Source organism: Oncorhynchus keta, chromosome 22, assembly GCF_023373465.1.
Source record: "Oncorhynchus keta strain PuntledgeMale-10-30-2019 chromosome 22, Oket_V2, whole genome shotgun sequence".
Lineage (NCBI taxonomy): Eukaryota > Metazoa > Chordata > Actinopteri > Salmoniformes > Salmonidae > Oncorhynchus > Oncorhynchus keta.
The window spans coordinates 22,774,881-22,919,059 of record NC_068442.1 but is presented as its reverse complement, the minus strand read 5'-3'; the positions used below and the strand labels follow the sequence as shown (position 1 = coordinate 22,919,059).

The following is a 144,179-nucleotide window of genomic DNA, read 5'->3' as shown; positions in this document are numbered from 1 at the left end:
ATGTTCAAATGTTAATAAATTACCAGCATGGTCCAATAATAATAAGGCAGAACACGTGAAACTGGAGCAGCAGCACCATGCCTCAGCTCGTCCTGAGGCATGGTCCTAGGGCTCAGGTCCTCCGAGAGAGAGAAAGAAAGAGAGAAAGAGAGAAGATATGCAGGCAGGATGGATATAGGTCTGTAACAGTTTGGGTCCATGGTGTCTCCCCCTTTGAAGAGGTGGATGACTGCGGCATCTTTCCGATCCTTGGGGATCTCAGACGATATGAAAGAGAGGTTGAACAGGCAGGTAATAGGGGTTGCGACAATGGCGGCGGATAGTTTCAGAAATAGAGGGTCCAGATTGTCAAGCCCAGCTGATTTGTACGGGTCCAGGTTTTGCAGCTCTTTCAGAACATCTGCTATCTGGATTTAGGTAAAGGAGAACCTGGAGAGGCTTGGGCGAGTAGCTGCGGGGAGGGGAGGAGGGGGGGGCTGTTGGCTGAGGTTGGAGTAGCCAGGAGGAAGGCATGGCCAGCCATTGAGAAATGCTTGTTGAAGTTTTCGATAATCATGAATTTATCGGTGGTGACCGTGTTACCTAGCCTCAGTGCAGTGGGCAGCTGAGAGGAGGTGTTCTTGTTCTCCATGGACAAAACAGTGTCCCAGAACATTTTGGAGTTAGAGCTACAAGATGCAAATTTCTGCCTGAAGAAGCTGGCCTTTGCTTTCCTGACTGACTGGAGAAAAATGCACATAATTCTTCCCGAATCTCCAATACAGAAACGCCAACAAAAATAATTTGCAGAAACTCGTTACTGAAGACGGAGTCATCTATGATTCTCCTAATTATATTTTAAAAGAGGAAGCTAATTATTTTAGGCAGATGTTTTCCGTCTCATCCTCTCCCACTGAATGAAGATTAAGTTAAGGAATTCTTTCCAAATAATATAAAACATGTAAAATTAACAAATGTACAGAAAGATCAGCGTGAAGGCCAAATTACAGAGGAATAACTTTTTGAGGCTATTAAATCCTTTCAGTCTGGAAAAACCCCAGGGCTTGATGGCATACCGGTAGAGGTATATAAAATATTTTTTGATATACTAAAAGCTCCATTGTTAGATTGTTTTAACTACAGGTACCCAGCAGGAAGGTCTAATTTCTCTATTATTAAAATAAGACCCAGATGGCAAATAAAAAAAACTGGAGGCCTCTTACACTTCAATCCTGTGATGCAAAAATACTAGCATAATGCATAGCACTCAGAATTAAAAGGGTTTTACCAGGTATTGTTCATCCTGATCAGACAGGTTTTTTACATGGACGATACATTGGAGATAATATACGACAACTACTAGAAATAATAGAACATCATGAAACATATAAGAAGCCAGGAATGGTATTCATAGAAGATATTGAAAAGGCATTTGATAAAGTGATATTGGATTTTATTTCTAAATGCCTGGATTTATTCAATTTCAGTAATTCCCTTATAAAATGGGTAAAAATAATGTATAGCAACCCCAGGTGTAAAAGAGTAAATAACGGCTACTTCTCAGAGAGTTTTGAATTGTCAAGAGTAGTTAAACAAGGGTGTCCACGGTCACCATATCTATTCGTTATGGCCATCAAAATGCTAGCTATTAAAATCAGATCCAATAACAACATTAGAGGATTAGAAATCCAAGGCTTAAAAACAAAGGTGTCCATGTATGCCGATGACTTAAGTTTTATGTTAAGTCTGAAAACTAGATCCCTGCAATGTCTCATTAATCTCTCTGGGATATGTGGGATGCTAAAAGCCAGGGAAAATTCAAATAAATGACTATAAAAATCTAACTTTCATTATATCACACATGCAAGATAGCAAATTAAACCTACACTTGTTGTGAATCCAGCCAACATGCCAGATTTCAAAAAGGCTTTTCGGCGAAAGCAAACGATGCTATTATAATAATAATAATATAATAATAATATTATCTGAGGATAGCACCTCTGTAAACAAAGAGAGAGAAACATATTTCAACCCTGCAGGTGCGACACAAAACGCAGAAATTAAAATATAATTCATGCCCTACCTTTGACAAGCTTATTTTGTTGGCACTCCAATATGTCCCATCACAAATGGTCCTTTTGTTCGATTAAGTCCGTCGATATATATCCAAAATGTCAATTTATTTGGCGCGTTTCATCCAGAGAAACACCAGTTCCAACTTGCTCAACGTGACTACAAAATATCTCAAATGTTACCTGTAAACTTTGCCAAAACATTTCAAGATACTTTTGTAATACAACTTGAGGTATTTTTTTACGTAAATAATCGAGAAAATCGAAGACGGGATGATCTGTGTTCAATACAGGACGAAAACAAACTGAAGCATGCTTTCTGGTCATGCGCCTCTATCTAACAGTACACTTCAAGTGACCCTCGTTCAAGATGGTTGTACTTCTTCATTACACAAAGGAATAACCTCAACTAATTTCTAAAGACTGTTGACATCCAGTGGAAGCGATAGCAACTGTAAGAAGGTCCCTTAGAAATGGATTTGGATTGGATTCCCAATGAAAACTCATTGAAAAGAGAGTGACCTCAAAAAATACAAAATCTGAATGGTTTGTCCTCGGAGTTTCACCTGCTAAATAAGTTCTGTTATACTCACAGACATGATTCAAAAAGTTTTAGAAACTTCGGAGTGTTTTCTATCCAAATATACTAATAATATGCATATCTTCTGGGCATGAGTAGCAGGTAGTTGAATTTGGGCATGCATTTCATCCGGACGTGAAAACACTGCCCCCTGTCACCAAGAAGTTAAAGAGCTAGATAACTTTTCTGTACTCTCTGGACTAAAACCTAATTATGATAAGTGTACAATATTACGTATTGGATCCTTAAAAAAATACAACTTTTACATTACCTTGCAGCTTACCTATAAAATGGGCTGATGGTGAAGTAGACATACTCGGTATTCATATCACAAAATATATAAATAAGCTCTCCACAATTAATTTAAATAGAAAACTTGTAAACATAGACAAGATCCTGCTACCATGGAGAGGTAAATACCTATCTATTTATGGTAAAATTGCCCTGAATAACTCCTTTGTCATATCTCAGTTTACTCACTTACTTATGGCGCTGCCTACTCCTGATGATTCGTTTTTCAAATCATATGAGCAAAAATAGTTTGCTTTATCTGGGACGCTAAACCAGACAAAATAAAACGAGCCTATCTATATAATGAATATAAATTGGGTGGGTTGAGATTATTAAATATAAAAGCACTAAACCTCTCTCTAAAAGCTTCACTCATTCAAAAGTTTTATTTGAACCCTAAATGGTTCTCAAGTAGTTTACTAAGAAAAGCTCATCCATTGTTTAAAAATGGCATTTTGCCATTGTGCAGATTGCCATGTCTCATTTTCGATTAATTGAAATGTATACTTTTTTCAAAGTATATGTCTTTTTCAAACAAGCATTGCAGAGCTGGCTACAATTTAAATGTCATCCCCCTGAAAAGATAGAACAAATATTACAACAAATATTATGGCTGAACTCAAATGTGTTGGTTGATAAAATACCTGTATTTGTGGGAAAGATGTTTGAAAAGGGTATTTTGTTCTTAAATGATATTGTAAATTGTAATGGTAGAGTTATGTCCTTCATGGAGTTATCAGAATTGTACGGGAAGGTCTGCTCAGTCCAAGAGTACAACCAATTCATTATATCATTGCCCCAAAAATGGAGGAGGCGGGTGGCAGCGGGAGGAGGTAGGGAACTGGTCTGTCTGCCCAATATAAAGGATCAAAACTGGAGGAGGCAGGTGGCAACGGGAGGAGGTAGGGAACTGGTCTGTCTGCCCAATATAAAGGATCAAAACTGGAGGAGGCAGGTGGCAGCGGGAGGAGGTAGGGAACTGGTCTGTCTGCCCAATATAAAGGATCAAAACTGGAGGAGGCAGGTGGCAGCGGGAGGAGGTAGTGAACTGGTCTGTCTGCCCAATATAAAGGATCAAAACTGGAGGAGGCAGGTGGCAGCGGGAGGAGGTAGGGAACTGGTCTGTCTGCCCAATATAAAGGATCAAAACTGGAGGAGGCAGGTGGCAGCGGGAGGAGGTAGGGAACTGGTCTGTCTGCCCAATATAAAGGATCAAAACTGGAGGAGGCAGGTGGCAGCGGGAGGAGGTAGGGAACTGGTCTGTCTGCCCAATATAAAGGATCAAAACTGGAGGAGGCAGGTGGCAGCGGGAGGAGGTAGGGAACTGGTCTGTCTGCCCAATATAAAGGATCAAAACTGGAGGAGGCAGGTGGCAGCGGGAGGAGGTAGGGAACTGGTCTGTCTGCCCAATATAAAGGATCAAAACTGGAGGAGGCAGGTGGCAGCGGGAGGAGGTAGGGAACTGGTCTGTCTGCCCAATATAAAGGATCAAAACTGGAGGATGCAGGTGGCAGCGGGAGGAGGTAGGGAACTGGTCTGTCTGCCCAATATAAAGGATCAAAACTGGAGGATGCAGGTGGCAGCGGGAGGAGGTAGGGAACTGGTCTGTCTGCCCAATATAAAGGATCAAAACTGGAGGATGCAGGTGGCAGCGGGAGGAGGTAGGGAACTGGTCTGTCTGCCCAATATAAAGGATCAAAACTGGAGGAGGCAGGTGGCAGCGGGAGGAGGTAGGGAACTGGTCTGTCTGCCCAATATAAAGGATCAAAACTGGAGGAGGCAGGTGGCAGCGGGAGGAGGTAGGGAACTGGTCTGTCTGCCCAATATAAAGGATCAAAACTGGAGGAGGCAGGTGGCAGCGGGAGGAGGTAGGGAACTGGTCTGTCTGCCCAATATAAAGGATCAAAACTGGAGGAGGCAGGTGGCAACGGGAGGAGGTGGGGAACTGGTCTGTCTGCCCAATATAAAGGATCAAAACTGGAGGAGGCAGGTGGCAGCGGGAGGAGGTAGGAAACTGGTCTGTCTGCCCAATATAAAGGATCAAAACTGGAGGAGGCAGGTGGCAGCGGGAGGAGGTAGGGAACTGGTCTGTCTGCCCAATATAAAGGATCAAAACTGGAGGAGGCAGGTGGCAGCGGGAGGAGGTAGGGAACTGGTCTGTCTGCCCAATATAAAGGATCAAAACTGGAGGAGGCAGGTGGCAGCGGGAGGAGGTAGGGAACTGGTCTGTCTGCCCAATATAAAGGATCAAAACTGGAGGAGGCAGGTGGCAACGGGAGGAGGTGGGGAACTGGTCTGTCTGCCCAATATAAAGGATCAAAACTGGAGGAGGCAGGTGGCAGCGGGAGGAGGTAGGAAACTGGTCTGTCTGCCCAATATAAAGGATCAAAACTGGAGGAGGCAGGTGGCAGCGGGAGGAGGTAGGGAACTGGTCTGTCTGCCCAATATAAAGGATCAAAACTGGAGGAGGCAGGTGGCAGCGTGAGGAGGTAGGGAACTGGTCTGTCTGCCCAATATAAAGGATCAAAACTGGAGGAGGCAGGTGGCAGCGGGAGGAGGTAAGGAACTGGTCTGTCTGCCCAATATAAAGGATCAAAACTGGAGGAGGCAGGTGGCAGCGTGAGGAGGTAGGGAACTGGTCTGTCTGCCCAATATAAAGGATCAAAACTGGAGGAGGCAGGTGGCAGCGTGAGGAGGTAGGGAACTGGTCTGTCTGCCCAATATAAAGGATCAAAACTGGAGGAGGCAGGTGGCAGCGGGAGGAGGTAGGGAACTGGTCTGTCTGCCCAATATAAAGGATCAAAACTGGAGGAGGCAGGTGGCAGCGGGAGGAGGTAGGGAACTGGTCTGTCTGCCCAATATAAAGGATCAAAACTGGTGGAGGAATAAAAATAGCATAAATAGGAAAGTATACCAGTTTCATTTGAGGATCAGGATGTTGACAACTGTGCCATACAGATTGCAAAATAGTTGGGAAGAGATTTTTGATGTACCGATTCTATGGTACATGGTGTATGAGTTGATATATAAAACAACGCAAGATTCAAGACTTCGTGCTTTTCAGCTAAAATTATTATATAGAATTCTTGCCACCAACAAAATGTTGAATATTTGGGGCATAAAATCATCGAAGTTCTGCAGATTTTGTTGAGGATACAGAATCAATAGACCATTTATTTTGGTATTGCCCTCAGGTAGCCTGTTTCTGGTCTTAGATTCAGGAATGGCTGAAAATGCATAGCATTGATCTAAAATTGACCCTAGAAATAATACTGTTAGGAGATCTAGAGAGACCGGGTCAATCAATTACTAATATAATAATACTCTTATTAAAAGTATTTATCTTCAACACGCAATCTGTAGATTCTATTCGATTAGATAGATTGAAATTGTACGTTAAACATCATAGCATAGTTGAAAGATATGTGTTGTGTAGAAATACGAAGTGGGTGACCAGCAGAGGTAGATGGGATGGGCTGAGGGAAGCTGAGGGTTGGTATGTGGAATCGGAGACAAGTGGGAGTGGAGTTGCTGCGTGAGAGAGAGAATGATGGTCAAAAAAGTCTATATAAAACATAATAAAAGTATATTTGAATGACACTAAGTGGCAGTGTTTTTACAACTAATGCCGGTTTGCCTGAGGCTGATGCCGTGCAGGTGTTTGTACACATGCATATACACACACTCTCATTCAAATGAACACATACATACATGCAACAGTGCCAGACATGCACACAAACATATAAAGTAGGCTTTGCTGTTATGATTTCAGTTGTCTTTGATGTCCTTTGTTTTAAATGTATATATTATTTTGCATTGTTGTTTGCGGTTTCCTTCTGTCTTTTCCTTTTTTCTCTTGTGTTCATTCTCTTGGTTTTTAGTGCATTGGGGGGTTCCTTGGGGGTGGGGAATGGAAATAATTGTATTTTTATTTTGTTTCTTCTGGGGGGCGACTGTGTGAGGGGTCTCGAATGGTTGAGGGACAGCGATTGGGGAACTGTTGGGGGATCTTGGAGGGTTTCACAAGATTGTGATCATGAAAAAGGTTTTTTAAATAAAATAATAAAAAATAATAAAAAACGTTACATTATACTGTACCACATAGACAATAAAAACGTTACATTATACTGTACCACATAGACAATAAAAACGTTACATTATACTGTACCACATAGACAATAAAAACGTTACATTATACTGTACCACAGACAATAAAAACGTTACATTATACTGTACCACAGACAATAAAAACGTTACATTATACTGTACCACATAGACAATAAAAACGTTCAGAAACATTACATCTACAAGTACATTCATAGAGAAATATGGCTGGACTGTTTAAGACTTCTTGAAGCACCTTACCTTTACTCTTCAATCTCTTCTAGATGTCCATGCCAGAGAGTTCAGCAGGTTCTGTTTTCTCATCAAAGACAGAAAACAGAGGCCTTCCCTGGAGGCAGTGGACGAAGAGCAGTTCGAGGGGCTAGGGGACCTGGTGGAGCTCATGAAAAAGTGCTGGGACCATGAGCCCCCTAAGAGACCCCACTTCAAGGGTACAGGAGTATAGTTGGAACATTCATTTTTTTTATCACATAGGGTAGCTATACTCATCCAGTTTGGATTGTGTACATCTTGATTGTCATAACATAAGCATGTATGTCTTTATTTAAGAGTTTTACACATCACTGATACATGTCGTTTGGAACTCTTCCTGTTTATTTTTCAGAATGCGTCCTTGTGACAGGAAGAGTGTTTGAGAAGCACCAGAAGGGGATACAGAATGCCGTCAATCAAGTACTGCTAAAACTGGTACAGAACAAGACACTAAAGCTATGTTCTGATATGTACATTACTGTACCACTCGGAATAAACAAATGTATTTGTCATGCATTTAAGTGGTAATGCTTATGTGGGCATTGGAACATAGCATACTAATAACTGTCTCCTCCTTATTCTACTCTTTCCTCTATCCTACCCTCTCTCTAGAACCTGGGAAGTGAGGAGGGAAGTAAAACATCAGGTGATGGCACCCCCAGTGTATCTCCAAGTTCAAAGCCACCTGGTATAACACTTTATAACAACTAATACTACTATCGAACTTAGTATCCAAGTATTGACTTGATTGAGTTCACCTAAATTATAGACCAAATATAGAATGTTAACCTTTCTTCCACAGCATGTCTAAAAGACAAGGTGAATATCTCTGCTGATGTGAAGACTGGTTCACTCCCTCCAACACAGGTAAGTGAATTTGGCCTTCACTGAGATGCATCTATGGCTTGATGAGAAAACACAGAATAATATTGCCTACAAAGCTCTTGGTCTGCTCATATCCTGTAAACAGTGGCAGATGTAGGTATAGGCGACATGGGCAGCCGCCCAGGGCGGCGTCTTGCAAAAACATTCGGAATGGTGACATTTGCGCGATCGTTTTTCTATCGCTCATTTGCACCTCACGTCAATGATATGTCACCGTGTGGGAATGTGGGTCAATTAACCTTGTTGGAGTGGTGGCCCTGATTCTAGTTTGTGAGCAAGGCAGGCTACTGCCTGGGAAGGTCTCCCACTCAGAAATACAAGATGAAGAAGGGGCGGGGGTAGGTTGACCTCAGATCTCCCTACTGGAAGACAGAGGTTGGGGGAGCAGGGGAATCTATCAAATAGCGCACCTCTAACTTTGTACAGTACTAATGCAATTTAGTTTGTGTGTTTCTTGTTTGAAGTGCAATAGCGTAATAATCAGATTCTCGTCTTTATAAGTGTGTTATTCTATTTGTGCATTTGTGTGATATAGGATTTGTGCAATTTAGTTTTATTTGTGTGATTTTTGTTAGCAATAGGGTAATAGAGTAATAATTTGATTCTCTTTTTTATTTGTTCATATATACTTGTCACACTCTGACCATTATTTGTGTTGTTTGTTTCTATGTTTTGTTTGGTCAGGGTGTGATATGAGTGGGCATTCTATGTTGCATGTCTAGTTAGTCTGTTTCTATGTGTTTTGGCCTGATATGGTTCTCAATCAGTGGCAGGTGTTTGTCGTTGTCTCTGATTGGGAACCATATTTAGGTAGCCTGTTTTGTATTGTGGTTCGTGGGTTATTGTCTATGTGATGTTGCATGTTTGCACACAGTATTGATAGCGGTCACGTTCGTCTTATTACTTTGTTCGTTTGTTTAGTGTTCGTCGTGTTCTTTCATCTACATTAAAATAATGGATTCACACCCCACTGCGCTTTGGTATCCTCACTACGACGATCGTGACAGAATAACCCACCAACAATGGACCAAGCAGCGTGGTAACGGCCAACAGCAATAGCGGCAAAGAACGCAGGACTCGTGGACTTGGGAGGAGATTCTGGACGGCGAAGAACCCAAGGCACAGCCAGGGCAATATGGCCGCCCCAAATCAGAGCTGGAGGCAGTGAACAGGCAGTTAACCCACTGTTCCTAGGCAGTCATTGAAAATAAGAATTTGTTCTTAACTGACTTGCCTAGTTAAATAAAGGTAAAATAAAAATGAGGAGGCAGCACGGCAGCGTGGCTGGAAGCCTGAGAGGCAGCCCCAAAAATGTATTGGGTGGGGGCACACAGGGAGTGTGGCGAAGCCAGGTAGGAGACCTGCGCCAACTTGCTGTGCTTACCGGAGAGAGAGAGAATAACCGGGCAGGCACCGTGTTATGCGGTGGAGCGGAATGTGTCCCTGGTGCGTGTGCATAGCCCGGTTCGGGACATTCCAGCTCCTCGTATCGGCCGGGCTAGAGTGGGCATCGAGCCAGGTGCCATGAAGCCGGCTCTACGCATCTGGTCTCCAGGGCGTCTCCTCGGGCCGGCATACATGGCACCAGCCTTACGCATGGTGTCCCCGGTTCACCAGCACAGCCCAGTGCGGGCTATTTCACCTCGCCGCACTGGCTTGGCTACGGGGAGCATTAAACCAGGTAAGGTTGGGCAGGCTCAGTGCTCAAGATCTCCAGTACGCCTTCACGGTCCGGTCTATCCAGTGCCACCTCCACGCACCAGCCCTCCGGTGGCAGCCCCCCACACCAGGCTGTCTCTCCATTTCATCCCTACAGGTGCTCCCGCCTGTCCAGCGCCGCCAGAGCCTTCCTCCTGCCCAGTGCCGCCAGAGTCTCCCATCTGTCCTGAGCCACCAGAGTCTCCCGTCTGTCCTGAGCCACCAGAGTCTCCCGTCTGTCCTGAGCCGCCAGAGTCTCCCGTCTGTCCTGAGCCGCCAGAGTCTCCCGTCTGTCCTGAGTCTCCCGTCTGCCGCCAGAGTCTCCCGTCTGTCCTGAGCCGCCAGAGTCTCCCGTCTGTCCTGAGCCGCCAGAGTCTCCCGTCTGTCCTGAGCCGCCAGAGTCTCCCGTCTGTCCTGAGCCGCCAGAGTCTCCCGTCTGTCCTGAGCCGCCAGAGTCTCCCGTCTGTCCTGAGCCGCCAGAGTCTCCCGTCTGTCCTGAGCCGCCAGAGTCTCCCGTCTGTCCTGAGCCGCCAGAGTCTCCCGTCTGTCCTGAGCCGCCAGAGTCTCCCGTCTGTCCTGAGCCGCCAGAGTCTCCCGTCTGTCCTGAGCCGCCAGAGTCTCCCGTCTGTCCTGAGCCGCCAGAGTCTCCCGTCTGTCCTGAGCCGCCAGAGTCTCCCGTCTGTCCTGAGCCGCCAGAGTCTCCCGTCTGTCCTGAGCAGAGTCTCCCGTCTGTCCTCCTGAGTCTCCCGTCTGCCAGAGTCTCCCGTCTGTCCTGAGCCGCCAGAGAGTCTCCTCCCGTCTGTCCTGAGCCGCCAGAGTCTCCCGTCTGTCCTGAGCCGCCAGAGTCTCCCCGTCTGTCCTGAGCCGCCAGAGTCTCCCCTGTCTGCCCAGAGCGTCTGTCCAGAGTCTCCCGTCTGCCCTGAGCCGCCAGAGTCTCCCGTCTGCCCTGAGCCGCCAGAGTCTCCCGTCTGCCAGGAGCCGCCAGAGCCGTCAGCCAGCCAGGACCCGCCAGAGCCGTCAGCCAGCCAGGAGCCGCCAGAGCAGTCAGCCAGCCAGGAGCCGCCAGAGCCGTCAGCCAGCCAGGAGCCGCCAGAGCCGTCAGCCAGCCAGGAGCTGCCCATCAGTCCGGAGCTGCCCATCAGTCCGGAGCTGCCCCTCAGTCCAGAGGCGCTCCTCAGTCCAGTGGGGCCTTTAATTAAGGTCGGAGGCGAGGGTCGCCACTCTAAAGAAGCCCTTGAAGAAGGAAATTACTATGGTGGAGTGGGGTCCACGTCCCGCGCCAGAACCGCCACCGCGGACAGATGCCCACCCAGACCCTCCACTATAGGTTTAGATTTTGCGGCCGGAGTCCGCACCTTAGGGGGGTGTACTGTCACACTCTGGCCATTATTGTTGTCTCTGATTGGGAACCATATTTAGGTAGCCTGTTTTGTATTGTGGTTCGTGGGTTATTGTCTATGTGATGTTGCATGTTTCCACACAGTATTGATAGTGGTCACGTTCATCTTATTATTTTGTTCGTTTCTTTAGTGTTCGTCGTGTTCTTTCATCTACATTAAAAGAATGTATTCACACCACGCTGCACTTTGGTCTCCTCACTACGACGATCGTGACAATACTACAATTTATTTCTATTTGTCTTTGTTACTTCTTGATATTTATGAGTCTTATTTTGTATATATTTACATCGTTTTCAATGTTATGATTGTTTATTTGTGTTCTTCCAAATGTCTGATTAAAAATTACAGTTAGTGGGGAGGGGCTAAAGGTATAAAGGTTTGGGGCCAGACACAGATGCAGCTACAGGATGCAGATGGTTTGAGTATTAGATATTTATTACTTCCAAAAGGGTAAGCAAGAGAATGGTCATGGACAGGCAAAAGGTCAAAACGAGTCCAGGAGTCCAGGAGGTACAGAGTGGCAGGCAGGCTCGAGGTCAGTGCAGGCAGACTGGTCAGGCACGCGGGTATGGAGTCCAGAAAACAGGCAAGGAAAAAGGAGAATAGCAGAAGCAGGAGTACGGGAAAAACACACTGGTTGACTTGAAACAGACAGGACGAACTGGAATAGAGAGACAGGAAACACAGGGATAAATATACTGGGGAAAATAAGCGACACCTGGAGGGGGTGGAGACAATCACAAGGACAGGTGAAACAGATAAAGGTGTTACAGTACAGTAGTTTCATATGTTAGAATTATTTATTTGTGTTGTTACAAATGTCTGACAAAAAAAATACAGTTAGTGCAGAATGGTGCTTTTTGGGGCTGTAAGGCTGCTCATATTATGGTTTTCAAACATATCAATTGTGATTTTGTAAATTGCTTTAATTTCTGCTTACTGTAGGATGTGGCTGATGGCTTGTCCTCAAAACCAATCGACAAAGGTAAAATAATAATTTAATTATCTCTCTTCTCTGCTCTTCCCTTACTCTCTATATCTCTCACTTCTCTTAACTTCCAATCATATGAGTGTGAGAACAGCTTGTCAAATAGATCAGATATGAAAAACAGAGTTATTTGCACTCCTTGTATTTCTCCAGGTACATTAGAAAAATGTCAATACTTGTAAGTGAAAGTCCAGTGAATTTGCAGTCATGCATACTCCAAAAATGTGTTTAACTTTTCTTAAATCAACGTTTTGGTCAATAGACTGAAAAAAGTCTGGACACCTTTACTTTTTATAACCTCAGACAGGATGTGATCCATATAGAGAAAATCTAATTGCTCCTACATGCATATGGTCCCTTGCAACTTTTGCCCATTTGTTGTCCTATCTGTCTGTCTGTCCTGTCTGAATGTCCTATCTGTCTGTCTGTCCTGTCTGAATGTCCTATCTGTCTGTCTGTCCTGTCTGAATGTCCTATCTGTCTGAATGTCCTATCTGTCTGTCCTGTCTGAATGTCCTATCTGTCTGTCCTGTCTGAATGTCCTATCTGTCTGTCCTGTCTGAATGTCCTATCTGTCTGTCCTGTCTGAATGTCCTATCTGTCTGTCTGTCTGAATGTCCTATCTGTCTGTCCTGTCTGAATGTCCTATCTGTCTGTCCTGTCTGAATGTCCTATCTGTCTGTCCTGTCTGAATGTCCTATCTGTCTGTCTGTCCTGTCTGAATGTCCTATCTGTCTGTCTGTCTGTCTGAATGTCCTATCTGTCTGTCTGTCTGTCTGAATGTCCTATCTGTCTGTCTGTCTGTCTGAATGTCCTATCTGTCTGTCTGTCTGTCTGAATGTCCTATCTGTCTGTCTGTCTGTCTGAATGTCCTGTCTGTCCTGTCTGAATGTCCTGTCTGAATGTCCTATCTGAATGTCCTATCTGTCTGTCCTGTCTGAATGTCCTATCTGTCTGTCCGTCTGAATGTCCTATCTGTCTGTCTGTCTGAATGTCCTATCTGTCTGAATGTCCTGTCTGTCTGTCCTGTCTGAATGTCTGTCTGTCTGTCTGAATGTCCTATCTGTCTGTCTATCTGTCTGAATGTCCTATCTGTCTGTCTGTCCTGTCTGAATGTCCTATCTGAATGTCCTGTCTGTCCTGTCTGAATGTCCTATCTGTCTGTCTGTCTGAATGTCCTATCTGTCTGTCCTGTCTGAATGTCCTATCTGTCTGTCTGTCTGTCCTATCTGTCTGTCTGTCTGTCCTGTCTGAATGTCCTATCTGAATGTCCTATCTGTCTGTCTGTCTGAATGTCCTATCTGTCTGTCTGTCTGAATGTCCTATCTGTCTGTCTGTCTGAATGTCCTATCTGTCTGTCTGTCTGAATGTCCTATCTGTCTGTCTGTCTGAATGTCCTATCTGTCTGTCTGTCTGAATGTCCTATAAGAAGATACTACAAAATAATGGAACTAAATAATTACTGTAATTGACCAGATTCACACTGAGAGGCGTGATGAATAAATAGATGACCTAAAGTCAGGAGTCTATCAATCTGCAATGTCGGCCTACTTGTGCAATGAAGTAAAAGCAGTTCTGCAAGCCATAAGTCAATATGTGCTCTATTTAACTCAGGCTACAAATACAGAACATGTATTGGATGTTGATTCTTTACAAACAATGTCATGGAGAGTCTCTCTCTCTTGCCAGATCAAGATGCTACTCCCCAGTCTAGCCAGGATCAATCTGCAGTCATGGAGACAAAGCAGTATGGTAATGTAACCTGCCTTGTTTGCATGGGATAAATGCTGAAATATTACTGAATTAGTGTTGTAAGAAGATATTTCAAAAAATGGAACTAAAACATGACTGTAATTGACCAGATTCACACTGAGAGGCGTGATGAATAAATAGATGACCTAAAGTCAGGAGTCTATCAATCTGCAAGACAACAGTATGCATATTACTGAGGAAATATTCATATTGGAAAATATGGCATGCTCAACTCTTTAAAAAAAAGCTTTGTTTGGTGCTGATATGAAATGCATTTTAGTAACTCAGATTGTGACTACTGAATGTCATTTTCATTCAGGAAACAATTCTGATGCAAGGTCTTTCTTAAGTCATGTTTGTCAAATGATGCCAAAAGAAAATCTTCTGTATTACGGTCTCACCTGTATAGTCCTGTACATTCACGGTTAGATTCACTGAAAATCAATAATTCTTTAAGGTTGTTTGAATAACAAATGTTCTCTAACCCAGGTGCCCAATTTGTGGATGATAACATGGAACAACTTGTTCAAAGGATTTCCCTGGTGATGCCAATAGCAGATGGCCTGTACCAGAAGAAAATTATCCATTATGAGGATTACTTTGAAATCACTGCGGCCCAAACCAGTATGGCAAAGATGAGAAAGCTATATGTGGCCCTGCAACCAGGAGGATCGGTGGCTAAATCAGCCTTTTACCAAATTCTACTGAAACAACAATATCTTCTAGTCAAAGAACTGGGTAAACTCCTCTCTCTCCTCTTATGGTATCATACGTATCTATCAGTTAAATATATGTGTATTCCAGTCCCTGCTCCCCTGGAATCAGCTGTAATGTTGATTATCTATCATGAGTTTGAATGGAGAAGAATGGAGAAGGTGATGGTTTGTTATGGGGCTGAAATGTTCCCCCTAGCCACCATGTAATTCTAAACCCTACACACAACTGATTATTTCCCTTTGTTTTCCTATATGACTACAGGTGGGGTTGGCCAGAAATGAAGTCATAACTTGAGCGGCTTCTACAGTCTTGGTCTGGACTCACTTTTTTTCAAATCTCACACATTACCTCAGAAATATTGGTCCTTTCACACCAATTGTCAAACAACAATTTGTAACAAAATAAATACAGGAAAAATATTAAATCACGTCATGTCTTTTCCTGGTTGCTTAAGTGTTCAGACTGCCTACCGAAGACAGCGAACTAGGACCCAGACTGGAATTTGCCACCAGACAGGAGAAGTCATACAAAAACCTTGACATCTGAATCTTTAATGGTTTTACTATATAAGATTTTGAAAACCAGTGTGTGTGAATCACAGGAGGCTGGTGAGGAGGTGACGGCGCATAGTAAGGGCTGGAATGGAGGAAATGGAATGCCGTTACATTCATTCCGTTCCAACCATTACTATGAGGTCGTCCTCCCCAAATACGGTGCCACCAGCCACCTGTGGCGGAAATGCTGTAAATGTCTCACCATTATGCCTTAAACATACCTGGAAACATATTAATTTGGAAAAAAAATGTTGATCCAATAATACATCTGTGAAATATAAGAGTTTGTCAATGTGGTGAGTGTTCAGGTCCAGGTTGGTGTATAGGATACATTTTTACTCACAGTGTAAAGTTGCTCTTTATTCTACAGAAAATCACTGTGTAAACACACATCATCCCTACGTTATATCTGTCTTCTATCACCGTAGAGACCAGTATTCACAAGCAGCACATGGAGAAAATCCTTTGCTATTTTAATGTTCTTGTTTTTTTTAAATATGTGGTATATCTGCATGTTTTGTGAGTCCTGCATAAGTAATTGCCTTTGAGGACAAAGTTATCTAAATCTGACCTGTATTAACTCTGATTACCACTAGATGGTAGTCACTGACCAGATTATGTAGAATTACATTTCTATCCAGAAAAGTAAATGTGCATTTGGTATAGAATAGTAGATATGTTGTATTTGGTGAAGCCTGCAGACCTGAGACTAGTGGGGTAGATGGCAAAGCACGATCAATTATTTCTGAGATAGACCAACGTACTCTGAATAAAACATGTGATTACATGTCTGTATATAACGTCTTAACTCTGCACTTGGAAGTCCAACCCCTCTGATTCAGATAAAAAGGGGTGGAGAATGTAAAGAGAAAAGTGAAAGTAAAAATCTGAAGAAAAAGTTTGAGACAGAGTTACTGGGAGTTATCTGTCCAACACAGACACATTGTAAGTACCTGGGTGTAATGGGTAAAATAAAGATTGACAATGTGTCAATATGGTTGACTCCATATTTTTGCTCGTAGTAAAGTTGTATTCATTTCATATTTTTATATTTGACCCATTCTAGTGATCTACAATGGCCACACCCGTTCCACAGCGGCTGCTGGCTACCCTAGAAAAACTAGACAAGGCTACATTTGAGACCTTCCAGTGGAACCTGATGGAGGAAACACTCGAAGGCTTCAATCCCATGTCAATCGCCAGTCTAGAGGATGCTAGCAGGCACAAGACAGTGAGTAAAATGGTACAGGCCTACAAGAAAGAAGGTGCTATGAAAATCACACAGAAGATCCTGGAGAACATAGGAATGATTGATCTAGCAGATAAGTTAAAGACCGAGGGCAAAAAAGGTAATTCAGAATTAACTGATTACAAATTCTGTATGCAACAAATGTACTTTCATTTGTGCATTTTAATCATTCTTCCACATACTGTAAAGTTGATTATAGTAAATATGTAAATGTCTATTGTTGAACATTGAAAGGCAGTTTCCTGGACACAGATAATTAAAGCTACACCTGAACTAAAAATAATTTTCAATTGAGATTCTCCATTGTTATTGCTTTTTATTCCAGAAGAAGGCTTCCAATCTGTGCTCAGGAAGCTGCCCTGAATGTCGGCCTACTTGTGCAATGAAGTAAAAGCAGTTCTGCATTCCATACGTCAATATGTGCTCTATTTAACTCCGGCTACAAATACAGAACATGTATTGGATATTGATTCTTTACCAACAATGTCATGGAGAGTCTCTCTCTCTTGCCAGATCAAGATGCTACTCCCCAGTCTAGCCAGGATCAATCTGCAGTCATGGAGACAAAGCAGTATGGTAATGTAACCTGCCTTGTTTGCATGGGATAAATGCTGAAATATTACTGAACTAGTGTTGTAAGAAGATATTTCACAAAATGGAACTAAAACATGAATGTAATTGACCAGATTCACACAGAGGGGTGATGAATAAATAGATGACCTAAAGTCAGGAGTCTATCAATCTGCAAGACAACAGTATGCATATTACTGAGGAAATATTCATATTGGAAAATATGGCATGCTCAACTCTTAAAAAAGCTTTGTTGGGTGCTGATATGAAATGCATTTTAGTAACTCAGATTGTGACTACTGAATGTCATTTTCATTCAGGAAACAATTCTGATGCAAGGTCTTTCTTAAGTCATGTTTGTCAAATGATGCCAAAAGAAAATCTTCTGTATTACGGTCTCACCTGTATAGTCCCGTACATTCACGGTTAGATTCACTGAAAATCAATAATTCTTTAAGGTTGTTTGAATAACAAATGTTCTCTAACCCAGGTGCCCAATTTGTGGATGATAACATGGAACAACTTGTTCAAAGGATTTCCCTGGTGATGCCAATAGCAGATGGCCTGTACCAGAAGAAAATGATCCATTATGAGGATTACTCTGAAATCACTGCGGCCCAAACCAGTATGGCAAAGATGAGAAAGCTATATGTGGCCCTGCAACCAGGAGGATCGGTGGCTAAATCAGCCTTTTACCAAATTCTACTGAAACAACAATATCTTCTAGTCAAAGAACTGGGTAAACTCCTCTCTCTCCTCTTATGGTATCATACGTATCTATCAGTTAAATATATGTGTATTCCAGTCCCTGCTCCCCTGGAATCAGCTGTAATGTTGATTATCTATCATGAGTTTGAATGGAGAAGAATGGAGAAGGTGATGGTTTGTTATGGGGCTGAAATGTTCCCCCTAGCCACCCTGTAATTCTAAACCCTGTACACAACTGATTATTTCCCTTTGTTTTCCTATATGACTACAGGTGGGGTTGGCCAGAAATGAAGTCATAACTTGAGCGGCTTCTACAGTCTTGGTCTGGACGCACTTTTTTTCAAATCTCACACATTACTTCAAAAATATTGGTCCTTTCACACCACTGTTGTCAAAATAAATGTTTTTTTTTTAAATGAATCAGACCATGTCTTTTCCTGGTTGCTTCATTGTTCAGATTGCATACCGATGACAGCGAACTAGGACCCAGACTGGGATTTGCCACCAGACAAGAGAAGTCATACAAAAACCATCTTTAATAGTTTTACTCTATAGGATTTTGAAATACAGTGTGTGGGAATCACATGAAACTGGTAATGAGAGGACGGCTCATACTAAGGGCTTGAATGGAGGAAATGGAATGGTATCAAACAGATTGATCTGTCCATTCATTCTGTTCCAGCCATTACTATGAGCTTGTCCTCCCAAATTAAGGTGCCACCAGCCACCTGTGGTGGGAATACTGCAAATATCACTGTGTAAACACAAATCACTACATGTGCACTTTATAACTGTGTCAGCTTGGAGAGCAGCGCATAGAGACCTCTATTTACAAGCAGCCCATTAACTATATTCTCTGCTTTTTTAATGTGGAACTGAAAGAATTTTAGCAACAAATCTTTTTTATACACCCCCATTTTCTGGAAAGTGAGCACTTAGTTAGATACATGGTCATTTTCACGAAGTCTTTGAATGTTTGGGAATTATGTATACTAAAGAATTTGTGAAAATTCAAAAGCAATATTGAGTGGGAAAGTGGCCACGGGTTTGGACAATTAATAGACACTGCAGCAAATAAAACCTAATAAAAACATCTGTCTCGTCCAGGACTAGAGTCCACACAGACCGTTGCTCCATAGCCAATCTGAATATCCACATTACAGTCTTATTCTAAAATTGATTAAATATTTTCTCTCTTCATTCTACACACAATTCCCCAAATTAACAAAGCAAAACAGTTTTTTAGAAATGTTTGCAAATGTATTACAAGTAAAAACAGAAATACCTAACTTACATAAGTATTCAGACCCTTTGCTATAAGACTCCAAATTGAGCTCAGGTGCATCCTGTTTCCATTGATCATCCTTGAGATGTTTCTACAGCTAGATTGGAGTCCACCTGTGGTAAATTGAATTGATTGGACATGATTTGGAAAGGCACCCACCAGTCTATAAAGTCCCACAGTTGACAGTGCATGTCAAAACAAAAACAAAGCCCTGAGGTGGAAGGAATTGTCTGTAGAGCGTCGAGGCAGGATTTTGTCGAGACACAGACCTGGGGAAGGGGACTAAAAAAATGTCTGAAGCATTGAAGGTCCCCAAGAACTCCATCCTTTTTAAATGGAAGAAGTTTAGAACCACCAAGACTCTTCCTCAATCAAGCTTTCCGCCCAGCCAAACTGATCAATCAGTGGGATGATCTTGGTCAGGGAGGTGACCAAGAACCCGATGGCCAATCTGACTGAGCTCCAGAGTTATTCTGGGGAAATGGGAGTACCTTCCAGAAGCACACACATCTCCACAGCACTCCACCAATCAGTCCTTTTTGATAGTGTGGCCAAACAGAAGCCACTCCTCAGTAAAAGTCACATTACAGCCCACTTGTAGTTTGCCAAAAGGCACCTTAAGGACTCTCAGAACATGAGAAACAAGATTATCTGGTCTCATGAAACCAAGATAGAACTCTTTGGCCTGAATGACAAGCGTCACATCTGAAGGAAACCTGGTGCCATACCTATGGTGAAGCTTGGTGGTGGCAGCATCATCCTGCTGGGATTTTTTTCAGCGGCAGGGACCGGGAGACTAGTCAGGATCAAGGGAAAGATAATCCGAGCAAAGTACAGAGAGATCCTTGATGAAAACCTGCTCCAGAGCACTTAGGACATAAGCCTGGGGCCAAGGTTACAACAGGACAATGACCCTAAGCACACAGCCAAGACAACGCAGGAATGGCTTGGGGACAAGTCTCTGAATGTCCTTGAGTGGCCCAGCCAGAGCCCGGACTTGAACCCATTCGAGAATCTATGGAGAGACCTGAAAATAGATGTGCAGCGACGCTCCCCATCCAACCTGACAAAGCTTGAGAGGATCTGTAGAGAAGAATGGGAAAAACTCCCCAAATACAGGTTTGCCAAGCTTGTGACGTCATACCCAAGAAGACTAAAGGCTGTAATCACTGTAATCAACAAAGTACTGAGTAAATGGTCTGTAAACTTATGTACTGTAAATGTGATGTTTTTTTGTGGCAAAAAAATATGAAATCCTGTTTTTTCTTGGTCATTATTTTGTGTAGATTGATGAGGAAAATAAACAATGTATTCCATTTTAGAATAAGGCTGTAATGTAACAAAATGTGGAAAAAGTCAAGGGGTATGAATACTTTCCGAATGCACTGTATATGCCAACAAGAAATTTGCCACAATGGCCTGTCATCATTCACTTCAAACTGTACTGTGTGTTCATAGGCAATTGCAACAGCTCGACTAGTTCCTTACTTCGCATTAGGCAAAAGCCACAAAATACACTTGAATGGATTTCTGCAAATATGTAGCTAAATACCACTCTTACATTTGGGATATTGATCAAACAACCGTAAAAAGGTAGGCTATCTTTCCCTATGTGAACATCAACAACAGCAAGATAAAACAACTAAAGCTAGCCAGAGCAAGATGAGCTCAAATATAATTAAGGAACAATAGAGTTACCCTCTCAAACCTTTTCAGTTTTTGTTGGCCTTCAAAATTGCACTGACAACCGATGGGGATTATCCTGCTCGTCCTTCTGCAGTTCGCCTGCGAATTTATGCGTTGTCCCAACAAAGCACACATGCTAACTGGCTAAAGTTGGCTAGCTTGCTAGCTACTTCCAGACACAAATGACAGAACACCTCACTGACCATTTTTATATAGACCATTCGTGACTAACAATTGCTTTTTTTTGCCTACATTTACGTACACCGGCCATATTCAGCAAGTCTTGCGCGTTCGTAAATTATTCTGTGCTCTGGCCCACTCAGACAATAGTAGATAGCTAGCCAAAGTGAATTTGCAAATGCAAGAGATATGCTAACTAACTAGCAAATATTTTGATATGCTAACTAGCTAGTTAGCAAATATTTTCACATGTCTTGCTAATGACATGTGCATCACTAGTTTTTTTAGCCCCCGAAAAGCGATAAGGGAAAAAGTCACTCACTAACCCACTCCTCCAATGACATGAAGTCCACCTAGCGGGTAGCTAGCTAATGTTAGGCTCTGTGTTTTTAGCTTGCTACTACATAAAAAGATATGCTACATGTAGCATATTAGCCACGTTATGACTGACTTGTGATCATTGCCCTTCCTAGTTTGACACATCGTCCGTTTTTGTCCAAAACATTTGAGTCATTGAAACTGAAACAGTGCCTTCCAAACAGAGGCAGCAAACAATGTACCAGGCCAGCTGTGTTTTACAACCTGATAGGAATATTTTTTGGACTACCAAGAAATGTATTGGTGAATTACTGTATATTAATCATGAATTGAACTTCATCCATCTATTCTTCCAACAATGCCTTAGTGTATGTCACAATCAAAAAAACTGGAGGGCCAGCTGCTGAGTTCCTGGAGGTGGGATTTCCACCTGTCTTTCCCCAACTGCCAAATAAATGGTCACTAACAACGACTGCAGACAGGCACTCCAGGTGAGGGAGAAGCTGACCACACATCTCATGGCCAGCCCGTGAAGTCCCATGGCAGCATGCTGTGGAGTGAAGATTATTTTAAAGAAACATCCACCGTTGTCCATAAAATACAATTCCTCAGATTATTTAATGGCTCATTGTCTCTCTTCATTTGTAAGTCATTAAGTGAATTTGAGAGTAAAGACCACACTAACCTCTTCCCTCTAACATCAGTATTATATGTACCTGGCATGGTACATCAGGTGAGCAGGAGCTCTAAATAAGGTTATACGACATACAGTTAGGTTGATAACAATGGGAAAGGGTAATCTAGGGTAAATACAATTAGTACAGTTTTCCACCATCTTCACTGGTCTGACAACAAAATGCAGGTGGACAAAAAAATGAATTAGGAAGAGATTGGGTTTTTACTTTCATCTAGTCTTAAGACTCTTTCCTCCGTACACCTTTGCAGATCTAATTGATATACTAAAAAACAAATTAAATGAAAAACATTACAGGAGAAAGTACAGGAAAGAACATGACTGGTATGTGCATTATTGAATGGGGTGTGTGTGTGTGCACGCATGTATGTATATGTAAAAAAAAAAAATTGAAGACAAATCACCTGTAATCTATAAAATAAAAACAAGAGCATGTATTTTTGGCACAACTAAAAGGGAATGCATAGCCACAATACAGGTAATCACACATTTCACCTTTAGTCTTGTAAAAGAACAAGAGCAGCTGAATTCTCCAGTGTGAGTTTCAATTCAGTCAATTTTCAAACTAATAATGAATGCTATCTTAAGTATTGAGTAACTATTTACTTACTAACAAGGACATGGTAAGCGGAATAAGGACAGTTGGAAAATCTCAGTTGCATTTCCTTTGATTCCGTCCTCTGTCCTCACCTTCCACTGAAAACCCATTGGAGGTCAGCATGAAGGAACCTGACAGAGACCCTCTCTGACCTTCTCCTCCAATGGAGCTTTGAGAAGGTGGTGAGGAGAGGACGTGAGGAGTCAAGGAATTATGGTTGAGATTCTCCCATGGAGAGAGAGTAATACAGAGTCAACCCACCCCCTCACCAGTCTGCCTGCCTTCTTCCCTCTATCTGCCTTGGCTCCATTCTTATGGTTAGCCACCACCATTCATCTCGACAGCCTCCTCAGGCAGAGGGAGATAAAAGGGCGGGGCATTGAACAGGTGAGGTGCCTCGAGGAGAAGAGCAGTGTTTGTCTCTGTCTCTGAAAATAATGTGTAGCCATAACACAAACAGTTCCAATACCCTGGATTTCAGGTGGTCTTAAATTAAAGAAATCTATTCACCTTTAGACCAACAAGAGCATCTGTGAATTCTCTGGTGTGTGAGTTTCACTTCAGTCAATTCAGAAATCTATGTAACACTAACAATGAATGCTCTCCTAAGAATTTAGTAACAATTAACTTTATAAATTGACAGAATTTAAACAGAATTGACACGTGTGTGTGAAAGGAAAGGTACAATGAGGGAGGTAAAAACAACAACTCTCTCCTTCCTGTCGTTCCTGTGAGCTGGTCGGCTATCTTGACTCCATCTCTGCTACGGAAGAGAAAAACAACACATACAAGCAATACATAATACCATAGAAGGTGAGATTTATGTTTACTAAATACCGGTGGAGGACATACTGAAGATGACGTAGAGGGTCACTCTGCACCGGTGGTGGACATACTGAAGATGACGTAGAGGGTCACGCTGTACCGGTGGTGGACATACTGAAGATGACGTAGAGGGTCACTCTGCACCGGTGGTGGACATACTGAAGATGACGTAGAGGGTCACTCTGCACCGGTGGTGGACATACTGAAGATGACGTAGAGGGTCACTCTGTAGCTGCACCGGTGAAGGAAGTGGTCGCACTTACAGATAACGTTGGAGAGTCTGGCTGTAAAATTTCCACTTGTTTCTCTAGGCACAATAAATGGATCCAGAAAATAGAAAATGTAGCAGAAGCGCCTGAAGCTGCTGACCCGGACATCTTCTTCTCTGCCCCTCGCTCTGATACCTGTCCGTGAGTCCTCTCCATTCCCTCCTACAGTCTTCTTCTACATAGCCATGAGTACATAAGCCAAACCATCACCTAGCATAACTATAGTTATTAGATAGCGAACATGGACATGTCACCTACTGTACACACAGACACACTTATCTGACCAACTGATCAGGGAAAGTGTTAACCATAATTTCTATTACTATTTCTCTCACACACGGTTATTTGGCCAAATTACCAGGGGTAGTAACTAGCATAATTTATGACTTTCTCTCTCCCTCACAAAACACACATTTCATTGGCTAGGTTAGCAAGCTAGTTAGCTAGTTAGCCATATCTAGAAGTTTACTGCTAAACTGACCTGGAAATCCTAGTCGTGGCCAAAGGTTTTGAGAATGACAAATATGAACTTCCACGAAATTTGCTGCTTCAGTGTCTTTAGATATTTTTGTCAGATGTTACTATGGAATACTGAAGTATAATAACAAGCATTTCATAAGTGTCAAAGGCTTTTATTGACAACTACATGAAGTTGATGCAAAGAGTCAATATTTGCAGTGTTGACCCTTCTTTTTCAAGCCCTCTGCAATCTGCCCTGGCATGCTGTCAATTAACTTCTGGGCCACATCCTCAATGGGATTAAGGTCTGGGGAGTTTCCTGGCCATGGACCCAAAATATCGATGTTTTGGAGGATGTGTTGGTACCATTCTTTATTCATGGCTGTGTTCTTAGGCAAAATTGTGAGTTAGCCCACTCCCTTGTCTGAGAAGCAACCCCACACATGGTCTCAGGATGCTTTACTGTTGGCATGACACAGGACTGATGGTAGCGCTCACCTTGTCTTCTCCGGACAAGCTTTTTTCCCCAAACAAAGGGGGTTCATCAAAGACAATTACTTTACCCCAGTCCTCAGCAGTCCAATCCCTGTACCTTTTGCAGAATATCAGTCTGTCCCTGATGTTTTTCCTGGAGAGAAGTGGCTTCTTTGCTGCCCTTCTTGACCCCAGGCCATCCTCCAAAAGTCTTTGCCTCACTGTGCGTGCAGATGCACTCACACCTGCCTGCTGACAATCCTGAGCAAGCTCTGTACTGGTGGTGCCCCGAGCTGAATCAACTTTAGGAAACAGTCCTTGCGCTTGCTGGACTTTCTTGGGCTCCCTGAAGCCTTCACAACAATTGAACCGCTCTCCTTGAAGTTCTTGATGATCCAATAAATGGTTGATTTAGGTGCAATCTTACTGGCAGCAGTATCCTTGCCAGTGAAGCGTTTTTTTTTGCAAAGCAATGATGACGCCACGTGTTTCCTTGCAGGTAACCATGGTTGACAGAGGAAGAACAATTATTCCAACCACCACCACTGATTTAATGTCACTTTTATTCATACAAAAAAAAAATATAGAACGCATTATAATTATAGAAAGAAAAGTCTCACACTTGAAAGGGTTTCTAGTATTGCTTCAAATAGCATTAGCTGAGGAAGTGGTATGTTGGTGATAAAAAATAAAAAAGTAACCTGGGTGTTTTCACACAAACACTCGTCCTGTCCTGCTCAGGTTCCACACATTGAGCTGTAAAACTAAACAGATGTCTCACACACTCCCTACATGGGGCTAAAATACTTCAAACAAACATAAATAACAGCACATTAATTTGGCATTTTTACAAAACACAGTTTTAAGAGTCCATCCAGTGTCCGCTTTTCTATTCTGGGTTCTGAAAATGAAAACAACGACAACAATAACAGAAGGAGAACTTTCTGTGGCCGGAGAGAAAGGAGCAGACAGGAGAGAGGGAATGGAAACTGTGTGGGTTCTGTTTGTCCCTGCATCAGGCTTCCCAAGAAGACTGGTTGACTGTCCATGTGTAGCATGTTCTGTGTTTTGTGTCCATGTTAAGTCTCCTCTCTGTCTGTGTGTTGAGTGGAGATGCTGATGTGAGTACTACAGCAGGCAGACAAAGCAGTCTGTAGTCTATAGAGGATTCTCTTCTCTGCAAAGTCTGTCTGTTGGTGAGAGAAGCTGACGTGGTTAAGTTTCCTTGGTCACTGCCTGTGGTGAGTGCTGTAGCAGACAGACAAAGAGGTCTGTAGTACTGTTGGTATTTAGTAGGCAGACAAAATTGTCTATGGTCTTTCTCAACAGGGTCGGAAAAAAATCAGAATCAGGAAGTGAATTCCACCTCAGATGACATGTGCCATAGACTCTGCACAAACATACCTCTATGTACACAGTTGCCCTCTCCTTCTCTCTCAAACATTCCCCCCCATGGGCCCCTAAGTGGTACGTTCCTCCCCATTAGCCTCCTGCTTGGTCCTCCTAAGATTGCTCTTCATCTTCACAAATTCAGGGGTGTTCTCCTGCTCCTCCTCATCCTTCTGCTGGTCCAACTCCAGCTAAAACACAGACAGAGAAGTATATTAGGTTAAATATTAGTACAAGTACATTTTAGCTTGTAAACTCAAAAAAATAAACTTCCCTTGTTCAGGACCCTATCTTTCAAAACTCTTCAGAGTAAAGGCATTAAACAGTTTCCCATGTGTAGTGGCTTCCTTTCGTCTTTACCATAGCCACTGCCCAAGCCTGAAGCGGGGTTGTTTGGTACGCATAGTCCACACTCAAGGTTTCCAAACGGCCAAACATTCCATGACATCCAGGGATATGGTGCAACAAAAATGTTTATTCTTCTTATATCTAACAAATAAATTATTCTCCCCATCAACTTAAAGCATAGAATACTTGATATGGAAAATACATATTATGACCTGTCTGTATGTCTGTATGGTCAAAAAACTATACCGCTCCCGCATCTAGCAAGGACTCCCTCTCCCGAAGGCCCAACTTCCTGCCTTTATCCTAACACACTTAACACAATACAATGAACAGGCAAGAGGGGGGGCCAAATGGCTGAGTTACACTAACAACAAATTAATATATCTCAATCAGGTAAATATAAATCATAAAGGTACGTACCTAATATTTCATCATTTACATTAATATTTAATATATTTACACAAATATACATGGAGCTCCATATGTTCGGTCTTTTATACAAATATGTCCAAATCGGCTCTAACATACCGGCCCCTAATTGTTGACTGCACTGAATGCACAACAATTACTTTCAAACGTAGAGCCAATACACAAAACATTCTATACCAGAGCACTATTACAGTTCATAGCTATATACAAATATACAAGGTACCATATAGGAAAATAGTCCATAGATCTCAGTCTGAGTTGAAGTGTAAAGGTGTTCAACTTCGAAAAATGTCAAGAGTTTGACGTCCAAAAATGTATGACATCAAATAATGTAAGAGTACGACATCAAGGATTCTTTAAACTGGAAAACATTTATCCGGAGGCTGCATTCATTGTAGCTGGGGATTTTAACAAAGCCAATCTGAAAACAAGACTCCCTAAATTTTATCAGCATATCGATTGCGCAACCAGGAGTGGTAAAACCTTGGATCATTGTTACTCTAACTTCCGCGACGCATATAAGGCCCTGCCCCGCCCCCCTTTCGGAAAAGCTGACCACGACTCCATTTTGCTGATCCCTGCCTACAGGCAGAAATTAAAACAAGAGGCTCCCACGCTGAGGTCTGTCCAACGCTGGTCAGACCAAGCTGACTCTACACTCCAAGACTGCTTCCATCACGTGGACTGGGACATGTTTCGTATTGCGTCAGATGGGAATATTGACGAATACGCTGATTCGGTGTGCGAGTTCATTAGAACGTGCGTCGAAGATGTCGTTCCCATAGCAACGATAAAAACATTCCCTAACCAGAAACCGTGGATTGATGGCAGCATTCGCGTGAAACTGAAAGCGCGAACCACTGCTTTTAATCAGGGCAAGGTGTCTGGCAACATGACTGAATACAAACAGTGCAGCTATTCCCTCCGCAAGGCTATTAAACAAGCTAAGCGTCAGTACAGAGACAAAGTGGAATCTCAATTCAATGGCTCAGACACAAGAGGCATGTGGCAGGGTCTACAGTCAATCACGGACTACAAGATGAAATCCAGCCCAGTCACGGACCAGGATGTCTTGCTCCCAGGCAGACTAAATAACTTTTTGCCCGCTTTGAGGACAATACAGTGCCACTGACACGGCCTGCAACGGAAACATGCGGTCTCTCCTTCACTGCAGCCGAGGTGAGTAAGACATTTAAACGTGTTAACCCTCGCAAGGCTGCAGGCCCAGACGGCATCCCCAGCCGCGCCCTCAGAGCATGCGCAGACCAGCTGGCCGGTGTGTTTACGGACATATTCAATCAATCCCTATACCAGTCTGCTGTTCCCACATGCTTCAAGAGGGCCACCATTGTTCCTGTTCCCAAGAAAGCTAAGGTAACTGAGCTAAACGACTACCGCCCCGTAGCACTCACTTCCGTCATCATGAAGTGCTTTGAGAGACTAGTCAAGGACCATATCACCTCCACCCTACCTGACACCCTAGACCCACTCCAATTTGCTTACCGCCCAAATAGGTCCACAGACGATGCAATCTCAACCACACTGCACACTGCCCTAACCCACCTGGACAAGAGGAATACCTATGTGAGAATGCTGTTCATCGACTACAGCTCGGCATTCAACACCATAGTACCCTCCAAGCACCATAGTACCATCAAGCTCGAGACCCTGACCCTGGGTCTCGACCCCGCCCTGTGCAACTGGGTACTGGACTTCCTGACGGGCCGCCCCCAGGTGGTGAGGGTAGGCAACAACATCTCCTCCCCGCTGATCCTCAACACGGGGCCCCACAAGGGTGCGTTCTGAGCCCTCTCCTGTACTCCCTGTTCACCCACGACTGCGTGGCCACGCACGCCTCCAACTCAATCATCAAGTTTGCGGACGACACAACAGTGGTAGGCTTGATTACCAACAACGACGAGACGGCCTACAGGGAGGAGGTGAGGGCCCTCGGAGTGTGGTGTCAGGAAAATAACCTCACACTCAACGTCAACAAAACTAAGGAGATGATTGTGGACTTCAGGAAACAGCAGAGGGAACACCCACCTATCCACATCGATGGAACAGTAGTGGAGAGGGTAGCTAGTTTTAAGTTCCTCGGCATACACATCACAGACAAACTGAATTGGTCCACTCACACTGACAGCGTCGTGAAGAAGGCACAGCAGCGCCTATTCAACCTCAGGAGGCTGAAGAAATTCGGCTTGTCACCAAAAGCACTCACAAACTTCTACAGATGCACAATCGAGAGCATCCTGGCGGGCTGTATCACCGCCTGGTACGGCAACTGCTCCGCCCTCAACCGTAAGGCTCTCCAGAGGGTAGTGAGGACTGCACAACGCATCACCGGGGGCAAACTACCTGCCCTCCAGGACACCTACACCACCCGTTGTTACAGGAAGGCCATAAAGATCATCAAGGACATCAACCACCCGAACCACTGCCTGTTCACCCCGCTATCATCCAGAAGGCGAGGTCAGTACAGGTGCATCAAAGCTGGGACCGAGAGACTGAAAAACAGCTTCTATCTCAAGGCCATCAGACTGTTAAACAGCCACCACTAACAGTGAGTGGCTGCTGCCAACACACTGTCATTGACACTGACCCAACTCCAGCCATTTTAATAATGGGAATTGATGGGAATTATGTAAATATATCACTAGCCACTTTAAACAATGCTACCTTATATAATGTTACTTACCCTACATTATTCATCTCATATGCATATGTATATACTGTACTCTACATCATCGACTGCATCCTTATGTAACACATGTATCACTAGCCACTTTAACTATGCCACTTTGTTTACTTTGTCTACACACTCATCTCATATGTATATACTGTACTCGATACCATCTACTGTATGCTGCTCTGTACCATCACTCATTCATATATCCTTATGTACATGTTCCTTATCCCCTTACACTGTGTATAAGACAGTAGTTTTGGAATTGTTAGTTAGATTACTTGTTGGTTATCACTGCATTGTCGGAACTAGAAGCACAAGCATTTCGCTACACTCGCATTTAACATCTGCTAACCATGTGTATGTGACAAATAAAATTTGATTTTGATTTGATCAACGAATCAGGGGTGCACGTGATTCTAAGATGGAGCACTGTGTGTGTGTGTGTGTGTGTGTGTGTGTGTGTGTGTGTGTGTGTGTGTGTGTGTGTGTGTCACTCCGTCGCCTCAAGGAGCAGACAGAGTTTATTGATAGGTCTCTGTAAGATATTGGTCTTAGTCTTAACCATGACGCTCCGGACAAGACCTTTGGCCCCTGGCAAAGCCTCCACCACACACCCCATTAGCCAAGAGTTCCTTGGGGCGGTGTCATCGACGATGACCACGAGGTCACCAGGACTGAAGTTTGTCATAGTTTTGTTCCACTTGTTCCGCTCCTGCATAAGTGGAAGATACTCCCTGATCCATCTCTTCCAGAAGAGGTCAGTGATATATTGTACTTGCTTCCATCTCCTTCATGAGTATAGGTCGCTTCTCTGGAATAGTCCTGGTGGCAGGACTGGCTTAGCTTTCAGATGAAGCAGATGGTTCGGAGTCAGGGGTTCTAGATCATTAGGGTCATTTGTTACAGTAGTGATTGGTCTGTCGTTCACAATCGCCTCAACTTCACACAAGGCTGTCTACAAAGCCTCATCATTCAGTACTTGCTCTTTAAGGACTGAATAGAGGATCTTTTTCACCAGTCGGATCAACCTCTCCCATACCCCCCCATGGTGGGCTCCAGAGGGAGGGTTGAATGACCATGTCACTCCTTCCTTCAGTAATTCATTTTGAATCTTGTTGTGATCCAGCTCTTTCATAGCTTCTCCTAGCTCTCTGTGTGTTCCAACAAAGTTGGTGCCATTGTCTGTTCTGATACTTGTTACTGGGCCCCTTCGACAGATGAACCTGCGCAGGGCATTGATGCAGGAATCAGTATCCAGATAACTAGCAACTTCTAGATGGACAGCTCGACTCACGAGGCAAGTAAAGATCACACCATACCGCTTCACATGAACGCGGCCTCGCTTCACCTCTATGGGGCCGAAGTAATCTATGCCCACATGGGTGAAAGGCGGCAAATCAGGCGACACCCGATCTTGTGGAAGGTCGGCCATTCTGTTCTCCAGCTCTAGCTTGCATCCGCCTGCAAAAGACACAGCTCTTAAGGATCTTCCTTGCTAAAGAGTTGGCACAGGGTATCCAATATCGCTGGCGAAGTCTAGAAAGCATGTGACCTCTCCCAGAGTGGCCAACCTGCTCATGGATGTGGAGTAAGATCGGTCTAGAGATGTAGGAGTCTTTGGGCAGGATCATAGGATTCTTTAGTTCCGTAGGCATAGCAGTTTTGCTTAACCTTCCTCCTACTCTCAGAATGCCATTGTCAATAATTGGATCAAGCTTACAGATTGAGCCACTTCTCTTGACACATTGTGTTCCTTTCACAACTAGTGCAATTTCTTGTTTAAAGTGCTGCCGTTGTTCAAATCGGATGATGACCTTTTCTGCTTCATCTAGGTCATCCACAGACAGACTTTCTTTTCCAAACGTCAGTTTGAACTTGTCAATTTGTTCCTTCAGTGAGTTTGTCAGACTCTGATCTGGACCAGTTTGAGAGAGAATTTTCCTTTTCTGGCTTAACTGTAAAAGACGTTTCTTCAGTTTCAGCATCCAGGCAACTGCTTTCTTCAAGCTGTTCCATGTTGAATAGTACTCAATCAGTTTGCTGGTTGGACTCTTTTCTTCCACACTTGTATGGTTTACGATTACGTCTTTTCTCACCTCTGGATCATCCGGAGGGATGGAGCCAAGCTCCTCGGGGACTTTCGGCCATTGAGTTTCTGTTTTCTCCAGGAATTCTGGTCCATTACACCATCTCTTTGAGTTCAGGAACATTTCAACGTTTAATCCTCTTGAGGCATCATCGGCTGGGTTGTGTTGAGTTCAAATACCTCCACTGTTTTGCTTTCGATAGGTCACGGATCATAGCAACCCTATTAGCCACAAAGGTATGGAATCTCTTGGTATCATTGCGTATGTATTTTAGCACAGACTGGCTGTCTGTCCAAAAAGTTGACTCCTCAAGTTCAATCTGGAGCTCCAACTTTAACATCCTGTCCACTCGCACTGCCAATGTTGCTGCAGCAAGTTCCAGTCTGGGGATTGTCATCTGCTTGAGTGGAGTCACCCTTGATTTCCCCAGTATGAATGCAATGTGAACCTTTTCCATACCGTTTGTGAACATAAGGTAACTTGCTGTGCCATAACCTTGTTCACTTGCATCACCGAAGTGATGCAGCTGTGCCGTCTTGACTTGACCAAAGTTCTCAGGCATCATACGCCTGTCTATCTGGAATCTGGAGAGCTGGTCCAGCTCTGAGAGCCATCTCTGCCATGAAATAGAGTGTTCTTCAGGGATGACTTCGTCCCATCCACACTTTAGCTTGCAGAGCACTTGAAGGATTTGCTTTGCCTTTAATACAAATGGGGCGAGGAAACCTAAAGGATCATAAATAGAGCTGACAGTTGAGAGAATACCTCTTTGTGTAAGGGGTCTGTTCTTGACAGTGACTCGGAAGGTAAAGGCATCACTTTCAATGTTCCATCGGATTCCAAGTGCTCTTTCAACAGGCAGCTTTTCTCTGTCCAGGTCCAGTTCTTTTATCTGCTTGGCTTTGTGTTCATCAGGGATAGAAGCCAGCACAGTGCGGCTATTGCTGACCCACTTGGTCAATTTGAACCCACCCTGAGAGCACACATCCCTGAGGTTTTTCGTGAGAGCTATGGCTTGTTCTTCTGTGGCCACTGACTTGAGGCAGTCATCAACATAGAAGTTGGACTTGACTGTTTGAATTACCTCTTCATCGTACCTCTCACAGTTGTCTTCTGCAGTCTTTCGCAGTGCAAAGTTTGCACAACTTGGAGAGGATATAGCACCAAAAAGATGTACCGTCATTCTGTACTCCTCCAATATTTTGTTAGTATCACCATCCGGCCACCATAGGAATCGCAGGAAGTCTAAGTAATCTTCATGGACACGTACTTGATGGAACATTCCTTCGATATCTGCCATCATGGCAATGTGCTCTTGCCGAAATCTTAGCAAGACTCCTATAAGAGTGTTTGCCAGGTCAGGGCCTTGAAGGAGTTCACTTTTAAGAGATATACCTTTATAGGATGATGAACAGTCAAACACTACTCGTATCGTTCCTTTGCGCTTATGGTGAACGCCATGGTGTGGTATGTACCATACCTTGCCTTTCTCTCTGAGGAGCTGTTCTTGTGGTACCTTCTTGGCGTAACCTTTTGTTATCATCTCTTCCATGGAGCCTTTGTACTCTGCAGCGTAACCTTTGTCCTTCTTGAATTTCCTGATAATATTTAGAGCCCGCTGCTTTGCCATGTCACGATTGTTTGGCAGGACTACATCTGTTTTGCGAAAGGGCAACGGTAAGTAGTAGTGATGGTCTTTGAGGGTTATGGAGCTTGATACGATCTCCATAAACCTACGATCCTCAATTTCCTTCAACTGAACTTCTTTCAGGTATGGCCACCTTTTGAGATCTTTCTGAGTGGGAATGTTCTCTCTTGTCACTGGGATCTTATTTTGGGTGTAGACCTTTGGTAATGCAAGAAATGTGTCACCTTCCACATTGCCAATCTCTAATCCAGATATCTCAAAGCTCTTGGTAGGACCCTCCAGCCCCATTGTGCGTAGCAGAATTTCAGTCTCACTGCCTTTAGCTTGCAACTGCCTCATGAGTCTCTCCGTACAAAATGTTGCTGAGCTACCAGAATCGAGAAATGCATAGGTTAACGTAGACTTGCTTCCATTTGCCATCTTTACTTGAACAGGCACAATCGCAAATGCACAATCTGTACACCGGCCCCGGTATCTTCACCAGCTTCCAGTGAAACAAGAGCACTGCTGACAGTCTCCTCCCGCTTTACCGCTACACCCCTCGTATCTGCCTTCAGAGATCTAAATCTCTCTTCCTTCAATGTACAGGATAGTGGGGTGCTTTCTTTGACATTTCTGACAGGTCATCCTTCTTTTACATTCTTTGATTAAGTGTCCTCTCAAACAGCCAAAACAAAGGCCTTTTGATCTCAGAAACTCAACCTTGGCTTCATGTGGCTGTGCCTTCACCTGTTGGCAGTCGACCAGGAAATGCTCACCAGCGCAAAATACACATGAGATACTGGGAGCATCAGAAGGGTAGGCACCTGGTTTCTTGACTTTGAATGTTTGTTCTTTTAGAGGTTTTTCCGAGTCACAATCTGCCACTACATCTACTGCAGTGGCAAAGCTGCTTCCCCTACACTTGGACTTGAACTGCTGTTTAAAGTCAGCTTCTGTTTTGGTTTTAAAAAACTTTGTTGGAAAGGGGATCTTGGATATCTCCGTACAACGGATCCTGCAGTATTTTGGCCTGTTTTTCCATGAACGTCACAAGGTCACTGAACTGGGCCCTCGGGTGTCTTCTCTCTAACATATCACATGCTGTAGACCTCCATTTTTCCCTTAGTTTGTAGAGAAGTTTTGACATGATCAACTTTATGTTGGAGGGAAGATTAAGCTCTTCCATGTTCTGTAGGTCTTGCATAGCGTTACAGCATCCTCTAAGATAGAGTGCATAGCCACCCAGTCCCTTTCCATCATCCGGTTTGATGTGTATCCAGTTCCAAGCTTTTTCCATGTAAGCAGTGGTGACTTTAATTTCATTGCCAAAGTGTTCCTTTAACAACCTCTTAGCCTCTGCATAGCCTCTTCTGGCTTCCATATGCAGACAACTACGGACCAGATCCTTGGGCTGACCAGAGGTGTACTGTTCCAGGTAATAGAGCCTATCCTGGTGACTGCTTCTCTTATCTTCTATTCCATGCTCAAATGCACGCATACATGGCCTAAAGTTTAGAGGATCACCGTCAAACATAGGTATCTCCCTAACAGGGAGTGTGGCCTGTTTGTGCTGTAGTACAAGGTGGTCAGCAATTTCATTCTGCCTTTGCATGACAGTAGAGAGGTTATCATGGCTGGTATTATGGCTGATACCCGCAGTGTTGATTCTGTGCTGATTGCTAGACCTTGATGTTGGCTGCTGATGGGTGTGGTTTATGACTGTTTTCTGAATAGGTTTTGATGGCTTTGTGGTCGGTTGTTGTAAAACTCTTTGTAGTGGGGTCTTTGGAACTGCACCTAATGCAGAAAATGCAACAGGTGATGGTTCAGGTTCCTTATAGACCTCGGGTTCCTGGTTCTCATAATAAGAGTTCATTCCATCTTCTTGGCTTAGAAAATGGGCTGCCACAGAATGGGATTGAGAAGGTGACTCAACACTCTCCAGAACCTTCAGTTTGGCATTATATGCTGCTATGTCCGTTTCCAGTGCCATTTTTTCCATTCTAACATTCAGTTGAGCTTTCTCCAGTTCCAATGCATGCTTGTCCTGTAATGATGCTTGGCAAGCTAGTAGAGCTGCTCGTTCTGCCTCAGCTTTTAGGCGTGCAGAGGACACTGAGGAAGCAGTTTTAGAAGACTTTGTTTTACTTGATGTTTTTGACACATCGGAAATGTGGCTCGATTTCAGCTTTTTTCCATATTTCCACCTCTTTCAGGAAATGTTCATAAGTTCTCATTCTTGGTTGATAATAGTTAATGCTCTCCTGTTCGTGTTCCTCCTCTGTGACCAGCTCTAGCACAGAATTATGAGCATTCTTAAAGTCATTGAGAACAGCATGGAATGCTTCAAGACTCTCATCCACAGTTTCAATGTTTCCTCCATCAACAAGAAGGGCTTTTATTTCATTCATTTTGTGTGTACACACTCCAAGTTTGCCTCTCCGGGCTGCATAGAGTGAATTTAGATGCTCCTCTGCCCTCTCCAGTGGAGTCTTATTTGGGATTTCATCCTCCATCATTCACTTTTAGTTCATTCAATTTACAATGACACAGTTGTTGGTTTTTGATTGTTAAACGTAATGCCCCTTTAGACCTCCTTTAATGCTTTAAAACACAGTCCTCCATTTCAGCATATTGACCCATTTTGAATTGAACATGTGCAAGTTCGGCATTTTAGATGCGTTTTAAACATTTCAACCCATTATAAGTTGTCCCTTTAATGAAGTTTAAACACGCAGTATCTTTAGATCCTTAGATTGCAATTTGTTGCGTTGATGCATTGCATTTCCACGTTAGGCCAAATATTAGACATAAGATTAGGCTACATTGTGCGTAGGATCTCAGTGTTTCCCAAACTTAAACTTCTTAATTGTTTTCACAGCGCGGTCTTTTGAATTCCATTCCCAAGTTTATCAAACATTCAACTTAAAAGCACATTTGCGCTTCCATAATATGCATGATCAAACGATCGCATTGAACAGGGCAGCTCATTCATTCGCAGTGGTTACTCACGGCTGGCGAATTCTAGGAGTTCAAATCCTTCCAAGCGAGCTGTCCTTACGATCCGAATGCAATTACAAATAGAACAATATCCAGCGTGTGTCCGATCCGGAGATTTCCTTCCGATAGTAATCATTCGCAGAGTTTTTTGACTTGATTGTAGTGGATTCCTTTCGTCTTTACCATAGCCACTGCCCAAGCCTGAAGCGGGGTTGCTTGGTACGCATACAGTCCACACTCAAGGTTTCCAAACGGCCAAACATTCCATGACATCCAGGGATATGGTGCAACAAAAATGTTTATTCTTCTTATATCTAACAAATAAATGATTCTCCCATCAACTTAAAGCATAGAATACTTGATATGGAACATACATATTATGACCTGTCTGTATGGTCAAAAAACTATACCGCTCCCGCATCTAGCAAGGACTCCCTCTCCCGAAGGCCCAACTTCCTGCCTTTATCCTAACACACTTACCATAATACAATGAACAGGCAAGAGGGGGGGCCAAATGGCTGAGTTACACTAACAACAAATGAATATATCTCAATCAGGTAAATATAAATAATAAAGGTACGTACCTAATATTTCATCATTTACATTAATATATTTACACAAATATACATGGAGCTCCATATGTTCAGTCTTTTATACAAATATGTCCAAATCGGCTCTAACACCATGCTTGTTCAATGAACCATAAACAATTAATGAACATGCACCTGTGGAACGGTCGTTAAGACACTAACAGCTTACAGACAGTAGACAAATAAGGTCATAGTTATGAAAACTTAGGACACTAAAGAGGCCTTTCTACTGACTCTGAAAAACTCAAAAAAAGATGCCCAGGGTCCCTGCTCATCTGTGTGAACGTGCCTTAGGCATGCTGCAAGAAGGCATAAGGGCTGCAGATGTGGCCAGGTCAATAAATTGCTATGTCCATACTGTGAGACGCCAAAGACAGCGCTACAGGGAGACAGGACGGACATGATTGTCTTCGCAGTGGCAGACCACGTGTAACACCTACACAGGATCGACAGGTACAAGATGGCAACAACAACTGTCTAAGTTACACCAGGAATGTACAATCGCTCCATCAGTGCTCAAACTGTCCGCAATAGGCTGAGAGAGGCTGGACTGAGGGCTTGTAGGCCTGTTGTAAGGCAGGTCTTCACCAGACAGACATCACCAGCAACAACGTCGCCTATAGGCACAAACCCACCGTCGTTGGACCAGACAGGACTGGAAAAAGTGCTCTTCACTGACGAGTCACGGTTTTGTCTCACCAGGGGTAATGGTCGGATTCAAGTTTATCGTCGAAGGAATGAGAGTTACAGAGGCCTGTACTCTGGAGCGGGATCGATTTGGAGGTGGAGGGTCCGTCATGGTCTGGGGCGGCGTGTCACAGCATCATCGGACTGATCCTGTTGTCATTGCAGGCAATCTCAACGCTATGCGTTACAGGGAAGACATCCTCCTCCCTCATGTGGTAACCTTGTTGGATCGGAGGGTGAGGGCTTGGGCCATTCCCTCCAGAAATGTCCGGGAACTTGCAGTTGCCTTGGTGGAAGATTGGGATAACATCTCACAGCAAGAACTGGCAAATCTGATGCAGTGCTTGCAGTTGGTGGCCACACCAGATACTAACTGTTACTTTTGACTTTTGAACTTGTTCAGTTTATGTCTCAGTTGTTGAATCTTATGTTCATACAAAGTTTGCTGAAACTTGTGTGTGTGTTGAGCTACCAGTATTGAATCAGGGTGATCTGTGTGTGAGACTTGGGCTATGGTGGTCATACCATTTTGTCAGACGGTGTTTGTCAAGCAAATGACTGCCAATCTCACGGTAATGAACAAATACATTTAGCATCGCCTGGCTTCCATGCATAGCCTACAAGCCACTGATGCAGACCTTTGGAACATTTTGGTAGATTTTTTAAAAAGTCAAATAAATCCATTATTTATTTTAGATAGGTCTAAAGAAACATGATATGAAGAAAATGTAGTCTATTTCAGAAGAACAGAATAGCATACTCTGAGTTGTCCTTATGTTAGGCCCTGATCTGGCTATTGCATATGGCTATGGGCTACACTAGTTCATTTGGCAGACAAGATTTGCTTAGATTTCTGTGGCATTATTTTATGTCATTTTATAGTATTGATGGGTTCTGACTCCTAAACTTGAAACATTTTTAAATATCAGGTATCCTATGGAAATGAGGAGTGCTATAGTCTGGTTTCTACACCAGAAGTTAATGGTTATCTGTAGGAGGAATGTATATGGTGGAGGCAATTAAGCTTGGAATGTATTGAGTAATGGAAAGGCAATCACATGGTTGCAGTCACTGATAAAGGTGGAGATATGTGGATTAGTGAGGAATGGGGGCCAGGGTCAGGTCACATTAAGGGAGAAGGAACAGTTTATTGTCTGCATCACTTCAATTCCTACCTAGCAATAAAGATGTAATGTTTAGAGGGAAGGAGGATACTTCACCCAAATTCGTAGTCTTTCAGCTGTTTGACCCATTGAGTAAATAACTTGGTTTGAGCTTTACTAATTATTGGTGAGTTTTTACTCTATTTAGAAACAAACAGTATCAAGAATACATTTGAACATAGCTGAAAAAATAAAGGATATTGTCTCCAAACGATTTGAGGGAGTGCATACAATCGGCTACTCTGTGTTGAGCAGTTAACAAAGAAACAAGTCCTGCTATATAATTAATTTAGAGTTATTAATGTAACTTCAGATGCAATACAAATGTTGGGCTATATGTTTTGATTTGTACAAGGCTACATGATGCAACTAATGAAGGCATGAGCTCTGCTTAGTTTTTTTGCGCAGGTTGCACACACTTCATCAGTCTCTCATTCACAATTTGACAAGTACTTGGTAATGCCTCAAATTTCCCGGCGGCATCCCCTTTGCGTGGCCGTAATGCCCCCTAAAAAAAGTCCATGCCTTCTGTGGCCAGTGGCTGTTGTGCTCTTGGGCTGAATATAATACTTATAAATCCCTTGTCCTGTCTGTGTGCTCCCAAGCACCTCTCACTCACATGGATCACCCAGCAAAAACAGGTATTTAGACATTTATGCAATAAATATAATTTCATTTTTTTATTATAAGTATTCCGACCCTTCACTCAGTACTTTGTTAAAGCACCTTTGGCAGCGATTACAGCCGCGAGTCTTCTTGGGAATGACTCTACAAGCTCGGCACACCTATAATTTAAGGAGTTTCTCCCATTCCTCTGTGCAGATCCTCTTGAGCTCTGTCAGGTTGGATGGGGAGCGTCGCTGCACATCTATTTTCAGGTCTCTCTAGAGATGTTCTATCAGGTTCAAGTCCGGGCTCTGGCTGGGCCACTGGTTCCGAAGCCAGTCCTTTATTGACTTGGCTGTGTGTTTAGGGTCGTTGTCTTGATGGAAGGTGAACCGTCGCCCCAGTCTGAGGTCCTGAGCGCTTTGGAGCAGGTTATCAAGAATATCTCTGTACTTTTCTCCGTTCATCTTTCCCTCGATCCTGACTAGTCTCCCAGTCCCTGCTGCTGAAAATCATCCCTACAGCATGATGCTGCCACCACCATGCTTCAATATAGGGATGGTGCCAGCTTTCCTGAAGCCTTGACACTTGGCATTCAGGCCAAAGAGTTCAATCTTGGTTTCTTAAGACCAGAGAATCTTGTTTCTCATGGTCAGAGTCCTTTAGGTGCCTTTTGGTAAACTCTAAGTGGGCTGTCATGTGCCTTTTACTGAAGAGTGGCTCCCATCAGGCCACTCTACCATAAAGGCTTGATTGGTGGAGTGCTGCTGAGATGGTTGTCCTTCTGGAAGATTCCACAGAGGAAGTCTGGAGCTCTCTCAGCGTGACCATCGGGTTCTTGGTTACCTCCCTGACCAAGGCCCTTCTCCCCTAATTGCTCAGTTTGGCTGGGCAGCCAGCTCTAGGAAGAGTCTTGGGGGTTCCAAACATCTTCCATTTAAGAATGATTGAGGCCACTGTGTTCTTGGGGACCTTTAATGCTGCATACATTTTTTGGTACCCTCCCCCAGAGCTGTGCCTCAACACAATCCTGTATCAGAGCTCTATGGATAATTCCTTCAACCCCATGGCTTGGTTTTGTTATGCCATGCACTGTCAACTGTGGGATCATATATAGACAGGATACCTGCAGCCCTGAGCTCATTTCATTTCATTACAGCACAACGGTTTGATTTGCTTGATCGTAGCTAGCTACATAGCTAGCTACATAGCCGTCTTTGTATCAAAGATAATTGTGTAGTCTAGAGCGATTTTCTAGGTTAGCTAGCCAGCTATTGTCGTTCTTTTAACGCAACGTAACGTAATCAACACTGCTAGCTAGCCAGCTAGCCCCCGAATAGCTGCACTGTAGAAACTATTACACTCAACGGAACGACTTGATTAGTGTAGTGTCAACAACGCAGCCACTGCCAGCTAGCCTACTTCATCAGTACTGTATCATTTGAATCATTTTAGTCAATAAGATTCTTGCTACGTAAGCTTAACTTTCTGAACATTCGAGACGTGTAGTCCACTTGTCATTCCAATCTCCTTGCATTAGCGTAGCCTCTTCTGTAGCCTGTCAACTATGTGTCTGTCTATCCCTGTTCTCTCCTCTCTGCACAGACCATACAGACGCTCCACACCGCGTGGCCGCGGCCACCCTAATCTGGTGGTCCCAGCGCGCACGTCCCACGTGGAGTTCCAGGCCTCCGGTAGCCTCTGGAACTGCCGATCTGCGGCCAACAAGGCAGAGTTCATCTCAGCCTATGCCTCCCTACAGTCCCTCGACTTCTTGGCACTGACGGAAACATGGATCACCACAGATAACACTGCTACTCCTACTGCTCTCTCCTCGTCCGCCCACGTGTTCTCGCACACCCCGAGAGCTTCTGGTCAGCGGGGTGGTGGCACCGGGATCCTCATCTCTCCCAAGTGGTCATTCTCTCTTTCTCCCCTTACCCATCTGTCTATCCTTTGAATTCCATGCTGTCACAGTTACCAGCCCTTTCAAGCTTAACATCCTTATCATTTATCGCCCTCCAGGTTCCCTCGGAGAGTTCATCAATGAGCTTGATGCCTTGATAAGCTCCTTTCCTGAGGATGGCTCACCTCTCACAGTTCTGGGCGACTTTAACCTCCCCACGTCTACCTTTGACTCATTCCTCTCTGCCTCCTTTCCACTCCTCTCCTCTTTTGACCTCACCCTCTCACCTTCCCCCCCTACTCACAAGGCAGGCAATACGCTCAACCTCATCTTTACTAGATGCTGTTCTTCCACTAACCTCATTGCAACTCCCCTCCAAGTCTCCGACCACTACCTTGTATCCTTTTCCCTCTCATCCAACACTTCCCACACTGCCCCTACTCGGATGGTATCGCGCCGTCCCAACCTTCGCTCTCTCTCCCCCGCTACTCTCTCCTCTTCTATCCTATCATCTCTTCCCTCTGCTCAAACCTTCTCCAACCTATCTCCTGATTCTGCCTCCTCAACCCTCCTTTCCTCCCTTTCTGCATCCTTTGACTCTCTATGTCCCCTATCCTCCAGGCCGGCTCGGTCCTCCCCTCCCGCTCCGTGGCTCGACGACTCATTGCGAGCTCACAGAACAGGGCTCCGGGCAGCCGAGCGGAAATGGAGGAAAACTCGCCTCCCTGCGGACCTGGCATCCTTTCACTCCCTCCTCTCTACATTTTCCTCCTCTGTCTCTGCTGCTAAAGCCACTTTCTACCACTCTAAATTCCAAGCATCTGCCTCTAACCCTAGGAAGCTCTTTGCCACCTTCTCCTTCCTCCTGAATCCTCCTCCCCCCCCTCCTCCCTCTCTGCAGATGACTTCGTCAACCATTTTGAAAAGAAGGTCGACGACATCCGATCCTCGTTTGCTAAGTCAAACGACACCGCTGGTTCTGCTGACACTGCCCTACCCTGTGCTCTGACCTCTTTCTCCCCTCTCTCTCCAGATGAAATCTCGCGTCTTGTGACGGCCGGCCGCCCAACAACCTGCCCGCTTGACCCTATCCCCTCCTCTCTTCTCCAGACCATTTCCGGAGACCTTCTCCCTTACCTCACCTCGCTCATCAACTCATCCCTGACCGCTGGCTACATCCCTTCCGTCTTCAAGAGAGCGAGAGTTACACCCCTTCTGAAAAAACCTACACTCGATCCCTCCGATGTCAACAACTACAGACCAGTATCCCTTCTTTCTTTTCTCTCCAAAACTCTTGAACGTGCCGTCCTTGGCCAGCTCTCCCTCTATCTCTCTCAGAATGACCTTCTTGATCCAAATCAGTCAGGTTTCAAGACTAGTCATTCAACTGAGACTGCTCTTCTCTGTATCACGGAGGCGCTCCGCACAGCTAAAGCTAACTCTCTCTCCTCTGCTCTCATCCTTCTAGACCTATCGGCTGCCTTCGATACTGTGAACCATCAGATCCTCCTCTCCACCCTCTCCGAGTTGGGCATCTCCGGCGCGGCCCACGCTTGGATTGCGTCCTACCTGACAGGTCGCTCCTACCAGGTGGCGTGGCGAGAATCTGTCTCCTCACCACGCGCTCTCACCACTGGTGTCCCCCAGGGCTCTGTTCTAGGCCCTCTCCTATTCTCGCTATACACCAAGTCACTTGGCTCTGTCATAACCTCACATGGTCTCTCCTATCATTGCTATGCAGACGACACACAATTAATCTTCTCCTTTCCCCCTTCTGATGACCAGGTGGCGAATCGCATCTCTGCATGTCTGGCAGACATATCAGTGTGGATGACGGATCACCACCTCAAGCTGAACCTCGGCAAGACGGAGCTGCTCTTCCTCCCGGGAAGGACTGCCCGTTCCATGATCTCGCCATCACGGTTGACAACTCCATTGTGTCCTCCTCCCAGAGCGCTAAGAACCTTGGCGTGATCCTGGACAACACCCTGTCGTTCTCAACTAACATCAAGGCGGTGGCCCGTTCCTGTAGGTTCATGCTCTACAACATCCGCAGAGTACGACCCTGCCTCACACAGGAAGCGGCGCAGGTCCTAATCCAGGCACTTGTCATCTCCCGTCTGGATTACTGCAACTCGCTGTTGGCTGGGCTCCCTGCCTGTGCCATTAAACCCCTACAACTCATCCAGAACGCCGCAGCCCGTCTGGCGTTCAACCTTCCCAAGTTCTCTCACGTCACCCCGCTCCTCCGCTCTCTCCACTGGCTTCCAGTTGAAGCTCGCATCCGCTACAAGACCATGGTGCTTGCCTACGGAGCTGTGAGGGGAACGGCACCTCAGTACCTTCAGGCTCTGATCAGGCCCTACACCCAAACAAGGGCACTGCGTTCATCCACCTCTGGCCTGCTCGCCTCCCTACCACTGAGGAAGTACAGTTCCCGCTCAGCCCAGTCAAAACTGTTCGCTGCTCTGGCCCCCCAATGGTGGAACAAACTCCCTCACGACGCCAGGACAGCGGAGTCAATCACCACCTTCCGGAGACACCTGAAACCCCACCTCTTTAAGGAATACATAGGATAGGATAAAGTAATCCTTCTCACCCCCCTTAAAAGATGTAGATGCACTATTGTAAAGTGGCTGTTCCACTGGATGTCATAAGGTGAATGCACCAATTTGTAAGTCGCTCTGGATAAGAGCGTCTGCTAAATGACTTTAAATGTTAAATGTTAAATGTAAATGTAAATGTATATATATAAAATCACAGTATATTTGTTACCCAGATAAAAACGGCTGCATTGGTCCTTTATTTAACTCAGGAATCACCTGTGTGGAATAACCTGCTTTCAGTATACGTTGTATCCCTCATTTGCTAACTGTTGGCAGTTACCTGTAGGTTTACAGTGTTGGGTGTGTGTATCACAGTGTGTGTGTGCGGAGGCATGTGTGTGTGAATGTGTTTACCTGTTCTAGTTTCTGTTGTCTCTTCATTAATTCTATCTCCAGGTCGCTCCTTTTGGTGTGGGCCTCCTGCTCCTCCCTCTGGGCCTTGAGAACCTGCTCTCTCTTCCTCAGCTCCAGAACCTTCTGGAGCTCTGGCTTGTTCTGGGGAGCTAGGCCCCTAGGAGAATCGCAGGAGCTGTTAGTACAAACATCCTCTTTCATAATATAACTCTCCCTTTATTTTACTCTAAATTCTGAGAAGTGACTTGAGCAGTCCCTTTACTGATAGACATGACATTGATGAAACAGGCGTTTCCATTTTGTTGTTACGCACCTGTGTTGAGTTGGGGGTTTTATGATTTCAAAATGTCTCTGCCTACCGCCATGACATAAACACAGGCCCCAGCCACCCCTGTCGTCAGCTAGTTATCGAATAAGTAACTGCAGCATAATAGTGTGTTTGTGCTACAGTTAGAACATAGGTAGTTAGGGAAGAGTAAGAGACTCTGAGGGGGATGGTGTAGCATACTGGTTAAGAGCGTTGGGCCAGTAACCCGAACAGTCGCTGGTTCAAATCCCTGAGCCAGCAAATAGTAATAATCGTCTGTTCTATCCTTGAGCAAGGCAGTTAACCCCCCAATAAGAACTGCTCCCTGGGCTTTGATGACGTGGAAGTTGATTAAGGCAGCTCCACGCACCGCTCTGATTCAAAGAAGTAGAATGCATTCGGTTGTGGAACTGACTAGGTATCCACCTTTCCCTAATCCTCCTTACAGAATGTTCCTTACACACTCAAGTGCAGAACTATTCACTGGAAACGTAAGTTTTAGATTGTAAAAAAGATGGTTGTGATTGTACTGCTATAATAATATTGGGGCAGTAGGAACCTTTACATGCAGTAAGAACAGGTTGATATGTAATAATTCTGAGACAGTAGAAGGAACTAAAGGTTTTATATAATAACTCATTAAAAGTTTCATGCATTAAGGTTTACATGGCAGTACTGTTATGCATCTCCCACAGGGGTATCCCCAATGCACTGTCATAGCATAGCAACACGCTGCATTAGCACGCAGTCACACACTTCTAACAGATTCAGGATCAGCTGACTCAACCCTCAACCCTAACCTTAACCAATAGATGGAAATCAACACAATAAAACGGTAGGCAAGGAACCCCTTTGAACCTCTGTGCAGAGTTGAACGCCAGGGTTATATACTGTTCATGTCAACCTCATGAATGGCTTGGATCTCATCCATCCACGGTCTGAGCCAGGATGTATTTCTACCACAACACAGTGATCTAACCTGGGTGAGTCCGTCAAAAGGCAGATAAACTGGTGTTGTAGGAATAGAAACGTTACCGTTGCCCTCTCGATTAAGATGAGGATCAGGGTATAGACAGCTGAGAAATCAAATGTAGTAGAAACAGGAGAAGGAAGAGAAGTGTGTATTGCCCCAGTGTTGTTCCCAGTCCTTACATCTTCTGGTTCATCATGAGTTCTCGATGGAGGTCTTGGTGGTTTCTGGAGCCCTTGACTGGGTTCAACAGCTTCTTGGGTTTGATCATCTCCTCACAGTCCCCCTCCAGATAGTCCGGCTCAGCCATCACACTCCTGCCCCGAGACAGAGACAGACCTGGGTCCACACACCGATCTGACGAGGAGAGAAGACGGGATTCAATATGTTATTAGTCATTTATTATACATCTCAATTCATGGATTCATTTACACATTGTAATGGTCAACGATACCAGCTCTCTTTCACACAAACATGTCAAAATCAGGCTTCAGCTCTGGATGCTATCGAGACATCGATCTGTTTAATGCACCGAGACATTACGAACCTCACTACTGAGAGGTTGGAGTTACATAATCATTCCATTCCACTAGAGGAATGTTCTATTCTCCAGAATGAGGCAAACATCTGCATAGAGACTCTCACAGGCAGGGCTGGTTCCAAGCATAAGTGACATAAGCTGTCACCTTATTGCAGAATACCTACCGGGCACATAGGGTACATGCCAAGGGACCCCCATTGATTTTGATATGTTATGCTAATAATATACCTGCATGAGAATGACTAAGTGATTAGAAAATGTGTAGAATTACAGAAAATATGCTTTAAAACAAATTCTTCACTCCTGTCAAAAGGGGGGCCACTAAAATGTTGTGCCACAAGGAGAGGGGCCCCCCAACCAAATCTCACTTCGGTCCCCCAAAAGGCTAGAGCTGGCGCTGCTCACAGGTCTCAGATACTGCTGGCAACAACAAGCCTATATCCATCAAAATATCACTTTTATATGGATATGCTACATTTAAAATGTCATCCAGATGCAATTACTTGATTACAGACATACAATACAGTCCCTAAGATGATCAGCTATCAACACAAATAGGGAGTAGTCCCATTACCTATTCTAAATTTCTCACAAACTGATTTGAATATCCAAATAGAAGGTTACACATTTCCATTAGTCCTACATAGATTTGATCATCTATATAGATCAGAGTACAATTTCCTGCAGCCACCAAATTAATGTAAAATGTATGGATAATATATATAGCATGTTTATTTAAGACCATTTCTCCCTGGAAACAATTCCATATTATCATCCCAAATCTTCTTATTGTACTTTGCATGAAAACCATATTCAGAGTTATCGCGACACAGACAGTCTGCATAACAATAACAAAGTTCACACTGCATATGCAAAAATCCCACCCATTGTCCTTTCATTATAAAAAGTTACACTTTAACCGGTAACACATTTAAGCATAATAAAGACTGGTTAAAATGCGTCAAATTATCTAGACATTGGGAAATCTAACAAATGTTCTCCAATTTACTCTGCAGTAGGTGAGGGAAGACTGGTATTCTTCACATAGTAGCCATCTCAACTGTTGATTTCAAGTCAGAATAAGCAAGCAGACTTCCCACTTAAATAGCTCAATTTGAACACTAGACAGGGGAGGAGAGATTCACTACTGCTGTGTTCCCTGTGCGTGCAGCGGTCCTGAGGTTAGAGCAAAGCGGCTGGCTGGAATGAACTATGATGAAATGTGATATTACCTGTACACGGCGTCCCCTCACACACACACAGCTCATATTTTATCTATTGACCTGGAAATAACTTTAATGACAAAGCTCGTCTCTTTCTCAGAGATTAAAGGTCAGCCAGGAGTATAATTAGCACATTCCAAGAATAGGTGCATTTATGAATGGCTTTTGTAAGTAGGCCATTTTATAACTGTGTGTAGATTACTTAGGTAGTGGTAAGATTTCATAGCCCGACATAAGAAGTATTCTCATGATTTGTTCATCATCATCATGCAGCGCAGGCTACAGGGCCCAAAACCTGTCACCTGAGACACAGGCATGCCAGGCTACATGGCCCAAAACATGTCATCTGAGACATAGGCATGTTAGGCTACAGGGCCCAAAACATGTCACCTGAGACATAGGCATGCTAGGCTACAGGGCCCAAAACATGTCACCTGAGACATAGGCATGCTAGGCTACATGGCCCAAAACATGTCACCTGAGACATAGGCATGCTAGGCTACAGGGCCCAAAACATGTCACCTGAGACATAGGCATGCTAGGCTACAGGGCCCAAAACATGTCACCTGAGACATAGGCATGCTAGGCTACAGGGCCCAAAACATGTCACCTGAGACATAGGCATGTTAGGCTACAGGGCCCAAAACATGTCACCTGAGACATAGGCATGCTAGGCTACAGGGCCCAAAACATGTCACCTGAGACATAGGCATGCTAGGCTACAGGGCCCAAAACATGTCACCTGAGACATAGGCATGCTAGGCTACAGGGCCCAAAACATGTCACCTGAGACATAGGCATGCTAGGCTACAGGGCCCAAAACATGTCACCTGAGACATAGGCATGCTAGGCTACAGGGCAAAACATGTCAAACATAGGTCAGGCTACAGGGCCCAAAACATGTCACCTGAGACATAGGCATGTTAGGCTACAGGGCACAAAACATGTCATCTGAGACATAGGCATGCTAGGCTACAGGGCCCAAAACATGTCACCTGAGACATAGGCATGCTAGGCTACAGGGCCCAAAACATGTCACCTGAGACATAGGCATGCTAGGCTACAGGGCACAAAACATGTCACCTGAGACACAGGCATGCTAGGCTACATACCATTTTTTTAAAACTTAATTGGAAACTTTATTAAGTGCATTTCTAGTCTGCGTGTAGACCTATGTGTTGAAGAAACAACTACGCTGGGAAACGGCGAGCATGGAGCTGTAATACAGTACGGACAGGTTCTCAATTTACTGTTGACAGAATAGTAGAATACACAAGGTGTGATTTAGAACTGTGGTTGTGCATCAGTAGTTTCTTGTTATGTCAGTCACTGACACAGTCACTCAATTAGCAATGCCAGCTAACAATTTTTAGATTGGTAAGTTAGTCTAACGGCCAGCTATCTAAACTTATTGATTATGATCGTCATTCTCACTCACTAGGGGGCGGTTGGTGAAGAGGGCCACTGAGGAGAGCTGTAATGTTTACATCTCAACATTAGAGGTCATCGCTGCCTCACATCCCAGAGACGAACAAAGAGCCAGTTGTATAACAAAGAGGTGGATAATAAGAAAAACATCTCTCTCACATTTTGACTGATCTTTTTCTCTGGCGAGGGCCAGATGTAGATCTCATTATGGGAGACAGAAAACCGCCATTGTGTTTTAAACCTTGTGGGGGTAAAAATGTTTGGTAGTCATAAATCAAACATTACCCCTATGTATTTCACATGAAGACAATACGCAGTGTGTGTCTGTGTTCAAGTTTTAGGTCGCATGCACAAGTACAGTGAAATGCTTAACTTGCAAGCCCCAACCAAAGGAGTAGTATTCAATATCAAAGTACAACAAATAAAAAGTAAAAACAAAAGAAATAAGAGAGGAAGCTATATACACACACACATGGTCAGTGCCAGTACCAAATGTACAATGTGCAGGAATACAGGAGTATTGGGGTAGATATGTACATGTAGGCAGGGATTAGGATAAAGTGACTGATAGCATGATGAATAATAATAATAGTAAACAGTATGGCAGCAGCATAATTGGTGGGTGGGTAAGTGCGAGAGTGTGTCTATGTTAGTGTGAGTGCGCAAGAGTGTCAGTGTAGGCGTGATAGGTGGATATACAATACATGTAAACAGGGCACACTGTGTGTTTGTCTGTATATGCATGTTGCTGCTGAGTATATCAAAAGCAATACCCTTTAGTGTGAGCAGCAGGGGGTAGTGGAGCAACCAGGCTGGGGGTATTGAGAAAGCATCCGTTCGCTTAACACATCTGGTGCCACTTCCTCTCTGCCCCAGGGGAAGAGTAAGTGACATTGGGAGTTGAAAGGGCCCAGGCTAGTCCCAGACGGGCTGTATCTCATATTCTAAAATGACTTCCCCACCTCATCTCCTTTTCTTCATGATCAATTATCTGGCATGACCTGACTGATGAAAACATAGTGCTGGAAATCTACCTGTGTTTTTAGAGAGGACACAAGGGAAGGAAGCCATTTTAGAGTGTGGAGACATGTCCTCTCCCTCTCCCTTGCCTGGGACAGACCGCTCAGCACAAACTTTCAAGTTGTGAAAATTCAGTGCAACTTCCAGTGCGCTTTTTATTGTGACCACTGAGGCTGTACTCACTTTAAGTTACTGTTTTAACAGTGGCCAAGGAGGCTACTGTTGCTATTTGATCATAATATAGGCCTACCAGAGTGGCCTACCATGAAAAACAATGGAGAAAATGCATCCCATAATGCATGGAAATAGCAGTTCTATCATTCAGCCTACAGTAGCAGCCAATGTGTAGGCCTGCTTTCCATGAGAGTTTAGAAGAAAAAAATGCAGGGCTTGACATTAACCTGTTTATCCACTTGTCCTTCCGACAAGGAGGTGACTGAACATGTTTGATGCAAGAAACCACAAAATAAATTACATTATTACTACCATACTATTATTACAGCGAATCAGGCAAATGATGCTACCCTCTATTGGCTACTTAGCTTATTCTAGACTGTCTCAAAATACAACACTGCCCCTTTTAAGACAAAAAAAATACAAATCTTTACCCGACTCGCTTTTCAAATATGTCTGGAAATGTACACGTGTTGGGCTCTTGTAGGAAGCAATTGCTAACTTCTATAACTGGGCTAATAATGCACTAACTAGCAAAGGATATGAACAAAATGTGCCTACGTGGCTACATGCAGCTCTCACTTTGATCTTAAAACAAGTGCATCTACTCACAACTGCTCATGCTGTAAACACAGTTCAGTTCAAAGTAAATTGCACAGACTCATATATGGCAATGGTCTATTTGCATATAGTTCTAATGCAGCTCTGATTGGATATGCTGCACCGGACTGTGTAGAGTATGGGTATGGCCTGAGTCGTCCCCGTCAATGAAATAGAATCCTACAGATGAGTTCTGCCTACAACAAAATCTCTAACATAGTTTGTTTTGTTTCGGTATGTTGCATTGAAAGTGGCTAATATTGCGTTGATTCGATCACAATTGCCACAGTAAAAGGTAAATGTTGATTGTGTTAACATGGAAAACTTCAGAAAGTTGAGTGAAGTTCAATATCATGCTTCTTTGCGTGGCAGTCCTGGGGAGCTGCACGGCAGTCTTGGGCGTGCAGGGCACAGGTGTGACATGCTGCCACAAGACTTTCTCACTACAATACTATCACAGAGAGCAAAAGACAGAAAGAGAGAGAGAGAAAAAAAACACACATGCCCTCCCATATTATCCTGTGGGACATACAGCATCTGTCAACACCATGACCGAAATATGATTTTAGGCTGAAAGAAATAAACAGCTTTCAGCAGTGTGAGCGTGTGTGTGGAGGACTTTTTAGAAGTGCACTTCCTGCTATTCCAGGCATCCCCATTAAAGCAGCTCTTTCATGTTTATAGGTGTAGGAACCAGATGGCAAATGTGTGATTCTCCAGTCAGACCTGACAACCTCATTACAGAGGAACTAATACTCTACAAAAACACTGCTACGTGGTCAGATGACAGACATACACAGAGAGAAGAGGAATTAAACCTTGGTATGAATCTTCTTGTTTACTCTTTCCCACAACCTCTACGTTATGCTGTGTGTAAGGGACATTGGGAAACCAGGGGGCGGGAGAGAGGGGTGAAAGGTCAAAATTAACAGAGATAGAGACATTGAGAGAAAGAGAGCGGAACTAGCCCATTCATTACAATCAGAGGCTGTCAACATCTCAAAGCAATACTAGTGAGTGAACTAATGGGTGAGTACTTTCTCAAGGGTGTTCACTTGTGTTTGCATTTATAAGGAGTAAGAGAGAGAGGAAGGGATGGAGTGACTGAGCATGTATAAAGTACGTGTGTGTGTGAGAGTGTCACTGAGTCTACACTAGCAGGCTGCATTAGAGTTAATTGAATGACAGTCTTGGCACTGCACAGGGCTACTGCATCAGAACAGATTGTCCTTCACTGGGACTGCATGAACTAACAGCTAAACTCACATGCACACATCCACTTCCTGTTGTTGGCCTTGTGTCTATGATGGTGAGAGTGATGACTGGTCTCCATGGTGATGGAGGAAAAAAATGACAATTGAGGAGAAGTTGAGATGATTCGGACCAAAAGACTCAAAGAATGAGGGGTGGGGACACTTGCTTCGTGCGAGGTCATAGGTTGAAAGAAAGTAAGAGATTATAAAACCCTTCCTCTTCGTCCATGTGGTGCCGATGTCCTCATTAGAGAGACCAGCTGGTAGCCTGCTTTACCATATGACCCCCTGCCCCCCCCCACAACACACACACTTAGTCATGAAGAAATCCCTGATTAAAAAAGAGATATACAGCCTTCTAACTGACAGAGGCAGATGGAGGGATGAGGAGGTGTTGGAGAAAGAGTTATATGTGGACCAGTGATGTTTAGCAGTGCAGATGTTGTTTCTAACTCAGCACATCCACCGAGAATGAGTTTCGGGGGGCTGCGGTCTGGTTTGCATTTCCTGTCCTAGAGCGAGAATAGCAGAGAATTCTAGGGTCTCAGCCCTGAATGATTGCTGGGAAACACCCCTCCCCAGTTTCAAAGTAGGGTGGGGGCCTATACACAATCAAATGTTTCTCAGGATACACACCCACATAGAGCAGCGTGAGTCATGATCTGTGTCAGAGTCAGAGCCCTCTAACATTAGAAATATTGAAACAGTAAAACACCCAAAATGGAACGTTTGTGAACTCTATTCAGCCCGGATGTCATTCCACAGGGAATAGTGAAAAAGTACAACACACATCCTATCAGTGTCAGCCTAATGCTGAGAGATTATTACAGCTACCAGCCAGAAGACACACAACAACAATCATGTCTACGGCACAGAGAATGTCTGTTCTCAAACACACAGTTCTTGTCACCTGCAGCATGTGCAAACTGGTGTTTCCTGGGAAGAAAACTGCAGCAACAGGATTTCCCAACCATGACCTAAGCACTTAACTCACTACATGGTACACACACACAGTGTAAAGAACATGATAGTATACTTTCTCATAAAATGTATTCAATATAAGCCTACTCATAAGAGGGCTGAATCAGTTACGAGCGTATTGAGTTAGGATAGATAGCTTTGTACAGAAACCAATCTGCAGCGAGATGTTCTCTCCCTCTCTGTGCCACACCCAGACCTCTTCCTGTGCGGCAATCTGCACAGAGAGATGGCTCCACTTTCTGTGTACTCTTTCACAATTTCCTGTTGATAGGAGAGTTGTCTCATACTACGTAACTAACTAACCAACCTAACTAACGAACTAACTAACTAACTCACCAGTCCCAGTTCTACATTAAAACCAAATGTCTCTCTGAAGCCTCGGAAGACAAACCGTCTGTTCTTAGTTCAACTCAGATTTTCTGAGGCACAGAGTGTGGTATTTCGCCACGAGCAGTAGCCTGTCTAAGTTGGACACAAAATAGACAGTGAGGGACAAAAGTATTTGATCCCCTGCTGATTTTGTACATTTTACCAATTTTAATGGTAGGTTTATTTGAACAGTGAGACAGAATAACAAAACAACAAAAATCCAGAAAAACACACGTCAAAAATGTTATAAATTGATTTGCATTTTAATGAGGGAAATAAGTATTTGACCCCCTCTCAATCAGAAAGATTTCTGGCTCCCAGGTGTATTTTATACAGGTAACGAGCTGAGATTAGGAGCACACTCAGGGAGTGCTCCTAATCTCAGCTTGATACCTGTATAAAAGACCTGTACACAGAAGCAATCAATCAGATTCCAAACTCTCCAACATGGCCAAGCTCTCCAAGGATGTCAGGGTCAAGATTGTAGACCTACGCAAGGCTGGAATGGGCTACAAGACCATCGCCAAGCAGCTTGGTGAGAAGGTGACAACAGTTGGTGCGATTATTCACAAATGGAAGAAACACAAAAGAACCGTCAATCTCCCTCGGCCTGGGGCTCCATGCAAGATCTCACCTTGTGGAGTTGCAATGATAATGAGAACAGTGAGGAATCAGCCCAGAACTACACAGGAGGATCTTGTCAATGATCTCAAGGCAGCTGGGACCATAGTCACCAAGAAAACAATTGGTAACACACTACGCCATGAAGGACTGAAATCCTGCAGTGCCCGCAAGGTCCCCCTGCTCAAGAAAGCACATATACAGTGGGGCAAAAAAGTATTTAGTCAGCCACCAAATTGTGCAAGTTCTCCCACTTAAAAAGATGAGGCCTGTAATTTATCGTAAGAAAAAAATCCAGAAGAATCACATTGTAGAATTTTTTATTAATTTATTTGCAAATTATGGTGGAAAATAAGTATTTGGTCACCTACAAACAAGCAATATTTCTGGCTCTCACAGACCTGTAACTTTTACTTTAAGAGGCTCCTCTGTCCTCCACTCGTTACCTGTATTAATGGCACCTGTTTGAACTTGTTATCAGTATAAAATACACCTGTCCACAACCTCAAACAGTCACACTCCAAACTCCACTATGGCCAAGACCAAAGAGCTGACAAAGGACACCAGAAACAAAATTGTAGACCTGCCCCAGGCTGGGAAGACTGAATCTGCAATAGGTAAGCAGCTTGGTTTGAAGAAATCAACTGTGGGAGCAATTATTAGGAAATGGAAGACATACAATACCACTGATAATCTCCCTCAATCTGGGGCTCCACGCAAGATCTCACCCCGTGGGATCAAAATGATCACAAGAACGGTGAGCAAAAATCCCAAAACCACACGGGGAGACCTAGTGAATGACCTGCAGAGAGCTGGGACCAAAGTAACAAAGCCTACCATCAGTAACATACTACGCCGCCAGGGACTCAAATCCTGCAGTGCCAGACGTGTCCCCCTGCTTACGCCAGTACATGTCCAGGCCCGTCTGAAGTTTGCTAGAGAGCATTTGGATGATCCAGAAGAAGATTCTCCCAATGTCATATGGTCAGATGAAACCAAAATATACAACTTTTTGGTAAAAACTCAACTCGTCGTGTTTGGAGGACAAAGAATGCTGAGTTGCATCCAAAGAACACCATACCTACTGTGAAACATGGGGGTGGAAACATCATGCTTTCGGGCTGTTTTTCTGCAAAGGGACCAGGACGACTTGTCTTATTATACTTATTTTCCACCATAATTTGCAAATAAATTCATTAAAAAATCCTACAATGTGATTTTCTGGATTTTTCCCCCTCATTGTCTGTCATGGTTGAAGTGTACCTATGATGAAAATTACAGGCCTCTCTCATCTTTAAGTGGGAGAACCTGCACAATTGGTGGCTGACAATACTTTTTTGCCCCACTGTACATGCCCATCTGAAGTTTGCCAATGAACATCTGAATGATTCAGAGGATAACTGGGTGAAAGTGTTGTGGTTAGATGAGACCAAAATGGAGCTCTTTGGCATCAACTCAACTCACCGTGTTTGGAGGCGGAGGAATGCTGCCAATGACCCCAAGAACACCATCCCCACCGTCAAACATGGAGGTGGAAACATTATGTTTTGGGGGTGTTTTTCTGCTAAGGGGACAGGACAACTTCACCGCATCAAAGGGACGATGGACGGGGCCATGTACCGTCAAATCTTGGGTGAGAACCTCCTTCCCTCAGCCAGGGCATTGAAAATGGGTCGTGGATGGTATTCCAGCATGACAATGACCCAAAACACACGGCCAAGGCTACAAAGGAATGGCTCAAGAAGAAGCACATTAAGGTCCTGGAGTGGCCTAGCCAGTCTCCAGACCTTAATCCCATAGAAAATCTGTGCAAACGTCAGCCTCGAAACCTTAATTACTTGGAGAAGATCTGCAAAGAGGAGTGGGACAAAATCCCTCCTGAGATGTGTGCAAACCTGGTGGCCAACTACAAGAAACATCTGACCTCTGATTTCCAACAAGGGTTTTGCCACCAAGTACTAAGTCATGTTTTGCAGGGGGGTCAAATACTTATTTCCCTCATTAAAATGCAAATCAATTTATAACATTTGACACGTTTTTCTGGATTTTGTTGTTGTTATTCTGTCTCTCACTGGTCAAATAAACCTACCATTAAAATTATAGACGGATCATTTTTGTCAGTGGGCAAACGTACAAAATCAGCAGGGGATCAAATACTTTTTTCCCCTCACTGCAAACTGGGATGTCATGTTCCTGCCTCTTTGTTAAGAGTTGTCTTTAAAGCAGAGGCTTGTGTTATCACTCACTCACCCACACACGTTGTGACAGGCAGGGTGATAGACAGATTATGGAGTGAATGGAGCTCATTGAAAAGGCAGAGACATCAGTTTGAGTCACACCATAGGAATGTGATGAACCTACAGAACTATTCTAATACTGGAGCATGACCGTAGCCACACACCTCCGAACAGAGGACGGTAGAGGAATGAGATACAGATGGCTGGGTGACCAAACACCTGTCCTCCAGACAAGTGAACATCTAAGCAGATATATACACACACACCTGGACACCTGCCTCACAAAATAAAGTGATGGGGTTGGGGTAGAGAGGCAGTTTGGGGAGACAACTGTCCTGCGCTCCTGTCCCCCTGACACAATGGCTGCTCTATGAGCCAGATATACACACTCACAGTTGGCACCAACACATGCTAACATAGGAATGCTCAAGATATATCTGACCAACCATATCTCTTCACTGTATTTCAGACACCACTGCCAGGAGGAAGGACTTTACTACAACAGTCACACAAACGCAGTTAGACCAGACAGTCAGACACTCGCATCGCTCTTATTGGCTGAGGCCAGTGGTGAGCTAAGACGGTAGGGTGTATTAGGTGTCTTTTATTTACATACTGCTGGAATTTTTAATTTTGTACTGTTACCGTTAGACTACCGTTACAGATAAAGACAGACGGACAGACAGACGTACCACACTGGCAATAAACACACACAGAACACGGTAATGACACACACACATTAATTGAACACATGGGTCACCAAACAACCAGGTGACTCAAAAACACTAATAGTTATCATACATAGTCTTTGTTCTCTTTTGTGTTATGTTGTCTAAATTGCAGCACAAATTAGGAGCTGTAACATAGCAACACACAACACACAGACAAAAAATGTTTTCCCTATCCTTTGGTCAACAAGCTATTTATCAATTATGGCACTGGAACTCTTCCCCATTATAATAAGTATGGACAGTTAGTTGGCCTACTCTGACTGACCTCAAAGACTACAGTAATGTACCTCCATTCTGAACAGAGACTGTCTGCGTGTCTGTGTTACTAATAAGACAGGATCATGTCGGGATTCAGCCAGGAGGTTTTAATCCAATTCATGTAGCTCAGACTCCATCTCCTGTATACTTTAACCCAACAAGCACTCTTAATGTAGGGAGGGGTGCTTTTAGTCTTGTGTGTGTGTAAAATCAATTTGTGAAATACAGAGTGGCCTGTTCAGTAATGGTACTTTATTCTGATTGAGGCTCTTTGCACAATGAAGGGAAATCAATGCCGAGCCATAGAGAAGCTGTGTGTTTGTTCCTTGCAAAAAAAACATTTTCAGAGAGGAAGTGTATTAATATGTAACATTAAAAACCTGTTTGTGATTAAAGGGATACTTCGGGATTTTGGCAGAGGCCCTTTATCTACTTCCCCAGAGTCAGATAAACTCATGGATACCATTTTTATGTCTCTGTGTGCAGTTTGAAGGAAGTTGTTGACTAGCGCAATTGCTAACTAACATTAGCACAATGACTGGAAGTCAATGGGTATCAATGGTATAGGTGATTAGGGAAGGGGAGAGACCATGCCCCCTCAAACCTCAATACCGGAGCTGTGCAGCAATAATGTGTATCGGTGCCAGCTTCAAATTAGTGGATTCAGCCATTTCGACTGACGGGTGTATAAAATTGAGCACAGCCGTGCAATCTCCATAGACAAACATTGGCAGTAGAATGGCATTACTGAAGAGCTCAGTGATTTTCAACGTGGCACCGTCATAGGAGGCCACTTTTCAACAAGTCAGTTCATCAAATTTCTGCCCTGCTAGAGCTGCCTCAGTCAACTCTAAGTGCTGTTATTGTGAAGTGGAAACGTCTAGGAGAAACAACGGCTCAGCCGCGAAGTGGTAGGCCACACAAGCTCACAGAACCGGACCGCCGAGTGCTGAAGCGCGTAAAAAAATCATCTGCCGTTGGTTGCAGCACTCACTACAGAGTTCCAAACTGCCTCCGGAAGCAATGTCAGCACAAGAACTGTTCGGCGGGAGCTTCATGAAATGGGTTTCCATGGACGAGCAGCCACACACAAGCCTAAGATCAACATGCGTAATGCCAAGCACCGGCTGGAGTGGTGTAAAGCTCGCCGGCATTGGACTCCTGAGCAGTGGAAACGCGTTCTCTGGAGAGAAGAATCACGCTTCATCCTCTGGCAGTCCGACAGACAAATCTGGGTTGGCAGATGCCAGGAGAAGACTACCTTCCCAAATGCATAGTGCCAACTGTAAAGTTTGGTGGAGGAGGAATAATGGTCTGGGACTGTTTTTCATGGTTCGGGCTAGGCCCCCGTTCCAGTGAAGGGAAATCTTAACGCTACTGCAAACAAATTACATTTTAGACGATCCTGTGCTTCCAACTTTGTGGAAACAGTTTGGGGAAGGCCCTTTCCTGTTTCAGCATGACAATGACCGCGTGCACAAAGCGAGGGCCATACAGAAATGGTTTGTCGAGATCGATGTAGAACAACTTGACTGGCCTGCACAGAGCCCTGACATCAACCCCATCAACACCTTTGGGATGAATTGGAACGCGGACTGCGAGCCAGGCCTAATCGCCCAACATCAGTGCCCGACCTCTTGTGGCTGAATGGAAGCAAGCCTCCGCAGCAATGTTCTACCATCTAGTGGAAAGCTTTCCCAGAAAAGTGGAGGCTGTTATAGCAGCAAAGGGGGACCAACTCCATTAATGCCCATGATTTTTGAATGAGATGTTCGTCAAGCACATGTCCACATACTGTACTTTTGTTCATGTAGTCTATTTCTACCTCATTGCACAGACACCTTGCACATGCAGAGTTTATAGGTTTCATAGGTTTACAGTGTAGCCTGTGGTTTTTACAGTGTACGTTATTCATGTCAATTCATTGGTTTAAACTTCCTGTCTGTATATTCTGTGTAGCGTCTGTCAGTATATTACCCATATCCACAAAGCGTCTCAGAGTAGGAGTGCTGATCTAGGGTCAGGTTCCTACCTGTACATATAATTGTATTCATTATGATCTAAAAGGAGAAAGTAATCCTAGATCATCAGCACTCCTACTCAGAGAGTCTACACAAACACAGAGGAAGACATAGAGAAACAACACAGTATACATTCCTCCTCATAAATACAAATCATATGGATTGTCCCTCTAACCACATTGACATCAATGCAATCGAAAATCACATCAAACAGAAGGACACGGGAAATTAAATAAGAGCGAGCGAGAGAGAGACATGGAGGTAAGTGTGCAGCATGGGCTGTATGTCTGGGGCTCAGGTCAGTCTGCTGACTAATGAACATGGATGTCCTATTCCTACTGCACAGAGACATTACACAATGACTGATGTATATAGAGGACCCTAAACACACACATGTGCATTTTAGGAATGTATCAGCTTACATCCAAAAGGAAAAAGGCACCTGTAACTGCCCTACTGCCATAGTCCATTCACAATACCTGAGACAAGGACACACTCCATTTCAGCATACCTGAGAGCAACATTTCTTTGTGGGTTATTCCTGCATGCTGCAGTTGGTAATGTAGAGTATATCCTTGATAATCACTGGGGATGATGATATGGAGAACCCCGTACCAGTGTGTGTGTGTGTGTGTTGGGGGGGGCATGATGAACAGAGAAAGAGCAGGGCCAGGAGGTGGAGAGAGAGAGATAGAGAAAAGAGAGAAAGGGAAGGGCAGTTCAAAGATCAGAAAACAGATGTAAAGCATTCAGTAAATTCATTTCTAAATGACTACCACGTTTTGGGCCTTTCCCCTCATCCTCACTCACTCTCAACTCTGTGCAATTTACACATTCATATTCTGTATTTCTTATTTACATGTACTGTAGCTCTCTTTCACTCAGCTCTCATCTCCTCTCTTCCACCACTCTCCGGTAGTTGATTACTGAAAGTGAAGTTCTGAGAAATTTCTCAAGACAATGATTTCCTCTCTGACCCAATAACTTATAAACTTTTGGCATTGCAAGCAAGATTTAGTTCTGAGTTCCGAATGCATGTATACTCCCAACTACTATCTGTGGAATATAATACTGTACGGCCTTCAAGATGGAATCTCTCTCCTGTACCCACTGGGCTATGCTACAGATCTGTCTAGTACATATGAGATATCTGGGTTGAGTGTGGTTAAAGTTTGACAAAGGTAGCTAGCTATCAGTCATTAGAACCCTTGGCTATAACTGACCACAGGGACAAGTCTGATTGCATAAAAGATCAAATGTCACAGACACAAGACATAGGGTATACACACACACACACACACACACACACACACACACACACCAGAAGTGTTATGTCTCTCTGGTTGACAGTGAAAGGTCAGTGTGTCAGAGAAGACTAGGGCCATGTGCTCCAGACCTGCAGAGCAGAGTGATTCATCACTGCCTGTCTATGCTGTACACACGGATACAATCTCATACCCAATTGTTTACTCAGACCTCAGCTATCCAACTCAAAACTAACAAAAGGCAACTAAAATGATGTAGGTAGCCCACTTCAGTGACAATGTGTATAGCCTATAAACCAATCTGTATATTATGTCAAATAGTTAAATAAATCAATCACACACATTGATTCATACGATTTCAAAAAGTATAGGGCATCTTACTTTCTCCAACAGGTTCCATAAACTCATTGGTTAAAGTCCTGAAGTTGATAATGACTGGATTGATTGGACATAGACAGATGGGCGAAACAACGGTCTTATTCTGAATCTCTTCTGCTTCTTTCTTCACTGTCCCGTTAGCGAAACAATATGCGCTTTTAAAGCAACAATGACTCCCGAGTTTCTGTTTCGCAATATCTCCGTTTCTATAGCCTCAAATTGAACACTTCTTATCAGGGCGGCGTTGTTTCAAGAAAATCAAACAAATCTAGACGATTAAATCGGGCACTACACGCGGCCCGATGGATAGGCTATAGCCAAAGCACACACGCTGCTTTGTGTGTGCGCTCATGAAACAGACACAACTGAAACAGACAGACAAAACGAAAACATACACATACCTACCTAAAATCGATCCCGACGCTACTTCTCCAAGTCGACTAGTTAAATAATTAAAAATGCAAAGTGGTTTTGAGCCTCATCAGTGCTTCTCCAGATCACTTCTCCGTTTAGGTGTGTCTGCGAATCTGATTTTGTGCTTCTATGAAACTGTTCAACTGCCCTACATACACATTCGGCCCATAGAACATTTAAATGAATGCCGGATGGGCGGGCCAATATGATGTCATGCTCCTCCTCTCTTTCTCTTTCTGCCCCGAGCTCTTAACGGGGTGTGGCAGGGTAGCGAGCGGCTGTGGCTGGGTCTAGGAGACGCACAGAGAGACACACACACATAGAGATCCAATACATACATGTACCAACCGATACCCATCCACATCAACTAGCTGCAGAGGAGAGGTTCAAAAGCTACAAGTTCCTCGATGTGTACATCACTGAGGAACTGGAATGGTTGCTTCACACTGACAGAGTGGTGAAGAAGGTGCAACTGGGCCTCTTCAACCTCAGAAGGCTGAAGAAATGTGTCTTGGTCCCTAAGACCCTCACAAACGTCTACAGATGCACAATCGAGAGCATTCTATCAGGCTGTATCACCCGGTGTCACAGGAAGGCCAAGAAGATCATCAAGGCCCTCAGCCGCCCGAGCCATGGCCTGTTCACCCCGCTACCATCTAGAAGGCGGAGAGAGAACAGGTGCATCAACACTGGGACAGAGAGACTGATAAAGAGCTTCTATCTCCAGGTCATGATCAGACTGTTATATAGTCATCACTAGCCGACCTCTGCCCAGTACCGTGTCCTGAACCTTAGACACTGTCACTTGCCGGCTAACCTAATATAGCCAGGCATAAAAGAAAGGCCTGAAACTAGATTCTGTTCTTGATAAGAATTGTTTTAAAGTGTTGCCTTTTTAACGTCCAAAAGCAGAAGTTGAGTCCCAGGCTCTCTCTCCATTTCCCCTGAAAACAGGAACTTCCGGCAACTCTGCTAAGACTACTAGCCGGCGACCACCCTGTATTCTACCCTGCACCTTAGAGACTACTGCCCTATGTACATACTCAGTGAACACTGGTCACTTTAATAATGTTTACATACTGTTTTACCCACTTTATACAGTGCCTTGCAAAATTCATCCCTGTGGCGTTTTTCCTATTTTGTTGCTTTACAACCTGTAATTTAAATGGATGTTTATTTGGATTTCATCTAATCGACATACACAAAATAGTAGACATTTGTGAAGTAGAATGAAAAATATAACTTGTTTTAAAAAATGTAAATGATAAAAAACTGAAAAGGGGTGCATGCATATGTATTCACCCCCTTTGCTATTATGCCCCTAAATAAGATCTGGTGCAACCATGTACCTTCAGAAGTCACGTTAGTCAGTTAAATACAGTCCACCTGTGTGCAATCTAAGTGTGACATGATCTGTCACATGATCTCAGTATATATACACAGGTTCTGAAACACCCCAGAGTCTGCAACACCACTAAGCAAGGGACACCACCAAGAAAGCAGCACCATGAAGACCAAGGATCTCTCCAAACAGGTCAGGGACAAAGTTGTGGAGAAGTACAGATCAGGGTTGGGTTACTAAAAAATATCCAAAACTTTGGACATCCCACGGAGCACCATTAAATCCATTATTAAAAATTGAAAGAATATGGCACCACAGCAAACCTGCCTGGAGAGGTCCGCCCACCAAAACCCGCGGACCAGGCAAGGAGGGCATTAATCAGGGAGGTAACAAAGAGACCAAAGATAACCACGGAGCTGCAAAGCTACACAGCAGAGATTGGAGGATCTGTCCATGGGACCACTTTAAGCCGTGCACTCCACAGAGCTGGGCTTTATGGAAGAGTGGGCAGAAAAAAGCCATTGCTTAAGAAAAAAAATCAAACACATTTGGTCTTCGCCAAACGGCATGTGGGAGACTCCCCAAACATTTGGAAGAAGGTACTCTGGTCAGATGAGACTAAAATTGAGCTTTGTGGCCATCAAGGAAAACGCTATGTCTGGCACAAACCCAACACCTCTCATCACCCCGAGAGCACCATCCCACAGTGAAGCACGGTGGTGGCAGCATCATGCTGTGGGGATGTTTTTCATAGGCAGGGACTGGGAAACTGGTCAGATTTGAAGGAATGATGGATGGCGCTAAATACAGGTAAATTCTTGAGGGAAACCTGTTTCAGTCTTTCAGAGATTTGAGACTGGGACGGAGGTTCACCTTCCAGCAGGACAATGACCCTAAGCATACTGCAAAAGCAACACTTGAGTGGTTTAAGGGGAAACATTCAAATGTCTTGGAATAGCCTAGTCAAAGCCCAGACCTCAATCCAATTGAGAATCTGTGGTATGACTGAAAGATTGCTGTACACCATCGGAACCCATCCAACTTGAAGGAGCCGGAGCAGCTTTGCCTTGAAGAATGGGCAAAAATCATAGTGGCTGGATGTGCCAAGCTTATAGAGACATCCCCCAAGAGACTTGCAGCTGTAGTTGCTGCAAAAGGTGGCTCTACATTGACTATTTATTTGGGGATTGAATAGTTATGCACGCTCAAGTTTTCTGTTATTTTTTGTCTTATTTCTTGTTTATTTCACAATAAAAAATATTTTGCATCTTCAAAGTGGTAGGCATGTTGTGTAAATTAAATGATACAAACCCCCAAAAACTCTATTTCAATTCCAGGTTGGAAGGCAACAAAATAGGGAAAATGCCAACGGGGATGAGTACTTTCGCAAGCCACTGTATGTATATACATGTACATACTCAGTGAACACTGGTCACTTTAATAATGTTTACATACTGTTTTACCCACTTCATACAGTGCCTTGCAAAATTCATCCCTGTGGCGTTTGTCCTATTTTCTTGCTTTACAACCTGTAATTTAAATGGATTTTGTTGATCCCTGCCTACAGACAGAAACTAAAACAAGAGGCTCCCACGCTGAGGTCTGTCCAACGCTGGTCCGACCAAGCTGACTCCACACTCCAAGACTGCTTCCATCACGTGGACTGAGATATGTTTAGTATTGCGTCAGATAACAATATTGACGAATACGCTGATTCGGTGTGCGAGTCCATTAGAACGTGCGTTGAAGATGTCGTTCCCATAGCAACGATTAAAACATTCCCTAACCAGAAACCGTGGATTGATGGCAGCATTCGCGTGAAACTGAAAGTGCGAACCACTGCTTTTAATCAGGGCAAGGTGACTGGTAACATGACCGAATACAAACAGTGCAGCTATTCCCTCCGCAAGGCTATCAAACAAGCTAAGCGTCAGTACAGAGACAAAGTAGAATCTCAATTCAACGGCTCAGGCACAAGAGGCATGTGGCAGGGTCGACAGTCAATCACGGACTACAAGCAGAAATCCAGCCCAGTCACGGACCAGGATGTCTTGCTCCCAGGCAGACTAAATAACATTTTTGCCCGCTTTGAGGACAATACAGTGCCACTGACACGGCCTGCAACGAAAACATGCGGACTCTCCTTCACTGCAGCCGAGGTGAGTAAGACATTTAAACATGTTAACCCTCACAAGGCTGCAGGCCAAGACAGCATCCCCAGCCGCGCCCTCAGAGCATGTGCAGACCAGCTGGCCGGTGTGTTTACGGACATATTCAATCAATCCCTATACCAGTCTGCTGTTCCCACATGCTTCAAGAGGGCCACCATTGTTCCTGTTCCCAAGAAAGCTAAGGTAACTGAGCTAAACGACTACCGCCCCGTAGCACTCACTTCCGTCATCATGAAGTGCTTTGAGAGACTAGTCAAGGACCATATCACCTCCACCCTACCTGACACCCTAGACCCACTCCAATTTGCTTACCGCCCAAATAGGTCCACAGACGATGCAATCTCAACCACACTGCACACTGCCTTAATCCATCTGGACAAGAGGAATACCTATGTGAGAATGCTGTTCATCGACTACAGCTCAGCATTCAACACCATAGTACCCTCCAAGCTCGTCATCAAGCTCGAGACCCTGGGTCTCGACCCCGCCCTGTGCAACTGGGTACTGGACTTCCTGACGGGCCGCCACCAGGTGGTGAGGGTAGGCAACAACATCTCCACCCCGCTGATCCTCAACACTGGGGCCCCACAAGGGTGCATTCTGAGCCCTCTCCTGTACTCCCTGTTCACCCACGACTGCGTGGCCACGCACGCCTCCAACTCAATCATCAAGTTTGCGGACGACACAACAGTGGTAGGCTTGATTACCAACAACGACGAGACGGCCTATAGGGAGGAGGTGAGGGCCCTCGGAGTGTGGTGGCAGGAAAATAACCTCACACTCAACGTCAACAAAACTAAGGAGATGATTGTGGACTTCAGGAAACAGCAGAGGGAACATCCCCCTATCCACATCGATGGAACAGTAGTGGAGAGGGTAGCAAGTTTTAAGTTCCTCTGCATAAACATCACAGACAAACTGAATTGGTCCACTCACACAGACAGCATCGTGAAGAAGGTGCAGCAGCGCCTCTTCAACCTCAGGAGGCTGAAGAAATTTGGCTTGTCACCAAAAGCACTCACAAACTTCTACAGATGCACAATCGAGAGCATCCTGGCGGGCTGTATCACCGCCTGGTACGGCAACTGCTCCGCCCACAACCGTAAGGCTCTCCAGAGGGTAGTGAGGTCTGCACAACACATCACCGGGGGCAAACTTCCTGCCCTCCAGGACACCTACACCACCCGATGTTACAGGAAGGCCATAAAGATCATCAAGGACATCAACCACCCGAGCCACTGCCTGTTCACCCCGCTATCATCCAGAAGGCGAGGTCAGTACAGGTGCATCAAAGCTGGGACCGAGAGACTGAAAAACAGCTTCTATCTCAAGGCCATCAGACTGTTAAACAGCCACCACTAACATTGAGTGGCTGCTGCCAACACACTGACACTGACACAACTCCAGCCACTTTAATAATGGGAATTGATGGGAAATTATGTAAATATATCACTAGCCACTTTAAACAATGCTACCTTATATAATTTGACTTACCCTACATTATTCATCTCATATGCATACGTATATACTGTACTCTATATCATCGACTGCATCCTTATGTAATACATGTATCACTAGCCACTTTAACTATGCCACTTTGTTTACATACTCATCTCATATGTATATACTGTACTCGATACCATCTACTGTATCTTGCCTATGCTGCTCTGTACCATCACTCATTCACATATCCTTATGTATCTATTCTTTTTCCCCTTACACTGTGTATAAGACAGTAGTTTTGGAATTGTTAGTTAGATTACTTGTTGGTTATTACTGCATTGTCGGAACTAGAAGCACAAGCATTTCGCTACACTCGCATTAACATCTGCTAACCATGTGTATGTGACAAATTTGATTTGATATATTGTATTCTAGTCATGGCTCATCCTATATAACTACTGCTGTACACACCTTTTCTAATAATATACTGTCCATACTGTCTATACGCATCATTCACATACATACAATATGTGAACCCACGAGTGTGTGTGCGTGCGGGCGTGTGTGTGTGTGTGTGTATGTACAGTACAATTGGTCAAGACAGAGGTCACCACTCACAGAGGCGACACTCCCACCAGAGACCACTGTTACTGCAGCCTCCCATCATTCAGGAAACAGATGGAGACAGAGAGAGGCTGAGTAACATCATAGGAATTAAACACTGCTTTTACAGTGTAAGTTCATAGTTATGAATATGATGAATCATGAGAGCAAGTAGAACTATGACTAATCATTGAGAGCATTGAGAGTATTCATTGATATTGTATTGCAAACAAGCATAGCTTCTGGCTAAAGTGTTTGCATTCTTTGCACTGTAACAGATTTGTTTGCGTGATGAGTAAGCTTACCTGAAACCTGAAGTCATGCATTAGCTCCCAATACTAATGCCTAGACTTTAGCTCAGTAGGCTAAATCTATATTGTGTTGCACAGACGGCCCAGAATACAATTCAGTCAGTTCGGCCTACATACAGTAGTCTTGCCATGTAGTCATTGTTAATTCCTCACAAACCTGGTTAAAGAAAGGTTAAATAAAAAGACTTGCGTAACTTTATTTTCAGTTGTGGATTGTCATGGAAACGGGTATGTGTAGGAAAGTAAGCATGCCACTGATCAAAGGCCTTATCACACACATCTGTTAACTGCTTCCGTTCAGGGGTAAGGCTCGGTGGTTAAAGGGAAGTTTGGGGAACTTTTTTTATGTGGTTTCAATGGTAGTTGGTTGAAATGCAATGGGTTGCACTATACAAGATGATTCTGAAGTTAACTGGTATTTACCTATTATTTATTACTAGATATACAGTATATCAATGGGTACTTCGTCATACTTGTTAAAATCATTTATCAACATTTAAGAGTTTGTTTCCAAAATGCTATATCCACACATTTGTCACATTTGAGTTTTTTCATCAGAAACGATTGCCTATGGGTACCTTCATGAGATGTTTTATTCATAGATTTTAAATGTGTATGACAATGCTATATGTCCATTGTTTAGCTGGAATGGTATGTTTGTATCTCGTATATTTTACTCCGGTATGTGGTTGTCTCACCAAGTTATCTTACAGTTTTGTTTAATCGCTTTGGTACTATTTTCACAAGTATGTGGTAGAATTTCACAACTCTTTGTACAAATCTCAAAATAGATCATCAAAAGGCTGTACATCACACAGTAACTTTTTCAAATCAAATCATGTTGTATTTGTCAAATGCGCCGAATACAACAGCCACCTTACAGTGAAATGCTTACTTACACGCCCTTAACCAACAATACAGTTTTAAGAAAATCCCTAAAAAAGTAAGAGATAAGAATTACAAATAACTAAAGCGCAGCAGTAAATAATAATAGTGGAGCTATATGCAGGGGGTACCTGCTTGGGGGGGGTCAATGCAAATAGCCTGGGTAGCCATTTGATTAGCTGTTCAGGAGTCAGGAGTCTTATGGCTTGGGGTAGAAGCTGTTTAGAAGCATTTTGGACCTAGACTTGGCGCTCCCGTACCACGTGCCAAGCGGTAGCAGAGAGAACATTCTATGACTAGGGTGGCTGGAGGCTTTGACAATTTTTAGGGCCTGGTATAGAGGAAGGAAGCTTGGTACTGGTGATGTACTGGGCTGTATGTACTATCCTCTGTGCCTTGCGGTCAGAGGTCGAGCAGTTGCCATACCAGGCAGTGATGCAACCCGTCAGGACGCTCTCGATGGTGTAGCTGTAAAACCTTTTGAGGATCTGAGGACCCATGTCAAATCTTTTCAGTCTCCTGAGGGGGAATAGGTTTTGTCATGCCCTCTTCACTACTGTCTTGGTGTGCTTGGACCATGCTAGTTTGTTGGTGATGTGGACGCTAAGGAACTTGAAGCTCTCAACCTGCTCCACTACAGCCCAGTCGATGAGAATGGGGGCGTGCTCGGGCCTACTTTTCCTGTAGTCCACAATCATCTTCTTTGTCTTGATCATGTTGAGGGAGAGGTTGTTGTCCTTGCACCACACGGTCAGGTCTCTGACCTCCTCCTTACAGGCTGTCTCATCGTTGTCGGTGATAAGGCCCACTGTACCACTGTTGTGTCATCAGCAAACTTAATGATGGTGTTGGAGTCATTTGGCGGTGTTGTAGTTGTTCACCAAACCTAATCAGTGTTACATCTACAAATACCTTTCATAAAGTAATTGCCTTTACAGTGCAATACTCACAATACTTCTTATTTGTTTAAATATACTTGACGATCACTTAATCCAACTGTGCTTAATGTTAATCACTTAACTACTTAGTAAACCAATAGATTTTAAACTGGTTGGTCTACTATATATGGATTTTGAGAACTACAGAAATAGAATGTGTGTTTGTAATGTATAAACATCTAAATGATATGTATGATACATGATAACCATACATAATGACTACTGTAAATGATAAACATCTAAATGATATGTATGATACATGATAACCATACATAATGACTACTGTAAATGATAAACATCTAAATGATATGTATGATACATGATAACCATACATAATGACTACTGTAAATTATAAACATCTAAATGATATGTATGATACATGATAACCATACATAATGACTACTGTAAAGTATAAACATCTAAATGACATGTATGATACATGATAACCATACATAATGACTACTGTAAATTATAAACATCTAAATGATATGTATGATACATGATAACTATACATAATGACTACTGTAAATTATAAACATCTAAATGATATGTATGCTACATGATAACCATACATAATGACTACTGTAAAGTATAAACATCTAATGACATGTATGATACATGATAACCATACATAATGACTACTGTAAATTATAAACATCTAAATGACATGTATGATACATGATAACCATACATAATGACTACTGTAAAGTATAAACATCTAATGACATGTATGATACATGATAACCATACATAATGACTACTGTAAATTATAAACATCTAAATGATATGTATGATACATGATAACCATACATAATGACTACTGTAAAGTATAAACATCTAAATGACATGTATGATACATGATAACCATACATAATGACTACTGTAAATTATAAACATCTAAATGATATGTATGATACATGATAACCATACATAATGACTACTGTAAATTATAAACATCTAAATGACATGTATGATACATGATAACCATACATAATGACTACTGTAAATTATAAACATCTAAATGACATGTATGATACATAATGATAACCATCTAAATACATAATGACTACTGTAAATTATAAACATCTAAATGACATGTATGATACATGATAACCATACATAATGACTACTGTAAAGTATAAACATCTAAATGACATGTATGATACATGATAACCATACATAATGACTACTGTAAATTATAAACATCTAAATGACATGTATGATACATGATAACCATACATAATGACTACTGTAAATTATAAACATCTAAATGACATGTATGATACATGATAACCATACATAATGACTGAACACTGCAATTTCTTTCAAATGGTATAACACAAGGGATAGCAACAAATCAAAATGATATCAGAGAGGTGGGCATGGGCCCCATCAAAGAGGTCAAAGAGGCGGGCACAGAGGTGATAACAAAGAGGTGGACATCAGAGAAAGGGAGGCAGATGGCAGGGAACTGTTGTGTCTAAGGAAGTCCTGCCCACGTTGACCATGTGGTAAAAAGGCCTTACCATGGCAGAGGCTGCCTGAAGTTTACCCCAGTCTGAAAATATCAACTGTCTTCGATCATGAGAACATTTAATCAAGAAAACCGTTAAGTCTGTGGGACTTGACTAACCATTACAGTAAATATGTTATAGACTTACAGTATGATCCATTGACAATATACCCTATTGTCAGAAGACATCGTGTTTTTAAGGGTGATGATTGTTGGAACAACCTGGGTGGAACCACTTTGGCCAACGGGTGACCGTCCATGTGCCTAGACAATGTGGGGGAAAAATCTCCATGTGACCAGCTATCTCTAAAGACGGTGTGGTAAGAGCCATTCCTTGGAGTGATTGTGGTTCTCAGTAAAATTGAGCAGGCCTGTCAAGGTGAAGGGGTCATAGACACTATATGACCAAAAGTATGGACACCAGCTCATTGAACATCTCATTCCAAAATCATGGGTATTAACATGGAGTTGGTCCCCCTTGGCTGCCAGCCTCCACTCTTCTGGGAATCCCTAGATGTTGGAACACTGCTGCGGGGACTTGCTTCCATACAGCCACAAGAGCATTAGTGAGGTTGGGCAATTAGGACTGGCTCACAGTCGTTGTTCCAATTCATCCCAAATGTGTTTGATGGGGTTGAGGTAGCGTTCTCCTGGCATCCGCCAAACCCAGATTCGTCCATCGGACTGCCAGATGGTGAAGAGTGATTCATCACTCCAGAGTACGCATTCCCACTCGTCCAGAGTCCAATGGCGGTGAGCTTTACACCATTCCAGCCAGTGTTCTTAGGCTTTTGTGCGGTTGCTCAGCCATGGAAACACACTTCATGAAGCTCCAGACGAACAGTATTTGTGCTGACATTACTTGCAGAGGCAGTTTGGAACTGAGGACAGACTATTTTTACGTGCTACGCGCTTCAGCACTCGGTGGTCCCGTTCTGTGAGCTTGTGTAGCCTACCACTTCGAGGCTGAGCCGTTGTTGCTCCTAGACATTTCCACTTTACAATAACAGCACTTACAGTCGACCAGGCAGCTCTAGCAGTGGCATCCTATGACAGTGCCATGTTGAAAGTCACTGAACTCTTCATTAAGGCCATTCTACTGCCAATTTTTATGGAGATTGCATGACCGTGTGCTCAATTTTATACACCTGTCAGCAACGGGTTTGGCTGACCGAGCCTAATCCACAAATTTGAAGGGGTGTCCACATACTTTGTATATCTAGTGTATGTCATTGTGTGACAATGTCAGGTTCCACATGCAGAGGTGTTTCAGACATGGTTTCGGGGGCCATCCCCGATTTGCGACCCTATACCTGCCCCCATTCTCTCCTTTCCTCAACCCTATTGAGGATTTTTTTTCAGCATGGAGGTGGAAGGTGTACGATCACCATCTCCATAAGCATGCCACCCACCCTCCTTCTGGCCATGGATGAGGCATAATATGACATCAATGCAGACCAATGTCAAGCTTGGATTTGTCATTCCCAAAGGTTTTTCCTGCGGTGCATGATCAATGAGGGCATTCACTGTGATGTGGATGAAGAAACACAAACAATGGACATTAGACATGTGGAAATCTGTCCTTTGGTCTAATTAGTCCAAATTTTAGATTTTTGGTTCCAACAACCATGTCTTTGTGAGACACAGAGTAGGTGACCGGATGATCTCTACATGTGTGTTTCCCACAGTGAAGCATGGAGGAGGAGGCGTGATGATGTGGGGGTGCTTTGCTGGTGACACTGTCAGTGATTTATTTAGGATTTAAGGCATACTTAACCATAATGGCTACCACAGCATTCTGCAGCGATACGCCATCCCATCTTATTTGCACTTAATGGGACTATCATTTGTTTTTCAACAGGACAATGACTCAACACACCTCCAGGCTGTGTAAGGGCTATTTGACCAAGAAGGTGAGTGATGGAGTGCTACATCAGATGACCTGGCCTCCACAATCACCCGACCTCAACCCAATTGAGATCGTTTGTGATGAGTTGGACCGCAGAGTGAAGGAAAAGCAGCCAACAAGTGCTCAGCCTATGTAGGAACTCCTTCAGGACTGTTGGAAAAGCTTTCCAGGCGAATCTGGATGAGAAAATGCCAAGCGTGTGCAAAGCTGTCATCAAGGCAAAGGGTGGATACTTTGGAGAATCTAAAATATTAAAAGTATTTTGATTTGTTTAACACTTTTTAAATGTTTTATTTAACTAGGCAAATCAGTTAAGAACAAATTATTATTTTCAATAACAATTTTCAATGACAGCCTAGGAGCAATGGGTTAACTGCCTTGTTCAGGGGCAGAATGACTCGAACCACCTTCAGGGGATTCGATCATGCCATCTTTCAGCTATTATTCCAATGCTCTAACCACTACCTGCCGTTACTACCAGGGTGTAAGATATTATTAAAAATCCGATAACTGTAATCCGTTATGTTACAAGCAAAAATATTGTAATCAGATTCCAGATACTTTATAAAAACTAGATGATTGCTTTGAGGATTACTTTTAAATTCTTGGACACTTGTTTACTCAATGACATTCAAATCAGCATTGAAAAAAGGTGCACGTTTAAGTGTGTTCCACCTGAGCGAGTCTGACCCCAAGTCAGAGACCACTACGATGGCACACCAAATGTGTTTGATGGTTCGAGGGAAAAGAGCAGGAATAGGTTTTTGTGGGCTACAGTCCAAGCTGTCTTCCAATGGTGCAACTGCTGTTGGCATCCAAAGATTATTCTATTTGAATAAACGCTTGGATGTAAGGATGACAGCAGTGGTGTAGTCTACATATTATTGATATCTACATAGAGCATTGATGTGAATCACATTGCTGCTCTCTCATTTTGCTATTTGTGCCTTACGGATTGTGGTTGTTGTGGATGTTATGGATGGTCAGTCCTTGCATCTATAGCTCTGTCTATAAATCTGAGAGTGGTTACATGTCTCCAGGCCCATCCCTCAGCTTTTTAACAAAACAGAGGCGGGGCGGCCGTTTTGTTATAGTTTCATCTGTGGATTTGCCCTTTTAACAGCTGCATATGATCAAGATATCAGCATTTATTTTTCAATGCGAATCAATGAGCCCAATCAGTCCTTCATGACAACAAATCATAAACCACAGAGTAGAGTTGGCTAATAAGTCCTTAGTTTTAGGGTCCTCCTCAGGTAAAACAATTTGGCTAATCTATACTTCCATATTTATAAGTTCTATTCTTGAAGATCAAGGGGATTAACATTTATTGGAATGACTGGAATTTTGACAGACTTTTGGGGTTTTTAATGTACTTTTTAATATAATTTAATCATATTATTATACAGTGCCTTGCGAAACTATTCGGCCCCCTTGAACTTTGCGACCTTTTGCCACATTTCAGGCTTCAAACATAAAGATATAAAACTGTATTTTTTTGTGAAGAATCAACAACAAGTGGGACACAATCATGAAGTGGAACGACATTTATTGGATATTTCAAACTTTTTTAACAAATCAAAAACTGAAAAATTGGGCGTGCAAAATTATTCAGCCCCCTTAAGTTAATACTTTGTAGCGCCACCTTTTGCTGCGATTACAGCTGTAAGTCGCTTGGGGTATGTCTCTATCAGTTTTGCACATCGAGAGACTGACATTTTTTCCCATTCCGCCTTGCAAAACAGCTCGAGCTCAGTGATGTTGGATGGAGAGCATTTGTGAACAGCAGTTTTCAGTTCTTTCCACAGATTCTCGATTGGATTCAGGTCAACGTTTTTTAATATTGATGTCACAAATGTATAATTTGTACATTTCTTTATCAACATTTTAGTTTGTTTTTTTACATTTGACTGTGTAAAATCTAGCAGTACTACTTATTTCTCTGAGCGTGAGGTGAAATTATAGCATTTTGCAACAAATAGCATTTGTCTTTGAAATGACATCATTCAGTAATAGGCTAGATTTTAAACAGATACATGTCTGTCATTGAACAATCCCATGCCATGATTAGATAAATAATAATATAATAATAATATAATAATAATAGATAAATAATAAACACAATAATCTCTTTCATAATTCATTTAAGAATATGTATATAGCGTTTTGGAATTAAACTCTTCAATTGCTAACTCTGCAAAACATTGTTGATATACCATTGCCCATACAATCAAGCCATTTAAGTGTCCATGGTGACAGTTATTTAAGTAGTAGCCTCTCCTGACCTTTACAGTAATGTCTACTGTAAGGATGCAGAATAGTGAACCAGTCTGATGTATTTGTTCCTGGCTGTAAATACTGTTCCATTCTCACTGGGGTAATCTACTGTTGCCTGGCAGGCTGTGTTTCCACTGTGTGTCTTGGCCCCTTCTCTATGTCAGTGGGGGCTGCTGAGGGGAGGACGGCTCACAATAATGGCTGGAATGGAGTAAATGGAATGGTATCACAAAGACATGTTTTCCATGTGGTGTATATCCCTCCACTGACTCCATTCCAGCCACGATTTCAGCTCGACCTGTTGCTCCTCAGTCAAGAGACTTTTCTTTAAACAGCAAATGGTGCTTATCTTAAACCCCCCCAAAAAAAGGTTACTCTCTCTGCTCCTCTCAGAATATAGTACTGGTCAGTTGATAGGTCAAAACCATATGGTTGTCATGACATATTGCGTTTGTTCCTTAATATGAAGTTATTAGCAAGTGAAGTGAAAACGTTGCCTAAAAACGTACAGTGACTTCAGAAAGTATTCACACCCCTTGCATTTTTCCTAATTTTGTTGGGTTACAGCCTGAATTTAAATGATTTTTTATTTATTTAGATTAAATGTAGATTTCTTTTCACTGGCCTGCACACAATACCCCATAATGTCAAAGTGAAACTATGTTTTTCAAAATATTTAAACATTTATTAAAAATAAAAGGCAAAAATGTATTGTGTCAATAAGTATTCAACCCCTTTATTATAAGAAGCCTAAATAAGTTCAGGAGTAAAAATGTGCTGAACAAGTCACATAATACGCTGTATGGACTCACTCTGTGTGTCATAATAGTGTTTAACACAATGTTTAAATGACTACTTCATCTATGTACCACACACATACAATTATCTGTAAGGTCCCTCATTTGAGCAGTGAATTTCAAACAGATTCAACCACAAAGTCCAGGGAGGTTTTATAATGTCTCGCAAAGAAGGGCACCTATTGGTAGATGGTTAAAAATACATCAGACATTGAATATCCCTTTGAGAGGGGTGAAGTTATTAATGACACTTTGGATGGTGTATCAATACACCCAGTCGCTACAAAGATACAGGCGTCCTTCCTAACTCAGTTGCCAGAGAGGAAGGAAACCGAGGCCAATGGTGACTTTAAAACAGTTACAGAGTTTAATGGCTGTTATGAGAGAAAAATGAGGATGGATCAACAACAATGTAGTTACTCCACAATACTAACCTAATTGACAGAGTGAAAAGTAGGAAGCCTGTACAGAATAACAATATTCCAACACATCCATCCTGTTTGCAACAAGGCACTAAAGTAATACAGACAAAAAAATATGCTAAAGCAATTCACTTTTTGTCCTGAATACAAAGTTGTATGTTCGGGGCAAATAGCCTAAAACACAATGCAAAATCTACACTGGAGTTGCTTACCAAGAAGACAGTGAATGTTCCTGTGCGGCCGAGTTATAGTTTTCACTTAAATCTACTTAAAAAATGATGTCAAGACCTGAAAATGGTTGTCTAGCAATGTTCAACAAGCAATTTGACAGAGGTTGAAGACATTTGAAAAGAATAATGGGCAAATGTTGCACAATCCAGGTGTGGAAAGCTCTTAGAGACTTACCCAGAAAGACTCACAGCTGTAATCACTGCCAAATGTGTTTCTACAAAGTATTGACTCAGGGGTAAGAATACTTATGTAAATGAGACATTTCTGTATTTAATTTCCAGTACATTTTCAAAAAATGTCTAAATCTTGTTTTCACTTTGTCATTGAGGTACTGTGTGTAGATGGGTGAGAAAGAAAATCAATTTAATCAGTTGTATTTGTCACATTCGCCAAATACAACAGGTGTAGACTTTACCGTGAAATTATTACTTACCAGCCTTTTCCCAACAATGCAGAGTTAAAATGGCGGAGATATTTGCAAAAGATAAACAAGGAAATAGTAACACAATAAATGAACAATAACGAGTCTATACAAGGAGTACCGGTCCCGATTCAATGGTCAGGGTACGAGGTAGATGAGGTAATATGTACTTGAAGGAAGGGTAAAAATGACTAGGCAATCAGGATAGATAACAGTTTTTTTACAATCACTTTGGCACTAACCCTCTAGACACAAAAGTCACAACCAACGAGCAAAATGCTCATTTTCAAAACTCTAACACTTTTTCCAATTGCTTGGATACAATACACATAAAGCTAAGATCATTTGTTCATTGAACTAAAATCAACTGTTCAAAATGACACAACAACATCAAAGTATTGTATTACAAAAATATAAACGTAACGTGTTTCATGAGCTGAAATAAATGATCCCAGAAATGTTCCATAGGGATGGTGGCAGGTTAACACCAGACGTAACGCCAGACGTACTGTGGAACATGAACCAATTGGACTACATTATCTATGGATGTAATATTTCATCATCATTCTTTATCAGACACTGTTTCTATGGTCCCATGTACCACTTTTCCAGACCATGTTTTCAGATTTGACATTACTGTACACTCACCGGCCACTTTATTAAGTAAACCTATCTAGTACTGGGTAGGACCCCCTTTTGCCTCCACAACAGACTGAATTATTCCTGGTGTTGTACGTTAAGAGATGCCCTTCTGCACACCACTGTTTTACTCTCTACTCTATATACTCTCTTCTCTATATACTCTATATATTGAGTTGCAGGCAGCCACATGATTCGCTGTTCGAATGTAACAGTCCTTGATGAGCTAAATCAGGTCTGTAGAGCTGATGGCATGACCTATGTCATTGTGTGGGATAATGTCAGGTTCCACCATGCTCAAATGGTGCAAGCATGGTTTCAGGCCCATCCACAATTGACCACCCTGTGCTTATCCCCATACTCTCCTTTCCTTAACCCGATTGAGGAATTCTTCTCCACATGGAGGTGGGAGGTATATGATAGGCTCCCTCACGAACAAGCCACCCTTCTCCAGGCCATGGATGACGCATGCAATGACATCACGGCAGACCAGTGTCAGGCCTGGATTCGCCCGAAGATTCTTCCCAAGATGTTTGGCTATTGAAAACATCCATTGTGATGTGGATGAGAACCTTTGGCCAAATCCACAAGACAGGGTTGATGGAAATATAGAAGTGCAGTGCAGTGATGTTTTACAGTAAGCCAGGTGAGGAACACTGCAGTGATGTTTTACAGTAAGCCAGGTGAGGAACACTGCAGTGATGTTTTACAGTAAGCTAGGTGAGGAACAGTGATGTTTTACTGCAGGTGAGGTGATGTTTTACAGTAAGCCAGGTGAGGAACACTGCAGGTGAGGAACACTGCAGTGATGTTTTACAGTAAGCCAGGTGAGGAACACTGCAGTTGATGTTTTACAGTAAGCCAGGTGAGGAACATGGCAGTGATGATTTTACAGTAAGCCAGGTCAGGTGAGGAACACTGCAGTGATGTTTTATAGTAAGCCAGGTGAGGAACACTGCAGTGATGTTTTACAGTAAGCCAGGTGAGGAACACTGCAGTGATGTTTTACAGTAAGTCAGGTGAGGAACACTGCAGTGATGTTTTACAGTAAGCCAGGTGAGGAACACTGCAGTGATGTTTTACAGTAAGCCAGGTGAGGAACACTGCAGTGATGTTTTACAGTAAGCCAGGTGAGGAACACTGCAGTGATGTTTTACAGTAAGCCAGGTGAGGAACACTGCAGTGATGTTTTACAGTGCAGTGATGTTTTACAGTAAGCCAGGTGAGGAACACTGCAGGTGCAGTGATTTTACAGTAAGCCAGGTGAGGAACATGGCAGTGATGTTTTACAGTAAGCCAGGTGAGGAACACTGCAGTGATGTTTTATAGTAAGCCAGGTGAGGAACACTGCAGTGATGTTTTACAGTAAGCCAGGTGAGGAACATGGCAGTGATGTTTTACAGTAAGCCAGGTGAGGAACACTGCAGTGATGTTTTACAGTAAGCCAGGTGAGGAACACTGCAGTGATGTTTTACAGTAAGCCAGGTGAGGAACATGGCAGTGATGTTTTACAGTAAGCCAGGTGAGGAACACTGCAGTGATGTTTTATAGTAAGCCAGGTGAGGAACACTGCAGTGATGTTTTACAGTAAGCCAGGTGAGGAACACTGCAGTTGACCTTTAACTGTTTTTTATTTTTTTGTTGTTAATTATTTTTGCTTTGATTCAAAGAAACATATGTTGTGATTTTATTTTATTTCATCAATAAATTTCATATTTTGTTCAATTATTCCACTGTGTCTGTAGTATTCTCTCTACTAGTCCTTTTACAGTGTATTATTTACATGTAGTAGCATAAGGAAACATGTATCACATATTTTGTACTACAATATTTAATGATTGTACGAACAACTACACAGTGAAACTATCTGTATCTTGTGTGTGGGTGATCTAAATGAATGGTCCTATGGTATTTCATGATAAATTAGTTATTTGAACCAATGATTCTGCAAGTGCAAGGTTTCTTTAAAGATATGAATGCACAATGTAATGTTTTGAACATTGGACAGAACGTGTTACAAGTGATGACCGTTTTGAGTTTTGTGTCTAGAGTTTTGAAAAAGGACCACAAGGTTCTGAAATTAGTGCCAAAGTGATTGTTAAAAACTGTAATAAACAGAGTAGCAGCAGTGTATGTGAAGAGCGTGAAAGAGTTTGAATGTGTGTGTGTGTGTGTGTGTGTGTGTGTGTGTGTGTGTGTGTGTGTGTGTGTGTGTGTGTGTGTGTGTGTGTGTGTGTGTGTGTGTGCGTGTGTTATGTGTGGTATGTGTGAGTGTGTTGGTAGAGTCCAGTGAGTGTGCATAGAGCCTGTGCAAGATAGTCCAAATCAAATCCACATGCACCGAATACAACAGGTGTAGTAGACCTTACCATGAAATGCTTACATATGAGCCCCTAACCAACAATGCAGAGTTTTAAAATAGTAAGACACAATTTCTAAATAAATGAAAGGAAAACAGTAACACAATAAAAATATAATAACAAGGTTATACACTCAACATCTATTCTACATTGGTTCAATGTCATTTCAGTGAAATGACGTGGAAACAGTGCTGATTCAAACATTGTGTGTCCAGTGGGTTGTATGAAGTTCAGCCAATGTCGATAGATAAATAGTAAATAATGGTACATGCAGGGTACACAAATAAAGTCCTTCTGTGTGTGACCTAGTTGTGAAGGACTTTAGGCCTGTTCTACAGACAGATGTTATCTGGATCTGTGGGAGGATTGGACCCAATGACTGTAACTCAGAGTCCGAGGTTTACTCATTACCAAGATATACAATAATGCACAATGTGCTATACTATTAAAAATAACTATTTTAGAGTTTCACCACAATCTCTCTCTCTCTGTCTGTGTGTTTGTGTGTGTGTGTGCGTGTGAATGTGTCCATGCGTGTGTATGTGTCCATGCGTGTGTATGTGTCTGTGACTGAGGTCATACAGATTTAGACCCTGCCAAAGTAATCAATAGGAATAAATCCTGTTTTAACCTTGTAAATGCCACAGAGACCTACTGCATACACAGTTTGGGAAAGCAGTACATAGCTCTTCCTGCTGTCTGAGCACAGTCATTGCCATTGGATTAGTATTACTAGAAGTGATGTTTCCAGATCTGTTATGGTTGGAATGGCCACCATATTAGGGAACGTTCAGAATTGAATATAGCTTTATTAACAAACAACTCAACTGACATTGGAATATCCAATCCGTTTCGCATGTTCCTTCCATAACCTGTTTTACTGTTGTTGTGGGGTAAGCTCTGTCTTCCTGTGTTGGAGTAAGGAACACACGGTTTACATTAGCTGATACTCCATGGAACACTCTTTCTGTGTCACTTCTGGTCAGACGTACTGTACCTCCCGTCTCAATGAAAGCATTCGTAATCTCTATTTAGCTAGCACATGGGGTAAAAACAAGTCTTCAGCCACTGACATTGTTCATGCAGTATAAGGAAACACACACAGACTTACAGAGATGGACACAATGAATCGCAACAATATAAAGAACAGTCAAATGTGGATGGTGAATAATTGAGCCCAGAGGAGAGAACAATAGATAATTTCTATCTGACTGTCCATCCGTCCATCCACCCGTCTGTCTGTCTGTGTGTGTGTGTGTGATTAAGCTGAATAAGCAGGATTTCCAACACAGGAAAGAGTTCACAGAGGCCTTCCCAAAACACACACCACAACCACCGGAAAAGACATGAGGGAAATCAAGGTCAGTGTGTGTGTGTGGGGTGTGACAGTGTGTGTCTGTGTGTCTGTGTGTGGTGTGTGTACGTCACACTCTCTTTTCAACAACAGACTTTAGGAAATGGGGAACACTGTTATCAGGAAATAAAGAAACCCCATTGTGTCTGAAATGAACTCTCACGCCCTATCTGAGACACACAGGCCAAATAACCAACATACCCCATGACAGGGACAGGGAACTTTATGTTGGATCCAGGAATAGATTTCACCTACTGTGTGCCAACAACATCTATGAGAAGTTAACAGATGTTCTGTCTGCCTGGGTACAGTTTGTGTGTGTGTGTGTGTGTGTGTGTGTGTGTGTGTGTGTGTGTGTGTGTGTGTGTGTGTGTGTGTGTGTATGTATGTGTGCGTGTGTGTGTGTATGTGTATGTGTGTGTGTGTATGTGTATGTGTGTGTGTGTTTATTTATTTATTTCACCTTTATTTAACCAGGTAGGCAAGTTGAGAACAAGTTCTCATTTACAATTGCGACCTGGCCAAGACAAAGCAAAGCAGTTCGACAGATACAACGACACAGAGTTACACATGGAGTAAAACAAACATACAGTCAATAATACAGTATAAACAAGTCTATATACGATGTGAGCAAATGAGGTGAGAAGGGAGGTAAAGGCAAAAAAGGCCATGGTGGCAAAGTAAATACAATATAGCAAGTAAAACACTGGAATGGTAGTTTTGCAATGGAAGAATGTGCAAAGTAGAAATAAAAATAATGAGGTGCAAAGGAGCAAAATAAATAAATACATTAAATACAGTTGGGAAAGAGGTAGTTGTTTGGGCTAAATTATAGGTGGGCTATGTACAGGTGCAGTAATCTGTGAGCTGCTCTGACAGTTGGTGCTTAAAGCTAGTGAGGGAGATAAGTGTTTCCAGTTTCAGAGATTTTTGTAGTTCGTTCCAGTCATTGGCAGCAGAGAACTGGAAGGAGAGTGTGTGTGTGTTTGTGTCATATACAGAAAGAGTTAAAGATGTTAATCCTTTAAAAGCGTCTGGAACATGTACCTCTTCTATACTATCAATGAGAGTAAGGGATGCTAAACACACATGCATGCACGTGTAGACACTGGCTGATATTTGACAAATGACAATCAATGTACCCCCCTTTGGAAAGCTAATCGGGGCAGCCATGTTACCCATCTGTCCCCTGAGTACTCCTGGCACACACACACACACACACACACACACACACACACACACACACACACACACACACACACACACACACACACACACACACACACACACACACACACACACACACACACACACACACACACACACACACACACACACACACACACACACACACACACACACACACACACACACACACACACACACACACAACACACTAATAATCACACACACACACACACACACACACACACACACACACACACACACACACACACACACACACACACACACACACACACACACACACACACACACACACACACACACACACACACACACACACACACACACACACACACACACACACACACACACACACACACACACACACACACACACACACACACACACACACACACACACACACACACACACACACACACACACACACACACACACACACACACACACACACACACACACACACACACACACACACACACACACACACACACACACACACACACACACACACACACACACACACACACACACACACACACACACACACACACACACACACACACACACACACACACACACACACACACACACACACACACACACACACACACACACACACACACACACACACACACACACACACACACACACACACACACACACACACACACACACACACACTAATAATCATCTTGCCATTGGCCCCACCCAGACATTGTCCCGAGACCTATCGCCTAGGTAACCGTCTGTAATGAGCCACCCTCAGAAATCCTGGCAAGGTGCTTGAACACACACACACCAGTGGCGTACCACAGTTTCCACTGAGTGTACAAAACTGAGTGTACACTGAGTGTACAACAACATTGAGTTGCGCCCCCTTTTGCCTGCAGAACAGACTCAATTCGTCATGGCATGGACTCTACAATATGTTGAAAGTGTTCCACAGGGATGCTGGCCCATGTTGACTCCGATGCTTCCCACAGTTGTGTCAAGCTGGCTGGATGTCCTTTGGGTGATGGACAATTCTAGCAGCATTGAAATTCTTAACACACTAGCACCTACTACCATATCCCGTTCAAAGGCACTTAAATCTTTTGTCTTGTCCATTCACCATCAATCTGTCTCCTCCCTTTCACCTACACTAAGTGGATTTAACAAGTGACATTCATAAGCGATCATAGCTTTCACCTGGTGACCATATGTCATGGTTGTGGGCTCCCAGAGCCTGTGGTTGTGGGGTGTCTGGTACGCCAGTGACACACGCACGCACGCACGCACGCACGCACGCACGCACGCACGCACACACACACACACACACACACACACACACACACACACACACACACACACACACACACACACACACACACAAACTCAAGCAGGCTATCCTTTTTTCCACATCCCTACATCACCACAGATACAGACGTTTTAATGAGTACTCCTCTTGCAGTTTACTTCAGTCTGAACATAACAAGACATGGAGGGGAAAAGGTAATGATCCCTCAGAAGTTTTTCCTTTGTACTTAAGAGTTCCAAGAAAACATTAACAAGAAAAACCTAAATACATTATACTTTTGAATGCTGTAGAATATGAACAAAGTCAACTTGGGAAGCAAAACAATAATTTGGTGGTTTATTGCAGTGAGAAAATGTTTTATGATGATATTTTCCACAGACCCATCTCTCCACACACAAATGCTAAGTTTTGTTTTTCCATTATGAGATCACAGTACGTGCCAGGGGTTTTCCTTCCCAAATGTATATCCAGAAATGTGGAGGGAAAGGAGGAGAGGAAGAGAATGAAGGAGTAACGAGAGCAGGAGTAGAGAGGATGATGAAAGGAAGAGAGAGAGAACAGGACGTTTGTGTTCATTTCTGTACCTGATAATGTCCCGTCCTCCATATATTCCGACCAGTCAGACGAAGCTTCCTGGAATTCTGATTGCTGATGTGAACCCCCGAGATGAAACAGAAAAGAGCACTGTCAATCACCTCTCAGGTCAAACACACACACGCACAAATGCGCATACACACACGCACAAATGCGCATACACACACGCACAAATGCGCATACACACACACACACACACACACACACACACACACACACACACACACACACACACACACACACACACACACACACACACACACACACACACACACACACACACACACAAAAACATTATGGGCATTAATATGGAGTTGGTCCTCCCTTTGCTACTACAACAGCCTCTACTCTTCTGGGAAGGCTTTCCACTAGATGTTGGAACATTGCTGCGGGTACTTGCTTCCATTCAGCCACAAGAGCATTACTGTTGGGCAATTAGGCCTGGCTCTCAGTCGGCATTCCAATTCATCCCAAAGGTGTTTGTTGGAGTTGAGGTCAGGGATATGTGAATTCCAGTCAAGTTCTTCCACACAGATCTCGACAAACCATTTCTGTTTGGACCTCGGGGGCATTGTCATGCTGAAACAGGAAAGGGCTTTCGCCAAACTGTTTCCCAGATTCGTCCGTCAGACTGCCAGATGGTGAAGGTGTTTCCTCTGCTCCAGAGTCCAATAGCGGCGAGCTTTACACCACTCCAGCGGATGCTTGGCATTGCGCACAGTGATCTTAGGCTGTGTGTGGGAGCTCGGCCATGGAAACCCATTTCATGAAGCTCCCGACGAACAGTTATTGTGCTGATGTTGCTTACAGAGTCTGTTTGGAACTTGGTAATGAGTGTTGCAACCGAGGACAGACAATTACTACAACTACACGCATCAGCACTCAGCGGTCCAGTTCTGTGAGCTTGTGTGGCCTACCACTTCGCAGCTGAGCCATTGTTGCTCCTAGACATTTCCACTTCACAATAACAGCACTTGCAGTTGACCGGGGCAGCACAAGCAGTGCAGAAATTTGATGAACGGACATTGTTGGAAGGTGACCATCTATTACGGTGCCACAATGAAGTAAGGTAATTCTACTACCAATGTTTGTCTATGGAGATTGCATGGCTGTATGCTCGATTTTATACACTTGTCAGCAGCGGGTGTGGCTGAAATAGCCGAATGCACTAATTTGAAGGGGTGTCCACATACTATTGTAAATATAGTGTAAGTCATGCAGGAAATAGCTATATAACGAAATTGTACAGGAGTGCTGTGACTGATACTTCAAATCATTCTGAAACGGGCATAGAAGTGTTTTGAGGTTGTATATTCTATGGATTAAAATGTAATTAGGCAGAGCAAGAAGTTTGAATCTATCTAAACATATTTTGTTCACTACTTGTTCTATCTCTATCTGTCTCTATTCTGACCATCCAGTTTGTTTGGTTAATGGCAACAGTTTCCCACTTCCTCTGTCACAGACAAAGCAGGTGGCCTACAAACACATCCGGCTCTCTGAGAGTAGGCCACAGATAAACCCTGACACACACACGCACACACACACACACACACACGCACACACACACACACACACACACACACACACACACACACACACACACACACACACACACACACACACACACACACACACACACACACACACACACACACACACACACACACACACACACACACACACACACATGCAAACACACAGACCCACACGACACATGCACAGACACACAGACACATAGATGTAAAGGGTATGGATCAAGAGATCAGAGTTACATCTGTTCCAGTTGATGGCTTAATAACGATACAAACGATTAGCGGAGAAGAATTACACACATCTGAACACATCACAGGACCTGGACTAAGATAGCCTATGCCAGAGATTAAATGCAAAACAGAAAATATCAGTAGTAGCGTTGTTCCACCAAATCGGTTTCTTTTGATTTCACCTAATTTTAACATTTTGTCATAAAGGTCACATGTTCATCTTAATAAAAAACACATTTTCAATAAATAAAATAATATAGTAATTGCCTAATAAGTGCAAGATAAAGTAAGAGGGTTGACAGTAACAGGGTTGACGATTTCATCTTAAATCACCCATAAATCCCCCTGTGACAGGGAGAATAGAAGCTTATTGTATGCAACATAATTTGTATGCAACAGATTGAAATAAGAACGTATTCTTAACTGACTTGCCTACGTAGTTAAATAAAGCTAAAAAAATATATACAAAAACAGTGATTGGCAATCTAGGTGGTGATGCTGGCAGACCAGCCTTCGTTGTGTTTTCACTGGCACACCAGCCTTTGCTGTGTTTGTCTGTGTAAAATAAGATTCATTCATTCATTCATTCAAAAACACAGATCTTGAAACAACCAATTCAAAAAGAAATACTGGTTTTGCTGACCAGCAAAGTTCTTAGAACTTCAAATCCTGATTACTTCAATTCCCTCAATTGGGATTTGAATTCACAACCTTACTGTTGCCAGCAACCAGAACTTCCTGCTACGCCGACTGATCTGTAGGTGTGAAAAATATTGTTAAGAAATTATAACCAGTTGACATTATGTCATTTGTCCCTATTGGGGAACCTTTTTGGGTGCCACGTACGACCCTGTGATTTGTCCATGTAGGTAGGAGAACCCTCGAGTTCCATTTAGAACACTCTCATGAAGAACCCTCTGGTTCCAGGTAGAACTAATGACAGGTTTTACAATTATACTTTTAGTATACTTCAGATGTGCTTATGGCACACAGTATAAAAAATACCTGTAATTCGACTGTAAGTTACCAGCTACTGAGTTGAAGTAAAAACACAGTATTTTTACTGTTAAATGAAGGTTTTATTAACCAGGTTTCCATTCAACCTTTGTAAGCGAGTAAAGTACATGACTAGAGGGAATGTGCCAATACCAGAGTTTTCACACTCGCTATATAACACATTTTTTCGTGAGAAAACCATCAGTATAGTTGAAAATGCGACGCAAACACATTTAACTTTTATTTTTTATTCAGCACATGTGAATTTACTCATATTGTTTTTATATTGAGAATATTTGTAACAAAATCTGTCGCCAATTGGATGGAAACCTAGCTATTGTTGTAAAATGACTTGTTGTTTGTTCACCGTACCTTGTAGGTGGGGCAAAGTGCTGGCAAGGGCATATTAGCATATTTGGGGACATGGTCCAAAGATGGTGCATTTGTGCCAACAGTTAGTAGAAGCGTTGTACCAGTTTAAGTGGTTTTAGCATTAAATTAAGGAATAATTAAGTTGATGCCTTATTTGTTCCTTATCAGGTCTGCACTGTTATGGTGTTACTATCCATTTCCCAGTAAGCTCGTGTCAGCTTGCTACAAGTCGTTTCTGTAAAATTCACAGCAACTTACTGTGGTTGATCTATGTCATACTCACTGACCTGATGGTGTGGCATGACAGTCAGTAATCTTCCAACCTAGAGGCTGGGTCCCAAGTGTGGGACTCCTAATGTTTTAAGCTTCCTTGTAATCAAAAAGGTTCATTGAAGGTACAGCGAGCTGCTAGTTGAAAGTATGTTACTGTAACTTACTGACATTAACTTTGCCAATGAGTTACTACCAGTTACAGACTACTACATTTCATGGAATTTCCCTATTATTTACTGACAGCAGGTTGCCAATTTAATAATGCCTTATTGACATCAACTTCCACACAATTAACTTCCATTAAATTAGTGAGAATTGCACAGTAACCATTTAATAGCTCAAACCTGACATCGTTAAAAATGGTGCTCAATCACTTAAACCGGTACAACACTTCCACTGACGGTTGGCACAAATACATGAACATTAGACCATACCCCCAAATATGGTAAAATAGGGTACATCTCTGTACCCTAACCGTACCCTAATTTTGAGAGTGTGCTGATATATGTTCTTTCTAATAAAGCTGTCCCTGGTGGTAAAGCTGAAATATTCATGCACTTTTTTCAAAAGCTTGCAAGGTCAAAGTGTTTAAGCACACATTACATTGTCTCCCTGAGGACTGCAATTTTATTATGTTGGTGTTGTCAGATAATTAGGCAGTTAGTGACTTGATTCTGGCCAACTTTTATCAAAATGCAGAACAATATTCTTGCCATTAAATCTGTGGTCAATCTATGCTTTGCCCACTGACCTGGTAGTTTAGCAGGAAATTCAGGTCATTAGCAACCAAGAGGTTGTGCGATCAATTCACAAGGGAGGTATAGTCTTAAGTAATCAGCAGACTACTGTCTTTTTACATCAATAACACATTCATTCAGCTTTAAAAAATAGTATTGTTGCTGTTTGCCTGTGGTGTACCGTACAATTAAAGAAAGGTTTTATCAGTTCAGCATTTCATGACATAAAAGGCAAACATGGTGGAGAGGGAAAGAACAGGAAGGCTCTATATACAACCATCCCTGCAGTAAGGAACACTTCATAACATGCTATGTAAAATATGGTTACACTGTATCACCCTCGCCCCTGACGAAGAACCCCTCAATAACCTTATTTTTTGAGTGTATGCTGGTCCAGCATGGTCTAGCTGGTCTGCATAACCACACCCATCATTATAATATTTACCAGAGTGCTCTATTACAGTTTCATAATTGTTTGTATTCTTTATTTCAATATCTGTGTTTTTGCATGTACTTTGATTGATTTATTAATACATAAATGTATCTTATGCTACACAAAAAAATAAAAAATAAACATTTTTCTAAACTAATCTAATCTGTTTGTTGGATTTATTGCACCCGTTACTGAAATGGTTGTTCCAGTTTAGATGGTTTAGGTAGTCAAAAAAAAAAATGTAATCCTGGCAGGCAGGATTGTGCCGTGGCGGAGATCTTTGTGGATTATACTCGGCCTTGTCTCAGGATGGTAAATTGGTGGTTGAAGATATCCCTCTAGTGGTGTGGGGGCTGTGCTTTGTCGAAGTTGGTGGGGTTATATCCTGCCTGTTTGGCCCTGTCTGGGGGTATCATCGGATGGGGCCACAGTGTCTCCTGACCCCTCCTGTCTCAGCCTCCAGTATTTATGCTGCAGTAGTTTGTGTCGGGGGGCTTGTCTGTTATATCTGGAGTATTTCTCCTGTCTTATCCGGTAGTGTGTGAATTTAAGTATGCTCTCTCTAATTCTCTCTCTTTCTTTCTTTCTCTCTCTCGGAGGACCTGAGCCCGAGGACCATGCCTCAGGACTACCTGGCATGATGACTTCACCTGGCTGTGCTGATGCTCCAGTATCAACGTTTCTGCCTGCGGCTATGGAACCCTGACTTGTTCACCAGACGTGCTACCTGTCCCAGACCTGCTGCTTTTAACTCTCTAGAGACAGCAGGAGCGGTAGAGATACTCTCAATGATTGGCTATGAAAAGCCAACTGACATTTACTCCTGAGGTGCTGACTTGTTGCACCCTCGACAACTACTGTGATTATTATTATTTGCCCATGCTGGTCATTTATGATCATTTGAACATCTTTGCCATGTTCTGTTATAATCTCCACACGGCACAGCCAGAAGAGGACTGGCCACCCCTCATAGATTGGTTCCTCTATAGGTTTCTTCCTAGGTTTTGGCCTTTCTAGGGAGTTTTTCCTAGCCACCGTGCTTCTACACCTGTATTGCTTGCCGTTTGTGGTTTTAGGCTGGGTTTCTGTACAGCACTTTGATATATCAGCTGATGTAAGAAGGGCTATATAAATACATTTGATTTGATTCTGAATGCAGATTGTGGGTGAAAAAATGTTAAAATTGGTGGATATTCCCACTCAGGTTGTATTCCGATAGGAATAAAACACAACTTTGCATACCACTATAATATTACTTGGTACTGGTTTTGTGGGTGACCAGCATTTGCTAGTGACCAGAGTCCAAAACACAGCGAAGGCTGGTCTATGCTGTTTTTTTCAGCAGGGTACTTATTGAGGACATGGTGTAGTAGTCTAGTTTCCCATTACTGCTGACCTGCCAGTCTTTTGTGTTTATGTACGATCATGATTGTGTTTGTAAAATGTATTTTATTTTACACCAACTAATGGTTTAAGGCCTCATCCTCTGCACTGATCTTATTGTACATACATGCAGTGTTGTGCCTTATCTGTACCTCTCTTCATTACTATCACACAGGGAGCGCCCTCCCCCTCCTGTAGCTTCCATTGACCAGTACTTTCACTGGTCACTATCAGTGTGACTACAGGATGAGGGGATATTTCTGCCCTCCTGATCCATGTGAAATAGAGGACCCCTACAGCCAAGGAAGGTGCAGAGATGTGCACTATTTCTGTTACATGTATTTGAAATATGTATTTTGTCATTTGCATTACACTGGGCAATTACTACACTCCAATGTATTTTGTAACAAGATACTTTTGAGAGCTGTAGTTTGTATTTTCAAAATACAAAACCCTTTTCTATACTATTTTTAATAGCAGTTCACAATTTTGTTGCCCCCTTTCACACTGGTATTGGTATCAGAAGTCTGGTGGCACTATGGTGTGTTAAGAGTGTCTGCTAAATTAACTAAATACACATGTACTGTACATGTAAAAATGGACAATTGCAAGGGATGCTGAGTATTATTCTAATGAGCTCAGTCTCAAAAAAAGGCCAATAATAATACCCAGTGTGATTTGCAGTTGGTTTGATCATTTTCACTTATACAGTGGGGCAAAAAAGTATTTAGTCAGCCACCAATTGTGCAAGTTCTCCCACTTAAAATGATGAGAGAGGCCTGTAATTTTCATCATAGGTACACTTCAGTTATGACAGACGAAATGAGAAAAAAAATCCAGAAAATCACATTGTAGGATTTTTAAGGAATTTATTTGCAAATTATGGTGGAAAATAAGTATTTGGTCACCTACAAACAAGCAAGATTTCTGGCTCTCATAGACCTGTAACTTCTTCTTTAAGAGGCTCCTCTGTCCTCCACTCTTTACCTGTATTAATGGTATCTGTTTGAACTTGTTATCAGTATAAAAGACACCTGTCCACAACCTCAAACAGTCACACTCCAAACTCCACTATGGCCAAGACCAAAGAGCTGTCAAAGGACACCAGAAACAAAATTGTAGACCTGCACCAGGCTGGGAAGACTGAATCTGCAATAGGTAAGCAGCTTGGTTTGAATAAATCAACTGTGGGAGCAATATTAGGAAATGGAAGACATACAAGACCACTGATCTGGGGCTCCACACAAGATCTCACCCCATGGGGTCAAAATGATCACAAGAACGGTGAGCAAAAATCCCAGAACCACACGGGGGACCTAGTGAATGACCTGCAGAGAGCTGGGACCAAAGTAACAAAGCCTACCATCAGCAAGGGCATTGAAGATGAAACGTGGCTGGGTCTTTCAGCATGACAATGATCCCAAACACACCCTCCAGGCAACGAAGGAGTGGCTTCGTAAGAAGCATTTCAAGGTCCTGGAGAGGCCCAGTCAGTCTCCAGATCTCAACCCCATAGAAAATCTTTGGAGGGAGTTGAAAGTCTGTGTTGCCCAGCAACAGCCCCCCCCCCCCCACAAAAAAAATCACTGCTCTAGAGGAGATCTGCATGGAGGAATGGGCCAAAATACCAGCAACAGTGTGTGAAAACCTTGTGAAGACTTACAGAAAATGTTTTACCTGTGTCATTGCCAACAAAGAGTATTTAACAAAGTATTGAGATAAACTTTTGTTATTGATCAAATACTTATTTTCCGCCATAATTTGCAAATAAATTCCTTTAAAAATCCTACAATGTGATTTTCTGGATTTTTCTTCTCATTTTGTCTGTCATAGTTGAAGTGTACCTATGATGAAAATTACAGGCCTCTCTCATCATTTTAAGTGGGAGAACTTGCACAATTGGTGGCTGACAATACTTTTTTGCCCCACTGTACATTTACATTTTGGTAATTTAGCAGACACTCATATCTGGAGTGACTTACAGTCAGTGCATTCAACTAAGGTAGAAAAATACAACACATATCACAGTCATGGCAAGTAAAACATTTCTGTAACTGTTACTAACAGTATTGTTGCAATTCGGACCATGTTCCTGCAAATGAATTTCTACATTTTAAAATACAACATGTGTATTTTAATTAAACATGTTTCAAAATACTTATTTTGATGCATCGCTCTTTATGGTATTTTGTAATCTGTGCCATCCCCGGGGAGGTGATAGTAAGGCAGACTTGTATCAGAGTCTTCAATTGCAAAGTGAGTAATTTACAGGTTCAGGAGTCCATATGAACAGTGACATTTTAGTTCTAAACATTAGCCAAACACTTGTAACTTGCTAGTTTATTTCCCAATAAATGTATGTACAGTGCATTTGGAAATTATTCAGACACCTTGTCTTTTGTCATTTTGTTACTTTACAGCCTTATTCTAAAATTGATTAAATTGTTGTTTTTTTACCCATAATGACAAAGCAAAATCAGGTTTTAGAAATGTTTTATTTTTACTAGGCAAGTCAGTTTAGAACCAATTTATACTTACAATGACAGCCTACCAAAAGGGCAAAAGGCCTCCTGCAGGGACGGGGGCCTGGGATTAAAAAACATTAATAAATACAATATAAATATAGGACAAAACACACATCCCAACAAGAGAGACAGCACAACATTACAGAAAGAGAGACCTAAGACAACAACATAGCAAGGCAGCAACAGATGACAACAGCATGCTAGCAACACAACATAACAACAACATGGTAGCAACACAACATGGTAGCAGCACAAAACAAAGGACAAAGGTCAAGAAGGCACAAAGGTCAAGAAGGTAGAGACAACAATACATCACGCAAAGCAGCCACAACTGTCAGTAAGAGTGTCCATGATTGAGACTTTGAATGAAGAGACTGAGATAAAACTGTCCAGTTTAAGGGATTGTTGCAGCTCGTTCCAGTCGCTAGCTGCAGTGAACTGAAAAGAGGAGCGACCCAGGGATGTGTGTGCTTTGGGGACCTTTAACAGAATGTGACTGGCAGAACGGGTGTTGTATGTGGACGATGAGGGCCGCAGTAGATATCTCAGATAGGGGGGAGTGAGGCCCAAGAGGGTTTTATAAATAAGCATCAAACAGTGGGTCTTGTGACGGGTATACAGAGATGACCAGATTACAAAGGAGTATAGAGTGCAGTGATGTGTCCTATAAGGAGCATTGGTGGCAAATCTTATGGCCGAATGGTAACGAACATCTAGCCGCTCGAGAGCACCCTTACCTGCCGATCTATAAATGATGTCTCCGTAATCTAGCATGGGTAGGATGGTCATCTGAATCAGGGTTACTTAGGCAGCTGGGGTGAAAGAGGAACGATTCCGATAGAGGAAACCAAGTCTAGATTTAACTTTAGCCTGCAGCTTTGATATGTGCTGAGAGAAGGAGAGTGCACCGTCTAGCCATACTCCCAAGTACTTGTATGAGGTGACTACCTCAGGCTCTGAACCCTCAGAGGTTGTCATAACACCTGTGGGAAGAGGGGCTTTCTTCTTACCAAACCACATGACCTTTGTTTTGGAGGTGTTTCGAACAAGGTTAAGGGTAGAGAAAGCTTTTTGGAGACTAAGAAAGCCTTGTTCTAGAGCATTTAACACAAAATTTGGGCAGGGGTCAGCTTAGTATAAGACTGTATCATCTGCATATACATGGATGAGAGAGCTTCCTACTGCCTGAGCTATGTTGTTGATGTAAATTGAGAAGAGCGTGGGGCCAGGGATGGAGCCTTGGGGTACTCCCTTGGTGACAGGCAGTGGCTGAGACAGCAGATTTTCTGACTTTATACACTACACTCTTTGAGAGTAGTTAGCAAACCAGCCCAAAGACCCCTCAGAGACACCAATACTCCTTAGCCGGCCCACAAGAATGGAATGGTCTACCGTATCAAAAGCTTTGGTCAAGTGAGTAAGAAAATCAGCACAATATTGCTTAGAATAAATGGCAATGTTGACATCATTGAGGACCTTTAAGGTTGCAGTGACACATCCATAACCTGAGCGGAAACCAGATTGCACACCCGAGAGAATACTATAGACATCAAGAAAGCCAGTCAGTTGATTATTGCCAAGTTTTTCCAACACTTTTGATAAACAGGGCAAAATAGAAATAGGTCTATTACAGCTAGGATCAGCTTGATCTCCCCCTTTAAATAAAGGATGAACTGTGGCTGCCTTCCAAGAAATGGGAACCTCCTCAGAAAGGAGAGACAGAATAAAAAGGTTGGAGATAGGCTTGGGGGTGAAAGGGGCTGCAACCTTAAAGAAGAAAGGGTCTAAACTATCTGACCCAGATGGGTTTTTGGGGTTTAAGTTTAAGGAGCTCCTTTAGCACCTCGGACTCAGTGACTGCCTGCAGTGAGAAACTTTGTAGAGGGGCAGGGGAAAAATAGGGAGATGCATTGGGGATAGTCGCATTAGAAGGGTGGAAGATGAGGAAATGTTGGATGGGCAAGGAGGCATGGCTGAGTCAAATAGGAATCTTGACTTAATCAAGTGGTGATTACAGAACTCAGCCATGTGCTTCTTGTCAGTAACAACCACATCATCAACATTAAGGGACATGGGCAGCTGTGAGGAGGAGGGTTTATTCTCCAGGTCTCTAACCGTTTCCAGAACCTCTTTGGGTAAGACCTACAGAGAGAGAACTGCTCCTTAAAGTAACTAACTTTGGCCTTCTGGATAGCCTGAGTGCACGTATTTCTCATTTGCCTGAACGAGAGCCAGTCAGCTTGAATATGCGTGTGCTAAGCCTTTTGCCAAATGCGATTGTTGAGGTGGAGTAACTCTGCAAGATCACGGTCGAACCAGGGGCTGAACCTGTTTTTAATTCTCATTTTCTTTATGGGGGCGTATTTGTTAACAATACCACTTTAAATATCAAAAAATAAAGTCCAAGCGTCTTCAACAGAGGGGATCAAGCTGATTCTATACCATTTTACAGAGGCCAGTTGATGAAGGAGTCTATGACAAATCAGGGCAGGTTGTTTCACTGAGCAGCCATTACAAACACAGGCTGTAAAACAGTGATCACTAACGTCATTACTGAAAACACCAGACTGATACCTATCAGTATTATTTGTGAGGATAACATTGAGGAGAGTAGCCTTTTCTGGGTGTTTGGAGTCATATCTTGTGGGATTGGTGATAATCTGAGAATGATTTAGAGAGTCCCATTGCTTTAGGACTTGGTCAGGGGGTTTAAGCACGTCCCAGATTAGGTCACCTAGCAAGACAAATTCAGACTTAGTGTAAAGGGCCATGAGAGAGCTTAGAGCAGGTAGGGTACAGGCCGGTGCTGATGGAGGACGATAGCACCCAGCAACAGTCAACAAAGAGCTATTTGAACGTTTATTGCTTAAAACCAGAAAATCATAATGTTTGGGGACAACCGAGCACTGAAGTTGATCCTTGGTAAAGATTGCCACTCCCCCACCTTTTGAAGATCTGTCTTGACGTAAAAGATTATAACCAGAAAGGTTATCATCAGTATTCAAAACTCTCATTCTTAACCACGTCTCAGTAATGACACATCTGGATTGGAGCTGTGAACCCAAACTTTCAATTGATCTATTTTAGGTAATAATCTTCTAGTGTTAATGTTCAGAAAACCCAGGCTTTTACGAGAGCAGAAATCAGTGAAGGAGATATCAGAGCGCAAGTCAAAATTGGGGCTAGCAACTGTAGATGGGCCAGGGTGTACGTGCACATTTTCAGATATCATCAACAATAATACAATCAAGGCACGGCAGAGGAGAGCTCTGCAGTGCTGATTTATGACATCTGTATGTGCATCAGATGGCGACAGTATCATATGGTACAGCAATTTCATCAGGTAAAAGTCTGTGTAACCAATAGAGAGTCAGAGTCCCGAGTGTGGGAACAAACAGTCTGTTTCATGGTTGGGTAAAGAACGTTTGTAGTCAACAAAGTATGGAGGAGTCATGAGGCAAATAGCAAAATGCACAAGAACATTTTAAAATATATAACGATTTGGGGCTAGCCATTGTAAGTTCAGAGTCACTCGCCCCAACAGTGCCTGTGTGCTGGAGGCGAGTGAAAGCTCGGGAGAGACAGGGGGGAGTGTGGTGGGGGTAAATGTACCAGGCAGGGGTAGACAACCAGGGCAGACGGTGAACAGATCGCCAGGTGGAATCCAAGCAGCAGTGCAGCAGGAGTAGGTGTCACACCCTCTTGGGAGAAGCTTTTATTCATGGAAGCAGATTTCTTGTAGAAAATGCCAGTGGATGGTCTTTGAATAGCAGGACGACACTTCAAAGACTCCTGACACTTGTTGGGCTCAAAGGCCTTTTACTTCACACCTTAGTGCTAATTGAATTTGTGTCTCGCTCAGTTCCAGGTTGGAATGGTGTCCTCAGGTCTCTGCTGTTTGTTGGCTAGAGCACCCTCCGTATAGCTTAGAAAAAATAAAACACTGGAAGCAGTAATCTCTCCAGTTCATTTTTGTCAAAATTTGTTTGTAGGTTTGGAGTTTTGATCTGGAGCGAAGGCCATGCTGTGGAGGGTAGCATCCTGCATATGTACCTGCCGAAAAATCCAAGTTTATCTAACTTCAAATCTATCCTTTTGTAAAAAACATGTTGAAAAATATGAGAACTCACATTAAGCGGTGTCTCGCTCTCTGAGAGGGGTGTGTCTTCTTGTTTGAAAATGTTTAAAAAATGAAATGTTACATTTACATAAGTATTCAGAACTTTTACTCAGTACTTTGTTGAAGCACCGTTGGCAGCGATTACAGCCAAAAGTCTTCTTGGGTATGATGATACAAGCTTGGCACACCTGTATTTGGAGAGTTTCTCCCATTCTTCTGTGCAGATCCTCTCAAGCTCTGTCAAGTTGCATAGGGAGCTTCGCGGCACAGTTATTTTAAGGTCTCTCCAGAGATGTTCGAACAGGTTCAAGTCCGGGCTCTGGCTGGGCCACTCAAGGACATTCAGAGTCTTGTCCCAAGGCCACTCCTGTATTGTCTTGGCTGTGTGCTTAGTATTGCTGTCCTGTTGGAAGATGAACCTACGCCTCAGTCTGAGGTCCTGAGCGCTCTGGAGCAGGTTTTCATCAAGGATCTCTGTGTACTTGTCTCCGTTCATCTTTCCTTCGATCCTGACTAGTCTCCCAGTTCCTGCCGCTGAGAAACATCCCCACAGCATGATGCTACTACCATGTTTCACTGTAGGGATGGTGCCATGTTTCCTGCAGATGTGACTCTTGGCATTCAGGCATATTTCATTGTATTTCATGATCTGAGAATATTTACTTGCCTTTTGGCAAACTCCAAGCTGGCTCTCATGCCTTTTACTGAGAAGTGGCTTACATCTGGCCACTCTACCATCAAGGCCTGATAGGTGGAGTGCTGCAGAGATGGTTGTCCTTATGGAAAGGTTATCCTATCTCCACAGAGGAACTCTGGAGCTCTGTCACCTCCCTGATCAAGGCCGTTCTCCCCCGATTGCTCAGTTTGGCCGGGTAACCAGCTCTAGGAAGAGTCTTGGTGGTTCCAAACTTCTTTCATTTAAGAATGATGGAGGCCACTGTGTTCATGGGGACCTTTAATGCTGCAGAAATGTTTTGAAATGAGTGGCACCAGATCTGTTCCTCAACACAATCCTGCCTCAGACCTCTACGGACACTTCCTTCAACCTCATGGCTTGGTTTTTGCTCTGACATGTACTGTCAACTGTGGAAACTTATATAGACAGGTGTGCCTTTCCAAATCATGTCCAATCAATTTAATTTACCACAGGTTGATTCCAATGAAGTTGTAGAAACATCTCAAGGATAATCATGGAAACAGGATGCACCTGAGCTCAATTTCAAGTATCATAGCAAAGGGTCTTAATACTTATAAGGTATTTCCGTATTTTATTTGTAATAAATATGCAAAAAAAACAACTAATAACCTGTTAATGCTTTGTCATGAGTTATTGTGTGTATATTGATAAGGAATAGAATAAGGCTGTAACGTAACAAAATGTTGAAAAAGTCAAGGGGTCTGAAAACTTTCCGAATGCACTGTAAGTAACTGTGATGTGCCTGTGTTTCTTATTAGGGTAGTGGAATAAACTGTATAGCCAAACAAACGCGGATAAATGCTCAAACATAAACCGATTGTCTATGTAGGCCTATAGGAGATGTAGCCTGACAGTAGGCCTATCAGGACCATAGACAAATAAACAATAAATAGTCAGGTCATATTTATGCACGAAAGGTTTGGTCCATGAATCTGGGGATGAATGAAGGAGAATTATCACATTGGTAGCCTATAAGGTGTACATATGATTTGTGCTGGCAACAGTTAACATCATCACACAATCCACCACAGCCTACTTAATGGGAAACTCTACTGACAAAACACACATGCTACTATACTGAGACACTAATGTGTATGTGCCACCCCAGACGTGTCAGGGCGCGTAGGTCATGTTGAACAGGATCTGAGACAGTCCAACTGACACACAATCCACACAGCCAAGGGGGTATCCGTGCATGTTTGTGTGTGTGTGTGTGTGTATATGTGTGTGTGTGCACACATTTTAAAAAATTTGATGTAGAGAAGATGGTCTCAACTGGTATTAAAAGGTGGGCTACTGAAAATCATGTTTGGGCTCTAGATTCCCCCTTGTGGTAGCTTGGTGAAGAATGGCCTAAATCTGATGACATCAACTGCTGCACAGTATAACATTATTTTATCAGACCAGCATAGTGGTAGAGTAATATCTTGCACACCTGTACAACATACCTTGGGTTGTCTGATAATGATGGAGGGTCTGGGGATGATAGGGTACTTCACCCCAAGCTCTAAACCAATCACCAGCTCACGAGGCCCCTCAACGCTGTCTGACAGGCAATGGCAGGCCAGAGGTGTCTTAAAGCTGTGGCTCTCCCTCCCTGGCGGTTGACCATTGGAGTTGGAGTAGGTGCCATTCAGAGTTCTTGTTCTGGTGTGTGTAGATATAAAGCTGACAATTCTGTGGTGGGGCTGGTGTTCTAGAGGGGGGTCTGGTTTGGGAACCGGTTGGCAGAGAACAGGGCCCACCACCACGGGGGGTTCTAGATCAGTTCTGCCGGATAGGGAGGGGTCCGGGTCCAGGGACTGTGTAGGGTTAGCTGTAACGTCTGCGGGACTGCCGAAACAGTGGAGCAGTGCAGAACAGGGGAGACTGTGCATGCTGATAGAATGTAGAATCACACGGAAAACAACCATACAAAGCCCCCAATGGCAACAACACTTTCCGGGTGTTTCCCCACAACAGGTCTGTCAGGAGTCAGTCAAGCCACAGCGTTGTCACCCTCAAGAGCCTGCAAGAGACACCTGTTCTCTCCTTTCCCCCAGGTTAATATCCTCAGCGCCAGAAGAAGAGGAATTCTAAGGCCATTCTTCAGTGTTGATGAGTGCACTGAGTATCCACCGGTCAGTCACACTATCTTACCCTGTGTGGTTTTGAGTCCTCCAGCTACAACACAACTTTTTCCTCCACTCATGGTTCAGTATATGATCTAAATACTTAGTAAGCCAATGCTTTATCTCTGTCTGGGTCTGTCTGGGTCTGTCTGGGGTTCCTGGTCTCGACTCCTTCGCCTGGTTGTGACTAGCTCTTCTCTCCTCCTTCTCTCGCTCTCCCTCTGGCAGTACAAAAGATGGAACAACTCTCTCTTCAACACAGTGAACCCCTCGTCCTGCCTACCTGCTGTGTGTGTGTGTGTGTGTGTGTGTGTGTGTGTGTGTGTGTGTGTGTGTGTGTGTGTGTGTGTGTGTGTGTGTGTGTGTGTTTCAGAGGCATCATGTGTGTGCTGGGTGTCTGATTACCTATGCAGGTACCACCCAGTCCACCAGTCAGTTAGTGGGATGCTGGGGCTGGGCCACGCTGCTCAGGTGCTGCTTGCCACTGGTTACCCACTGATTCAGAGTCAGTTAGCTTTAAACATTATTTAAATCCTCACCAGTCTGTGCTAATGAACACATCTGATCCTAGACCAGGCACTAGGGTATACAGGGTCACTTGTGTGTTGTGGTTGGGTTGGGTATTGAGGTCCGTGATAGCTCAGGTTACAGCACTGAAACTGATAAGCCTCAGGTGAGAGAGAGCGAGGGAGAGAGCTTGGCATATCTCCCTACAGAACAAGAGAGAAAGGAGAATACAGGGTCAACTGCTCTAGGGTGACTGACTGCTACTTTAATATTTATACAGGCGAATAAAGCATCCGTTTATCAGTCGCTCATTCAGCCCACGCTATCGTCACACGTACATATTTTATGACTCTTTATAATGATGAGGGGTGAGGCAGCAAGCTTCATAAATTGCAAAAACATTTAAATTCTTATACAGCAAGATGTAGACTGGATGCACAAGATATTTCACAGAGAAGTCAACAGTCAACCCAGAATAGACAGGACATCGTACATTAAATAACATGAGTATTAGGGTTAAAGGGATACTTCGGGATTTTGGCAATGAAGCCCTTTATATACTTCCCCAGAGTCAGATGAACTCATGGATACCATTTTTACGTCTCTGCGTGCAGTTTGTAGGAAGTTGCAAACTAGCGTCAGCGCAATTGCTAACTAGCGTAATGACTTGAAGTCTATGGTGACTGCTAACAAACTGTACTTTGACTGAAATAGGCAGAACCATAAATATGCCTTTGCACTCTGTTTCTCACCTTCTCTCTTCTCTCTCTCTCTCCCTCCCTGGGTTAAGCAGCTTCGTGGCAGGGCAGTGTTACTTCATGGACAAATTGAACAATGCGCTGGTGATAAAACATGCATGAGCTGCTTTGTCTGAGGATGTAAACAGAGATTTAGTTTACACTCACTACCTAGCAGGCTTAGACACACACACACGTGCCGTCTTGTACAGCTAACCTTGTGAGGACACACAATTCAGTCCCAGTCAAAATCCTATTTTCCCCTTAACCTACACCTAACCCATACTCTTACCCTAACCCTAAACCTACACCTAACCTTAGCTCCTAATCCTAACCTTAACCCTACACCTAAAACTGACTCTTAACCCTAGCTCCTAACACTAATTCTAACCTTAACCCTATAAACCCCCTAGAAAAATAATTTGACCTTGTGGGGACTAAAATATCCCCAGTTGGTCAACTTTTTGTTTGTTTAAAATGATCGTGGTTCACGGAATGAGGAGCAATATGGGATTCATTTTTTGTTCTCATGTCATTAGTTTAAAATGTGCTGCCTTGCAGTTGGGATGAAGTCAGTCCTGTTGGTATGATGTCACGTCCAGAGCTCTGTCTATACTAGAGCATGACTGACATCTAGTGGTCAATATTAGAAAATGCACTTGCCCTGTCTGATTATAAAATACATTGTTTTCATATACTGTACAGTGCAACAAGCTCTCACAGTCTTACGTCATAATTAGACGCTCATCCATGTTTCTCAAACGTCAAATTTGAAGTGTTTGGTTACTTCTCTGTATCGTTCCAAGGCTAAGTTGAGACATCTCAGAATTCTTAAGGTTAGGCATTAACTCTGAATGGTTATGGTAAGGGTTAAGGTTTGGGATAGGCTTAAAACAATTTAAAAAATAACTAGTGATTGCTCGATTTGAACATGCAAACTTTGTAACCAGAGCCAAACGCTTACGCCCATCTGACATCCTCAGACATGGATGGACATCAAATACAGACTTGTATCATGGGTGGCCTGCCTGATACAGTCAGGTGCATAATTATTGGCACCCTTGATAAAGATGAACAAAAACAAACTGTATAAAATACAAATACTGAGCTTTATATAATGAAATAAAAAGGGTGAAATACTTGTACTAATACAATTGAGAGATTTTGTAAAAACAAAAATGTTTGTTTAAAAGACTGGGGACAAAATGATTGCCAACCATGTTTTCAGTACTCCAGCACCGTACCCTACCCTGCGAGGATAATGACACTGTTTTATTAGACTGGGGAACACATTGGGCGGGATCTTAGACCATTTACGTGGCCAAAAAGCTCTATTTTCATGTCATCTGACCATAGCATTGCCTGGAGTTTGATAAATGGCATTGGCAGTAGGATTGAAACTGGTGCTATGGTCAGATGACATGAAAATAGAGCACTGTGGCCATGTAAACCAGTGGTGGGTTTGGTGTTGAAAAACAGAAGCATATGCAGAAAAGTAACTCGTATGGCTCATTGTGAAAGACAAATTACTTATTCACGACAGGTACACGAAAAAGTCCACTTGTGTGCATTACAGCGTCATCACAATGCATGGTGTGTATTACATGCTTTATTCTTCATAACAGTTGTGTACATTACACAAATTCCAATTTGTTGTGGTTAACGTTAGCTAGGCGGCTAACATTGCTCGGGGGTTAAGGTCAGATAACATGTAGTAGTTAAAGCGTTAGGTTAAAGGGATAAAGTTAAGGGAAGATTTAGCTGACATGCTCCTGTAGCAAAAATGCTAATATTATCTATGATGAGTCTAACACAATTTCTGGGTTTCTAGACATTCAGGGTGTACGCCTGACCAACCTCCCTCCTATTGTTTCTGTTTTAAGTCACCTCATGTGTCCATTTCACAATAATCTGTGGTACTGGGTTGGGTAAAATATGGTGGTGTATCTTTGATGTTCTGGGTCTATTTTGCTACCACTTGTAACGTCGACACAGAGTTAGGTGCAGTTAGTGAGTTTAATAATACCATACAAAAGAGAAACGTCTGACAAGGAAACAACGCATCACTGGGGGCAAACTGCCTGCCCTCCAGGACACCTACACCACCCGATGTCACAGGAAGGCCATAAAGATCATCAAGGACAACAACCACCCGAGCCACTGCCTGTTCACCCCGCTATCATCCAGAAGGCGAGGTCAGTACAGGTGCATCAAAGCTGGGACCGAGAGACAGAAGCTGTTTTTCAATCTCAAGGCCATCAGACTGTTAAACAGCCATCACTAACATTGAGTGGCTGCTGCCAACACACTGACTCAACTCCAGCCACTTTAATAATGGGAATTGATGTAAAATATATCACTAGCCACTTTAAACAATGCTACTTAATATAATGTTTACATACCTAACATTATTCATCTCATATGTATATACGATACCATCAACTGCATCTTGCCTATGCCGCTCTGTACCATCACTCATTCATATATCTTTATGTACATATTCTTTATCCCTTTACACTTGTGTGTATAAGGTAGACATTTTGGAATTGTTAGTTAGATTACTCGTTGGTTATTACTGCATTGTCGGAACTAGAAGCAAAAGCATTTCGCTACACTCGCATTAACATCTGCTAACCATGTGTATGTGACAAATACATTTGATTTGATAACCTCCCCCCTTGTCCTCAGGACGGCTCCCGAGGACAAGTAGCAGACCGATCGGCGAAGGTGGATCTCTCAGATAACGTCGGGATCTAAAACGTCGTCCACCGGAACCCAGCATCGCTCTTCTAGACTGTACCCCTTTCAGTCCGCTAGGTACTGGAGCAGACCCCCAAGACGTCAGGAGTAATCTGGTAGCATAGGCGGGGCTCACCTCAATGTCCAAGGGAGAGGGAGGGATGTCGTGGGGGGACGGCATCAGCCAGGGGACCAGGAACCACCGGCCTGAGGGGAGAAACATGAAAAGATCTGGTAGTTAGCTCGTTGACCCTCCGGAGGACCTTGAACACCCTACAAACCCGAGGACTCCGCTTCTTACAGGGAAGTTAGAGTGGGAGGTTCCTGGCGGAGAGCGATGTGGTCACCAGGATGGAACACAGGAGCCCCACTTCGATAACGATCCGTCTGCTCTTTCAGACAGTGCGCTGGAGTCTCAAGTGAGCATCATTCCATACCTCTGCACACCTGAACCACTCATCCACTGCAGGAGCGTCGGTCTGGTGCGGATTCAGGGTCGCCTGATACCCCAGAACACACTGGAAGGGAGTCAAACCGGTGGAGGAGTGTCGGTCTGGTGAGGATCCAGGGTCGGCTGATAACCCAGAACACACCGGAAGGGAGTCAGCCCGGTGGAGGAGTGTCGCAATGAATTCTGGACGTATTCAGCCCAAGGAAGGAATCGGCCCTGGCGGACCTGGCAGTGACTCCTCAGGAACCTCCCCAGCTCCAGGGTCATCCTCTCCACCTGCCAATTAGATTGAGGCCAGTACCCGGAAAGTGAGACTAACCTTGACCCTGACGATATCCTCTGGAAGGCCCTATTGACGGAAGACCTGCTGGAACAGTGCCTCCGCGACTTGGAGTGGTAGGGAGACCAGAGAGGGGAATGAAACTGCATGATTTTGAGAATCTGTCCACAGCCACCAAATGGTGGTGAAACCATCAGAGGGGAGATCAGTGAGAAAATCAATGGACAGATGAGACCAGGGATGCTGAGGCACAGGAAGGAGTTTACCTGCTGGAGCCTACCGGGAAAATGTTGATTCAGTATGTACTGAAAATGAGTTTACAGTGTGCAACGTTCTTTGCCAAAGTGGGCCCCTAGTATTTCTCAGAAAGGGATTGAGTGGTGCGGGTGTCCAGTGGCGAGGGATGTGTGCGCCCAGGTCAGCAACCGATCTCTGACCCCATGTAGATGTAAATTCGCTCTAGAGGGCAGGAGCGGGTTCCCTCTCCGGAGCCTGGCGGATGTCCACAACCCAAAACACAGGGCCAACGATACAAGAGGACCGATTGATGGGCTGGCAGACACTCACTGGGCCCCTCCACCGACATGGAGCAATAGGGTGTGGGAAAACAGGTCCGCCGACATCGTGATCCCCATGCTGTAATCTATCTCTGACCAGAAGATGGTGGGATTATGGAGTTGGAGCCACAAAAGGCCAAGGATGACTTTGTGCACCGGTGCGGAGGTGATGATGAAGGGAAGGCTATCTTGGTGCTTGGGTCCCATGGTGAGGGTGAGTGGAGCTGTGATGTGCGTCATGGTGCCTGAGCCAAATGGTCGCAAATCCAACACTTGGACCGGAAACTGAGAGGAGAGCGGGAATAAGGTGATGTACAGGGAGGAGGCAAGGGCCTGGTCAATAAAATTCCCTGTGGCACCGGAGTCCGCTAGAGCTGTAGAAACAATAGAGGGACAGCCAGCTGGTGAAATCAATACTAAAAAAGGTTTAGGGGGAAGTGATGGATTACTCACGCCTAACACAGGAGATGGATGATCATGGGGCAAACCCTCTGCTCTCGTGGATCCTGGGTTGGGACATACCGGACACCATTGAAGCTGGGGCCCCTCCTGGCCACAATAGGGACAGAGCCCCAACTGTCCGGCGTTGCTCAGCCGCTTGGAGCACCTACCTCCATGGGTTCAGGCTCTCACTCAGAACAGACAATGAAGGAGAGGCAATGGGGGTGACGATGTTCCCGAAGAAGGTTATCCAGATGGCCATCGCGACAAGTGTGTCCAAGGCTAGATTGTCATCTTGGCACACCAACTCCATCTGAATCTCTTCGCGCAATCCTCTTCTGAATATGGTGCAGAGTGAAAGATGAGTCCATACTCCGTCGTGGTCTGGCCATCCTGCCATAGTTGGATTCCTCTCTGCCCTCCGGTGGATGGTGGAAGACCCCCTTAACAGAACCATGAACCCCTTATAGGAATCCAGCTCCTCCTCTCCCCCAGACAGCTGTTGCCCCCACCAACGCCCGTCCTGTCAGCAGGGAAATAACCGTGGCAACCTTGGACCTCCCCATGGTGGGGGATCCCATCTGATGAGTGAAATAGAGGGAGCACTGGAGTAGGAAGCCACAGCATTTTGAGGGAGAGCTGTCATATTTGTCCGGGAGGCATCGCTGACCTGGGTGGAATGTTGGATGGGCTGGTGTGCGAGCTCGCTGAGTCAAACTGTGGTAGAGAATCCTCCGCTTGTTGGAGGTGACACCCCTCTGTGACTGTCGAGCTGTTGAAGAACATGGAGGGCCTCATCCATAGCCTTCCCCAGTTGTGTCAGCTGGTTGTGGTGTTGGCGAAGTAGGTGTCCCTGTTCAATGACCATCTTGGAGATGTCCTGATTAACTGCTGCTTCCATTTGTTGAGGCAGTATTCTGTAACATCAAACCAGGGGATTCAGGAAACAGGTGAAATTAGTGAGTTTAATAATGACTGTAGACCCATACAAAACAAGAGATCCGTCTGAAAAGACAACATAACCAATACTGCCTTAAGGGATTGTTAGATAAAGGGGGAGTAATCAGGGTAGTGATGGAGTCCAGGTGTGCCTCATGATGGGGCGCAGGTTGTTTTACACGTCATTTCATTTAAAAAAATCTTCGATGTCTTGAATCAATGTGGAAAAGTGATTGGATTTGCAAAAAGTCAATTTAAGTTAATTTTGTATTTTTTTTTCAACCAACATTGAACTAAAATCTTTGCCCATTGGGCCGTGTCATTATCCTCACAAGGATAGGGTGCTTGAGTATAGAGTGAAATAGTAATGGTATCTTTTAGTAGGCACTAACTCCTCCATGGTTCGTTGGAAAAGAATATGGGGAAATGAATGGCGTTTCTGTAGGGTTTTTGTATAAATGCTGAAAATAAAGCCTGTGGTAAACACAGGTTTGAGATCTTATAGGTTTAGTTCTATGAGATAACCTTCATGAGTTACATCACTTTTTGTGAATTTTAAAGCATTTATGTACTATTTGATAAAAGCACATAAAGGCTTCATAATTCACAACGGTAATGCGAACTGACTGCTATTATCTCAAAGAACAAAGCCTATAAGATCTCCTAAACCTGTGTTAATCTCAGACCTTATTTTAGGCGTTAATCCCAAAAACCTGTTCTTTCCCCATTCATGTTCCAATAGGGATGGCTGAACGAACCAGAGGTAAATCATTTCCGGGTGTAAGGACTACAAGCCGGCGAGCTCTAGCAAAAACAGGGGTGCCAATAATTCTGACCCCTATCCTTTTAAGATGTCTTTATTATTCTTTCTCTGGGCAATTTTATTAGTATAACATTATATAATTGATATAATTTCATTTTTTCCCATACAATATAGCTCAGTATTTGTATTATTTATTTTATAGCCTACAGTCTTTTTTCCCTTATTTTTAAAGGGTGACAATAATTATAGAACTAACTATACATTTCCATATCAAGTAATTGGAAACTGTAAACCACTTAAAGTCTTTGTGCTCACTTGAGTGAAAAGGCCAATCGTTAAAATATACAGTTAACCAAAATTCTGAACCCTGGCAGTGATTTTAGAAAGTGCAGCGTATGTGAAAGCTAGCTTTCATAGATTCTACAAATACAGGTAGGCTAACTATGGTTGTATTTGAAATAATGAATTGTTAGGTAAATATTCAAATGAATCTCAATACAAATCTGCTGCACTGATTTTGCTCTGTATGTACAGTAGGAATCACTAAGGTGTAAATAATGATATGACCACTAATGCTGCATTCATGACACATCGGAAACTCGGAGAAACGAGTTGTGGGCATTCCAAGTGCCATGATCAAGCTGCGTCAACCATGAACGAGAAAACTAGCCTACAGTTAAACAAATGATAGTATCGCAACACGAGGAAACCAGAGTTTCCTCATTTTTTTATTAGGAGTTGGAGGGCCATTGAAATACAATTTTTTTATATTCGGAAGCTCGTATTTCCGACATAGCATGAACGCTGTTTCATCGTAATAATTACTCTTCTACCGCTTGCATTTATCAGACCACCGACGTCACCGTCGCGTCAAACACCGGTAGATGCGAATTGCAAACGTACAACCAGAATCTCAAACCCATCGGTCGCAGGTAGAGAAAAAGGAAACCCACTTCAACCTAGACGTGATTCGGACAGCATTTTATACATTTGCGACATCAAACACCCGCAACGTTTAACAGGCCATTGCTTTATGACTGAAATCTAGCCTACTTAGCTTTTTGACATCGCTCTATTCCCAGGTTCCTATTATGCCCTCCCGGTCTTGGTTTATCGCTGGTAGCGCTCTCCTCCTCTCTTTTCGGCTGGCATTCGGGACGAAGGGACCACATCCATGTACAGAGGTGAGATCCACTGTCAGGATGCCGATGTATGTGTTGTCTGAGTTATTTTTAGTAGCTGTATTTTCCGTGGGCTATGGTCCATGCATGTTAGTGGAAAACACAATAGTGTTTTATTTACCAGCTTATCCATTCAACTAGAGAGTCAGAAGAGGAGTGTGAGTGAGGGGCACACAAGCTACTGTGTAGAACAACATGAGCGCTAAACAGTAATCATTCCACCGACCATTACTAATACGATTATGAATTGATGACGCGGCACTTCCGGTAAGATTCATACGTTTATATACATATCACACACATACACTGCTTAGCGAGAGGGCGATGCCCTCCTTGATAACTAATTACTCATCCTGTTTCTCCAAACACCTGTCAGTCATGCAATCAGGTAGTCCTGCAGGATTTCTGGGGAATTGTTGCTTAGGACACTTGCATTGCTTAGGGCAGTGTGTTTGTGTGCGCACACAGTGTTCTGGTTTGTGTTGTCTCAACACTCAGGGCAGACTTTGAGTCTTATCAGTTTCCTGCATGGAGCTGCCTTTCCTTCCCACCGTCTCTCTCCACTCATCACCTCTGAGCCATAGCACATGGCTGGCAACAACATAGCCTGGCTTATATTACATTCAGATGGACACAAACTCCAATCTACTGTCCAGTCACAGTGACTCACCAGGGCATTGTGGAATCTGCGCTCTGCACTTCCACAAGACTACTATTTCTACCACCAGAAAAGTATTTTGGACCCACATTTATCCTGGGACAACATTGCCTAAACATCAGACTGTTGCCATGGTTACTCCATGGATTATCAGTCTGACCAAAATCTTCCTAAAAAAAACCACAATAGTCTCTACAAGCCAGGATGTAAAATTATATTTAAACTTACTTTACCAGTTGTACATGCTGTTTGTACTTTTGGTGGTAGGAGGTGGAGATATCCACAGGAAAGTGTTGTTTACCTGACTTTTTTGCAGAGCTGGCAGGTTCTGTGACTTGTATTTTCAATCTCTTCACACATCACATGTGATGCACAATATGTCAACAACAGCCGAACGTAGTCGACTGAAGCATGTTTCCTCACAATCGGCTGTGGTTTAGGTTCGGCCATATTCCTCGGCCATAGTGTTGGTCACGTGCATCAGTATTGAATTGCATCAGTATTGAAAATAAAAACAGACCAGCATACTCAAAGTAGGGCTAATAACACTTCCCTGTGGATATTTTGTCTCCAATTACCTCCTACATCAGGACAAAACCGGCAGACAACAGGTAAAGTACATTCAAATGAAGTTTATTCAAGAGTCTGACTTGTAATGAGACTTTTTACAAAAAGTGAGCCTACATGTTAGAGACGAGAGAGCAGTCTTCCACTCTCAGATTCATAGAGTCTAGGGGCAACCATCCTCCTGGAGCCACTAAATATTCATGCATTTGCCCTCACCTTGCCCTTTAGAACACATCTGATTCTGCTAATCAATGTCCTGATGAGCAAATGCTTAGATGTAAGGAGTGTTGGCGCAGGGCTGGAACAAAAGCCTGCACACCCAGTAGCTCTGCAGAGGAAGGGTTGGCAGTCCCTGGTCTAGTGGAATGTCTTTAGAATGACACCATGTGACAGAACCTGATATATCAGTGCTTGAGGTATAGATCGATATCAGTTCAGATTTGTCCTGGAACAGACATCTATCAGGTAACACATGACAGGCATGCAGAATATAGACTTCTGTTGGGGTCATGGTATAGAGGAATAGATCATTCAACTTTGCTCTGATTATTGATTGGCATGAATCTCAGTGATACATAGCTATCAGTCATTTCTGAGAGAAGGGGAGAGTTTAAGACAGATGGTAGTAAATAAGGTAATACATTATTTGAAATAAATATAATGTGAAACCAGGTCTGCATGTGGCATTCATTAATTTGCATCAAAACAGTACTGCTGTTGGATACAAATAGCTTCAGTTTTGAGGACGAAACAATGGTGTTACTGTAAAGCCTCGGCGTGATACTACAACTTCATATATCTGTCATGTCCATGATGCCCACAACATGACCCCTTCAGCACAGTGTCCAGACATGTGTCTGTGTTCTTCTAAAAGGTCAACATTCCTTAAACATGGCAAAAAGCATGTTGTATTTCACTCAATGGTTTGGCAATCATTGGTTTGGCAAATTCAAGGGACATTATGGTCAGAATAGTGATTAAACAAGTCTTGCTCCTCAACGATTTCCCGAACCATGATGGTAAACCACATACTCCACAGCATGTTTGTGTGTGTGATATAACACTTCAACAATGTTCTCACAGTGAAAATTGCAAACCTTGAACTCAAAAACCTTTAATCTCAGAACCTTTAGCAAGACTGAACCATCAAATTCCTACGCCTGGACATACAGTTGTCAGTGGTTAGGGAAAACTTCTACCTTCATTATACTGAGATAGGATCAGTTTTTATGGACAACTTCTATGTCATCCACTTACCCACTGTGTGCTGTGCCTTGGTTTCCTGTATCCATAGTGATGGAATGGGGGTGAAGAGAGAACTCGGGGCCCTTGGTGGTCTTCGTGTTTACTGACCTCTCTCTGTCCCCATGTCTGTCTTTTATCTGTCTCTCACTGTTTCTCACATACTGTTCAAAGACACACAGACACACTCAACCCCTCTGTTTCTCTCCATCACTGTGTGTCCATGCTATCTCTTGTGTTGCAGACAGACTACTACTATGAATATACAGAGTGTGACAGTACAGGGTCGCGATGGCGAGTAGCAATCCCTCAGAGCCATGGATCCTGCATCGGACTGCCCGAGCCTGTCCGAGGGACAGAGTGCAGTAAGTACTGTGTGTGTGTGTGTCAGAGATGTTTCTCACACCCTCTTATCAGCTGGTTGGAATTTCCTCCAGTATTCCACAATGACCTGATTGGCTCTTTGTCTCTGCTCCAGTCATAGCACAGGGCAGAGCTGGCTTCATGTTGGAACAATAGGCCAATAACCTCAGAGATTTACATATACACACACAGGTCTCAATATGTTCACTTCTTGCGCCTGACTTTGCTTCCCTAAATATCTCTAACTGATGCATGTCTGTGGAAAAGGCTTTTATTGACAGACACTCCCCTACATATTTATTTGGAGGGTGAAGCTAAACCTTTTAATTTGGCTCTATACTCCAGCATTTTGGATTTGAGGTCAAATGTTTTGAGGCGGCAGTACAAAATGTCACCTTTTTTATTTGTTCTTACATGTGTTTTCACATTTAGAAATGTAAGCACTTTATGCATCTAGTCCCCCCATTCGAAGGTGTCGTAAGTATTTGGACAAATTCACTTATGGTGTATTATATATAGTCAAAAGTTCAGTATTCCTAGCACGCAATGACTACATCAAGCTTGTGACTCTACAAACTTGTTGAATGCATTTTCAGTTTGTTTTGGTTATGTTTCCGATTATGTTGTACCCAATAGAAAATCTTGTTAAATATTGTATTGTGTTATTTTTGGAGTCAATTTTATTGTAAATAATAATAGAATATTGTATGTTTCTGAACACTTTTTTAAACAATTAATGAGGATTCTACCATGATTACAGATAATCATGATTGAATCGTGAATCGTGAATAATGATGAGTGCGAAAGTTACACATTCATAAATATCATACCCTCAAGAGAATCCTCCCCTGTTAATGGTAAGTAATGGTGCGAGGTTAGCATGTGGGGGCATGATCTTTGTGCATCTTTGTTTTGTTCTCTGGAAAAAGCTCACCTCTGTCTGCTTTTCTCTTTTTCTATTTAATTCCTGATTGGCCATTTTTCTACCCAGTCCGTCTGGTTGAGCCAGTGAGACAGACACCTGGGGAAAAGCTTCCAAACAATTCTAGAGTAGAGCATTGTTTCATTGTTGGATGTGACAGAATTCACCTTACTAAAATCACAATTCAGACCTGGTTCTGCGCATGACTGCTAAGGGACAATGCAGTTCAATTTGCCGCAGTCCTCCCTACCTAACAAACAGTCGTCACTAATTACCACAGCCACACACTCATAAAATCTGCCTATTTCTACAATGTATCTTCTTAAAATGTGATTTTAAACCCCACTGCTAACATTATGACTAACCTTAAGTTAAGACAAAAAGCTAGTTTTTCTTTTCATTAATATTTACAATATACCCTACCAGACCTTACTTCTGCCCCCCACCCACTCAGAAAGGTTCTCTGCTCTCCTCCTCCATGTTCTCACTTCTCCTCAATGTGATGGCTCATTGCAGTGATGTATGACGGCGTGTTCATAGACGTCAAACAATGTGTTTTTATTTTTATTTAACCTTCTATTTAACTAGGCAAGTCAATTAAGAACAAATTCTTATTTACAATGGTGGCCTACCCCGGCCAAACCCTAACCCGATGCTGGGCCAATTGTACGATGCTGGGCCAATTGTGCGCCGCCCTATGGGACTCCCAATCATGGCCGGTTATGATACAGTCTGGAATCGGACCATGGTCTGTAGTGAAGCCTCTAGCACTGAGATGCAGTGCCTTAGACTGCTGCGCCACTCGGGAGCCAAGTATTGTTTTTGAGAGCTCGTGCTTTGTACTTTCAGAGCAATCATTTCTCCATCCAGGCCGTCACGCTTTTTCGACATGGCATCTTGTAGTCTGTTTCTAGACATGCCATTAGGGCAGCATTGAAGCCGGCATCCTCTACAATTGACAGTGGCTGCACAGCAACCGCAATCATTTCTGTAATCAGCGCTGTGATTTTCTCAGTCCGTCCCTTATTGCACTGCTGCCAGCAAGGGGTTGGGTCTCATGGTGCTCCCCTTTTCCACATTGCATCTGTACTGCCACTGTAGCTCAATTCCACCTTTGCATTTCGTCTTCTCCTACTTCTCCTCCTAGGTATTTTTTTGTCTTTATGATAATTATCGCGATCTGTCCGTGGTAGTTTTGTTGAAATTTTGTTTAAAAAAGTATTATGTTTTTAGGTTAGGGATTTTTCTTTTTAACGTAACCAATCCCAATTTTGTTTAAATGTCACACCCCTACTTTGTACAACCTCGCCCACGCACGCACCCCCACCCACACAGCCCTTTTCAACAGGATATGGGGATTAGTATGTTTGTTCCCGTGGTTACGGGGAAGCCATCCGAGGGCTGTTGTACATCTCTGAGCTGTATCCAGCCCAATTATGGACCCAGTTACTTCCCCTCTCCTTGGTGTAAACAGAAGGTCTACCATTTTTCTTTTACCAATATAATGTTATCTCCTGTTTTGCACAATCCCTGACCTCTAACAAGCTCTGATACATCCCCTCTCTCACTTCCAAATAGTGGTATACAGTGACGATTTTAGCATGTACATTTTGGTGGGGCAAACTCATTTTTTTTTTAGATGCATGCCAGCAAAGCCACAACACAAGACTTAACAATACATGAATTACACTATACAGTGCCTTGCGAAAGTATTCGGCCCCCTTGAACTTTGCAACCTTTTGCCACATTTCAGGCTTCAAACATAAAGATATAAAACTGTATTTTTTTGTGAAGAATCAACAACAAGTGGGACACAATCATGAAGTGGAACGACATTTATTGGATATTTCAAACTTTTTTAACAAATCAAAAACTGAAAAATTGGGCGTGCAAAACTATTCAGCCCCTTTACTTTCAATGCAGCAAACTCTCTCCAGAAGTTCAGTGAGGATCTCTGAATGATCCAATGTTGACCTAAATGACTAATGATGATAAATACAATCCACCTGTGTGTAATCAAGTCTCCGTATAAATGCACCTGCACTGTGATAGTCTCAGAGGTCCGTTAAAAGCGCAGAGAGCATCATGAAGAACAAGGAACACACCAGGCAGGTCCGAGATACTGTTGTGAAGAAGATTAAAGTCGGATTTGGATACAAAAAGATTTCCCAAGCTTTAAACATCCCAAGGAGCACTGTGCAAGCGAATAATATTGAAATGGAAGGAGTATCAGACCACTGCAAATCTACCAAGACCTGGCCGTCCCTCTAAACTTTCAGCTCATACAAGGAGAAGACTGATCAGAGATGCAGCCAAGAGGCCCATGATCACTCTGGAAGAACTGCAGAGATCTACAGCTGAGGTGGGAGACTCTGTCCATAGGACAACAATCAGTCGTATATTGCACAAATCTGGCCTTTATGGAAGAGTGGCAAGAAGAAAGCCATTTCTTAAAGATATCCATAAAAAGTGTTGTTTAAAGTTTGCCACAAGCCACCTGGGAGACACACCAAACATGTGGAAGAAGGTGCTCTGGTCAGATGAAACCAAAATTGAACTTTTTGGCAACAATGCAAAACGTTATGTTTGGCGTAAAAGCAACACAGCTCATCACCTTGAATGCACCATCCCCACTGTCAAACATGGTGGTGGCAGCATCATGGTTTGGGCCTGCTTTTCTTCAGCAGGGACAGGGAAGATGGTTAAAATTGATGGGAAGATGGATGGAGCCAAATACAGGACCATTCTGGAAGAACCTGATGGAGTCTGCAAAAGACCTGAGACTGGGACGGAGATTTGTCTTCCAACAAGACAATGATCCAAAACATAAAGCAAAATCTACAATGTAATGGTTCAAAAATAAACATATCCAGGTGTTAGAATGGCCAAATCAAAGTCCAGACCTGAATCCAATCGAGAATCTGTGGAAATAACTGAAAACTGCTGTTCACAAATGCTCTCCATCCAACCTCACTGAGCTCAAGCTGTTTTGCAAGGAGGAATGGGAAAAAAATTGAGTCTCTCGATGTGCAAAACTGATAGAGACATACCCCAAGCGACTTACAGCTGTAATCGCAGCAAAAGGTGGCGCTACAATGTATTAACTTAAAGGGGCTGAATAATTTTGCACGTCCAATTTTTCAGTTTTTGATTTGTTAAAAAAGTTTGAAATATCCAATAAATGTCGTTCCACTTCATGATTCTGTCCCACTTGTTGTTGATTCTTCACAAAATACAGTTTTATATCTTTATGTTTGAAGCCTGAAATGTGGCAAAATGTCGCAAAGTTCAAGTGGCCCGAATACTTTCGCAAGGCACTGTAACTTTGACCAACGGTGGCCACAAACTGTTAGGGCCTACATAAAGCTGTCGCAACAGCAGAGCTTTCTTTTCATCACCATGGAGTGATTCCTTACCACTGCTACACCTGGATAACAGTGGAGCCATGTCTGGCAGCGAAACAGTTCATTCAGACACATTTACTGCTTTAAAAAAACAGCTGATATGGTTGACTTGCTTAAACAAATGTGGTTTCTACTGACAATTGAGATGTAAAAACTATTGCATAAGGGAATGAAGAGTGGATAAGAGGCCATCCATAAGACATTAATGAGCGAGCTAAGACCGACGTAGTCAATAGCTATTTGTTCAGCAGTTTGTAAATGTATAGCGACAGAATTCAGAACATGGGCCGTTCTTACAGTAATCTCTCCTGTACAGTCTTGGCCAAAGGTTTTGAGAATGACACAAATATTAATTTCCACAAAGTTTGATGCTTCAGTGTCTTTAGATATTTTTGTCAGATGTTACTATGGAATACTGAAGTATAATTACAAGCATTTCATAAATGACAATGCCATGCTGTCAATTAACTTCTGGGCCACATCCTGACTGATGGCAGCCCATTCTTGCATAATCAATGCTTGGAGTTTGTCAGAATTTGTGGGTTTTTGTTTGTCCACCCCCCTCTTTAGGATTGACCACAAGTTCTCAATGGGATTAAGGTCTGGGGAGTTTCCTTGCCATGGACCCAAAATATTGATGTTTTGTTCGCCGAGCCACTTAGTTATCACTTTTGCCTTATGGCAAGGTGCTCCATCATGCTGGAAAAGACATTGTTTGTCACCAAACTTTTCCTGGAAGTTTGGGAGAAGTTGCTCACGGAGGATGTGTTGGTACCATGAGCCCACTCCCTTGGCTGAGAAGCAACCCCACACATGAATGGTCTCAGGATGCTTTATTGTTGTCATGACACAGGACTGATGGTAGCGCTCACCTTTTCTTCTCCGGACACGCTTTTTTCCGGATGCCCCAAACAATCGGAAATGGGATTCATCAGAGAAAATGACTTTACCCCAGTCCTCAGCAGTCCAATCCCTGTACCCTTTGCAGAATATCAGTCTGTCCCTGATGTTTTTCATGGAGAGAAGTGGCTTCTTTGTTGCCCTTCTTGACACCAGGCCATCCTCCAAAAGTCTTCTCCTCACTGTGCGTGCAGATGCACTCACACCTGCCTGCTGCTATTCGTGAGCAAGCTCCGTACTGGTGGTGTGCCGATCCCGCAGCTGAATCAACTTTAGGAGACGGTCCTGGCGCTTGCTGGACTTTCTTGGGCGCCCTGTAGCCTTCTTCACAACAATTGAACAGCTCTCCTTGAAGTTCTTGATGATCTGATAAATGGTTGATTTAGGTGCAATCTTACTGCCAGCAATATTCTTGCCTGTGAAGCCATTTTGGGTGCTAAGCAATGATGACGGCACATGTTTCCTTGCCGACAACCATGGTTGACAGAGGAAGAACAATGATTCCAAGCACCACCCTCCTTTTGAAGCTTCCAGACTGTTATTCAAACTCAATCAGCATGACAGAGTGATCTCCAGCCTTTTCCTCGTCAACACTCATACCTGTGTTAACAAGAGAATCACTGACATGATGTCAGCTGGTCCTTTTGTGGCAGGGCTGAAATACAGTGGAAATGTTTTTTTGGGATTCAGTTAATTTGCATGGCAAAGAGGGACTTTGCAATTAATCGCATTTCATCTGATCACTTTTCATAACATTATGCAAATTGCTATCATACAGAGGCAGCAGACTTTGAAAATTAATATTTGTGTCATTCTCAAAACTTTTGGCCATGACTGTACACCAAGTCAGAACCGTTGGATAGATAAAGGGGGCATATAAGCAGACAATGAAAGGTCTCTAAAACAGGCTATAGGCTAAATGTTTACCACCAAGCCGGAACAGTAGGCTATGTTATGAGGGGGAAAGGGACCAAATTATTAGGGTGAGGCACATGGGCCAGCTTACTACACAACATACACTTAGTATTACTTTCGTAGCCATAGTATACATACACTGCCTTGCAAAAGTGTTCACCCCCCTTTGCGATTTATCTATGTTGTTGCATTACAACCTGTAATTTAAATTGATTTTTATTTGGATTTCATGTAATGGACATACAAAAAATAGTCCAAATTGGCAAAGTGAAATGAAAAAAAAAAAAAAAAGTGGTGCGTGCATATTTATTCACCCTCTTTGCTATGAAGCCCATAAATAAGATCTGGTGCAAACAATTACCTTCAGAACTCACACCTGTGTGAAATTTAATTAAGTGTCACATTGTCTGTCATATGATCTCAGTATCAATACACCTGTTCTGAAAGGCCCCAGAGTCTGCAACACAACTAAGCAAGGGGCAACATCAAGCAAGCGGCACCATGAAGACCAAGAAGGGGCTCTCCGAACAGGTCAGGGACAAAGTTGTGGAGAAGTACAAATCAGGGTTGGGTTATAAAAAAAGATCAGAAACTTTGAACATCCCACGGAGCACTGTTAAATCCATTATTAAAAAATGGAAAGAATATGGCACCACAACAAACATGCCAAGAGCGGGCTGCCCACCAATGCTCACAGACCAGGCAAGGAGAGCATTAATCAGAGAGGCAACAAAGAGACCAAAGATAACATTGAAGGAGCTGCGAAGCTCCACAGCGAGATTGGAGTATGTGTCCATAGGACGACTTTAAGCTGTATTTTCCACAGAGATGGGCTTTACGGAAGTGGCCAGAAAAAAAGCCATTGCTTATAAAAATAAGGAAACATGTTTGGTGTTCGCCAAAAGGCATGTGGGAGACTCCCCAAACATAGTGAAGAAGATAAGATTCAAATTGAGCTTTTTGGACATCAAGGAAAACGCTATGTCTGGCGCAAACCCAGCACCTCTCATCACCCCGAGTGCACCATCCCCACAGTGAAGCATGGTGGTGGCAGCATCATGCTGTGGGGATGTTTTGGGAAACTGGTCAGAATTGAAGGATTGATGGATGGTGCTAAATACAGGTACATTCTTGAGGGAATCCTGTTTGTCTTCCAGAGATTTGAGACTGGGACGGAGGTTCACCTTCCAGCAGGACAATAACCCTAAGCATACTGCTAAAGCAACACTCGAGTGGTTAAAGGGGAAACATTTAAATGTCTTGGAATGGCCTAGTCAAAACCCAGACCTCAATCCAATCTGTGGTATGACTTAAAGATCGCTCTACACCAGCGGAACCCATCCAACTTGAAAGAGCTGGGGAAATTTTGCCTTAAAGAATGGGCAAAAATACAAGTGGCTAGATGTGCCAATCTAATAGAGACATACCCCAAGAGACCCTCAGCTGTAATTGCTGCTAAAGGTGGCTCTACAAACTATTGACTTTGGGGGGTAAATGGTTATGCACGCTCAAGTTTTCTTTTTTGTCTCATTTCTTGTTTGTTTCACACACACAAAATATTTTGCATCTTCAAAGTGGGAGGCATGTTGTGTAAATCAAATGATACAACCCCCCCCCCAAAAAATCTATTTTAATTCCAGGTTGTAAGGCAACACTATAGGAAAAATGCCAAGGGGAGTGAATACTTTCGCAAGCCACTGTATCTACCTGGCATATTACATAATGTATGCAGCAGCATGCAATACTTTTTTTGACTCACCTTGTTGTGGTGTGCACACTTGAACAGGAAGGTGACGCGGCAGGCCTTATGGGCAAATTTTGTCATCAAACTTTGTCAGAGAATACCAATCTCTGATGACTAAATTTGCCCACATGGACCACCGCACGCCACCTTCCTGTAAAACTTTCAAGAAAACCGGGGACAAAAACTATTTAAATCAAGTTTGAATCGTGACGTCAGCAGTCTTTAGGTTGGAGTTCTAGAAAAAGGCCTGAGTTCCCGACTCGGGCCTCTCCAAACCATCTCAATTGGGTTGTGGTCGGGTGATTGGACTTCAGGTCATCTGATGCAGCACTCCATCGCTCTCCTTCTGTTTTGTGATCACAGACTGGAACATGTTCTGGGATTTTTTTCGATGGCATTGAGGAGTACACCACATCAGTCACTGGCTTTATCAATAAGTGCATCGAGGACGTCATCCCCACAGTGACTGTGCGCACATACCCCAACCAGATGCCATGGATTACAGGCAACATCTGCACTGAGCTAAAAGTTAGAGCTGCCGCTTTCAAGGTGCGGGACTCTAACCCTGAAGCTTACAAGAAATCCTGCTATGCCCTGCGACGAACAATCAAACAGGCAAAGCGTCAATACAGGGCTAAGATTGAATCATACTACACTGGCTCCGACGCTCGTGTTATGTTGCAGGGCTTGCTAACTATTACAGGCAACAAAGGGAAGCCACGAGCTTCCCAGTGACACAAGCCTACCAGACGAGCTAAATCACTTCTATGCTCGCTTCGAGGCAAGCAACACTGAGGCATGCATGAGCGCATTAGCTGTTCCGGATGACTGTGTGATCACGCTCTCCGTAGCCGACGTAAGATCTTTAAACAGGTCAACATACACAAGGCTGTGGGGCCAGACGGATTACCAGGACGTGTGCTCCGGGCATCTGCTGACCAACTGGCAGGTGTCTTCACTGACATTTTCAACATGTCCATGATTGAGTCTGTAATACCAACATGTTTCAAGCAGACCACCATAGTCTCTGTGCCCAAGAACACAAAGGCAACCTGTCTAAATTACTACAGACCCGTAGCACTCACGTCGGTAGCCATGAAATGCTTTGAAAGATTGGTAATGGCTCACATCAACACATTATCTCAGAAGCCCTAGACTCACTCCAATTTGCATACCGCCCAAACAGATCCACAGATGATGCAATCTCTATTTCACTCCACACGGCCCTTTCCCATCTGGACAAAAGGAACACTTATGTGAGAATGCTATTCATTGACTACAGCTCAGCGTTCAACACCATTTTACCATCAAAGCTCATCACTAAGCTAAGGATCCTGGTACTAAACACCTACCTCTGCCACTGGATCCTGGACTTCCTGACTGGGCACCCCCAGGTGGTGAGGGTAGGTAGCAACACATCTGCCACGCTGATCCTCAACACTGGAGCTCCACAGGGGTGCGTGCTCAGTCCCCTCTGGTTCTCCCTGTCCACCCATGACTGCATGGCCAGGCACGACTCCAACACCACCATTAAGTTTGCAGACGACACAACAGCCTGATCAATGACGAGACAGCCTGTAGGGAGGAGGTCAGAGACCTGGGCATGTGGTGCCAGAATAACAACCTATCCCTCATCGTAGCCAAGACTAAGGAGATAATTGTGGACTACAGGAAACAGAGGACCGAGCACTCCCCCATTCTAATCGACGGGCTGTAGTGGAGCAGGTTGAGAGCTTCATGTGCCTCGGTGTCCACATCAACAACAAACTAGAATGGTCCAAACACACCAAGACAGTTGTGAAGAGGGCACGACAAAGCCTATTCCCCCTCAGGAAACGAAAAAATTTGGCATGGGTCCTGAGATCCTCAAAAGGTTCTACAGCTGCAAAAATCGAGAGCACTGGTTATATCACTGCCTGGTACGGAAATTGCTCAGCCTCTGACCGCAAGGCACTACAGAGGGTAGTGCGTACGGCCCAGTACATCACTGGGGCTAAGCTGCCTGCCATCCAGGACCTCTACACCTGGCGGTGTCAGAGGAAGGCCCTAAAAATGGCCAAAGACCCCAGTCACCCCAGTCATAGACTGTTCTTTCTACTTCCACATGGCAAGCAGTACCGGAAGTGCCAGTACCGCTTTACCCCCAAGCCATAAGACTCCTGCACAGGTAATCAAATGGCTACCCAGACTATTTGCATTGTGTGCCCCCAACCCCTCTTTTTACGCTGCTGCTACTCTCTGTTTATCATATCATAGTCACTTTAACTATACATTCATGTAAATACTACCTCAATTGGGCCGACCAACCAGTGCTCCCGCACATTGGCTAACCGGGCTGTCTGCATTGTGTCCCACCCGCCAACCCCTCTTTTACGCTACTGCTACTCTCTGTCCATCATATATGCGTAGTCACTTTAACCATATCTACCTGTACATACCACCTCAATCAGCCTGACGAACCGGCGTCTGTATGTAGCATCGCTACTTTTATAGCCTCGCTACTGTATATAGCCTGTCTTTTTACTTTTGTTTTATTTCTTTACTTACCTAATACGCTTTTTGCACTATTGGTTACAGCCTGTAAGTAAGTATTTCACTGTAAGGTCTACTACACCTGTTGTAATTGGCGAATGTGACAAATACACTTTGATTTGATTCTTGGTCAAATAGCTCTTACACAGCCTGTAGGCTCGTTGGGTTATTGTCCTGTTGACAAACAAATGGTAGTCCCTCTAAGTGCAAACCAGATGGGATGGTGTATCGCTGCGGAATGCTGTGCTAGCCATGCTGGTTAGATGTGACTTGAATTCTAAATAAATCACTGACGGTGTCAATGGCAAAGTACCATCACACCACCTCCTCCATGCTTCATGTGGGAACCACACATGCGGAAATCATCTGCGTCTCACAAAGACCGGGCGGTTGGAACCAAAAATCTCAATTTGGACTCGTCATACCAAAGGACAGGTTTCCACCAATCTAATGTCCATTGCTCGTGTTTCTTGGTCAAAGCAAGTCTCCTCTTATTTATTTGTATTTAACCTTTATTTAACTAGGCAAGTCAGTTAAGAACAAATTCTTATTTACATTGACAGCCTACCCCTGCCAAACCCGGACGACGCTGGGCCAATTGTGTGCCGCCCTATGGGACTCCCAATCACACCCGGGTGTGATACAGCCTGGATACGAACCAGGGATTGTACTGACGCGTCTTACACTGAGATGCAGTCCCTTATACCTCGGTGCCACTCGGGAGCCCGAGTGTCCTTTTGGTTGTGGTTTCTTTACAGCAATTTCACCATGAAGGCCTGACTCACACAGTCTCCTCTGAACAGTTGAGATGTGTCTTACTTGAACTCTGTGAAGAGGCTGGTAACTAATGAACTTATTAACTCTGGGTCTTCCTTTCCTGTGGCGGTCCTTGAGAGGCAGTTTCATCACAGAGCTTCATGTTTTTTGCGACTGCACTTGAAGAAACTTTCAAAGTTCGTGAAATTTTCCGCATTGACTGACCTTCATGTATTAAAGTAATGATGGACTGTTGTTTCTCTTTGCTTATTTGAGCTGTTCTTGCCATAATATGGACTTGGTCTTTTTCCAAATAGGGCTATCTTCTGTATACTACCCCTACCTTGTCACAACACTACTGATTTGAAATGCTTTACAGGTGACTACTTCATGAAGCTGGTTGAGAGTATACCACGAGTGTGTAAAGCTGTCACCAAGAATCTCAAATATGAAATATATTTTTTAAACAATTTTTGGGGGGGCTACATGATTCCATATGTGTTATATCATAGTTTTGATGTCTACACTATTATTCTACAATGTAGAAAATAGTCGAAATAAAGAAAAACTCTAGGTGTGTCCAAACTTTTGACTGGTACTGTATATATTTATATTTTAGCTAAACAGGTCGCGCTTTGCCCCACGTGCCCTGAATGACAGATCGTGCTTTGCCCCACGTGCCCTGAATGACAGATCGCGCTTTGCCCCACGTGCCCTGAATGACAGATCGCGCTTTGCCCCACGTGCCCTGAATGACAGATCGCGCTTTGCCCCACGTGCCCTGAATGACAGATCGCGCTTTGCCCCACGTGCCCTGAATGACAGATCGCGCTTTGCCCCACGTGCCCTGAATGACAGATCGCGCTTTGCCCCACGTGCCCTGAATGACAGATCGTGCTTTGCCCCACGTGCCCTGAATGACAGATCGCGCTTTGCCCCACGTGCCCTGAATGACAGATCGCGCTTTGCCCCACGTGCCCTGAATGACAGATCGCGCTTTGCCCCACGTGCCCTGAATGACAGATCGCGCTTTGCCCCACGTGCCCTGAATGACAGATCGCGCTTTGCCCCACGTGCCCTGAATGACAGATCGCGCTTTGCCCCACGTGCCCTGAATGACAGATCGCGCTTTGCCCCACGTGCCCTGAATGACAGATCGTGCTTTGCCCCACGTGCCCTGAATGACAGATCGCGCTTTGCCCCACGTGCCCTGAATGACAGGTCGCGCTTTGCCCCACGTGCCCTGAATGACAGATCGCGCTTTGCCCCACGTGCCCTGAATGACAGATCGCGCTTTGCCCCACGTGCCCTGAATGACAGATCGCGCTTTGCCCCACGTGCCCTGAATGACAGATCGCGCTTTGCCCCACGTGCCCTGAATGACAGATCGCGCTTTGCCCCACGTGCCCTGAATGACAGATAGCGCTTTGCCCCACGTGCCCTGAATGACAGATCGCGCTTTGCCCCACGTGCCCTGAATGACAGATTGCGCTTTGCCCCACGTGCCCTGAATGACAGATCGCGCTTTGCCCCACGTGCCCTGAATGACAGATCGCGCTTTGCCCCACGTGCCCTGAATGACAGGTCGCGCTTTGCCCCACGTGCCCTGAATGACAGGTCGCGCTTTGCCCCACGTGCCCTGAATGACAGGTCGCGCTTTGCCCCACGTGCCCTGAATGACAGGTCGCGCTTTGCCCCACGTGCCCTGAATGACAGATCGCGCTTTGCCCCACGTGCCCTGAATGACAGATCGCGCTTTGCCCCACGTGCCCTGAATGACAGGTCGCGCTTTGCCCCACGTGCCCTGAATGACAGGTCGCGCTTTGCCCCACGTGCCCTGAATGACAGGTCGCGCTTTGCCCCACGTGCCCTGAATGACAGATTGTGCTTTGCCCCACGTGCCCTGAATGACAGGTCGCGCTTTGCCCCACGTGCCCTGAATGACAGGTCGCCGCTGGTGGTATACTTCACTTATCTATTCCATGAAATGTCCACTCTCTCTTTCCCGTCTCTCTCCCCCAGCATTTTCCTGTGAGGCGGGGGAGTTTCTGGAGATGTCTGCCCAGGAGTGTACTCAGTGTGCAGCAGGTACCTACTCTCTGGGCAGCGGTATTCGATTTGATGACTGGGAAACCATCCCCAGCGGGTTCAGCTCCCTAGCAACTTACCTTGACAATGGTCCCCATGGAGACGACAGCACTACCTGCAACAGGTGTGGGAAGGGGAGCGGTTTAGCTTATGATTTTTAAATCATGGTGTCGTTGCAGTTCTTGCATACATCTCATTAATCTCTGTGTGTGTGTGTGTGTGTGTGTGTGTGTGTGTGTGTGTCCAGTTCGACGTGGTTTCCACAGGGTAGTTACCTGGAGTCTAACAGAGATGAGTGTACTGTCTCTCTGATCTATGCTGTCCATCTGAAGAAACCGGGATCAGTCTCCTTTGACTACCAGTACCCAGACGGCAACCTCTTCTTTGAGTTCTTTGTGAGTCTTCTACTTCATTCTCTCAACCCTATGATATCTGCTAGTTAGTGAGAGTAAATTCTTCTCTGCAGTACCTTCCTGACCAAGTAGCGCTATAAATATGCTGAAGTGATATTCACTAATTTAAATATTGATTGATTGGTTGATGTTGTGGTTGCTTGGCAGATCCAGAATGACCAGTGTCAGGAGATGGACCAGACTGCTGATAAGAAGTGGCTCAAGCTTACCAGTCACGGGGAGTGGGCCACACACACTGTAAGAGCTGTGTTTGTTTGTAATTAAGTTCTAAGTCCTGGTCTTCAAGACCCAAATTGAGTGCAAGCTTTCGTTTTAGCCCAGCACTAGCGCACCTGATTTCACTAGTTAACTAATCACCAAGCCCTTGATTCATTGAATCAGGAGTGTCTCAGGTCTAAAGGGTTAAAGAGCCTCTGAGGTTACAGCACCATCAAATGTGACGTATTGAGATGCTCTCAGGTCGTATCTCTGTGTAGATGGGCATTCTAAACCCAGGTCTCTAATGGGTGTGTTCAAGGTGAATCTGAAGTCTGGCACTAACATCTTGTACTGGAGGACAGCAGGGATCCTGATTGGAGCTAAAGTAGTCAAACCTGTTCTGCTGAAGAACGTCCACATAGAGGGTACGACTACCGTGTGTGTGTTTGTGTATTTATTGTAGCTGTTCATGCCACTTCCCCTATGTACTTAAGTGTTATTTTCTCTCTTTAGGAGTGGCATATGCGTCAGAGTGTTTCCCGTGTAAACCAGGGACGTTCAGCCAAACCCCAGGCTCCTCCTCATGTCAGCCCTGTCCCAGAGACACCCACTCTGGCCACGGAGCCAGCTCCTGTACCCCCTGCAACACCACAACACTCTATGCACGTAGGCTCACAGGAACATAAGCATGCAGACATGTCTAGATGCAGACACCTATACACAACTTGTCTTATTAGAGTTAGAACATGAATTTGAGCAGCTTATTGGTTATACTGCAGTTCATTATCTTTTAAACATCTCTCCCTCTTTCACTGCCCCCATTTCTTTCCCTCTCTCTTCCAGCGGAGGGGTCAGCTGAGTGCAAAGCGAGACCACCATGCTCCAAGAAGGATTACTTTCAGATACACACCCCCTGTGACCTTGAGGGCAAGGTGAGACTAACTCACCCTCCCAATACCACATCCATTATTGCCAGATTGCTTATACCAGTCTAATCCTTTTTGATCCACACAAGTGCCCCTCTGACAATCTAAGCTAGATGCCCTCAATCTCACGCAAATCATCAAGGAACCCACCAGGTACAACCCTAACTCTGTAAACAAGGGCACCCTCATAGACGTCATCCTGACCAACTGGCCCTCCAAATATACCTCCGCTGTCTTCAACCAGGATCTCAGCGATCACTGCCTCATCGCCTGTATCCGCCACGGAGCCGCAGTCAAACGACCACCCCTCATCACTGTCAAACGCTCCCTAAAACACTTCTGTGAGCAGGCCTTTCTAATCGACCTGGCCCGTGTATCCTGGAAGGACATTGACCTCATCCCGTCAGTTGAGGATGCCTGGTCATTCTTTAAAAGTAACTTCCTCACCATTTTGGATAAGCATGCTCCGTTCAAAAAATGCAGAACCAAGAACAGATACAGCCCTTGGTTCACTCCAGACCTGACTGCCCTCGACCAGCACAAAAACATCCTGTGGCGGACTGCAATAGCATCGAATAGCCCCGTGATATGCAACTGTTCAGGGAAGTCAGGAACCAATACACGCAGTCAGTCAGGAAAGCTAAGGCCAGCTTCTTCAGGCAGAAGTTTGCATCCTGTAGCTCCAACTCCAAAAAGTTCTGGGACACTGTGAAGTCCATGGAGAACAAGAGCACCTCCTCCCAGCTGCCCACTGCACTGAGGCTAGGAAACACGGTCTCCACCGATAAATCCATGATTATCGAAAACTTCAATAAGCACTTCTCAACGGCTGGCCATGCCTTCCGCCTGGCTACTCCAACCTCGGCCAACAGCTCCGCCCCGTAGTTCCTCACCCAAGCCTCTCCAGGTTCTCCTTTACCCAAATCCAGATAGCAGATGTTCTGAAAGAGCTGCAAAACCTGGACCCGTACAAATCAGCTGGGCTTGACAATCTGGACCCGCTATTTCTGAAACTATCTGCCGCCATTGTCGCAACCCCTATTACCAGCCTGTTCAACCTCTCTTTCATATCGTCTGAGATCCCCAAGGATTGAAAGCTGCCGCAGTCATCCCCTCTTCAAAGGGGGAGACACCCTGGACCCAAACTGCTATAGACCTATATCCATCCTGCCCTGCCTATCTAAGGTCTTCGGAAGCCAAGTCAACAAACAGGTCACTGACCATCTCGAATCCCACCGTACCTTCTCCGCTGTGCAATCTGGTTTCCGAGCCGGTCACGGGTGCACCTCAGCCACACTCAAGGTACTAAATGATATCATAACCGCCATCGATAAAAGACAGTACTGTGCAGCCGTCTTCATCGACCTCGCCAAGGCTTTCGACTCTGTCAATCACCAAATTCTTATCGGCAGACTCAACAGCCTCGGTTTTTCGGATGACTGCCTTGCCTGGTTCACCAATTACTTTGCAGACAGAGTTCAGTGTGTCAAATCAGAGGGCATGCTGTCCGGTCCTCTGGCAGTCTCTATGGGGGTGCCACAGGGTTCAATTCTCGGGCCGACTCTTTTCTCTGTATATATCAATGATGTTGCTCTTGCTGCGGGCGATTCCCTGATCCACCTCTACGCAGACGACACCATTCTATATACTTTCGGCCCGTCATTGGACACTGTGCTATCAAACCTCCAAACGAGCTTCAATGCCATACAGCACTCCTTCCGTGGCCTCCAACTGCTCTTAAACGCGAGTAAAACCAAATGCATGCTTTTCAACCGATCGCTGCCTGCACCCGCATGCCCGACTAGCATCACCACCCTGGATGGTTCCAACCTTGAATATGTGGACATCTATAAGTACCTAGGTGTCTGGCTAGACTGCAAACTCTCCTTCCAGACTCACATCAAACATCTCCAATCAAAAATCAAATCCAGAGTCGGCTTTCTATTCCGCAACAAAGCCTCCTTCACTCACGCTGCCAAGCTTACCCTAGTAAAACTGACTATCCTACCGATCCTCGACTCGGCGATGTCATCTACAAAATGGCTTCCAACACTCTACTCAGCAAACTGGATGCAGTCTATCACAGTGCCATCCGTTTTGTCACTAAAGCACCTTATACCACCCACCACTGCGACTTGTATGCTCTAGTCGGCTGGCCCTCACTACATATTCGTCGCCAGACCCACTGGCTCCAGGTCATCTAGAAGTCCATGCTAGGTAAAGCTCCGCCTTATCTCAGTTCACTGGTCACGATGGCAACACCCATCCGTAGCACGCGCTCCAGCAGGTGTATCTCACTGATCATCCCTAAAGCCAACACCTCATTTGGCCGCCTTTCGTTCCAGTACTCTGCTGCCTGTGACTGGAACGAATTGCAAAAATCGCTGAAGTTGGAGACTTTTATCTCCCTCACCAACTTCAAACATCAGCTATCCGAGCAGCTAACCGATCGCTGCAGCTGTACATAGTCTATAGGTAAATAGCTCACCCTTTTTCACCTACCTCATTCCCATACTGTTTTATACTGTTTTTATTTATTTACTTTTCTGCTCTTTTGCACACCTATATCTCTACCTGTACATGCCCATCTGATCATTTATCACTCCAGTGTTAATCTGCAAAATTGTATTATTCGCCTACCTCCTCATGCCTTTTGCACACATTGTATATAGACTGCCCATTTTTTTCTACTGTGTTATTGACTTGCTAATTGTTTACTCCATGTGTAACTCTGTGTTGTCTGTTCACACTGCTATGCTTTATCTTGGCCAGGTCGCAGTTGCAAATGAGAACTTGTTCTCAACTAGCCTACCTGGTTAAATAAAGGTGAAATAAAAATAAAAAATAAAAAAATGCAGGGGTTAGCCATTCTAGCGCCAGTATCCCTACAATTCAGGGTCTGTGTCCTCCATGTTTGCTCTCTGTATGGTTAGTTTCCTCATCCTCCATGTTGTCTCTGTGTGTGTGGTTTCAGACACAGGTGACCTACAGGTGGGTGGAGCCTCAGATCTGTCTGGTGGACGTGGCCGGGGCTGAAACTCTGCCCCCCTCTGGTGACCGTGAGCCCTGCCCACCGTGCAACCCCGGTTTCTATAACAACGACACTGCTACCTGCTCTCCCTGCCCCCCCGGGACATTCTCTGATGGGGTCAAAGGTGACAAAATATCCCTTTATCCCATGTCCTCTTCTATCTCTCGTCTTCCTTCTCTCTTGTCCTCCATCAGACGGGCAGCCCCCAGGTGGTAAGGGTAAGTAACAACACATCTGCCACACTGATCCTCAACACAGGGGCCCCTCAGGGGTGCGTGCTCAGTCCCCTCCTGTACAGTCGTGGCCAAACTTTTTGAGAATGACACAAATCTAAATTTTCACAAAGTTTGCTGCTTCATTGTCTTTAGATATTTTTGTCAGATGTTACTATGGAATACTGAAGTATAATTACAAGCATTTCACAAGTGTCAAAGGCTTTTATTGACAATTACATGAAGTTGATGCAAAGAGTCAATATTTGTAGTGTTGATCCTTCTTTTCAAGACCTCTGCAATCCGCCCTGTCAATTAACTTCTGGGCCAGCCCATTCTTGCATAATCAATGCTTGGAGTTTGTCAGAATTTGTGGGTTTTTGATTGACCACAAGTTCTCAATGGGATTAAGGTCTGGGGAGGTTCCTGGCCATAGACCGAAAATATTGATGTTTTGTTCCCAGAGCCACTTAGTTATCACTTTTGCCTTATGGCAAGGTGCTCCATCATGCTGGAAAAGGCATTGTTTGTCACCAAACTGTTCCTGGATGGTTGGGAGAAGTTTCTTTCAGATGTGTTGGTACCATTCTTTATTCATGGCTGTGTTAGGCAAAATTGTGAGTGAGCTCACTCCCTTGGCTGACAAGCAACCCCACAGATGAATGGTCTCAGGATTCTTCACTGTTGGCATGACACAGGACTGATGGTAGCACTCACCTTGTCTTCTCCGGACACACTTTTTTCCGGATGCCCCAAACAATCGGAAATGGGATTCATCAGAGAAAATTACTTTACCCCAGTCCTCAGCAGTCCAATCCCTGTACCGTTTGCAGAATATCAGTCTGTCCCTGATGTTTTTCCTGGAGAGAAGTGGCTTCTTTGCTGCCCTTCTTGACACCAGGCCATCCTCCAAAAGTCTTCGCCTCACTGCGTGCAGATGCACTCACACCTGCCTGCTGCCATTCCTGACTAAGCTCTGTACTGGTGGTGCCCTGATCCCGCAGCTGAGTCAACTTTAGGAGACGGTCCTGGCGCTTGCTGGACTTTCTTGGGTGCCCTGAAGCCTTCTTCACAACAATTGAACCGCTCTCCTTGAAGTTCTTGATGATCCGATAAATGGTTGATTTGGGTGCAATCTTAGTGGCAGCAGTATCCTTGCCCGTGAAGCCCTTTTTGTGCAAAGCAATGATGATGGTATGTGTTTCCTTGCAGGTAAACATGGTTGACAGAGGAAGAACAATTATTCCAAGCACCACCCTCCTTTTGAAGCTTCCAGTCTGATATTCGAACTCAGTCAGCATGACAGAGTGATCTCACGCCTTGTCCTCATCAACACTCACACATGAGTTAACGAGAGAATCACTGACATGTCAGCTGGTCCTTTTATGGCAGGGCTGAAATGCAGTGGAAATGTTTTTTAGGGATTCAGTTCATTTGCATGGCAAAGAGGGACTTTGCAATTAATCGCATTTCATCTGATTACTCGTGGGATCTGGGTTTCCTTTTTGCGTTTGCTTTCCTAAATTATGATCTCTATTTCTCTCCCTCTTCTCTTCCTATTTTCTACCTCTCTCCCAGCGTGTGAGTCGTGTCCTGCGGGTACTGAGCCTGCTGTAGGTTATCAGTATAAGTGGTGGAACGTCCTTCCAGCCAGCATGAAGACATCCTGCTTCAATGTGGGCAACTCCAAGTGTGACGGCATGAATGGTGGGTGCAGCTGCTCTCTCTGAGGCCTAGAGGTTGCTGTTGCTCTTTACTGTTGTTGACATGTTGCCCTTAGGCCAGGATAAGAATTAAGAGAGGGTAGTTCTCCAGGAGGAGGGTTGTCTTAGGCACTTTAGCATAATGCAAAGACGGGCCACAGGCCACATTTGAGTGAAATCTTCAGAGAAGACCCTGGTATGTCTGTGTGTTGTGTGTGTGTTCTGACGTGTCTCTCCGTCAGGTTGGGAGGTGGCGGGGGATCATATCCGTAGTGGAGCAGGGGGCTCTGATAACGACTACCTCATCCTCAACCTCCATGTACCTGGCTTTAAGTGAGTCCCTTCATCTCAATCTGTCTCTGTCTTATTGTCACAATACCTACATTTAACAACGATACCAACATTTTACTCACGATACCAGGCCAAGTATCACGATACCATCATTTTACTAGCGATACCAGGCCAAGATTCACGATACCAAGTAGTATCGCGAAACCGCTGGAAAAATAATTTGGAGTGACATAGCGTCCTGTTCGCCCCTTCCCCCGGACACTTCTTCCCATTTTGTAAACGTTCTGTGCTTGTGCAACGCAAAACCTGTCACGTTGAATTTAACTTCACACCACTCAGTGTATAATAGAATACTGCATAGAATGTCTCCCTGTGATTTGGCTGGAAGAATGGAATGAAGGAATATAAATGCATAATGATCTGCAGGTCATTGTGGAAGTAAGGGGGAAACACTGCATGAAACCACCTTCACTCTTCAGTTAACTGTCACGAGAATTTAATTAACACAAACCAATAATTAGCCACCTGACCTAGTTTAAAATGAACCGTGACAAAGTTTGTGAAATGATATCAAATGTGCTAGAAGGAAATAAGGTAGCTCTGGTTATATGGATCATATTTGTTGAATGGTGAGGCCTGTTTTCCTCTCTGTAAAGCTGCCTGTCCATTGTTCCTCTATGACACTCGGTGGCTGCAGGACAGTGGACTTCCAAAGTCTACTGAGACGGACCTGTGCTCTTGGTTATAGCAGGCGATGAAATGATACAATGTATTAACTTTGCTTGCTCTGTGCACTGCTGCAATGTATCAAATGTAACAACAGTTGACTCATCAGGGACTGCAAATGTTGCTCTCTCCCTTCCCCTCTCCTTCTATCGCTCTCTTAATGTGTGTGTGTGTGTGTGTGTGTGTTCAGGCCTCCTACATCAGCAACAGGTGGTGCGGGGACAGAGTTTGGCCGTATCAGCTTTGAGTTTGAGATGGTGTGTTCAGCTGACTGTGAGCTGTACTTTATGATGGTGAGAACAACACCGGATAAAGAAAAACCCACACTCAATGCAAAAAGTATACAAGCATCTAGAAAAGTGTTTGGATATTTCTATTCCTTTTAAAATGTGCACTACTTTTGAACTGTGTAAAGTTAATTACATCACTGTGTGTAGGATGTAAACAGGAAGAGTACAAGGGTGGTGGCGTCATGGGAGGGCAGTAAGGTCAGACAGTCCTACACACACATTATGACCAAGAACGCCTCTGTGTCATACACCTGGGCCTTCCAGAGGACCAACCAGGCCTCTGACGTAAGTACACCCCCCCCACACACACACACACACTGTATACAAACTTGGATACACACTAATGTATACAGACACAATCATATACTAGTAGTGCATTCTCTTTCTCTCCAGTTGCGTCAGAATGTGAACAACGTGGCAAGTATCTACTCCATCTCAGTGAGTAATGCTGTAGACGGTGTGTCGTCGGAGTGTCGGACCTGTGCCCTCCTCTCCCAACCCTCCGGCTCGCTGTGTGTGCCCTGCCCTCCAGGACATTACATACACACCAGCCAGTGCACCGAGTGCCCTCCCAACACACACCTCACCTCACACAGCACCCTGGGCCCAGAGGCCTGCAAACCCTGTGGACCATCCAGCAAGAGCAACAAGGTGTGTGTTTTGTTGATATCAGTGTCACACCAAGCGTGTGTTTGTGTGTCAAGGTTGGTGAATAAAATTGTGTGTCCATTGTTGATTCGCCCAGTGCACAACTGAATGTTTTTTTTTTAGGAGCACAGCAGGTGCTACAGTGACTGTGTGTTCTCCTACTCTGAGAACAACGTGTCTCTGAGTTTTGACTACAGTTCCCTGGGCTCTGTTGGAACACTGATGAACGGACCCAGTTTTACCACCAAAGGAACCAAATACTACCACCTTTTCAACATCAGCCTCTGTGGAGGAGAGGTACACACACACACACACACACACACACACACACACACACACACACACACACACACACACACACACACACACACACACACTGATTTAACAATATTTGCAACCTACAATTACTTTGTGATCCTGAATTTAGCTTTCCATTCTCAGGGTAGAAGGGCTGTGTGTACAGACAACGTGACTGACCTTTCCAGCACCGATTCTCAGAAAGAGACAGGGGAACCAGCCAGTGCGGTGGAGACATTAATCTGTCAATCAACCATTATCCCCTCCAGTGGGCGGGCCTTCCACACAGCACTATCCTCTCAGTCCATCAGCCTAGCAGACACCTTTCTGGGTGAGTACACATCACACTCACACACACACATTTTCCTTGTAACCTGATGCCGATCTTTGTCGCTGGTGTATAGTAGGCTTTAATTTATTGATGAATGTGTGTAGGAGCAACAGTGGCCTTGACTCTGGATGGAGTCAAGGCAAGACCAGACCTGTTCCCACAGACCACCAACAAAGTCCCTGACGTCAACTTCTTCTACCGGTAATTGATCTTTTCTACATCCTAAAACACTAATTCTAAAACATATAACTACTTCTGTGAATAGTGTTTTTGAGGCCCAAGTAAAGGTTTGGGGTAGTTTTTAGTTGCTCTTAATCAGGAGTACCCGGTTGTTTTTTAACCAAATGTTATGCTTCTATTGGATAGTTCTCTGGAGGTGACCTCGTCATGTGATAAAGGTCGTAACGTGGTGGTGACGCTTCGCTGTAACCCGGATAGAAGCACACAAGGAGAACTCACAGTACCCAGGTACTGTCTGTCTCCTTTCCTCTCTTCTTGCCCCTCTCTTTCGATCTCTCTTTTTCTCTTTGTCTTTTTTCCGAAACTGCAGCCTCAAAAGAGATTACTAGTAAAAGGAGAGACTTAAAAGAAGTCCAAGCTCGAAATGAACTGCAAGCTCAATTCACAGAAACTCTGCATCCTCTTGTGACTGTTAAATTAGTAAGAAGTTTGCTTTTACTCCCAGGCAGCTAGTTATCTAACTCTGTGTGATGGATATTCATGCTCAGTGCTGGAGGAACACGAGAAGCTGAGAACAAACACATGGATTTATCACTCAGATTTGATCGGATTTGATCAGATTACATCTCATTGAAACTGTCCTTTATAACGTAAAAGTTAGATTAGTACATTGTAGTAAAAGTATGTTTCTCTGTTGTAGTCAGTGTCCGGCGGGGACATGTGATGGCTGTACCTTCCACTTCCTGTGGGAGAGCTCAGGGGCGTGTCCTCAGTGCACATCCACAAACTACCACCAGATAGAGGGAGCCTGCAAGGGAGGACTACAGGTGTGTGTTTTACGAATCGATTACCTGCAAGGAGCTGCTATCTGCTCTCACTCTGAATCCTTTAGATAAAATGTATTTCATACCATTACACACTGACACATGTTCACTGTCTCCCTCTCCCCAGGACACTCTGTATGTGTGGACTGAACCAAAGCGGTGTGTAGGAGGGGTGTCCCTCCCGGAGAAGAAGACCTGGCCGTGTGAGAGCATGGACTTCTTGGTAAAGATGGGGGCGACGATAGGCGCCTTCACCGCCGCACTGCTCTTCTCCATCACCTGCTATTTCTGGAAGAAGAACAAGAGGTATGAATTCATCCATTCATGTATTCATTCATACATACAGTGCCTTGCGAAAGTATTCGGCCCCCTTGAACTTTGCGACCTTTTGCCACATTTCAGGCTTCAAACATAAAGATATAAAACTGTATTTTTTTGTGAAGAATCAACAACAAGGGGGACACAATCATGAAGTGGAACGACATTTATTGGATATTTCAAACTTTTTTAACAAATCAAAAACTGAAATTGGGCGTGCAAAATTATTCAGCCCCCTTAAGTTAATACTTTGTAGCGCCACCTTTTGCTGCGATTACAGCTGTAAGTCGCTTGGGGTATGTCTCTATCAGTTTTGCACATCGAGAGACTGAAATTTTTTCCCATTCCTCTTTGCAAAACAGCTCGAGCTCAGTGAGGTTGGATGGAGAGCATCTGTGAACAGCAGTTTTCAGTTCTTTCCACAGATTCTCGATTGGATTCAGGTCTGGACTTTGACTTGGCCATTCTCACACCTGGATATGTTTATTTTTTAACCATTCCATTGTAGATTTTGCTTTATGTTTTGGATCATTGTCTTGTTGGAAGACAAATCTCCGTCCCAGTCTCAGGTCTTTTGCAGACTCCATCAGGTTTTCTTCCAGAATGGTCCTGTATTTGGCTCCGTCCATCTTCCCATCAATTTGAACCATCTTCCCTGTCCCTGCTCCCTGTTGCATTGTTGCCAAAAAGTTCAATTTTGGTTTCATCTGACCAGAGCACCTTCTTCCACATGTTTGGTATGTCTCCCAGGTGGCTTGTGGCAAACATTAAACAACACTTTTTATGGATATCTTTAAGAAATGGCTTTCTTCTTGCCACTCTTCCATAAAGGCCAGATTTGTGCAATATATGACTGATAGTTGTCCTATGGATAGAGTCTCCCACCTCAGCTGTAGATCTCTGCAGTTCATCCAGAGTGATCATGGGCCTCTTGGCTGCATCTCTGATCAGTCTTCTCCTTGTATGAGCTGAAAGTTTAGAGGGACGGCCAGGTCTTGGTAGATTTGCAGTGGTCTGATACTCCTTCCATTTCAATATTATCGCTTGCACAGTGCTCCTTGGGATGTTTAAAGCTTGGGAAATCTTTTTGTATCCAAATCCGACTTTAATCTTCTTCACAACAGTATCTCGGACCTGCCTGGTGTGTTCCTTGTTCTTCATGATGCTCTCTGCGCTTTTAACGGACCTCTGAGACTATCACAGTGCAGGTGCATTTATACGGAGACTTGATTACACACAGGTGGATTGTATTTATCATCATTAGTCATTTAGGTCAACATTGGATCATTCAGAGATCCTCACTGAACTTCTGGAGAGAGTTTGCTGCACTGAAAGTAAAGGGGCTGAATAATTTTGCACGCCCAATTTTTCAGTTTTTGATTTGTTAAAAAAGTTTGAAATATCCAATAAATGTCGTTCCACTTCATGATTGTGTCCCACTTGTTGTTGATTCTTCACAATAAAATACAGTTTTATATCTTTATGTTTGAAGCCTGAAATGTGGCAAAAGTTCGCAAAGTTCAAGGGGGCCGAATACTTTCACAAGGCACTGTATGTCTGGAAGAAGAACTAGAGGTAGGAACTCATCCGTTCATGTATTCATTCATACATATGTCTGGAAGAAGAACAAGAGGTAGGAACTCATCCATTCATTCATGTATTAATTCATACATATGTCTGGAATAAGAACTAGAGTAGTCCTGACTATTGGTGATTTTTCTAAGTCCCGCCTACCCCTGACTCTGGTAGGCTGGAGTTTAAGTACTCGAAGCTGGTAATGTCGTCCAATAAGGAGTGTGAACTGCCGGGGGCGGATAGCTGTGCCGTGATGGAGGGAGAGGAGAACGAGGGAGAGATGGAGGATGAGGTGGTCTACTCCAAAAAAACATCCCTGATACGCAAACTCAAAGCCATCGCATCTAGGGTAAGAGTCAGAACCGTTATGCTGAAATCAAACTACATTACCTACAGTATGTGCGTGTGTGAACACTTGCGAGTGCAGAATCTGTTTCTCCCCTGGTAATTCTAGTTCATGGACTAACGTGTCTCTGTATATTTCATCCACAGGGAAACGGGAGAAGCTATGAAAATGTCCAGTTGAACTCCTCACAGTCAAACGGGTTGGTGTGGGGGTGAAGAAAGAGGAAAGAGAACAAGGAGAGACCCCCCCCCCAGAGAGACTTCTTCAACATATCTCCATGTTGAGGGCTTGAACCCTTAACACACACACTCCGAACATATATAGACCCATGCAGAGTACACACACCCAGAATGCATGCTCACTGACACAAACACATGTGAGAGGACATTACCCCCATCTGGCCTTATCCCTGGAATATGGGCGGTGTGATTTAAAAGGGTGTGTATGTTTGGGTATATGGGTGGTGTGTCGGGACTGCTTAGGTAAAGAAGAGGACTATATGTGGGATGTTTTTTGTGCTGTTTTCCGTCACTCTGTTGTCAGGTTGCTTTGGTGGCCATGTTGTTTTCCCTCAGGTGTTTTGTCCTCTGAGACCAACCTCACATCAACCCTTAGGCTCCTTCTCATTAAGGGGAAGATGCGGTGTTCCATAGTGCCCTCTGAAAGGCTGGGTGGGATCTTTGCATGTTGGCAGCTGTCCAATCCTTTGAGATCTACAGAAGTCCACACATAGCCCTAAATACCCGGCACACACACACACACCCTATTACAGTCTCATCTTAGTCTAACCTGCACCACCCTTTACCCATTTGTTCTGTCTGTAGGCGTTGGGTTACCATGGCGATGGTGGAATGTCCTTCACACTCTCTTAGTCCAATCGGGAGTGGCGATGTTACATTATCCATATGATGATATGATGCTGACTGCCTTTCTGTTATTTAAAGTGAAATAAACTATATTGTATTTGTGTACGCTTTCAATCTGTCCCTTGCTTCCAATGAAAACCCTACACACAAGAAGTGAGCAGACGACAGGCATATCATTTGTTATTGTTTATTATGATGTCCTCGTTATTGCACGTATGATGAGCTCTATTGCTTTCTGATCGGCCAGTCCAAAGAGGTCAGGGTTCACTTTGACCCCAGATCTAACCACTGATCCAGGGTCAGATACTTTGTCATTCTATAATGGTTAAGTTTGGGATTGAGGATAGTGTGACCCTAGATCTGTGGTTATAGGAACAACTTCTACCCTGGGTTGTTCTCTTGGGAATCTGGAGATCACTGACCCATTCCAGGTGAGAATACGCTGTGAAAGCAAACACATACTTTTATAACATTATTAATGACACCTTTGGACAGAGTTAGTACCATTAGCATTAACACTTATAATGGTAAAATACTTTTGTATTGTTCTACATTGCTTGTGAAGGACCAGTCACTCCTAGCCTGTTCCCATATGTACACATTACAATCCCTGTCATCTGTTGGTCAAGCTAACTAGTACAGTATACATTTTAAAAGGGACTAGATGTATACCTCATCTGTATTTCTACAGTATGCCACTGCTTTGAGTTGAACACAGCTCACACAATCAGACTGCAACACCAACTCTTCTCTCTCCACCCCCCTCCATCTCCACCCTCTTCAAGGCTGCTGCCGTGACAGCCCAATGTTCTTGGTGTGTATTTGAGTCCGGCTCTGTATGTGTGTGCTAGACATGATGGAGCGCGGTCACAGAACCCTTCTTGGCATTGTGTTGCAGTGGACTCAGGATCCGTACAGAGCCTGTCTTAAGCAATCTTGGCTCTGACGAATACACCAGCACCAGAGTTTCACAAGGTGAGAGAGTGAAGGGGGACTGCCATGGGTGACAGAGAAAGACAGGGAGACAATGAGAGAGATGGAGAGGGGGAAAGTAGGTTGGTTGAGTTTTCTGCCAAGTCCAATTAAAGACAACTTGAGTTTGAATCAACATCCCACTCCTTAATCCTTCTTCATACTCGACTCCCCCATCCCACTACATCAGAACAAAAGGAATTGTGCATGTGGCAGTGGTTGTCCATAGCAATGTGCCATGCAGGGAGAGGAGTGGATGGGAGGTTATAGTGTCTGGTTGGAGCTGGGCTGGGGAGTGAATGCATAAGCCTCAGAACAACAGCCTTCCAATCTCTGGGCTGAACATGATGCTGTACCTTCTGTACCTACCACATTTTTACATAACCCTGCTCCTCTGCCTGCTGCAAAACACACACAGAAAAATGCTCAATCACAGAAACAGTCTCTTATTTTAGTTTTTCACCATTCCTAAGCCTTTGGGGAAATGTTTGACTGGTGACCTGCGTTAGGAGTGTAACAGCGGTTTTCACACCCCAGTCAAACCTGTGAGCAGAGATGGGTGTGGCCTCATTCTCCTGGACACTTCCTGTGTTTCACACAACAGAAAAGTGGGATGAAGGAAAGGAGACAAGGAGAGGATTCTATTTAAGAAGAGAGCATCCAGAATATATGCTTTCCCTCCCACCTCCCATCAACAATGAGAACTTGAGAGGATAGAATAACACCGGGGGCAGGATGACTTTAACCATGAACACTGATCTAAAGTCAGTTTGAAGTTTTTAGCCCTAACGATTAAGGTTGGGATTGGTGGACTGTAAGCTGGACTGGAGAAACTAGCAGACACACATTAAAGGAAAACTCTGCAAAAACTATTTTTTCAAATTTGTTTCATTAGTCCATTGTTGATGTAATCCCAAATTGTTTCACGTGTTAGATATCATGTTTTCAAGATATACAGTACCAATCTGTTTGGACACACCTACTCATTCAAGGGTTTGTCTTTATTTGGACTATTTTCTACATTGTAGAATAATAGTGAAGACGTCAAAACTATGAAATAACACATTTGGAATCATGTAGTAAGCAAAATAGTGTTAAACAAATCAAAATATATTTGAGGTTTGAGATTTGTCAAAGTAGCCACATTTTGCCTTGATGACAGCTTTGCACACTCTTGGCATTCTCTCATCCAGCTTCATGAGGTAGTCACCTGGAATCCCTTTCAATTAACAGGTGTGCCTTGTTAAAAGATCATTTGTGGAATTTCTTTCCTTAATGTGTTAATGCTCCTCCAAGAGCGCTAAGAACCTTGGCGTGATCCTGGACAACACCCTGTCGTTCTCAACTAACATCAAGGCGGTGGCCCGTTCCTGTAGGTTCATGCTCTATAACATCCACAGAGTACGACCCTGCCTCACACAGGAAGCGGCGCAGGTCCTAATCCAGGCACTTGTCATCTCCCGTCTGGATTACTGCAACTCGCTGTTGGCTGGGCTCCCTGCCTGTGCCATTAAACCCCTACAACTCATCCAGAATGCCGCAGCCCGTCTGGTGTTCAACCTTCCCAAGTTCTCTCACGTCACCCCGCTCCTCTGCTCTCTCCACTGGCTTCCAGTTGAAGCTTGCATCCGCTACAAGACCATGGTGCTTGCCTACGGAGCTGTGAGGGGAACGGCACCTCAGTACCTCCAGGCTCTGATCAGGCCCTACACCCAAACAAGGGCACTGCGTTCATCCACCTCTGGCCTGCTCGCCTCCCTACCACTGAGGAAGTACAGTTCCCGCTCAGCCCAGTCAAAACTGTTCGCTGCTCTGGCTCCCCAATGGTGGAACACACTCCCTCACGACGCCAGGACAGCGGAGTCAATCACCACCTTCCGGAGACACCTGAAACCCCACCTCTTTAAGGAATACCTAGGATAGGATAAAGTAATCCTTCTCACCCCCCTTAAAAGATTTAGATGCACTATTGTAAAGTGGCTGTTCCACTGGATGTCATAAGGTGAATGCACCAATATGTAAGTCGCTCTGGATAAGAGCGTCTGCTAAATGACTTAAATGTAAATGTGTTTCAGCAAATCAGTGTTGTGTTGTGGTATACAGAAGAAAGCCCAATTTGGTTTAAAAAAACAAGTCCATATTATGGCAAGAACAGCTCAAATAAGCAATGAGAAACGACAATCCAGAAATTGTCCAATCCAATCCTGAAATTGCAGCCCAAATAAATGCATCACAGAGTAACAGACATATCTCAACATAAACTGTTCAGAGGAGACTTAATGAATCAGGCCTTCATGGTCGAATTGCTGCAAAGAGACACCAATAAGAAGATGAACACCAATAAGATGAAGAGACTTGCTTGGGCCAAGAAACATGAGCAATGGACATTGAACAGTTAAAAATCTGTCCTTTGGTCTCAATTCCAAATTTGAGATTTTTGGTTCAACCGCCCTGTCTTTGTGAGGCGCGGTGTGGGTGAACGGATTATCTCTGCATGTGTGGTTCCCACTGTGAAGCATGGAGGAGGTGGTGTGATGGTGTGGAGGTGCTTTGCTGGTGACACTGTCAGTGAACTATTTAGAATTCAAGGCACACTTAACCAACATGGCCACCACAGCAGCGATACGCCATCCCATCTGCTTTTCACTTAGTGGGACTATCATTTGTTTTTCAACAGGACGATGACCCAACACACCTCCAGGCTGTGCAAGGGCTATTTGACCAAGAAGGAGAGTGATGGAGTGCTGGCCTCCACAATCACCTGACCTTCAACCCAATTGAGATGGTTTGGGATGAGTTGGACAGTGGAGTGAAGGAAAAGCAGCCAACAAGTGCTCAGCATATGTGGGAATTCCTCCAAGACCATTGGAAAAGTATTCCAGGTGAAGCTGGTTGAGAGAATGCCAAGAGTGTGCAAAGTTGTCATCAAGTCAAAGGGTATTTTGATTTGATTAACACTTTTTTGGTTACTACATGATTCCATGTGTGTTATTTCATAGTTTTGATGTCTTCACTATTGCTCTACAATGTAGAAAATAATACAAATAAAGAAAAACCCTGGAATGAGTACTGTAGGTGTCTCCAAACCTTTGACTGGTACTGTATATACATTTGGGGGCTATATGGACTAATGAAACAAATACCAAAATATCGTTTTGGGGTGGAATTTCCCTTTAAGGCACATAGCCATTAATAGAACATCATCACATGACTATAGAACACTTCGACAATGGAGGGCTCACTACCCATTGGTTTAAAGGATGCAGGGAAGATGTGTTCAACTACACTTGTTCGGCGTAAACTCATTTCTACAAACAGTGCTTGTGGAGCGATTTCAATTAAAGTTTCTGAATGCTAAACAAAACATCAGTGAGTGAGTTTAGGGTTGTGGCATAGCATCTGCAATGTTTCTTTAAGTGACATAGCATCTGCAATGTTTCTTTAAGTGACATAGCATCTGCAATGTTTCTTTAAGTGACATAGCATCTGCAATGTTTCTTTAAGTGGCATAGCATCTGCAATGTTTCTTTAAGTGACATAGCATCTGCAATGTTTCTTTAAGTGACATAGCATCTGCAATGTTTCTTTAAGTAGCATAGCATCTGCAATGTTTCTTTAAGTGACATAGCATCTGCAATGTTTCTTTAAGTGACATAGCATCTGCAATGTTTCTTTAAGTGACATAGCATCTGCAATGTTTCTTTAAGTGACATAGCATCTGCAATGTTTCTTTAAGTGACATAGCATCTGCAATGTTTCTTTAAGTGACATAGCATCTGCAATGTTTCTTTAAGTGACATAGCATCTGCAATGTTTCTTTAAGTGACATAGCATCTGCAATGTTTCTTTAAGTAGCATAGCATCTGCAATGTTTCTTTAAGTGACATAGCATCTGCAATGTTTCTTTAAGTGACATAGCATCTGCAATGTTTCTTTAAGTGACATAGCATCTGCAATGTTTCTTTAAGTGACATAGCATCTGCAATGTTTCTTTAAGTGACATAGCATCTGCAATGTTTCTTTAAGTGGCATAGCATCTGCAATGTTTCTTTAAGTGACATAGCATCTGCAATGTTTCTTTAAGTGACATAGCATCTGCAATGTTTCTTTGAGTGACATAGCATCTGCAATGTTTCTTTAAGTGGCATAGCATCTGCAATGTTTCTTTAAATAGCATAGCATCTGCAATGTTTCTTTAAGTAGCATAGCATCTGCAATGTTTCTTTAAGTGACATAGCATCTGCAGTGTTTCTTTAAGTGACATAGCATCTGTAATGTTTCTTTAAGTGACGTAGCATCTGCAATGTTTCTTTAAGTAGCATAGCATCTGCAATGTTTCTTTAAGTGACATAGCATCTGCAGTGTTTCTTTAAGTGACATAGCATCTGTAATGTTTATTTAAGTGACATAGCATCTGTAATGTTTATTTAAGTGACATAGCATCTGTAATGTTTCTTTAAGTGACATAGCATCTGAAATGTTTCTTTAAGTGACATAGCATCTGCAATGTTTCTTTAAGTGACATAGCATCTGCAATGTTTCTTTAAGTAGCATAGCATCTGCAATGTTTCTTTAAGTAGCATAGCATCTGCAATGTTTCTTTAAGTGGCATAGCATCTGCAATGTTTCTTTAAGTAGCATAGCATCTGCAATGTTTCTTTAAGTAGCATAGCATCTGCAATGTTTCTTTAAGTGACATAGCATCTGCAGTGTTTCTTTAAGTGACATAGCATCTGCAATGTTTCTTTAAGTGGCATAGCATCTGCAATGTTTCTTTAAGTAGCATAGCATCTGCAATGTTTCTTTAAGTGACATAGCATCTGCAATGTTTCTTTAAGTAGCATAGCATCTGCAATGTTTCTTTAAGTGACATAGCATCTGCAGTGTTTCTTTAAGTGACATAGCATCTGTAATGTTTCTTTAAGTGACGTAGCATCTGCAATGTTTCTTTAAGTAGCATAGCATCTGCAATGTTTCTTTAAGTGACATAGCATCTGCAGTGTTTCTTTAAGTGACATAGCATCTGTAATGTTTATTTAAGTGACATAGCATCTGTAATGTTTCTTTAAGTGACATAGCATCTGTAATGTTTCTTTAAGTGACATAGCATCTGAAATGTTTCTTTAAGTGACATAGCATCTGCAGTGTTTCTTTAAGTGACATAGCATCTGTAATGTTTCTTTAAGTGACATAGCATCTGTAATGTTTCTTTAAGTGACATAGCATCTGTAATGTTTCTTTAAGTGACATAACATCTGAAATGTTTCTTTAAATGACATAGCATCTGCAGTGTTTCTTTAAGTGACATAGCATCTGTAATGTTTCTTTAAGTGACATAGCATCTGTAATGTTTCTTTAAGTGACATAGCATCTGTAATGTTTCTTTAAGTGACATAGCATCTGCAATGTTTCTTTAATATTGACAATAATGGCAGTTAAAGACTTTGAACAGTCACTTGTAATTAACTACCCTGTGTTGTCACATCGTTGCTAAAGTTTATGCCAAAAATGCTGGTTAAGGAAAAATGTTGTTGAGTTGTTGTACACACATCTGTTACTATGGCTACCAAGGTAATTGGACCCTCCTATACAGTGGCTGTTCCATAGAATTAGGATGCGTAGAAAGGACATTCAAGTTCAATACAATGACTAGACTGGCTGCAATATTGGGTGCATCATTTGGAAAGTTCAATAAATATTCTATACTGCTATATTTTTAACATTTACATTTTAGTAGACACTCTTATCCAGAGCGACTTACAGGAGCCATTAGGGTTAAGAGCCTTGTTCAAGGGCACATCGACAGATTATTCGCCTTATCGGCTCGGGGACTCGAACAGAGCATCTACTAGTGATGTCACTAGATCTGCTTAAAGCCCTGTGTGTGTGTGTTCCTAACCAGCCTTTATCTTCTTCATCTCGTTGCGGGCACACAGGTCGCTGCACTGGGAGGGGGACACCACCTCCCTTGGCCAGCGAATCAGGTCACTGCTCAGGCTCAGAGTCTCCGGCCACTCTCCAATGGGCACGTACGTATCTGTTGCGATCAGCGTTGTGCTGGTAACTGAAGATGTTGAACCAGCGACCTTTCAGTTACTGGCCCAACCCTCTAACCGCTTGGCTAATATGCTACAATGAGAGCAAATGTGTGATTCAACAAACTGTATGAAATGTGGATACTATGTCCGTTCCAGCCATTCTATTCCTATGGGCTCGTCAGCCCAACTCAGGGAGCTTCATCCACTGTCAGTCCACAGTAGTGGGAATCCGACTGGAGTTACATAATACTGTCAACATTGTGCTGTTCCAACCATCAGTAATATATAAATATACA

General features: G+C 43.7%; 4 protein-coding genes and 1 long non-coding RNA gene across 10 annotated transcripts in view; 3 read left to right on the top strand and 2 right to left on the bottom strand.

Annotated features, from left to right (window-relative positions):
* Nucleotides 1-7,293: 7,293 nt before the first annotated feature.
* Nucleotides 7,294-18,236, top strand: LOC118401187 (uncharacterized). Its single transcript, XM_052474908.1, has 8 exons — nucleotides 7,294-7,478; nucleotides 7,652-7,734; nucleotides 7,912-7,987; nucleotides 8,102-8,166; nucleotides 12,228-12,267; nucleotides 17,056-17,118; nucleotides 17,603-17,851; nucleotides 18,092-18,236. The coding sequence occupies exons 1-8, from the start codon at nucleotides 7,430-7,432 to the stop codon at nucleotides 18,109-18,111; spliced, it is 645 nt and encodes a 214-aa protein (XP_052330868.1). The 5' UTR covers nucleotides 7,294-7,429; the 3' UTR covers nucleotides 18,112-18,236.
* Nucleotides 18,237-25,154: 6,918 nt separating this feature from the next.
* LOC118401186 (protein FAM107B) lies at nucleotides 25,155-98,793 on the bottom strand. Of its 4 annotated transcripts, XM_035798481.2 has the most exons (5): nucleotides 98,350-98,793; nucleotides 83,590-83,653; nucleotides 45,555-45,729; nucleotides 44,096-44,252; nucleotides 25,155-26,188 (listed from the first exon to the last, which is right to left on the bottom strand). In XM_035798481.2, exons 1-5 carry the CDS (start codon nucleotides 98,776-98,778, stop codon nucleotides 26,069-26,071), a joined length of 945 nt encoding a protein of 314 aa, XP_035654374.2. In that variant the 5' UTR covers nucleotides 98,779-98,793; the 3' UTR covers nucleotides 25,155-26,068. The 4 variants fall into 4 exon arrangements, with proteins under 4 accessions (XP_035654374.2, XP_035654377.2, XP_035654376.2 ...); XM_035798484.2 differs by lacking the exons at nucleotides 83,590-83,653; nucleotides 98,350-98,793 and adding an exon at nucleotides 60,874-61,064; XM_035798483.2 differs by lacking the exons at nucleotides 83,590-83,653; nucleotides 98,350-98,793 and adding an exon at nucleotides 60,878-61,062.
* LOC127910607 (uncharacterized) lies at nucleotides 67,091-78,773 on the top strand. 2 transcript variants are annotated; one of them, XR_008075448.1, is made up of 4 exons: nucleotides 67,091-67,171; nucleotides 71,954-77,471; nucleotides 77,579-77,653; nucleotides 78,052-78,773. It is a non-coding gene; the product is annotated as an uncharacterized LOC127910607 (long non-coding RNA). The 2 variants fall into 2 exon arrangements; XR_008075449.1 differs by lacking the exon at nucleotides 77,579-77,653.
* An 8,253-nt stretch (nucleotides 98,794-107,046) lies between the features above and the next one.
* Nucleotides 107,047-136,978, top strand: LOC118401183 (endosome/lysosome-associated apoptosis and autophagy regulator family member 2). Its single transcript, XM_035798480.2, has 23 exons — nucleotides 107,047-107,358; nucleotides 107,509-107,610; nucleotides 110,319-110,439; nucleotides 123,633-123,822; nucleotides 123,946-124,093; nucleotides 124,259-124,348; nucleotides 124,629-124,734; nucleotides 124,823-124,975; nucleotides 125,153-125,241; nucleotides 128,210-128,390; nucleotides 130,057-130,185; nucleotides 130,424-130,514; nucleotides 131,389-131,491; nucleotides 131,636-131,773; nucleotides 131,882-132,139; nucleotides 132,260-132,433; nucleotides 132,578-132,764; nucleotides 132,869-132,965; nucleotides 133,131-133,232; nucleotides 133,645-133,771; nucleotides 133,896-134,074; nucleotides 135,836-136,010; nucleotides 136,154-136,978. The coding sequence occupies exons 1-23, from the start codon at nucleotides 107,311-107,313 to the stop codon at nucleotides 136,220-136,222; spliced, it is 3,057 nt and encodes a 1,018-aa protein (XP_035654373.1). The 5' UTR covers nucleotides 107,047-107,310; the 3' UTR covers nucleotides 136,223-136,978.
* A 4,993-nt stretch (nucleotides 136,979-141,971) lies between these two features.
* The window catches only part of LOC118400844 (metabotropic glutamate receptor 3-like), a 45,700-nt gene continuing 43,492 nt past the window's right edge, over nucleotides 141,972-144,179 (bottom strand). For both annotated transcript variants that reach the window (XR_008075446.1, XM_052474903.1), the window contains one exon: nucleotides 141,972-144,179. This exon is cut by the window's right edge. The gene's annotated coding sequence lies outside the window, so the exon portion shown is untranslated.

Excerpts from the sequence above, each read along its gene's own strand:
- LOC118401187 (XM_052474908.1), top strand. The coding sequence starts at position 7,430 with ATGAAAAAGTGCTGGGACCATGAGCCCCCTAAGAGACCCCACTTCAAG. Across the intron at positions 7,735-7,911 it reads ATCAAGTACTGCTAAAACTG|AACCTGGGAAGTGAGGAGGG; the intron begins GTACAGAACAAG and ends CCCTCTCTCTAG. Across the intron at positions 7,988-8,101 it reads TCCAAGTTCAAAGCCACCTG|CATGTCTAAAAGACAAGGTG; the intron begins GTATAACACTTT and ends TTTCTTCCACAG.
- LOC118401186 (XM_035798481.2), bottom strand. The coding sequence starts at position 98,778 with ATGCACAGTCTCCCCTGTTCTGCACTGCTCCACTGTTTCGGCAGTCCC. Across the intron at positions 83,654-98,349 it reads TCATTATCAGACAACCCAAG|CAATCAGAATTCCAGGAAGC; the intron begins GTATGTTGTACA and ends GGTTCACATCAG. Across the intron at positions 45,730-83,589 it reads GGAGGACGGGACATTATCAG|ATCGGTGTGTGGACCCAGGT; the intron begins GTACAGAAATGA and ends TCTCCTCGTCAG.
- LOC118401183 (XM_035798480.2), top strand. The coding sequence starts at position 107,311 with ATGCGAATTGCAAACGTACAACCAGAATCTCAAACCCATCGGTCGCAG. Across the intron at positions 107,359-107,508 it reads CTCAAACCCATCGGTCGCAG|GTTCCTATTATGCCCTCCCG; the intron begins GTAGAGAAAAAG and ends CTCTATTCCCAG. Across the intron at positions 132,765-132,868 it reads CCTAGCAGACACCTTTCTGG|GAGCAACAGTGGCCTTGACT; the intron begins GTGAGTACACAT and ends GAATGTGTGTAG.